Here is a 144179-nt window from a genome sequence, read left to right on the forward strand (position 1 = left end):
TACATAATGTATTAATATTTCTCCCAAATGTTTCTGAAATATTGTATTATTATTTAAGTCTAATACTCCAGAGATGCAACATTACTCTATAAACATATAAATATAGCTGCATAAAACACCCCGAGCACTGACCTTCCAAACTTTCTATTTCTATAGCGAAAAAATCATGAACTGAAAATGTGCCAGTTTGGGCTACAAGTGAAAATTATTTTCATTGTGGATTTTTCTGCTGATTATTTTCTTGATTAATTGATATATCGCTTGGTCTGTAAAATTTGTGTCAGTCTGTATTCACTTTAATATGATATAAATCAGAGAAAAGCTGAAAATCTCCCTATTTGAGGGCCTAACATAATTCTATGCCATTTTTCATTAAAATTACTTTAATGGTCAATCGATTGTCAAAATAGTTGGTCATTATTTTTCTGTTGATAGACTTATTGATTAGTCGACTTATCCTGTGACAAGTCCAGAATATCAGCAAATGGTATATCAGTATAATAGCTGAGTTGGTATTTGTATCATATTTTCTGGCTGTGTCAGGCTTTTTTCCCCAAAATTATTTTATAAGTTGTTCTGCTTGGTTTTATGTTGACATTTTACTAGTCTAGTATGGGTTTGCTACACTGCAAAAAAGCCAACTTGTATATTTTTTGCCTAAAACAGTGATTTAAGTTGGTAAAACTTATTAATAAATTATTGACATTTAGGGCAATAATGTAAGTTAGCACAACATAGGAAGCCAGTTGTCTGCTCAAAAACAAGTTTGTGAGTTGTTGTTACTTATATCTTTAAGTTGGGGTTCACAACAAGGGACAATAGTTCTGCTGACTCTTATTTCTTTGTTGTGAAATTCGGTCATTTGCAAAAGCTAGCAGCTAACTGACGCTAGCGGCTAACTTACTTGATTCCTATGGTCTATGTCTAGTACCATCAGGTTGAATGCACTTATTGTAAGTCGCTTTGGACAAAAGCGTCTGCTAAATGACATGTAATGTAATGTAATGTAACGTAATGTAATGTATGTAGCGTCTAACTGATGCTAGCGGCGCTGCTTGTTACAGCTACAAGAGTAGCCATTAGCATATCAATGCTAACTCAAAATTGTGGTCACAACATTAGCTGACATTTCATAGCAGCTTTAGAATTGCGCCAGAGAAATTCAGAGTTGAGCAAACTCAAAAACAAAACTTAAAATATTTAGTTTAATTGTCCAACTTAAAATTTTCTCGAAGTTTGTTGCCTTGAAATTTTGAGTTCACCCAACTTTTCTTTTTTTGCAGTGTATGAGGTTACGCTCTGTGTAGCAACTCTGATCTTGAATGTCATTTGTTGTCTCTTCTGCCAAGGCCTTTGGTTCGTTACTTATTTGTCTTTGTCTGAAAAATTATTTGATATGCTTCTTAGGGAAGTTTCTGGGCACTGTAGGCCTTGAGCTGTCAAATTGATTGAGTGATCAGACTTTGGTGGTGTGAACATAACGGAGATATCAACATAACAGAGTTAGAATGATTGTAGTGTGGCTGCAGAATCACAAGTCAGTATACCTTAATATTTGATATAGTGATATAAATGATGGATTATGGTGTACCAGCAAGTTGGAGAAGTGTGAAGTTTTGCACTGTGCCACGCAATAATCTTTACCTTAACTGTAGCTACTGTACAGACTGATCTTTTTTCCCACCTGATATAAAATATATAACATGCTTAATATTTTATGGATCCCATTCCTTGAACATATAACTGTAGAAACAGCAGTCACACGGAGAGACTAAATGGCAACAAAAGTTGAAAGATTTCCCTTTAACACTTGTGCAGTCCTATTGTCATAACCTCACATCTAAGAAGCACAAAACCAGCACGTTTGACATTTTTGCTTGAAAAATTACTCAAGTGATTTAAATCTCATCTCAAAACCTTTTTATTCGTAAAGGCATTTGATTGATGCATCTTTGTGCTGATGTTTTTCAAATTTGTTGAACAATTCTTGCTTGTGTTTCTTGTATTTGTTTATTCAAATGCTTTTATCGTGTTTTTGTAGCTGTGAAGCACTTTGCAACACTGGTTTTTAAAAAACACTACAGAAATGACATTTTCCATACATATTTAATCCATTTTTTAAAATCAATTGCTGGCAATTAATTTCCTGTCAATCATGTAGTATGTTAAGTATAGTAAGTAGAGTTAGGTATCACTGGCATATCATTTTTAAATTGCAGTATATGAACATACATGTGTGTTGCTGTTTTTACCACTTGTGCAAAAGTGCCGTAGTAACATGGTTCATATAAAATGTCATAAATGAATTTCTTATAGTAAATACTGTATCTTGTATTAAATTATGTATATTGGAAGGACAAGGTGTAGTAGTATGTGGTACTTTAATTGGCAAAATAGCTTAAACATCCAGCATAATGTCTGATATTGTATGAAAATAGTCATAATCATGTAAGACAAAAAGCATATTTAATGTCAACGCATCCCTGGCCACATTACTGTAGTAGACACCCAAAGTTTCTTGAAATTAGGCAGGAGATTATGCTAAAACAGGACAGTATGGGGATGTTAAAATAATATTTCATAATTAATTATGCCAATATTAAAACAGTGTGGTGCTTCGAAGGCACAACAACTGCATTGCCAATTAATTTGAGGTTAGAATAGAATACAACTTTCGCCCAGTTTATAATGACTTCTGGTATAAAACTTGCCCACTTCAGGTCTTCTAACCACAAAAATTACAAAATTTACTTAAGAGCTCAAGAAAAGTTATCCAGTCATATCCATTGTTTACTTGCACATTTTGTATATAAAAATGTCACCAACATTTTAGCCAACATTATGCCGTAAAAACAGCAGACTGTTCCTTACCATCATGAGACTTTGGCGCAGCCGAATGAACAAAAAAACTATGCTAATCCACATTTTGCTGTCATTTTTGGTCCAGCTTTTGTCCTGGCCTCCTGCTGTCTGTTTGAGTTTCACCATGGGTCAGGCTCAAGCAGCTCCTCCCAATACACACATAATTAAAGATGCGTTGCTCTTTGAAAGGTGTTTTTATGTCATTGTATAAGTGCGATTAAATGGTCAGTAATATTGTTTATTCACAAGTATTTGTTGTCCAACTTTACAGTGACAGGCCCACAGATATAGATGCAGATAATGATATTTCTGCATACCATTACAGTATTGTAATGTTTTTGACATTGACACTGCCAGAGAGGTGTTACAACTAATATATTTACTATATGTTTATTATTGAGGTTCTAGTTAGTGGTTGTGACAGTACTAAAGCCGGCTTTTTTTTTTTTCATTTACAGACCTCTTTGTTTAATCAAAAGACAGATCTCCTTAATTTAAAGTAATCAGATCAATATTTGGCGCTATACAAGTAATCAAGCTCCATCCCACAGAAAAATAACAGGAGCTTTTTATAATGGCTAGCTTCTTTTTTTTTTTCAACCCATTACAAACACCTTTGGATATGACTGTAAACCTCAAAAATAAACATGTAGTTAAATTAACACCTCTCTGACAGTGTCAGTTACAACTGAACATTGGACTGCATGATATTTGATTGATGACAATAATATTGCATGTTTCTTTAAGTCAACTTCGATCGTTGTATTGTGTTAGCAGATAATGATTAGTAGTAGGCTAGTATTTACTTGTAGAAAGCGTTTCGGGACAGAAAAATTTCCTGGTTCCACTGGGGCTCGAACCCAGGACCTTCTGCGTGTAAAGCAGACGTGATAACCGCTACACTATGGAACCAGCTGAGTGCGAAGGAAAGCAGAACTGTTTTTATTGTAAATGCCAACACCGACAGTCTGCTGACATTTACTTCTTATGACGTGAAGCTTTAGCTGTCCGCTGCGCCGCGGAACGAAATATCGGTCAGCTTCAGTCTGCCCAGAAACGTCACGTCGTTGGTATCCTGTCCTTGCGTTAGCTGCTGGTGTTTCGGTTTTGTTGCGAGTGGAGCCCTCTTGGGACGTTTTGCTTTTATGGCCGATCCCACGGCACGGTTGCTAACATTCAGCTATGAGGTCGCCCACATTTGTCCGTGTCTCCAGCCTGCGCCCTGCATGGACTGGAGCTGACACATTGAGCCGTGAGAATATGCGTTTGTATATCGTCACACTGTTAAAATAATCCTAAATCAGTTTTTTTTGCCTAAATCATCTCCACAAACCTATGGTAAAATCGCCTACATCCTCAGTTGATCAGATTATGTGATTTTACCCCTTTAAGATCATCACTTCTTTGACAATTTGCCACATTCATAGGCATCAGATAAGAACCCAGCAAAGAAGAGCTAGAGGGAGATTGTTTAGTTATCAGTTTAGTTTATCAGTGTTTTATTGTCGACACTAATATTGGTAACACTTTATTTTGAAGGTGTCTACATAAGAGTGACATGAGCATGTCATAAACATGACATGGGATGTGTCATGAACATTAATGACACTTTGAACTAACATTAATGCTCATGATACTTGTCATGTCATGTTTATGACAGGCTTGTGTGACTCTTATGTAGACACCTTCAAAATAAAGTGTTACCATATCTTGCTTAAGTCACAAAGGCATGTTCAAAAAATTGCCTAAGTCATTTATTTCTCTTTAGTTACATAATTTACACACAGTGTTATTACTATGCCAACAGCCATCCTTTGTTTTTGTGTTTCCTTCAAAACTTGAAAAAATGAGTCAGACGATTATTTTAACAGGGTGACGATATAAAAAAGTGGACTTGGTTTATCAAGGGACCCAGTGTGTTAATTTTCAAACTCAGAGGTAACATGTCGTTTCCCATTAAGCAGGACACTCTTACTGCATATGCAGTATGTTTGATTTGATTAGCATGAATTATATACAATTGTACATGAGAAGCGTTTCACTTTGATATATTACAAAATAAGAATAAAGATGGAGATTTAAGAGAAGATAAAATCATACAACACAAATCACATTATATTCTCACTCTTTTATTCTATCAAGTCAGCCAAAGTTAGACCTTACAGGTGTATTGTTTTTAATCCATGTGATCCAAATCAGATTGGAATGAATTTATCTATATATTATTTCTGTCTTTTTTTCAATAGTTGATGGTTCTGATTTTAGCTACTTTTTTGTTACAGCCTTTCTGCTCAAAGTAGTACCAGTTTCTTATCACTGATATTCCACCCTTCATTGTTTGACTAGGGAAGTCAACTCCAAATATATATTTGATAATGATATGATTATGATATGTGTATGTTTATTTCCTACCAATAAGGCATTATAGGTGGCAATTCCATTCAATACAGAGGTGATTGGCATTCTTAACCCCACAAACTTCTCACATGTTTTATAAAATAAATAACACAAGACTAAACCATTTTTGCAAGCTCCTGCTATCGGCCAGTTCAAATTGTTTTCTGACCTATATTTAGTGCACCAGCCAATTTTTTTAAACTTTTACCTTGAGCAAGGTCATTAGTCGAGCTCAAAATAAAAGCTGTAACCTAGATCAATTTGTTCAATATTAAAGATCTGCATCATCTCCTAATACAGATACAGTTTTCAAACTATAAAATGAAACAGAGTTGACTTTTTTTAGAGTGCTCCTGCACTGTGTCATTTTAATAGCCATATCTGCAAGTGTTTCTGCTGTGGTCTCTAATGGATCTGTTAAGAGTTCAAAACTGAATTTCTGAGCCACAATTCTGCTACTAACTCCTGCTCTGGTGTTCAGGCTGTGTGTCAGAGTCTCCTTAAATGCCCATCGCTCCTAAGTTTACTGGTGTGGGGTTTGAAATCAGCAGTGGTGGTTCTACTCAGGGGCCTCCAGGGGCCACTGCCCCCGTGAAGAAGCCCTTGGCCCCTGCTGTGGCCCCTGTGTCAAATTAATAATAAAATTATCAATTTATAACAATGAACAATGGAACAATTCTAACCTTTTTTTTTGTTCAAACAATATCTCATTGTACACAAAAGAAACCCAGAATGTTACATTGTATAATAGTTTAACTCTATGGAGTCTTATAGGGCTATTTTGTCCATTTTTGAATCCTTTTCATGTCTTTACATGTCTTTGTAAGTCATTTTGTGTCTTTTTTGGTCATTTGTGTCTTTTTGTGTCTTTTTTGGTCATTTTGTGTCAGTTGTTGTGTCTTTTTTGGTTATTTTGTATCTTTTTTTTGTCATTTTGTGTCTTTTTTGTCATTGGTGTCTGTTGTTGTGTCGTTTTCATTTATTTTGTGTCTTTTTTTGGTCATTGTGCGTCTTTTTTTTAGTCATTTTGTGTCTTTTTGTTTCCTTTTTTGTTCTGCTTTGTTTTTACTGCACTTTCAAAATAAAAAAGTGATTGTGCACAAAAATGAGAAATGTCATTGTCATACAAAAAACCCAACTGTTATTGTTGGTGAGTCTCATTATTTAAATCAATGTATTTGTATCTTCCGAATATACTTAAATGAGATGTTTAAATAAGCTAAAATCAAGATTTTAAATACTTAAACATCATCTTTGCCACTTTTTAATGTGCTAATGTGCCCCTCTGATTAAACACTGGCCCCTCCTTGGCCCCCACAGTAAAACTGGTCTAGAACCGCCACTGGAAATCAGTGATGACCTTTGTCCTACCGCAAGTAGGAGTTTGTCCTTGCTCTCTTAAAATTGTCTTCCTTCAGCATCGTCCTTCCATTTTTAGCCACTCCAGCTTCCTTATAGGTGCCAGTGAAGGAAGGGCAGTCAGACTGTGTGGGTAAAATGTGGGGATGACAGCTGCATCTGTTTATCATGTGGGGCACAATAGCACACCTTGAGAGGCAGCCAGTGCTTGTATTCTCACTGATCCTGGCTCCAACACAGCAGGCAAGAATTAATAGACAAGGCAGATTCATATGTGGGCAGGATCAAAATTCAATGACGTGCTAGATCTATTCCACAAGCTCTGATTTTTTGACTGACGTGCAATATCTGCATGTGGTATCAGAGAGCAATAATGATTATTTACTGGTGTCCAATATCATATTTGGAATTCGAAGGAGACATTTCAAACTAAGAATTAATATTTAGGAATCTTTCATGAGTGATTAATCTGACGAGTTTCCTCACTTGATCAAGTAATCATCTGATGTATGAATGTCAGAAAATAGTGAAATATGTCCATCACAACTTCCGAGAGCCCATTGTGACATTTTCAAATATCTGAAATGTAAAGATATTTTATTTACAAGAATATAAACATAGTAATTAGTTCAAATACTCAAAGTAATTAGTTCAAATACTCAAATTTGAGCTGCAACCAGAGAATGTTGCTTGATAAATGACTCAGAGGATTATAAAAACTGTTGCTGTCAAATTTGCTGTCAATTCTCCAAATTCATGAATTAACTAATTGTTTAATGTTCATCATCTTACAAACAAAATGTAGGTTTGTTTCCCGAAACAACAACCTTTAGTCGAAGAAGTTTGTAAGTAGTTCTTCGTGGTTTTATTTTGGGTGTTTGAAGGAAATCAGAGTCACTTTGTATTGCATATTTGCCTGCAAATCTGTTGCCTGCAAATCTGTTGCTAAGTTTCAGTTATTTCTTACAATTTTGCTATTAAACTGAGTATAAAATATGTTCTTTTGAATCTCAATAGATGCTGGATTTGCCCTTCATCAGACCTCAATTGAATGGCCTTGAATGTGCCCTGTGGCATTTCCTTGTAAAATAAGTCAGTGATTCTCAACAAAAATACATTGTGTGAATCTTTGAGGTCTGACAAACACGTTGAATATATTTCGTTCCTCATAGAGCATTTGTAACACAGATTTTTAAAATGTTTTAAATTGTGCACTATTTGTATCCATATTTCACTTTTTTTCTTGTTGGCTTTTTTACGGCTCATTTCTAAATTTTTTGGTGCATTACCTTTTATAGCTGTCAATCAGTGGAAACAAACGAGAATGTTAAAGGTTTGATTTCTAGTTGCCCCATGGAAATGTTTTAAATATGAGTGTGTTTTTATGTTGTCTATTCCACATGCAAGAAGACGTGCATCTTCATGCAGGTGTGTGCGGTTGACACAATCCACATCAATGCTAATAGTTTCATAATACTCCACTGATCTTCAGGTGGCATTAGAAAAAAGCAGCAATGCACCAGGAAAGACACAGAAAAAGAAGACTGACAACTTGTTAGCATAAACAAAGCTGAATTTTATAGATAGATAGTTAGATAGATAGATAGATAGATAGATAGATAGATAGATAGATAGATAGATAGATGGATAGATGGATAGATAGATAGATAGATAGATAGATAGATAGATAGATAGATAGATAGATAGATAGATAGACTTTATTTATCCCAAGATGGGAAATTACAGTGTAGCAGCAGCATTACACACATAGACAATGACAATTAAATAAAATAATTAAATAAAACAATATATATAATTATAATATAATGCTTTGCAAATTATGTATGAGAAAGGAAATGCCTACAACATGTTTGTAAGGCCTCAAGAATTCACACGTGTGTTGGAGAGTATAAATCCAGGTTGAAATCTGCCCAGCTTTGGAGAATTGGAGATCATTTTATACCAAGAACAGAAATGACTTACATTAAACCAACATTTAAAGATCCTAAAAAATAAAAAAAAGCGAGAAACGAATAGAAAGCAAGTATGGACAGATAAGTTTCATTCATTCATTCATTCATTATCCTTAACCGCTTATCCTACACTGTAAAAAAAAGATAAACAATAGCTACTCAATAAAATTAAGGCAACAGATTGCATGCAATTGTATTAATTGAATCTGACTACGTTACAAGTTGAGTTAATAACAACTTAACAGGAAGTGATAAGTGTCAATTAAAAACCGACGAATTCTATTGTGTTGGATTCATTCAAAATTCTCTTGATTTAGAATTACATACACATAAAGATTATATTTAATGTGATCAAAATAAGTAGATTATATCTCAAACATTTTTATATTAAAGTTACTTAAACAACGGTGTACACCCTGGACAGGTCTCCAGACTATCATAGGGCAGACACTCGGGCTCTCATCCACTCCTACGGGCAATTTATAGTCACCAATCATACCTAAGTGCATGTTTTAGGACTGTGGGAGGAAACCAGAGAACCCAGAACCCACGCTGACATGGGGAGAACATGCAAAAGAGACAGAACAGGGGCAGGTGGGAGTCGAACCGGCGACCCTCTAGAGTGCTAACCACTACGCCACCGTGCAGCACCCACAGATAACTTTTATCTGGTAATTATTTGATGTAATTCAGTTGTATTTTCCATCAAATTAAACTTATTTCAGGCAAAAGCGGCTAGAAGCCAGAGCTGCTAAAAGAGGTAGAAGAGGAGAAGAGGGGTAGTTGGGTATTAGGGGTGGGCGATATGGCCCTAAAAGAATATCACGATATTTCAGGCTATTTTTGCGATAACGATATTCTTGACGATATTACAAAATACTTAAAAAGATATAGAAAATATGATTTTTTTTTGTCTGTATAAATAAATTAAAATCTAACATGTAGTGTGAAGTGCAAATCTCAACAGTTGCAAAATCCCAAAAAAATACTTGAGTATGAGCAAATAATAAAAATAACCATTTAGGGGTTTCGGGGGCATATTTTAATGACATTTTCTATAGGAGAATAAATATGTTTTATTTAAGGCATCTTATTTTGACAGTATTCTTGTAAGTTCTGCGGTGGATTCTGTTAACACACTGTGCTCTTATTTTGAAAGCTGCATGTGTTTAGCGACAGAGAGTAAGTAGCTTTTTGTGATTAAAACAACTTTAATTGTTAGCTAATGTTAGCTCGTGGCTAACAAACAGCATAATGCAGCAGTGTGTTTGGAGGGCAGCTCGGTGTATTCAGTTGTGTAAGTGTCAACCTTATGCCACCACATCAAGAAGAAGGAATGTTGCCAATATCATGATATGCATTTTTTTTAACCAAAAAAAAAATATACCGATATTATCGTGAACGATACGATATGGCACACCCCTATTGGGTATACAGTACAGGCCAAAAGTTTGGACACACCTTCTCATTCAATGTGTTTCCTTTATTTTCATGACTATTGACATTGTAAATTCATGTGGAATTATGTACTTAACAAAAAAGTGTGAAATAACTGAAAACATGTCTTATATTCTAGTAAGCAAAGGGTGGCTACTTTGAGGAATCTAAAATACAAGACATGTTTTCAGTTATTTCACACTTTTTTTGTTAAGTACATAATTCCATATGTGTTTATTCATAGTTTTGATGCCTTCAGTGAGAATCTACAATGTAAATAGTCATGAAAATAAAGAAAAACGCATTGAATGAGATGGATGTGTCCAAACTTTTGGCCTGTACTGTATGTTTCTTTGTATGTTAAATGACTGTACAAGTTTAGCAACTCTGATGGTGTCTGGAAATGACCAGTTTTGTACAGGTCAACCTGCAGAATCGAGCGTTGCGTGCTCCTCAGTGAGTGATGGCCTCAGCACCACTTCAGTGAACACTGGGTCAAGGAGGGGCTGAGAGAATCAATGCTCTGCATGCAGCTTTAGTGAAATAATGTTTTATCCATTTGAAATTGTAATGGAAAATCAATTTGTGGTGTTCAATGTGTATATTTAGGGGGGGACAAATAAATCTGATGAATTCCTTTATTCAAATGGAGGATTTTGCTTGAGGATTTTTGCTTTCTTGTTTTTTAAGATGATGACGCCATAAATTATAGTAATACTTCAGTAGAAGCTTCAATTGTTAAAAATGTCTCAAAGACAGTTGATACTGCGCTTGTGAATTCAGATTTATGTGGTAAACCACCTGAAATGGATCATATTCAGATCCGCCAATTTCCAGTCATAAAAGTCTAATGTGTGTGAATTAATCATAACTGCTCGTAGTAATCTGAATTTCAAGGTGAAAGATTTTCACTCCTAATCTCCTACACACTACATGATAAGGTGTGCCCACTGTGAGTGGCAGCCTGCATTGTTTGTTACAGACTATCTTCTTAAAAATCTGTCATTGGGACTAAATTAGTGTTATAGTGGGACTCTCGATGGTGCAGTGCATTCCCAGTTTATCAGGGTACACCATTGGCAGTGACACGCCTGTGACCATGATGGCCTTCTTCTAGCATACACTTGTGATTAACGCTGTAACCCCTGGGTAGAGGCTGGCCTGCAGAAAAACACAGTCGACGCAGACAGCACATGCCATCTCTATCAGCGGCATGTCAAGCATCCACCTCCTGGGTGTCTACTGGTCCTGTCTATTTCTTTTTCCTAAGAGACAACTTAAAAAACATCTCTTGCCTTTTGTTTCATAAAGAGTCAGTTCACTAGAATTAGACCACAATAACATTTCATCAGTCAGTCTAAGTCAGGGGTGTCAAACTCAAATACACAATGGGCCAAAATTTAAAACTTGAATAAAATCGCGGGCCAAAATGAACAAATAAACCTTTTAATATCTACCAAACATGTTTTGCTTTAACATTAAATATGGAACCAGCAATGCTTATAAACATACAATATATAACTAAATAGAGCAAAATCAAATTTCAAATAAAAAACACATCAATGTCATTAATGTATTAAATAAAAATTAAATAAAAATCGTATACCTCTTTTCTATTTGTATCCTTCTGATTTGAATATCAAAATAAAGTTTTTCAACAGGTTAATACATTTAAAAATAAAATAACAATAATAAATCTAGTATTAGCGGTAAATGCGCCTTATAATACCGGCGGGTCAGCTTTTATAGTACAATAATAAAATAATTTGGTATTGCCTCACGGGCAAAATAAAATTACACTGCGGGCCAAATTTGGCCCGCGGGCCAGAGTTTGACAATCCTGGTCTAAGTGATGCAAGTGGCCATGCAAGTAATTTCAATTTTATGTGGCAGTGTTTTCAAATACCTACTTTTAAAACATCTGAACCCATCCCCTATAGCAGTAGTTCTTAACCTTTTTGAGTCGCGACCCCCAATTTAACATGCATGCTGTCCACGACCCCCGCTCACTGAACAGAATCTCACGCGCACAGTTCAGATCATACAAACAAAATTTTGGACAAATAATGAAGCAGACAACAACTAAAACATCTCTCTGTCTGTGCATTTATATATATTTTTTTATATTTTATTGTTACTTTTAATATAAGTCCTTTGCTATAAGTTTAAAGGTCCATTCTGACCTCCTGAGTGTGTAACAGTCAGCTTCAAGCCAGAGACTCCTTGGAAAGTAACAACTTGATACTTTGGGATTTGTCAGAAAAGACACATTACCCCCCCAAAAAATCAAATTGACCACAAAACGACACAAAATGACCAAGAAATTACATAAAATTAAGCAAAAAAGGACTCAAAATGACCACAAAATGACAAAAAATGACCACAAAAAGACACAAAATGACCATAAAAGACACAAAATGACCAAAAAAAAGACACAAGATGACCAAAAAAAGACATTAAACGACCAAAAAGACGAAAACACTTTAACACAGTGGAGACAGAGCTGACTTCCAAAATTATTTGGTGACCCCCAGAAATCACCCCAAGGTTGAGAATAGCTGCCCTATAGAATAAGGGTGATTACAGTTTTATTTGGGCTGATAAAAAGTTTGAAAATTACGTTTTTCAAACTTCATACTGAGCTCCGGTGTCCCAGTTAATCAGGATAATCAACGGACCTCACTGTCAACAGTTTACAATGGGCCTGTTTCTTCAATATCCAATGAAACTTGCTCATGGTGAGGCCTGTAGGTGATCCAGACTAACTGTGGTATTGTTTCTGGAATGATGTGTTGCTTTAGAGTTTTTCTTGATACCTTTTCCCATTTGCCCTCCTCAGGGGAGCTTCAAACTGTTTCAAGCGGGGCTCAGTTAATGGAAGTTCTAAAAAAAACCTTAACGTATGGTTTAATTAATGAGGAAGTTCAGACATACACTAGGTTTGGGGAATTTTACCTTACTTTCCCAGAGCAGGAAACTAAAAAAAAAGCCCTTTTTTATGATGTATTATGTATTTGGTATATATATATCATTGCGTATCTATAGGATCAAATATTGTAATCATGATCTTATCAAACATATTGTGAGGGGAAGCCCAAAGTCAGACTTTGAAAACCACTGCCATAGATGACATGCGTCAAATTGTTTTATATATCACTAGGGCTAAATGTAAAAGTCTTTTTATATTCAGGGTTAAAAGGCCATACAAGTTTAGCAATTGTGGGTGTCTGGAAAATTTGTACAGTTTGTACAGGTCAACCTGCAAAAGCAAGCCTTGCACTCTCCTCACTGAGTGACGGCTTCAACCCCACTTCAATGAAAACAATGTCCATTTATGGCAGAGGAAACTAAATAATTAACTGCTTCTGTTCCCGTTGTCTGCAGATTCCTTTAGTTTGCTGTGGTGCCTCTGATAGTGTTGCTTTGTTCCCTTTAGGGAACATCTCAGCTACTTCTCCAGTGTTGAGGCACAGGGAGCATGACTCAACCTTAACAGGGCAGATCAGCCTCAAAAGGGTAGTGAGGCACTGTATCACAAACTTGTTGCACCACTTGTTCCCTCTCTGTGTTTCCTCACATCCCACAGGTTACGTCCTGGCACTTTAACTGGGCCTTTAACTCACTAACAGTAGCCCTGTCCTGGACTTAAGCCACTTTTACAAGTCTCTAATAAGTTGCCAGGATGTCCTGGCCACAAGTGGTGTCTCTGCAAGAGTCTATCTAATTACGGCAAAATAATTAAACAAAGAAAATATGACAATACTTGATTCTGTCAGCTTTGTGTGCCTCTGTATCACTGATGATTATTAGACTTGTTTGTGCTTCAATGTGTTGCCCAACTTCTAAATTTGCAGCATCAAGATTGTCTTGTTTAGTTTGTCTGTCATGTTGCTAAGACAACAAGGACTAGCTGTTTCTATCCGTTGTTTACCAAACATAAGCTCCTGAAACACCATTACAATGTAAGAGCGACTAATAAAACAGAAATAGACTGATAATGAGACAATTGTCTCCAGCAACATTTTGCAGGTCAACCCTCAAGTGCTGCTGATAGTAAACTGCACCTGAACCTTTAGGACTTTATTCACACATGAAAGAAGAGATCTAACACCTGTCCAGCCGTCTGCCACAGGAAATCCAGACTGACAGCCCTCTCAGAAAATATTATACAAAATAAAACACTATAGAAGAATTTTTGAGGCAGATACTAAAATTGATATTTAAAGTGGAAAAAAGTCATCATGATTTATCAGCCAACGCATAGCATAAATAATAATTTCCAATTCCTTTTTAAAAAGGTTTGTGGCAGCAGTTCAAAAATAAACTAGTCAATCCTCTCTGATGGATAAACTACAGAAAAGTGACCATGCTTAAAACATATATCACTTGCATTTCTGCACTTCAATTTATCAGCTGATATAAACACATATATTGATGTCCCATCTGTAAACTGCTTGACCATGTCTACTGTCACTTATGTCTCACAGTATGGATAGAAACTCACTTCTGAAAGCCATTTGCTGTTTGACGTTCCATAAATAAATATTGGTCAAGTCACTTCAAATACATGCAAATATTTAATGATAACCCTTTTTAAATAACAAATATGGCACCATCTGAAAATAAATCAGAGTCAGTGTGCCATGATGAACTGTACAGGAAGTCTAAATGGCAGAAGAAGTGATATAATTTTCAGTGTGACAGCACACCATCAATACATTATTAAAGTAATGTGTAGTCGGTGTAATTGGACTCAAAGACATGAATTATTTTTGTTAAGCATAATATGGAAATCTTTGTTGAAACTTTGGGGACATAGAATCTGCCCTAGAAGGACCAGACTGTTTATCTGACTCGAGCGAAGTCCCCTGCAATTAAAGATTGAAACCCACCGAGCACCAGTCTGTTTGTTATTCACCTGTAGGGCTTTACCCGGCGCTAGGACCCAGGGTGCGCGATTTTCATCTCCAGCTGCTGCAGACCGAAAACTGGCAATAAGGGAAGATCGCGAGGACAAGCCAAAATTGCATACTGTATTTATTCTACTTCAAAATCACATCCCTAGCCCCACACAGAAGCCTCTGTGTAGACAACAATAGCTTGTTGCGCTGTGTGCAGGCTTTGTGGCTGTAGACAGCTCGGAGCGCAAGGTAAGACGGTGCAATACCATGCGATTACTAATAACAAAGGCGTTACGGGCGAGCAGGGGGCATTAAAGGGGGCATTGCACAACGCTATTGAGGGCGAGTAAAACTCTGCCAAACTTTGACCTGGATATGTGTATTTTATGTTGGTGTCTTGCAGGAGCCACAGTAGTTGCGGTGATGTCTCGCTGTTATCCCACGGCATTATGTAGGATCGTGTCACATGTAGCCTATGGACAGCCAAGTTGTGTATCGAGATGACATACTTGAGTCTGCTGTCCATGCGTATCGGCTGTGGATGCAGTCGGCGTTTGCACAGTAACTATATGTGAAGTGGTGCATTTGAATTTCAAACAGATATTTAACATCATCTGGACGGCGCATCGGGCCATCCATTAACCTGGCAAACAAGAACATCACCCTTCACTGTTTCTGTGAACGGCTACCATCCTCCCCTCGCTTATTGTAGAATAATTCATTACTTCTACCAAGATGGAAGAATAATACGCTTGATTTTTACTCAGCGTTCACCCCCCGCCGCCTTCCCCAGCCTCGACATTCAATATTGACCAGGTGAACCACGAACTTAGACGGGACATCCTCGTCGCTGTAAACCATGGCGGCCTAAATAGGGTCGATAATCTCCAATATGACTCACAGATAGATGACCATGTATGCCCACTTTGAAGACGACATTCTTCAGAAACCAGGCCTTCGAAATAAACAACGTGCCTTCATCTGTGCTATCGCAGTTGTCATAGTGCATGTGCGGAATACCACATCCCTGCTCGAGAGATTTATAATTGCATGCATAACAAGTTTTTTTTTAACCCCACAGCTTCATACATCCGATGTGGAGCCTGTGAACCAAACTCGTCTATAATTGGTGAAGCCCCGAGCAGCCGGTCACTACCGGGATAGCTCCTGCGCGGTCGTTGAGGTCTCCGGGTTACCCCGGCTCAGACACAATGCGATGTGTCAGCTGCCGACTTTGTGATACTCCTGCTTCATGCCGACTCGGTTCTCTACGGCGTCCCCCTTTTAAACCGATCGGCGTTTTTTGGTTTCCCAATTTCACATTTGGCCATCTGTCAACGATTTGTCTGCCTGCACGCAGCCATTACTGAGCGAATGGCGAAGGGCACGTTAGAAGCTCTCACACACCGATCCACTCCGCGATAGGAAAGCAGCGAAATAGTTTCAGCTCGTTCTGCTCTCGGCGGATGGACAGGATCGTTGTCCTGCACCGCCTTCGTGGTCAGAAACGACACAGATCGTGCATGGTAGTAAACAAACTCTTTTGAGTCCGCCTCGATGTGTGTGTGCACGGTTATTTCCTCACCACCACCACAAGTGTTGAGAAAAGTAGGAAATTTGTTGGCCTAAAGGAGTAGATTCCCTTGTAAACACAGGCCCACACTGCTTTCAGGATTCAGGTAAGACAAGTGGCCTAATTACAGCAGAGTAACCTGTACTGCTTAACTACAGAGCCAAAATGTGATTATGGCATAGGAGTGCTAAATATCCAGTGGTTGTTTATCTTTGAGGGCGAATCAGAGCAGACTGAAGTGCAAATCCTCAGCAGACTGATTTGATACTTTAAACTTGTGCCTGTTCGCCCGTGTGAGACCTGGAAGTTGCAGATGTGTTGTCATTCACCTCATTGCTTCTTTGGTCCTTATAGATTCTTCTCAGCTCCTTTTGTGTTTGTTTTCCAGCACTAAAATAATAATAATCAGACTTCAATTTAAGAAAAAGCTCACCTCATGCTTCACTGTGTGCTTGTTCATGATGAAAATATAGAACATTTTGTAAGAAAAAGTAGGCCTAGATTTTATTCAGTTACAAGTGATGTAATGATGTAAATATATTAACTCCAGTAGAGGTTCCTTTGTACGTCATCAGCATCAAGCTACATCACCATTAAAGCAGTTTCATCTTTCTGTCTTCTGCTGTGTTAAACTCAGTTGACGTGTGAATGTTTGTATTATTTCAGAATAGGTTAAAGGCTATATTGTCTTTATGAACTGGCACGGCTTGTCTTGATTTTGTGTTTTTTTTCTGTGTACAGCCTTAAAATGTAAGCCTTATCCAAATTGTAGTTTTGCTTATTACTGAGCTGAAGCACATTTCTCTGTAGAAAAACGGTGTATGTGAATTCAGTTAAAACCTGACCTGGTGAGAACAGGAAATGTGATTTTGACACACTGCAATGCAAGATGTGAATGGCAGTGAAGTGGCGATGCGCCACAGAGTGAGAGTAACTCTTTTTGTCCATATTCATAATCAGTAATTAGCAGTGGTCTTTGCGACAAAATGGAAAAAAAAACCCTCTATGGTTTAGCACAGGAATGTAGTCAGCCCACATTGTTGTCAATCATAATGAATGAGGGAAAAATATTCAAAATTTTTAAAAAGTGAAGTTTTCAAGTCATTGCACAAGTTGTTTTTGTCGGTATATTCAAACAATTGTGTTTTTGTTTTGTTTTTGTAGTGTTTTAAGCGAAGGACAGTAAGGATTTGAAGGCAGATGAGAATCTTATATTGGCTCTACAGGTTTCTAATATACATTTTGGTTTGCAAAGAAATGTGGAAATGCTCACAGAGCTCTCATCATATAGGCTAAGCCAGTCTTAGTGAAGGGATGACTACAGTTACATTTTTACCAAACAGCTTGCTGTCACCTTATGAGCAAATATTTGTGTTTTCAGGGCCTTTTATACTGGACCATGCAGCTCCACATATACTGGGTTTAGTAAGTCATCCCTCTCCAATCTGCAGCCAGGCTCCTGACAGGTACCTGAAAGAGGGACAATTTTACCCTTCTCCTGGCTCTCTTCACTGGCTGCCAGCACACTTCAGAATTGATTTTAAGGTTCTCCTGTTTATCTATGAAGCCCTAAATTGGCTGCCCCCCTCTCTTACTCCTTATATTACCTCCAGATCCCCCAGGTCGGCTGACTTTGGGCTCCTGGCTGCCCCGCGATCTAAATCTAACCTCAGGCTTGACTGCACCTTTGCTGTTGTGCCCCCCAGACTGTGGACCAGCATACCCCTCCCTGTTTGATCTGCCACCTCCACTGACTCTTTTAAGATGAGCTGCAAAACTCTCCAGCATTCAGTCCTCCGGTTGTGGCTGAGTTTTGACTCGTGCCTATGATTTGTTTATTTGTGAGCTGTATTTATGTTATACCGGTGTTTCTTTTTGTAATTTTAGCTACCTGCTCTGGTCTGCACAACACTTTGGTGTGCTTCAGGATGTGCTTCATAAATAAATTTGACTTGACTAGAGCTGCAGCTAAACCTCATCAGGTGTTAGTTAAGTCAGATCCGTGGCATCAAAACAAATGACCAAAACTTATTGAAATGTAAAAGTCTCGCATAGTTATGGCTTTTTAAATGAGAAACCAGTAACAGAGGTTGTTTCCCCCGTCTTCCCCAGGCTGCATCAGTCTGCAGCTTACAGCATGCAACTGGAGAGCCTCCAGCACCCAGAGTCTTGCTTCCTCGTGTTAATTCCCCTGCAACAGACCCAAACCTCTCCCACTCTTTTTTTGTGTGTATTTTGGCAATTCCGTTTTAGCAACCATCACCCGCTGCTGTGACTCTGTTAATTGACCTGACTGCCACTGAAACGCAAACCCCCGCTCAGTAATACTCAGAGCCTCCTTTTGGTTCCAAGAAATACAGTTTATTACTTCGTTACCCCGATAAGCCTCTTCAGTTTAGCGCACCGTTACACTCTTTGGTCGCGATCCCCCATTCCCCTTGAGCGGCAGAAACTCGCGTTGCATGCCGGTACCTGCAGTCCTTACCCCTCCCAGCCTCTCCAGCGTCTAATCCTGGGCGTGGATAGCCTCGCACTACATCTCCCATGCTGTCACCGAGCACCCTCCTGCCCCTCTCTCTCTCCTCTCTCTCTCCCACCAGACTGGAGATACGGAACGGACTGTCTTGACGACCCCCCCTACCCTCCCCTCCTCCTCTCTCCCTCTCTCCCTCCCGCCCCCCCGGACTTTTAGAGCCGAAAACCGTCGAGATTAGTGAGCAGCCACGGACGGCAGAGGCGAAAGGCTGGACACGGCCGTATCCGAGTCGTGCCTGTGCGTCGTTCACATGCCATCTGGACGAGCGGGTTCGTAACTGTTTGTGTCATTAGACATCTTTAATCTCGCCTACTGATTAGCTCGGGAATTATTCAATATTTCGGCAGAGAGAGAGAGTCTCAAAAGGGGGCAGGAGAGGAGAGGAGAGGCTCGGTGGGTCGGGGGCTCAGCGAAAGCCTTTCAACGCCGAAGTGGTTCAGTCTGTCCACCAAAGGGCCGATATGAGAGACTAGCTGGAGCACTTCACGTTAGGTCGGCCGGGGATAAATAACAGCAGCTTGCCTCAACATGTAAACCACCGGGAGTAGTGCGAGGCTACGCGGAGACTCCGCTGCGCAGAGCTGGGCACATAGCCGCTGTAGTGGTGGTCAGTGGAGTTAAATATATTGTTTGCCCTTTTTGGTGGCCACTCCAGCACCACGATTCTTTGTAACAAGTTGTGTCACCCTCCCTTCTGTTAGTTTCCCTACTGGCTACATTGTTTCTGCCTATGTGTGAGTAGTTGAGTGGAGGCAGTTTCTGTGTTATCAGCGCGTGAAATTGATCATTTGTTTGTAAAAACCGTCCAGTGGCAGACAGTGTTACTCTGAGCTGATGAACCGAGCTGATGACTGTCAGGAGTTTTGTTTGTTTGTTTGTCTCTGCCTTGTGTTTTCTGTGTGGCTTTGCATTGATGTTGACTTACCTTATCAGGCGGAGATGTGACACATTACCACATTGTGTCCCTCCGACGCAGCCACTCGATGTGTAATCTCTCCTGTCACTTGCTATAATATGCTCCAACATCCGTCCTTCATCTCGAAACATTTCAATCTACGCTGGGTCCGTTATGTATGCAGTTTTGAAAGAGGAAGACAGTTTGTGGTGGTGTTTGTGTCTGTGGATGAGCCGATCACCTGAGAGCCGGTTGCCATTCTCTCATTATGGTAACTGCACGCCATCTCCAGCGACAGAGAGCGACCCGGAGCTCTCCAGAGTTTTTCCGTGCTGATATGCACAACAGAGGGAAGCAAATTGTTTTCAGGGTGCCCCCCAATGCCAAAACATGCATTGTGCACTTTTTCCACATATGACATTGGGACGTGTGTCTTTTGTGCCGTGGGGCTGGACAGTGAACTGGCCGGGGCTGAAGTGGGCTACAACAGAATAATTTGGTTTCGTCGAGGCTGTTTTTCTCAGAGGTAATGTCAGGCTTGACTTTGTTTTGTCTGCGCGGTGTTGTAGCCCACGGCGTGTGTGTGTACCGGACTACATACATTTAGTGGCCTACATCAGAGCTGATGAATGCAAATGTTGTGCCGCGTATGATCGCAGCACAAAGACAAACTAGCTGTAAGCAACTGTTGTACGGTAATGAATGCAGACCCTCCTTGCACTGAGCGGTATCTGCATCGCTGGATCCCTTTCAGTCCGTGTTTGCAGATTCCAGCAAAGATTGGTGTGTCAGTCATTATGTGCATCATATTCGTTATGTTTCAGTGACTCCAGGGTGAAACATTTTCCATTCCCCCAAAGCTTTGACATAGATTTCTCTTTTTTTGCCTCGTCCCTTTTTGTAGTCGTCTCATTTACTTGCAGATGCGCTCGCCTGCGCTCACCTCTACCAACATACCAGGGGCTGTTCTGGCGTGTGTCGCCGGTGTATGTGGGATTATCTCAACAGGATAGTTGAAATGTTTTCTCCTTGTTATTATTATTTACATTTGGTTGCATGCTTAGTATTGTTTCGTGAAGAAAGGTATTCATTGCTGTTGTGAAAATGTCCAGTGTGAGTTTTCAACACAGAACTAATGGGTTGAATATCATGTCTAATTTTAGATTTACACTGCATGACCCCCACAATAAATATGCAATCAACTGAGGTGAGCTGCTTTATTGTAATCATAAATAATTGACTGTCCATTGATTGATAAGAAACAAACTTTTACTCACTTCCAGTCATCCACTTTTCTCTAGTGTGTATGGCTTGGTCAGCACAAGTTTGAGGCTGCTTCTCACTAATAAAAGATAATTTTGGCAGTCACAGCTGATTGCCTCATTGATGGATTACTGAATGGGGCTACCAAGGAGCTGAGGGGTCATAGGGCATACGCGAGACAGTAAACTGGGATTGTGCACGTTTTTTCTATCCTGATTTTCTAATATTGAGTGTCTGCTGATATTGAGCCACATCTTATATATTTTTTTAACCTAAAACAGCTGTGCAGTGCACACTTGCACACGCTACATTAATCCCCATTAAAAAATGTTTGAAATCTACACATTTGACAGCAGAATACACCTGATGGAGAAAGACGACCTGCATCACAGAGTTCCTATAATAGCTTGTGTCATATAGGTTTAGTATTTACTGTGACGTGTGAAGAGTGAGTGTGGATCTGTCGTGGCAGGAAGGTTTGAGGTGAATTCAGATGGCCTGTCTTCTCCATTGTGAATTAAATAGGTTAAACCAACAACAAAACTTTAGTGTTAAAGTTAACTTGCAAAATACTACAAAAACCAATGCAGATTGGTTGTGAACAACATGAAAGGGTCAGTGTGGTATTTGGGAGTGATGGCCTTTCTGTGTCTCTGCCGGGGGCCTGTTGGCTCATAATCTGTCCATGTTGCATCTGATGCATTAGGCCACATTTCACTCACTGAATTTCCTATTTTAAATAAAGATAATTAATTCTCCAAATCGATCAACTATGACAAATTGTTAGTATTCCTTGTGTGCAAACAAATAAAACCGAAGGGAACAGCATAACAAGCACTTCTACAGTTTACTACACTTCCCTCTGCTACCCTGAATTGTCTTCCTCCTCAGAGGAAATTGTAACATATCTGGCCTCCAAGCCTGTTTTAAAGAAAGGAACTTTTTAATTGCCTAATGTTGGTTACTCTGAATCATTTACTGTTGCATATTGGGGCTTATTCTTTCATGAATGATTGAATCAAACTCTTTCTGTGATTGAAACAAGAGTAGCACCAACAGTGATCACACTAAGTGTTATTTCTGTCTATTCTGCAGCATATCACTGTATTTCAAGAAAAACTCTCACCTGACTGACTCAGCTACCCCTGAGGCATGTTGTGTTAAAGAAACACCTATGCAGGTAATTGTTTTTTGTTTTTTGTTAGATTACTAGATTAGAGCAGCAAATTCTCTCTTATCTAACTAACACTGGCCTCATGATCTTCTCTTATTACTCAGGTGGATCCTACACTAATGAATGTAGGGGATGGAGGCACGGTGAGCAGAGAGATCAGTGCTCCAAATAAAGCGTCTGCTAGTATGGTGGGAAATCCCCCCCAGACGCTCCCCCCTGAGTTTAGAGGAGATGTTACCCTCAGTCAGCAAAACAAGACCCCCCCAACAACAGACTGTAAGACAGCAAAAGCCTGCCTGGACACTAGCAATTACAACCACAGCCCTGAGCTTTCTCCACCTCAGCAGCCCAACAATGCACCAACGTCTGGCTCAGCCCTCAGCGGCTCAGAGAAGAGGGCAGACAAAAGGGCAGAGGCCCCTAAACTCAAGGCTGATGGTGCCGGGGTCTTCCCCACTCCTCAGTGGTCAAGTGGCATAAAAGTCGGCTGTGAGGACTCACTCAACCCCTGTCACAGCAATGTGGCATCCAGTAAGAAATCACTACCGCAAACACAATCTGTGCAAAGTGTTCCGCCTGGATTTCAGTGCTCCACCATGTTTAAACCAGTCCAGCCTGTTGCCTTCCTTCCCTCCACTAATTTTCCCTCTCCACTTTGTAAAATTACTCTTCCACCAGCATTGGGTCAGATTGCAGCATTGCGAGAAGCCACAGCCAGCCAGTTTCAGAAAGAAATTCAGCCTCAAAGCTCAGGTGTCGGTGGGACACCTCTCATGCGGACCTATCCCTATCCGTTCTCGGTGGGCCGGACTCCAGCTGCAGAGAAAAAAGTCGGCACATCATCGTCAAAGCTCAAATCTAATCATTCATCTAATAAGAATGCCAAATCTGTGGGAGAGCATAAATCTTTAGCCTCAGTGGTAGCCTCACCAGCTATTGCCCTACCGTTGCAGCACCCGTCATTAACTCCTGCAGCACCCACCCGCTACACGCTGTCTCCCACTGCTGCCATTTGCTGTGGCTCTGCACTTGCCAGCATCACCTCTCAGAGCAGACTGCTGAACCATGTGGAGAAAACCAACAGCATAGACAAGACAACCATGGGTTCTCTTAAAACGACACCTCCCTCTGCTTCAGAGGATCACACAGCTTGTTCTGTTGAACCGAGAGATGTTCCTCTTGATTTGTCTGCTAAATCAAAACGTCCTAAATGCATAAACGACACTCCAGTTACGATGATGGAGCCTCATAATAATGAGTCAAATCCGAGAGATTTTCTGAACTCAAAGAGGGCTCATTCTACAACTTTCAGCTCAGCTGTGCAATACCCTATCTTACCCAACACCCACAGAAATGGGTCCCATCAAAAGCAAATAAACAGGCCTCAGAATCACCAGGTCCCAGAGCCCAAACCAACCTGGGGCAAGGGATCTTCCCAAGACTCCATAAAAAACATCCCCGGAACTTATGTAGGCGTGGCTAGCCCCATACTGGCTTCTACTCTACGAGGAAAAGATGGAAAAGGAACTTTTGCAGATGAATTTCAGAGTTTTGCAAAGCAGGAGTTTATATCTATAATTGACCAAGGAGAACATCTTGCCTCAGGAGGAAAGAAGCTCTCCTGTCTGACGAAGGGCAACCAACATACTCACAACGTCAAGCATGTTAAAAACACCAGCACAGCCATAACTAAGAACTGTCCCTCTAAAGGAGCGCTAACCACGGCCCTTTCTAGCTCTGCCAATGCTCAGACTCATCAGAAACTTGGAACTGGCAAAACAGCGGTGTCATACTCGACCACTGTTGTCAATCCAGCTTGGCCGCAGCAATCTCATCTTCCGCATCAAGCCTTGTCTGTTCAGAGAAAGATCACACAAGGATCTCCAAAGACCAAGGGCACCACCGCTACTGAAGGATGTAAGTTTCAGAGTGCCCATCACAGCCCGTCCAAACCTGAGGAAGATAAGTGGGAGAGGATGAAGTCTCCGCTGTCTAACCTTGCGTCCATCGTGAAGCAGCAAGCTCTTGAAGCAACATCACTGACATGCGAGGGCAATAGTCAAGCCTCACCTGTTGCATCAAGAAAAGCTGATGTTCTGAATCCGCTCACTGGGAGCCAAGACACCCAGTCCAAAACTACATCTGCTTTTGAATACCCAACATACTGGTCTGGTCACCAGAAATGGGCTGGTGTGCCTTCTCAAGGGGATTCAACTCAAGCTTTGAAGAGGCACGAAAAGGGGAATGCCACTGAGCCTTTGGAGAATAATACTGAATTAAACACCAGCCAGGGAGAACACATGGGAGTACAAGCAAAGCAAGGCTTCTCAAAGCCTGCTGGCCAGTCTCCTCTCTTTGGGAGCAATGCATCAACAAATGGGAACAGGATGGAGAGCAAACTAGCCCAGGTGTTGGAGGGGGAGACACTGAAGAAAGAAAGTGGGCCGTCAGACGGGGCTCCCAGTGAAAAATTGGAAGGCATTGTTGCGTCTATTCTTACGGGCCAGTGTGCAGCGGGAGGCGACAAGTTTGAGAAGAAAACAAACGGAACCAAAGAGGAGTCGCCAACCAAAGCTAAAGCTGCTCCCGTCAAACAAAAGAAAACCAGTCCTAAGAAGCCAGCGAAGGAGAAGTTACCACCGGACTTGTCAAAGAAGTCTGCAGGGAAGAAAAAGCAAGACACAGAAAAAACAACAAAAGTGTCTTGTCAAAAGAAGGTAAATTATCTGTGTCCTTTCTAATGTCTAACATATCTCCTTAATGTCTATCTTATATCTTCTTATTATCTCCCTTTTGGTTGAATTTTAGGGAAATATTTTAGGTAGATATCACCTCAATCTCATCAAGATTTTAACAGCTGAATTGATGATACAGAGTTCCGTTTCATAATATGAATCTATGACTGATGATTTAACTTCCAAGGGCTTATTGTGAGTCTGTTACACGCTCGCCGTCACCATGAAAGCTTTGTGATCAATAGCATCCAATACAGTGCGCTCACTCCGTCCCCTGTGTATTTCAGCAGAAGAAACAATCTGCACCTGTGCTGGAGCAGAGTCTATCAGCGGGGAAACTTTCTCCAGCAAGTAAAGAGACGACTCCGAGGGACAAGAACAGTCCCAACAAGGTTGAGCAACCAACCCGCAACAAATCAGGTATTTCTTTGTTTCTTGTAATCCTTTGACATTTACAGCACTGAAATGTCTCACAGCATGGACACATTTCTGATATCTATCACAAATTTAATGATGCTTTCAGTTCTATCAGACATGTAGACTTTTATTGAGCTCACTCTCTCATAACTTAACTTATGGATATAAATAGCCTGCAGGCAGCCTCGGAAGTATGGTAGTTTGTGTATGAAGTAGACAAAAAATGTCACACATGTGGAAGGTGTTTTTTGATGTCTCAGGCCCCGTTCACATGATGACGGTCTGAACAGAAGACGCAAAAGTGGCGTCGCGTCTTCACTTTTTATTCCACGTTTAGACGAGCGTTTTCAGGAGGAAATCTGCTGCATATGGTGACGCTAAAGTGTGTGGAATTGGATTGTATGCAGCCAGGCGGCATCACTTAAAGCGATAAGAGCATCTTTGGGCATGTGGAAGTTTTCACACCACGTATTTTCATCAGCTACTCCTTCCACAAAGTTCTCCACCATCACTAGATCTCCCAGGTCTCGTTCACAGCCGTCTGGCTCGCCTCAGACCAATCGGTGCATCCAAAATGTGATGGAGGTAATTCCAGATCCTTCTCTGTTCACTAAAACTATCTGTACATATCCTGTACATTTGGTGGAAAGACTCCTGTAAGTTTATTAGAGCTGCCAGAGCAGCTTGAAGGTCCGACGCATGGAAATAATCCCACATGTTTTGTTTATTTCCCTGTACTGGGGCATGTATGTGACGTAAACACATACGTGACGTGAGCAGATCAGATCAGAGTTTTGCGTCTTGTCAGTGTAGACGACACGCTACGGCGGAGCGGATTCAACTTTTCCACTCTGGAGGGTGGTTTCAGATTTTTGCGTTTTTAAGCCCCAAAAACGCCGTCACCGTCTAAACGAAAGGCACTTCCGATAAAACATTTTGTCGTTTTAACCCGCAAGCGTCCTGGTGTAAACGGGGCCTCAGTCATACTTCTGTGCGTAGAAGCTTGTGTGAGTATAACAATCAAATGTGATTTAATCAGTTACAGATAGCAGCAGTCCTCCGAGTGAAGCGACTCCAGAGTCTCTCAATCACTCCGCTGTATCCAGTAAGGAGACCGACACTACAGGGAGCTCCTTCCCGAGACTGAGGAGAGGACGCCGGCGAGCCGATGAGGCTCGACTTGACCTGTGGGGCTTTGCAACGCCCTCCCCTCCACCCCCACAAATGCCTCCTCCCCCAGTTTCCCCTTCACCCCCCGTGATGCCCACCCAACCCGCCCGCCGTCCAAGAGGGAGGCCTCGCTCCAACCCCCTGCCGGAGCGTGTGGTTCAGGGTAAGGGCAAGACGGCCGGCGCAGACGGTGACACGCCTGCTTCTAAGAAACGCCGGCGGTGTCGTAGCAAAAAGTACCAGACCGGGGAATACATCACAGAAAAAGACAAGCTGGAAGACGGAGAGCGCACCGAAGAACCTGACTCCCAGAGACAGGACAGCGGAGTCCCAGCAGGTACGCCGTTTCTCTCCAGAGATGAATTAAGTTTTCAATTAACTGTTTCCAAGTGTTTCCTCAAGTTTTAATCAAAACTGCAGCAGTTAGTCACAGATTTAATAAAAACAATTTATATTTATTTATAGCTTCTTAGTGTTTTGAAACGCAGTGTTGATTGAATAGCTGACTGACGGGAAATTTTGACTAGAGCTGCAGTGGTTAAAGTGATTAAGTAACTATTTTGATAACGGATAAATCAGTTCGTACTTTAATTACCCAAGTAATTTGTTAAGAAAACATTTAATCCCAGCTTCTCCAATGCTGCTTCTGCTTTTCTCTGTTTTATATTATTTAAACACTGAAGACCTTTTAGGTTTTTCACTGTTGTTCAGACAAATGTGGACCCTCAGAAATGATAATGGACTTGGATTTTTAAACAGTTTTCTGACATTTTATAGACCAAACCACTAATCACTTTATTGTGAAAATAATTGGCAGATTGAATGATAATAATATTCTTAGTTAGTTTTAATAATCAAATAATAATTTCTTTAGTTCTTTCACCACACTGAACATTAGTTGGTTAAGCCTGAATCCTTTTGTTTTAATGTCATTATACAAGTTATACAAGACTCCTTTTGTTGGCTGCTGACCAGAATAACTGACCAACATTTGTCATTATTTCTGACATTTCATAGACAAAGTGATTATTTATTCTTAAAAAAATAACAACAACAAAGAAATCTGATTAATGAATTTGTACTGAAAGTAGTTGTGGCCCTGTTCTAGTCTTTAACAGTTTTTGTCAACGGTTTCTCTTTAGAAATGTTCATCTAGAACAGCAGCAGCATCATACCATGATTTCACAATTTAGTCCACATGATATCTGACTTCATTGTGTTTAAACAAAATTAAAATAACTAAATGACCAATTTTAGTGTTTTTTGGAGGTTGTTTTTTTAAGCATTGTTACTCTTATGACGCATAACAAATATATAGATAACATTTTGGCGATTCTTTTTTTATGCATGTAACTTTTAGGAATGGACAAATAAGGCTGGGTATCTTTGGGAAATGTATGACTAATACTATTTTTTTTTTTAAATTGGATGAATCAAACAGGGAAACTTCATGGCATGTGATCTGGTTGTTGCTGAGGACCTGTTGAGTTTCTTCCCTGTTGTTTCTGTCTTGGTTGTAGCTCTGTCTTTTCTGACTTTCAACTTAAAACTATCGAATGTGTAATTACTAGAGATTGTGTCCATTTAAACAAATGGTATCAAAAAATATATCTGTGAGCCTTAAGTGTGGACATAAGAAAATATCTGTGAAGGAGTTAAACATAAATGATTCATTGACGATTAAAAAGCTTCGCTGCGAGCGTCTATAGTTAAAACCTATGAAGCATGGCCAAATTAATTTTATGAGGATGAACATTGTTGTAAAAGATACATAGGAAAAGTGTTAACAGAACATTATGAGATAAGCAGTTTATACAGAATATAATAATTGACAAATACAAAATATTAAGATTAATTTAACATCTGATAAAAATACAGAAAATTCTGAAGACGGCCTATATACGTAGTTTACAGTTTATATTCTTGCAGTGCAAACTCTGTGTCCTCTCCACATCAGGCTGTTAATGTGGCTAAGACTCGCATCATAAGGTGTATATGTGGAGAATTTAGAGAAATTTGGCAAATCTCAGCACAAGATTGCAAAAAGCAGAGCAGAGTAGCTCTACACAGCAGTTACCCTGTTTCAGCAGATAAGATGGCTAAGCCAAGGGCCATTGGTTCAGGAAGTACCATGCTGTCTGATGTCGGCACAAAACAGCACCTAAAATATTCCATGCTCCGTGTTCGACTTGGCAGACGAGCAAGAGCATGAAGCCGCTCCATAACAGCATCGGTACATCAAAGATAAGATGGGTGATGCTGAAATATTAAGATTGTTTGTAGATTTTTATTTCACTGTGTAAATCTGTTTGGTAGCCTCTGCATAACCTCACATCCACTTTATCATTACAGATCCACAGGTGGATCAGTGTCCGAGTCCTGCTGCCTGCAGTCCAGAGACCCCTCCACGGAGACCCTCCTTCACTCGCTCCGGGACAGTCCGCTACCAGGAGAGCAAGGTCTCTCCAGAGTGCAACGACAAGCCTTCAGGGAAGAGGAAGTTCAAAAGCAAACACCTCAGTGACAATGATGAGCTGAAGGTAAGGCTGCTTGTTGGATTGCAGTACATTTCAAACCGCACAGGGCTGATAGGAATAAACTACAATGTGCCATGAATATATTAGCTTACAGTGCCCCCCTGTGGCTAGATAAATGCTATGTTTGTCACATTTATGACATTTATACAGGTCCTTGAAGAGAAGAACCCATTGCCTACACTTGGCGATGCATTACAAGAGATTCCATTTCACACACTGCTCTAATCAATAAATCTGTGTTTTAGATCAAGACCAAACGCGGCAACTTGGGCAAGCGTGCTGCTTCGCTCGCTCTGGATGGCGACCACGCTGATGTTAAAAGAACAGAAAGCCCCCCACCCACTCCCAAAAGTTTGCCCTCATCTCCATCCAATAAGAAAGGCCCATCAGGGAGAAGCAGCGGCTCAGAATCTCCACCCAAGAGGCCCGTTCCTCCGGAGGTCCGTCGGCTGATTGTCAATAAAAATGCCGGAGAGACTTTGCTGCAGCGTGCTGCACGCTTGGGCTATCAGGTAAAATTAGTTTTGTTTCTAACATGAATTGAAACAAAATTAAAAAATTGTACCTCTTTGAAACAATGATGTCACAGCGTCTGTCTGGTCTTCCTCTGCCCTGCAGGATGTAGTTCAGTACTGTCTTGAAAAGGACATCAGGGAGGTCAACCGGCGTGATAATGCCGGCTACACAGCCCTCCACGAGGCGTCCTCTCGAGGCTGGACCCAGATTGTCCAGATGCTGCTGAAACACGGCGCTGATGTCAACTGTAGCGCCCAGGACGGCACACGGTGAGTCTCCATTGTGCATGATTTGCTGTCAGGGTTAATTATTTATATGGTAGTATTGGTATGTATTAGTTGTGGAATACGATACAAAAGTCCTGGTTTGGTTCGTACCCTTGTTAACCCTTTATCAGGCAAAGAACTATATTTGGTAACTTCAGGTAATATTTCAAGAAAGAAGTAGCAAATTTACTAGATTAAAGTGGCAAATCTACAAGAAAAAAGTCGCAGATTTACGAGAAAAAAGTGTGAAAAAGGCAACTTTTTTCTCCCAGATTCACCACTTTTACCCTTAATAGGGCACTCATTGAAATACTTGCAAATTCCAAATTTCAACCATTTCTACCAGATTAAAGTGGCAAATCTACGAGAAAAAAAGTGCAGATTTATGAGATTTAAAGTGGTGAATCTGGGAGAAAAAAAGTTGCTTTTTTTCCCACTTTTTTCTCGTAAATCTGCGATTTTCTGAGCACAGATTTGCCACTTTAAATCACTTAAATCTGCAACTTTTTTCTCGAAATATTACCTGAAGTTATAAAATATAGTTCTTTGCCTGATAAAGGGTTAAGGAGTCATGCTACAGTTCAAGTTTGACCAGCAGAATAAAACCACTAATGCATAAGGATAGGGTTTCTTTTTAGTTCTTTTGAACAGACGGTAGTGAACGTCTCAAAGGCAGATAAAATCCTCTTACTGGGGACTGAGGGAGCATTTTGCTCAAGGGCAACTTTGGTGAACTGATTTAATTTTAAAAATAAAGAACATTCGAAACACAGACACAGATGGGCCTTTCAGCGCCGATGTTTAATTTGCACTCGTGTCTGACATCGATCCACTTGTGCTAACCTCAGCATATGTTGGCTAAAACTTTATAGGGGACTCTCTTTGTCCACATTATGTACCTCGATTAAACACTGTTAATTTAGTACATTTGACACATCTCCATATACAAGATGTTAGCAAGCAGATTGATGTGTGATCTAAAGTTCAGTGGTGGTTCTAGACCAGTTTTACTGTCGGGGGCCAAGCAGGGGCCAGTGTTTAATCAGAGGGGCACATTGAAAATCGTCAAAAATTATATTTAAGCATTCAAAAACTTTATTTTAGAGTTAGATAGATAAAAGTCTCATATTTGGAAGAACTACATTGATTGAAGCAATGAGACTTACCAACATTAACAGTTATTTTTGTATGACAATGGCATTTTTCATTTTTGTGCACAATTACTTTTTTTTTAATTTTGAAAGTGCAGTACAGTGAGAATGATCTTTATATTTAGCTTTTATTGCACAATTAAACTATTATACAATGTACACATTCTGGGTTCCTTTTGTGTACAATGAGATATTGTTTGAAGAAAAAATAGGTCAGAATTGTTCCGTTGTTCATCGTTATACAGTACAGGCCAAAAGTTTGGACACACCTTCTCATTTAATGCGTTTTTCTTTATTTTCATGACTATTTACATTGTAGATTCTCACTGAAGGCATCAAAACTATGAATGAACACATATGGAATTATGTACTTAACAAAAAAAGTGTGAAATAACTGAAAACATGTCTTGTGTTTTAGATTCCTCAAAGTAGCCACCCTTTGCTTACTAGAATATAAGACATGTTTTCAGTTATTTCACACTTTTTTGTTAATTTCATAATTCCACATGTGTTCATTAATAGTTTTGATGAATCTACAATGTAAATAGTCATGAAAATAAAGGAAACGCATTGAATGAGAAGGTGTCTCCAAACTTTTGGCCTGTACTGTAAATTGATAATTTTATTATTAATTTGACACAGGGGCCACAGCAGGGGCCAAGGGCTTCTTCCCAGGGGCAGTGGCCCCTGGAGGCCCCTGTGTAGAACCGCCACTGATAAAGTTATACAATGAATTTCTTTCCTTAGGCCGCTCCATGACGCAGTAGCGAGTGACAACCTCCCAATCGTCTGGCTGCTCCTGAACCACGGAGCAGACCCGACTCTGGCCACCTACTCGGGACACACACCGGTCAAACTGGCTCACAGCCCGAGCATGAAGACCTTCCTCACAGGTACTTCAGCCTTTTCATTGGCATCCTTTTTCCAGCAGTAGAACTAGATTTGGATACAATCAAGATTTTAAAAAAGTTGTGATGTAGTCTGAAACGCAAATAAAACAGATTACCTTTCAAATGAAGCCTCCTACATGCATTTTGGCTTTACAGTCAATCTATTAGATGATTTGGCTCAAGACTTTTTTGGTCTAATCCTCTAAACCTACCCGGGCAGGTGAATTTTAAGGGGTTGATGTTTACATTTACATTTAGTCATTTAGCAGACGCTTTTATCCAAAGCGACTTACACGAAGAATAAAAACAATCAATCAAGGTATAGTGCAATAAGAGCTATTAGTGCATCAATAAGTGCTCGTGACAATTCTTTGAGGAGTAGAATTATAGTGTGATGTTCAAACTGATAAACTTTTGTTTTATAACTATAAACACTGAATTCTGAATTTGACACATTTTGTTTTTATTTACGTTTTATGCCGTGTCCCAACTTCTTTCCAAATTGTTTTTCCAAGTTCAGTGCTGTTTCACCTCGGGCTAAAGTAATTTTTCACATCATCAACAAACACTTCAGACACAACAAACAACATGGCACAAAAGCTATAATAAAGCTAATAGAAATGAGACATGAAAATAAATAATAAAACTTGTATTTGCCAACTTTACAGTCACCCATCAAGCAATGTGTCAACACATTAATAAGATCCGTGCCCACTCCCACTACATCACATTTGGCACAGTGAGCAATAAACAGCTTGCATGCAGCGAACACGAGAAATACAAAATGTTATATCAACACACGGCTTGGCATTAAACTGTTTTTAGCTACTTGCTTTCAGATGCATGACTCTTTTATTTTGTCCTCTCAAAGCTAAATTTAGAAATCCAAAACCCAGTAAAAAATAAAACTTTTGGAACATCTGTATTAATGCATTTGGGAGTTTTTAGCTACTGGATTAGATTTAAATTCCCATAAAGTTGAGACGCCTTTAAGTGGTTTTATATATGACAAGAGTAACTCGGCAAAATGTGGAGCTGACCATGTTTGGAGGTTTAAGTTCACACAAACTGATGCTTTAAGTATTTGTCACCTGCAGCTCTTCATCAGACCGCTACACTGTGATTTCTAATTTTACTGTTTGTCTCCTGCAGTGTTATCCCTTTTTAAAAATGATCTGCTGACTTTTTATCAGTAAAAGATTACAGTAAACAGAGCTGATTACCTTCTCCTCCCTTTCGACCACAGGGAACAGGCTCCAAATTAAGTTCCAGGGACATTATTTTACACTCCAAAGGGTCCCTGATTGGGAGGACTTAGTTTCTGAGTATAGGAACTTTGGGGGTGGGGCTTGCAGCTCTAAACATTTAGGATTGGTTGAGTACTTGAAACAAAGGACAGCCCTGATTCCCATTTTTTTAAAATCAGCAGATGCAAAGTAGGATTTGTTTGTATCATTGATAGTGATGTTCGATACCACCAATTTCCTTTCTGATTCAATACTGAGTAAAATTCAGGCTGGTATCGGCGATATTGATCCGATACCGATACTTTGTGCAAATACACCTAATGTGCCTGGTAAATCTAAAAAAGGAGTGTATTTCAAATGGGTTAAGAATACAAGATATCAGAGTCACTTTAGCTATTTATTTTAAACTCAGAAGTATACTGAGGTAGTGGCCTCACTCACAATACAGCTTCTTTTCCGCTCCGCCACTGAGTTACACACACACTGATAGAGAGACGAGTGAGCAGCAGCGTGCCACTGCGCTTCCGTATTAGGCTCTTACCCAGGCGGAAGAAAAAGTAGTTCCTACCAGCAGCGTGTCATTTAGACAAGATCTGAATAGTTTAGTTACTTTCCACCGTTTTCCTGTTAATGATATACATTACCACAAATGACTGAAGTATCAACAGTATCGATATTTTTGTTAGAGAATCGATTTTAGAGCATACAGGTCTGGTATCGGAAGTATCTATCTATATATTTCAGTATCGATCTGCACATCACTAGTCATTGAGTCTCAATGGATCAGCCTACAGAGGGGTTCTTGATAAGGTTTAAACTTGACGAAGCATTTAAACTGAGGACCAACACCAGCCAGAACTGTTGCAGTGTTGTATAGTCAGCTGTATAGTTGTCTGCAAAAATGATGTGTGAAATACCCGTTGCTGTTTCATACATCAGCTGACTTATTTAGCTGATCTACACAAGTCTTTAGACCCAGTTGAAATGCAGACATTAATAGACTGAAGGAAACGTTTTGGTTCCTTAAAAAGTATTTCCTGGGATTTAAAGTTCTGGGCCACACTGCCAACTTCTACCTGTGAGTGCTGACTACCTTACTGAGTTGCTGTGTATGGATATATTGATTCAAATATTCAATATCGTTGATTCAAAGTGAAAATATCAATACACATCTTCATCATCATCATCATTCTTTTTTTTCCCAAAATAATTTTGTTTTACATTTAAATGTCTGAAAGAGCTCAGTGATTAAATTGTCAAATCACATTTAAGATGACAAAACTTTAACTTATCAAAAATATAAAACATTGCACTGTTTTTGTTTTATTCCCCAGAATATTTCACAGACCTGGAAGGCCGCAAAGAAGTAGATTCCAGTTTACCCTGGGACTTCTACAGCAGCTCCCTGTTCGGTAAGTCTGTCGTTCTGTCTGCCATTTGATCAGCAACACATCACACTGATCAATCAAATATCCTTAATCCTCCGCTGGCTGTGAGGAAGGTTAAACCTTTATCAGGCAAAGAACTATATTTGGTAACTTCAGGTAATATTTCGAGAAAAAAGTTGCAAATTTACTAGATTAAAGTGGCAAATCTACAAGAAAAAAGTTGCAGATTTAAGAGATTTAAAATGACAAATCTATGCGAAAAAAGTCGCAGATTAACAATAAAAAAGTGGGAAAAGCAACTTTTTTGATTCACCAGATTCACCACTTTAAATCTCATAAATCTGCGCATTTTTTTCTCGTAGCCACTTTAATCTCGTAAACTTTTTTCTCAAAATATTATTTTCGTATGTTTTTTTTTACACATTCTGGCTGTATGTAATATCCTCCAATATTCCCTAGGGTTGAAATTCGGAATTTGCAAGTATTTCAATGAGTGTCCTATTAAGGGTTAAGGTGGTGAATCTGGGAGAAAAAAGTTGCTTTTTTCCCACTTTTTTCTCGTAAATCTGCAACTTTTTTCGCACAGATTTGCCACTTTAAATCTCTTAAATCTGCGATTTTTTTTCTCGTAGATTTGCCACTTTAATCTAGTAAATTTGCAACTTTTTTCTCAAAATATTACCTGAAGTTACCAAACATAGTTCTTTGCCTGATAAAGGGTTAAGTCTTGTAGCAGCGATGACCAGCTTGCTGCAGGGAAATGATTGTAGTTTGTAGGCAGAGCTCAGGCTTGGCCACTGTGGCATGGAGGGTGTTAGTCTTGTGTACCAGCATCAGAGTTGTGCTGTAAACAGCCACAGGGAGCCAGTTACCCAGTGGAGGATGAACAGGATTAGAGTTGCATGGAAGAACTGAGGAAGAACAGAGGGACTGAAGAGAAAGTGGACTGCAACTTTCTGGATAAACTGTAGAGACAAATGTTGAAATGTTGGTAAAGTGTAACTATAAAAACTTTTAATATCTTTTATTGTTTCGTATTATTACTGTTTTAAAAATGTTCTGCTCCTCCTTTAACCCTTAATAGAACACTCATTGAAATACTTGCAAATTCCAAATTTCAACCCTAGAGAATATTGGAGGATATTACATACTGCCAGAATGTGTAAAAAAAACAAAACATACAGACCCGGGGGAGGGGGGTAATATTTTGAGAACAAAGTTTATAAGATTAAAGTGGCAAATCTACGAGAAAAAAATGTGCAGATTTATGAAATTTAAAGTGGTGAAACTGCAAGAAAAAACATTGCTTTTTTCCCCACTTTTTTCTCGTAAATCTGCTACTTTTTCGCGCAGATTTGCCTCTTTAAATCTCTTAAATCTGCGTAGATTTGCCACTTTAATCTAGTAAATTTGCAACGTTTTTCTCAAAATATTAACCCCACAAGTCATTGAAGAATAACTCTGTTTGTACGACTGTTTCTTGCAGATTTCAATAAGTTAATATTATATTATTATCATACTGATTGGTCAGATGTCATGGTGCCTGATCTTTGCTGATTATCTGGAAGAAATCCATGTGGTTCTACGACCAAACAGAGAGACACGGGGACCATTTAGATATCCACTGAAGTAACCAAATATAGTTCTTCACCCGATAAAGGGTTAACAACTATAAAGCTAAACCTAAATAATTAAAATGATCAAAAGGCAATGCTTTAATAATACTAATTAATGAAGACCCAAGTTTACACCAAAGTTAATTGTGTCTAATGTTTAATTTCCCTCCTGTTAACAGTTAATTTACCCATGTGGAACATACAGTTACAAATATGACACTATTTAGAGATGCACAATATAAACAGTCTAAGCAAATACACACGTCACATTAAAATCTCTGGATTCAGATCTCAGCAGCACGCTGGTGTTGGTTGAACAGGATGGACTCGTATATAAAATTTCTTCAGCCTGTTGCATTTAAATAGCGGGACTGTAAATCACTTGTTGGCAGGCAGAAGTTGTTTTTTCTGTTTAAAACCTGCAGAGAATTAGAAGAGATATGGTTAGCAAGTCTGAGCAGGCTCATGTTGTGAGTTGCATGAAAGGAGTGTGCCACAGATTGGCTAATAATCTTTGTACAAAGTTGGATTTAATTAAGTTTCACACATAGGCTGCTGAGCCGTTCTGCAGTACAGCATGACACACTGAATCACTGATTTAAATATATATATATATATATGTAAAAAAAAAAATAAAAGATCTAAGTCTATGAAGAAAGTAAATTGCGATGCTGCCAGAGTTCACGTGTGTTCTGGAAAACCTGATAATTTAAAGACTAGTTTTCCAGTCATGGAAACACCTGGAAATGAATTAAAATATCCAGATATCCTCATAATAATCTATGGAAAGGCGGATAGGACTTGCAGTGATATTTTTGGCGTAAGTCTATTGTTTCTGGAGGTAATATTTCGAGAAAAAAAGTTGCAAATTTACTAGATTAAAGTGGCAAATCTACAAGAAAAAAAGTCGCAGATCTAAGAGATTTAAAGCAGCAAATCTGCTCGAAAAAAGTCGCAGATTTACGAGAAAAAAGTGGGGAAAAAAGCAACTTTTGTCTCCCAGATTCACCATTTAATAGGGCACTCATTGAAATACTTGCAAATTCCAAATTTCAACCCTAGAGAATATTGGAGGATATTACATACAGCCAAAATGTGTAAAAAAAAACATCAGAAAATAATATTTTGAGAAAAAAGTTTACGAGATTAAAGTGGCAAATCTACGAGAAAAAAATTCGCAGATTTATGAGATTTAAAGTGGTGAATCTGGGGGGAAAAACGCTGCTTTTTTTCCCCATTTTCTTTTTTCGCGCAGATTTGCCACTTTAAATCTCTTAAATCTGCAACTTTTTTTCTTGTAGATTTGCCACTTTAATCTAGTAAATTTGCAACTTTTTTCTCAAAATATTACCTGAAGTTACCAAATATAGTTCTTTGCCTGATAAAGGGTTAAAAAGGAGCTCACTGGTCTGGGCATTTATGTTTTCACTGTATAATGATGTTCGGCAGGTTCAGATCATTTTACTTGTAAATTATTGTAATTTTTGTGTTGAAACTTTCCATTTTTACCTGGATAATGATCGTGCTTACCACAACCACATTTTCACATTTTGAAACACCCATTTCATCTCCTGCATGCCTAATTCTCCTCCCTGTTGCCACTCTGTATTTTGTGTGGTAATGTTGCATACATTTCTGTAAAGTATGTGTAATTTAATAATAATTTAACCTCTCCCCTTCGTGATAATGCATCACCAGAAAACAACTCAGTGATGGGAGATATGGAGGATAATGTTTCAGGCTTTAACTGCCATTATTTTGAGTAAAAGCCTTGCAGACTTGTAGAAAGATAATCCCATCGCAGAAAACATCAAGCTTTAATTGTCAAACTATCTCTTTGGGCTGGGCGATGAATGGATTTTTATTTTCAATTATGATTTTAACTTCCAATGATAATGAAAAACAAGTTAATCAAGATAAAATGATTATTGTGCCACACTCTGTTTCACAATAATGCTCTTATTTTGTCTTGTTTTAAAGTAGAGTTACTGACTGGAATATGTTGAGTACAGTTCACAAAAATGATGCATATATGTTTTCAGGAGGCATTTGATTTAATTTATTTATTATTATAATTATATGTTAAGAGATTTTCAGGTTGTGGAAGTCCAGTAATGTTAAACATAGTCAATCTTATTTATTTTGATCTAAGTTATTTTTGAAATTTATTTAATTTTCACATATTTGTATTTGTTGATATATTATATATTATCTATTTAACTTATCAAATTTTTACATGTACTTTACAAATGATTCAACTGATAAAAACAAAATAATAGAGTTCCAATGTTAATAGGACACATTTCTTAAAGCTCTTTAAATGCACAATGTTTCCAAAGTCAGTGAGTAATTCTGTTAAATAATAGTTGTTACAGTATTTACCAAAATAATCATGATTACATTACATTACATTACATTACATGGCATTTAGCAGACGCTTTTGTCCAAAGCGACTTACAATAAGTGCATTCAACCTGATGGTACTAGACTTAGACCACAGGAATCAAGTAAGTACAGAACTTTAACCCTTTATCAGGCAAAGAACTATATTTGGTAACTTCAGGTAATATTTCGAGAAAAAAGTCGCAGATTTACGAGAAAAAATTGGGGGAAAAGGCAACTTTTTTCCCACTTTTTTCTTGTAAATCCACGTCTTTTTTCGAGCAGATTTGCCACTTTAAATCTCTTAAATCTGCAACTTTTTTTCTTCTAGATTTGCCACTTTAAATCTCTTAAATCTGCAACTTTTTTTCTTGTAGATTTGCCACTTTAATCTAGTAAATTTGCAACGTTTTTCTCGAAATATTACCTGAAGTTACCAAATATAGTTCTTTACCTGATAAAGGGTTAAGAGCCAACCGTAATCACTACAGGAGTGTTATATGTTAAAAAAGAAAAGAAGAGAAGAAGAGGAAAGAAGAAGAGCATTTTTTTAATTAAAAAAAAAATAATATATATATATATATATGTTAGGTGACCATGACTTAACCGAGGTATTGTTGGAAGGTCTTCAGCCTGCGGCGGAAGATGTAAGATTATGTTTTTTGCCATAATTAAGCTGGTTTCATTTACATAAACTACGCTAACAGTCCACCAGTGAATATTCCTAATGTCTCTTTGTAGGCTTCATAAAGTTTGTGTTCTTTTAACTGACCACAGCGTCATTGACAGTCAGTCAGAGCTGTAGATTAGCAGCAGTCTATGTTTCTGCCTGAAACACACTGAGAGACAGAGAGTGACACACAGCTGTTGTTTGTTTTGTTTTTATTTTTTATTTTCAATTTTTCTTCTTCTTTGCTGGGACGGTTAGATTGAATGAATGATAGATTGATTGTAATTCAATGATTGTAAATATTGCTTTCTTTTATTGTTATTAGCTTTTCTTCTCTTTTAAAATGAATGATAGAATTATAATAATTTATTGTAAATATTGCTTTCCTTACTGTTATCTTTATTTTCTTTTTCTGACGCTTGCTTTGGTAATATGTACAGTGTTACGTCATGCCAAGAAAGCCAATTGAATTGGGCAGTCCTAGAGGTTAGGAATCGGGCTTGTAACTGGAGAGTCGCCGGTTCGAATCCCGGTACTGACAGGACTGGGACTGAAGGACTGAAGTGCCCTTGAGCAAGGCACCTAACCCCCCTGCACAGCTCCCCGGGCGCAGTAATGTGCTGCCCACTGCTCCTTGCATGGTGTGTTCACTTGTGTGTGTAAAAAAGGATAAAGGGTTAAATGCAGAGGTTGAATTTCCCCATTGTGGGATTAATAAAGTAATAAAGTAATCTTCAATTGAATTGAAAATTGAGTATTCTGGTTGTTGTGAACAGATTGTCCACTAGAGGGCGTCCAAACCTCGTTTATTTCGAAGCAGCTCAGCTTCAGCGCAGAAACATTCAGCGTCTGCTCTTTTTCTTCTAACCTGAGTGAACTTTGTCTTCACAGAGACCGACCAGGAGCCGTGCTGGGACTTCCTGCTGTCTGAGCAAAATCAGGAGCTGGAGGACGACACAACAGGGAAAACTGAGCCAGACTCAGACAAAGACTGCCTTCTGTTTGAGTTCTCCTCTGAGCCGCTCTTACCCTGCTATCATGTTCAGGTGTCATTAACCCAGGGGTGAGTTACTGATAAGTTATTTTTAGTTCGTTCATTGATTTTGCACAGCCATCCATCAACAAAACTCTGCTGAGTTTAACATGTGTCATCTCAGTTTGAATGCAGTTTCACTCTGCTCCCAATTATGATGGGAGTTAACCCATAAGAACCAATGGTGACACCCGTGTAACAAACACTTTGAATATTTCAGAATCTCCCATATTCAGAACAGAAATGTGAAAAAGTAGCTAATTTCAAAAAGCTTATTTTTGTGACTTAACCATATTTCCTGAACAAATTAAAGTCACAATTTATATATATATATGTTATGGAGGTGCAAACAAAAAGGAAATAGTTGTTTGTTTTTATTTATTATTGATTTGTTCTTATTTTATGACTTAAAAACAAATCTGACAACACTTATTTATTGTTAAACAGCACTATTAATGTCACAATTTTGATAAAGGCAAATTTGTGTTTCTGTAAGCAGAAAATGTGTCTAGTTTTTGTATTTGAAAATAAGAAATATCATAAACATAAATACCATAAACACCCAATGTATCACATCACAGATCTTTGACATTTAGGGGTAGTATTTTTTATTTTTTTTTAAACATCATTATGTGTTCTATGTGTCCACTTGTCTGTGATATATCCCCCATAATTTTCCTTTAAGGATAACTGGGTCTGGGTTCTTATGGGTTAATGTTATGATGATAGTGGGTAGTGATAGTGATGCAATAGTTTCAGCTTTATAGCGTGTTTTTTCTGCCCCCAGTATTTCACAGAAATACACGCATTGGAATTATATTGTCCACTTCACTATCACAGTTTTTTTTAGCACACATGCAGTTGTGTAGATTGTGACACATTTAAGTCAATGAACATTAGGTAAATATTGATTATAGTCTGTTAAGCTCTGTTACAAACACAAAAGTAATTCAAGGAATAGTGCTGCTTTTTTAAGTGGGGTTGTATGAGGTACCTTTCCAAATATTTTGAATATTTTCACCACTTCACCTTGCTGTCAGACAGCCCTTTTTTTACGAGCAGCTAAACCTGTCACCTGTGCTCTCCGTAAATCCCAAAAGACTCTTTTGACAAAAACAGTAATTTTACCTGGCAGAACACTGAAGTTGCTGATTTACTGCTGCTTGTAGCAGTTTGTTCAGTTCTGTTAGTGTGTGACTTTAACCCTTTATCAGGCAAAGAACTATATTTGGTAACTTTAGGTAATATTTCGAGAAAAAAGTTGCAAATTTACTAGATTAAACTGGCAAATCTACAAGAAAAATGTTGCGGATTTAAGAGATTTAAAGTGGCAAATCTGTGCGAAAAAAGTCGCAGATTTAAGAGAAAAAAATTGTGGGAAAAAGCAACTTTTTTTCTCCCAGATTCACCACTTTAAATCTCATAAATCTGCACATTTTTTTTCTCGTAGATTTGCCACTTTAACCTGGTAAACTTTTTTCTCAAAATATTATTTTTGTATGTTTTTTTACACATTCTGGCAGTATGTAGTATCCTCCAATATTCTCTAGGGTTGAAATTTGGAATTTGCAAGTATTTCAATGAGTGTTCTATTAAGGGTTAAAGTGGTGAATCTGGGAGAAAAAAAATTTGCTTTTTTCTCGTAAAACTTTTTTCACGCAGATTTGCCACTTTAAATCTCTTAAATCTGCGACTTTTTTTTCTTGTAGATTTGCCACTTTAATCTAGTAAATTTGCAACTTTTTTCTCTAAATATTACCTGAAGTTACCAAATATAGTTCTTTGCCTGATAAAGGGTTAAATCCCCAGACTCCTTTGACAAAAACAGTAATTTTACCTGGCAGACCACTGAAGTTGCTGATTTACTGCTGCTTCAAGCAGTTTGTTCAGTTCTGTTAGTGTGTGACTTTAAAGGATCAGTTTGGATTAACTAAATATAGCCAACAATGTCCAAACACAGAAAAATCAGTAATTTTATTCAAGATAATGAAGTGTTTCATTTGGTCGCCTCTTAATGGCATCGTATCCCTTTTACCTCCTCTGTTTTCTCTAACGATCCTGAACACACAGGAAACACCAGATGATACATCATAGAGTACTTGTAAATCATTCATTCAGAGGTCGTATTAGACTTGTGCGTCATACTGTTGTCCGTTATCGTGACAGAGAATTCCAAGATATAACTAAGAGAGAGATATTTAATTGCATTTTCATTATTTAAATAATTAATACAAAAATCAATCTTATAGGCCCAGATGATGCGGTTTGAGGTCATGGAGGCAAATGACGAATACACTGCAAAAAAGCCAACTTGTATTTTTTTGGCCTAAAACAGTGATTTAAGTTGGTAAAACTTGGAAATATAAATGATTGACATTTAGGGCAATAATGTAAAAAAAACAAGTTGGTGAGTTGTTACTTATATCTTTAAGTTGGGGTTCACAACAAGGGACAATAGTTCTGCTAACTCTTATTTCTTTGTTGTGAAATTCGGTCATTAGTGAAAGCTAGCGGCTAACTGATGCTAGCGGCTAACTGATGCTAGCGGCGCTGCTTGTTACAGCTACAAGAGTAGCCATTAGCGTATCAATGCTAACTCAAAATTGTGGTCGCAACATTAGCTGACATTTCATAGCGGCTTTACAATCGTTACAATTCAGCACATTGCAGAAGTTAGCAGAAGTAAGGATTAAAAGTTATTACAATGTAAAATTATTAGTTAGTACAATTTACAGTTGAGTTGACAAAAAACTGAATTCAGAGTTGAGCAAACTCAAAAACTAAACTTAAAATATTTAGTTTAATTGTCCAACTTAAAATTTTATCGAAGTTTGTTGCCTTGAAATTTTGAGTTCACCCAACTTTTCTCTTTTTGCAGTGTAGAGGCACTGACTGACCGATCACTTTTTTGTTTTATGTCATCAACACAACGCTTTTAACAAGTTAAGAGAAAAGAGGTGGTGGAAGATAATGTGCAACCTTGTCCTGAAGTCAAATCTTCAGTTTTATGTTTATTCCTTTACTTAACTCTAACTGTTGGCTAATATCAGATATATTTCGGTCTTGTAGCTTTTGCAACTGGTTCCTCCTGACGGACGTCCTGAAGCGCCTGAAGATGTCTGCGCGGATCTTCCGGGCGCGTTACCCTCACCTGGAGGTGGTGAGTCTGTCCCGCTCGGAGCTCTGCAAGCAGGTATCGATCAGCCAGGTGAGCTCCGCTCTGGTTTCACCTTACAAAGGCAAAAACAAGGAGGAGGAGAAGGAGGAGGAAGAAGAGGGACTTGTGGATCTGGTGCGATGTGTACCAGAGCTCCAGAGACTACTGGGCTCCTCCATTCACATCCTGCAGGAGGACGAGGAGGACGAGGAGGAGGAAGACACACTGACAAACACAGGGAAGCCTCGCAGCCGATAGCCTCTCTTTCACCGTGCAAAACCTGAGTCCTTCCCTGCAAGCAGCAGCTGAAAGGAAACCTCTCCGTCCGACGTAACGAGGGTCTTAGCGACAGTAATGACACTCCACCGATAACCTTTGACCTCACACAGAAGGTGATTAAGTGATCACAAGGACCTGCACGCGGGAGTGGTCGGTGCTGGAAAGCAGCTTTCAGGTTCCTCTCTATAGGTATATTTGAATACATGAGAACTATTGAGCAAACCTTTTGTATTGATTATGTATGTACATGGTAGTGTATATGTATATCTTGCCATCAGGGTTTAAACATTTGGTTATATAAATGTATTCTTGTGGCAAAGGATGATACTGTTTAGGACTTTTTGTTTTATTCTGGAGGGAAAGTGATATTTTTTTTTTCGACAGGAGATAATCCAAGACTTTTATCTTGGTGAACTCTTAAGTCAGGGAGGCCAGTGGCCCAGACGGTTCCTCTGTCAACCTTGGAGACCCGGAGACCTGCAGAGAAAAAGAGCAGCGGCACATAATTTTCACACATAATCACTTCCTCGTCTCTCCTCTGTTTCATTTTTCACTTCATCATCCTCGATAGATCATTACTGGACGGACCTAGTAGCCTACCATGTTTATTTGTCCTCACAGCGCAGAGGTGGCGTCCCTGCTTGCAGTATGAAATAATGTCTTTTTGGACCTTGAGATTGAGAGTTTGTTTACAGAAGTGGACAGATAGTAGAGTTCTCCGCTCCCTGGGTTGCACTCCTCCTCCTGAACTGATACAGAATCCTGTGGATCTCTCTCAGAGGAAAGGTCGAACCATCTGTGGAGTCCCGGGGCGGCTCCTGGGTCGCCCTCTTAACTGCAGCCACGTCCCCATAAGGTGTTCCCAGATCCCAGAGTGCTTTGTGTTGCAGTGTTTTCTTTACACTGTTTGTTGTGCTTAATTTAATAGTCATTAATATATTTGACCTCTTGTGTATCTGACAAGCCTATCTATGAGAAAAAATTGCTTTGTATGGTTGGTGCTTCATTTTGAAATGTACTTATTAGGAACCCTTTATTCCGAGATTTCCTCCCTCATTCAAGAACAGTATTTCAAAAAAAAAAAAAAAAAAAAAAGCTAAAGTACAGTTTTATTGTACTGGTGCTAAGACAGATTTTGTGTTGACAATCAATGATGTTTTGGTTTGAAGTCACAAACTAATAAAAGATATTTAAGATGAAGAGACTAAAGGTGTAAAGAAAAGTATAGTTTGGTTAAAGAAAACGGGAAACGGCAGGGCTGAAAGACTGAGCAGTGTGTGAAGAGCCTTTTATTTGATTCTTTTATAAGAAATCAACAAGAATAAAGCATGATTGTGAATCATAGTTATTATCTCTTTGTTTTGTCAATTGGATTATTATAATGAGAGCAGAATTGAATATACAGGGCAGAGCTGTCCCTCAGGGGTATTTCAAATTATCCATTCTGCCTCAGATATTTTACTTAATAAATGTTTTTCTTCTTAAATCACAGAAAATGTCCCTGTAGCTGGGGGAAAAAAAGTTTTAATATTCAAAAACAAAGCAGCTTTGTTCTTGCTGGGTACCACATGACTAAATCTGAATGACAGTGACCCCACATTTGCGCATCGGAGAAGAAATATATAAAGAAAGTAATACAATAAAATAATATGTTGTGGGGAACAAGAATAAATAAATACAATACAAAATATATAATACAATACAAATATTGTATATATTATATATATATATATATATATGTATATATATATGTATGTATGTATATATATATGTATATGTATGTATGTATATATATATATGTATGTATATATATGTATATATATATGTATGTATGTATGTATATATGTATGTATATATGTATGTATGTATATATATATGTATGTATGTATATATATGTATAAGTATGTATATATATATGTATGTGTATATATATGTGTGTGTGTGTGTATATATATATGTATATATGTGTATATATATATATATATACATATGTATATATGTGTGTATACATATAGACATGTATATATATGTGTGTGTGTATATATGTGTGTGTATATATATACATATGTATATATATATATATATATATATAATAGCCTTGGGGCAAAAAGAAAAACAAGCAAACGTATCTGCTCCCACAATACTTTTTCTTTTTTGCTGTCAGCTTTTGATCAGTCAGATCTTCTCCGAGCACAACAAGAACAAACATTTACGTTCCAATCATATTGAGGCCTTCAGTGTTTTCTAAACATGTGAAACAGAGAATGATTCTTCAGTTATGTCCCCTGTTGTAGATTGACATGCTTTATTTATATTAAAAAAGTGATAATTAGTTAGTTCTGTTTGCGTCTGAAAAAGATCTGATTGTTTGAAACATCCACTGACACTGAGGTGCAGATTCTACTTCTTATCATGATATCTTGTGTTTTGTCCACCAGTGTTTTTCATTTGTTTGCTGCTTGTGCGTACTTTCCTCCTATAATAATCAGCGTTCCCACAGATAGAAAGCAGGACAGGAACCATGACTCAACAAATCTCATTTTAAGATTGTTCTGGAGTTCTTGACCATCTCACACTGTCTTTTTCATCAGCAAATTACCTTTTTAAGATTGTTCTACAGTCTAAAGTTGGGATATGTAACATTTGAAATGAGAAACAACACAATCTTCCTCTCATAACTGAAAAGTAGAATTATAAACTTCAGGAGATTCAGTGGAAATCTACAGTACAAGCAAGAACAGTTTGTGGGCATTTTAGTTTAGATTGTTTTGTCCAAGGTCAATAATAAACTATCTCAGGACTAGAAATGTTAATTCCTCTCTGATAACTGATTTTATATTATCCACTAAAGTAAACCAATGACAGAGACTTAGTTCATATTAAAACTTAAAGGAGCAATCTGCTGCTAAAATGTACTTTTTAAAAACCATCATTAATGAATGATAAATTGACACTTAACTTTAGTTAATAGTTATTTTACTGTTAAATGAAATAATGAATAACCTTTAATAATTATTAGTTAAGCTATGATAGAAACACTTTGTGAATAGTTAACAAATGTTCTATAAACCTCCTATAAACATTATTTGGACGGCTATTTAAAAGCTGCAATAAATCTGTGCAACTGTTAACTTCATAAGTTCATTATAACATAATATAACATAATATAATTGGTCAACATTATCATTATTTGTTAACAGTAAAATAGCTATTGACTAAAGTTTACTTCACTATCCATTTACCAATTATTAAATACCAAACCAGACTCAGAGATGTTCGGGATTATCTGGGATGTTGATTGTTTTTCGCTATTTTTCCCCACTTTAAATTAAACCAGAGTAGGTTAAGTTGCTGTACAGCATGGGTCTCAAACTCACGGCCCGCGGGCCGATTGCGGCCCTCGTGACAATATTTTGTGGCCCCCACCTTGATATGAAAGTTTAATGTGAGTTTTATATGAATGGCACTTTACCATGTTGTGTGTGTGGAAGGTCCCTTTAATCACTTTTTTTTGGTGGTAATTTTGTGTCTTTTTTTCAATAATTTTGTGTCTTTTTTTGTAGTTTTGTGCCTTTTTTGATAATTTTGTTTCTTTTTGGGTAATTCTGTGTCCTTTTTTTTGGTCATTTTGTGTCTTGTTTTAGTAATTTTGTGTCTTTTTTTGGTAATTCTGTGTCTTTTTTGGGTCATTTTCTTTCTTTTTTTGTCATTTTGTGTCTTTGTGGTCATTTTTTATGTCATTTTTTGTTATTTTTTGTCTTTTTTTGTCATTTTGTGTCTTTTTGGTCATGTTGTGTCTTTTTTTGGTCATTTTGATACTGCCTCCAGCGGCCCCCAGGTAATTTGAGTTTGAGACCCCTGCTGTACAGCATATTCAGTTGCATATTCACGCCAAGGCGTCAGCTAATGGGGATCCATTCAATAAACATAATAAACGGTCCTGGCAGCAGAGCTAATGGTCGCTAACATTACCGTTAGCAGCAGTTAGCTTTACTTTAGCAACAAGTAAGCTTTCTGTACACCAGGAAACTCCTTAATGTTACTTCAAAGTGTCATTAATGTTCATGACACACAAAGGCATGTTCAAAAAATTGCCTAAGTCACATTTTATTTTGACTTAGGCATAATAAATCCACTTAAGTCACACACTTACATAGGCCATTATCTTAAAGGGGTAAAATCACATGATCTGATCAACTGAGGATGTAGGTGATTTTACCATAGGTGGCTATGAGGAGATGATTTAGGCAAAAAAACCCAACAATTTTGACAAAAAATGATTGAGGCGAATATTAATGTTGTGTGAAATGCCTGTTGTCCAATCAAATTACTTTCACTGAACTAACTTGTATAATGATGGTTATTGTTAAGCGTCACCTTGATGATAAATCTCAAATAATACATTAATAATACATTAGAGCCACAAAAAAAGGCAAGGGATATGTTAGAAGCTGTTGTCACAAAGACAGCTTAGTTTATTTTCTAGAGTATTTTAACTGCAGCTTGTAAGTGTTTCTGTTGGAGACACGATGGAGCCTCATGCAGTGAAGTAATAGAGCCAAATACCAGGAGGTGGCATCATGTGAGGCATGTTATGACTTCTTTTGAGCCCTAAGGGCAGCTGTTCATGTTGAGTAAGATTTGCCCTCAGTGACTTTAGACAAAAAGAAATCTCAGACTTCAACATTAGAATAAAAGAGCATAATCTATTAACTAGAATGGCACAAAAAAAGCAGCATTAATGCTGCTTTAAATGCTGATTTAATTACACTTGATCAGTTTGGCCTGTATTCAATTTAAGAGCTGGAAAAAAACCATTACTGATAAAAGTTACATTCATAATTTTCCATCTTAAAACCAGGATATGATTAGGTAATCAAAACTACGCTGAGCAATAACAAGCATATTTCTCCTAATGGTGCCACTAATAACTGAGACACTATATTAAGGAGTGATTCAACATTTGCTCTGCAGCATATGGACCTCTGTTTGATGTCTCAGTGTGAATGTGAAGCACAGAGATGTTTTATTGTACTCGGCTGTGACATACCAGTCGTATCCCCTCGCAGGGCCCCTTGGTACAGATGGTCCTGCCCACAGTGGAACCTGTGCCGTCCCCATGAGGTTACTAGAGTTCAGTCCCCACTATGTCCGGGCTTTATCTCCCAGCAGAGATACCATGTGGTGGAGACGGATTCAAGTATTCTCATAACCTACTTATAACTACATTTGAAGAATGGATTCTTAAATACATTAAAAGTGCTTTGGAGTTTGGTGCTTTTAAAGGTTTTGGTAACGCTTTATATTAAGGTCCTTGTAATAACCATTAATTAACAAGTAATAAGGCCCTTATAAGTCCTTACAAGATGCTTATTAACATTACTGTGTGTTTATAAGCTTATATAAGTGTTAATGATGACATTATAATACAGCTAATAGCAGGCTATAAGAGATTTATAATAAGAACATTAATAAAAGCCTCATGAGTATCTTATAATTCTTCATAATAGCATTACAAACACCCATGACCCACCCATTATGTCTTTGCCATGCCCTTTATTAATCTTTTGTTTGCTTATTGATATTAAAATATACTTTATTGCTCATCTAGTATAAGTTAACTATAAGTTAACTATGCTTTTTGCAGCTAAAGGGATCTAAAGCGAGAACAATGCCTTATTACTTGTTAATGGTTATTACAAGGACCTTAATATAAAGCGTTACCAAGTTTTTTTTTGTCCTAAAGTTTATCCAGACAGTTCAAGTTGTTCCAAGTCAAGAGATCATGTTTCAGGGAGTTCCAGGAGTACTGGGAAGTCTTGAGTCCCTTGTAAATGAAGCCTCATTACATCATACATGGAGCTGAGCTCTCGGGCGACGCCCCCTTCCACCAAGCCCCTGACATACCTCTCCTCTCATTGGCTACCTGTGGTGGGGCAGTCGCGTCTGATTGGATGAAAACGAGGGCAAGTCTGCACAAGACCTACTGACAGACTGACACGGAAAGAGGAAGGGAGGCCAGCCTTACATGGTGACTCAGAGGGATTAGGAGGGACAGAACCGCTTTGCACAACAGCACATTATACATTTACATACCAGTGTGTGTGAGTGAGAGGGGTTGCAAATGTTTGTACATTTTATTTATGCAAAGTTTTGGCGCCTATATATACAGACACATACAGTACAAGAAACATAGAAAAAACCCAACAGAGAAAAAAATGTAACCCTAACCCATAAAACAAAACAGAAGCAACAGACAGCCAGCCACCACTTAATCATTAACGTAAAAAGAAAACGTGCACAAAAAAAAATCGGTCCAATAAAACGCCCCCGATTGTCCGCTCATATGAAAATGGCCAGAGATTGAGTCCAGGAGGCCCGAGCCAGAGGGGAACAGCAAAGTCTCATAACCTGGATACATATCAAGAAAAAATATATAATATATATAACATATATTTATATACAATATAATATAATAAAAAATAAAAAAATTACATAATACAATGAAAATAAGAAAGCATTGCGTTCAGGTCTTTTCTAATGTATTCAATAAAAGGGCCCCAGATCTTTTTAAACCTATCATGAGAATTAGACATAGAAAATCAGACCTCCTCGAGGTATAAACAGAAAACCATATCATTCAGCCACCTTTTGAAGCGGCCTTTATATTTAACCTAAACATAGAATATTTATATTTCTGTAGATAGGTATGAAGGAGGTTTTTTTTTTTTTTACCAGGAGCTGCAATTATCTCCAGAGGTCTCGTATAAAAAACAAATGGACTGAATTAATAAAACAAGTAAAAACACAGAATAAAGCAGTTTTACCCTTAGAAATATTATTTTTCTCCTACACTGCTGCAGGTCAACAGAGCGGCTGCCAACGTTTGCTCAGCTTGTTTTCCCCGTAACTTAAGATCCAGACGTTCAGCCAACAGACATGAAGCATGTACTTGATTCAAATTACAGATTTTGCAAGGTTTAAAAAAACTGTTGGCAAATCCATTCCAATATCTTAAAAAACAAACCATAATTTGTTGTGTGATTTACCAAATCTTTAAATAAAACTAAACTAAATCCAAGCAACACATGAAAATATTTTCAGGTTCTTAATAATTATTCAGTGCCAGTCTGTAGATTATTTGTTGTAAAAAATGAGTTCCTCTTTCTGCTCTGGGTTCACAGAGGACATCTGTTGTCTCTTTAACAGAGCTTGGGCTGGGTTATGCAACAGGCCTCTTTGAAAAAAAACAAAAAAACACAGACAGAAGGGGGAAGTCCTGCTCACTTAGCTTGCATCTAAAGCTCAGCCTAGATACTTCCCTTTTCTCTCAGTTTCCATTAGAAACGGCTCACTGACCAGAATCTCAAACATAGTAGAATAAACACTGTAGTCTGTCTCAACTGTCCTTTGCACATTTGAGAAATGTTTTAGTGGCTGAGACAGATCAAACTAAGCTTTCATCCCATGAGACTACACAGAGCTCTTTTGTTATGTTCAGCAGATAAATGTGTTCTCTACAGCCACAAGTCTGTTGAATGTCATTTAAAATATATTGATAAATCATATCAGGTAATGTGCTTCTTTGAGTTAACCCTTTATCAGGCAAAGAACTATATTTGGTAACTTCAGGTAATATTTCGAGAAAAAAGTTGCAAATTTACTAGATTAAAGTGGCAAATCTACAAGAAAAAAAGTTGCAGATTTAAGAGATTTAAAGTGGCAAATCTGCGCGAAAAAAGTTGCAGATTTATGAGAAAAAAGTGTGATAGTGAAGTGGACAATATAATTCAGTGTTTTCACCCAAATCTGCGACTTTTTTCGAGCAGATTCACCACTTTAAATCTCATAAATCTACGCTTTTTTTTCTCGTAGATTTGCCACTTTAATCTCGTAAACTTTTTTCTCAAAATATTATTTTCATATGGTTTTTTTTTTTACACATTCTGGCTGTATGTAATATTGTCCAATATTCTCTAGGGTTGAAATTTGGAATTTGCAAGTATTTCAATGAGTGCCATGTTAAGGGTTAACACTCTAAATAGGACATTAAATAAAGAGATTTATGGCATTCAAGCTGTTGCTATCTCCAGCTTGATGGTTTCACCACCTCAGCTCTAAATATAACCCAGGCAGGAGAATAACACTGTCATGCATTGGCCTTCCCTTGGATGCAAAGGTTGACCTCGTCCAGAAGCCAACCCTTCAGACAGTAATGAAATCTGATAAGAGTTATTGGTAACGCTTTATAATAAGGTCCTTAATAACCATTAATTAACAAGTAATAAGGCATTGTTCTCGCTTTAGATCCGGTAGTTGCAAAAAGCATAGCTAACTTATAGTTAACTTATAATAGATGAGCAATAAAGTATATTTTAATATCAATAAGCAAACAAAATAAGATTAATAAAGGCATGGCAAAGACATAATGGGTGGGTCATGGGTGTTTGTAATGCCATTATTAACACTTATATAAGCTTATAAACACACAATAATGTTAATAAGCATCTTGTAAGGACTTACAAGGGCCTTATTACTTGTTAATTAATGGTTATTACAAGGACCTTAATATAAAGCGTTACCAAACTTTTTGCACTTTGTAGTTACAGAGGCAAAGGAGGCCAATGCTGCACAATGCAGGTGAAAATACTGTAAAAATGCTTAATGTTTTTGTTTTATAACTTACTCCACTTCAGCCCCAATATCGGCAAATCATCCTTTTCATCTATCTATTTGGGTCAACCTAACTATTAAATAATTTAAAGACCTATATATTGACAACACCTTAGTTATCTAGAAAAGTTGCCCAAACAACACTTCTTCAGTTTTGTAAGTAATAGATTTCCTGGGTTTCCTAATCTACCTATTGAGTTGGTGGTGCCGGTATGCAGTCAACAATACAACCAGCCTGTTCTTGTTTTTAAAAACTCGCCCTGACATGAAAACATTGAGAAAACTCTCCTTCACTTTGTTCTTCTTTCTCCATGAATTGAAACAACACAACAACCAAACGAGGTCACTTCTGTGTCGCTTGTCTCACATTGTGTTTGACGTCATGTTGATTGCTTCCCAGGAAAAACAAATAAACAAAAGTACTCAATATCCACAAATCCCTTTCTCATTAAATAAAAAGCTTAAGCTGCTATCAAACACTCTGATGTTAGAAATGTGATCACTGTGTTTTCTGTGGATTGTCGAGGTTTCCAATGGCTCCACTGACAACAGAGGGCTTTATTGTGAGTGAACACACACACACAGACCCGCCATTGACTTCCCTCTTGTCTTGCAGATTAGATTAAATGCTGCCAGAGATGAACACAAGCACTGAACTGTAGAGACCTCCCGTCTTTATCTGTCTCACTGTGTCACTGAGGTTATCACGTACCTACCTGATAATTATAGTGGGCTGAGGAGCTGTCGCTGTGAAGCCATAGTGGGGGAAAGTAGTGTTTACTTTTCGTTCTTCTTTATTTTAGGGCTAAATGTATTTAATTTTGTATTCCACTACATTCATCTGACAGCTATGGTTATTTGGGTAACACTTTCTATGAAGACTACATCTATAGTGCATTATGAGCGCATTCATAGTGAATTATAATGCTCATTATAATCAATCATAATGCATTATGACTGCACTCATAAACACATATAATGCTTCATGATGCACTATATCAACAGTTATAAATATAGCTTATAATGACTTATAAATCCAAGTGTCTTATGAGTGCTCTTGACTGGTTATAAACTACAGGCTGACTGATGAGGCTTATAATACATTACAACTACTCATACCCCTCTATACACACACCTCAACAATCAATTGTTATAAGGACTCATAGGATGCCATAAGTATAAATAAATGATCAATGTATGCTTTAAGTAAAGTGAGGTTCATATAGACACATCTATAATGCAGTATAGCTAATCATGATGTTTCATTGTTGGCGTTAAGTAAAGTGTGACACATTTTCATGCATTTAAAAGAAGCTATGCTGCATCATAAGTCATTTCGTCAGATACCAAATATAGAGAATTACACTAAGATCTCTAAGATTTTATAGAATAAAAACATGATGCATAATTAATAATAGAAGGCAAGCTAAGCTTTCTTTCAAATAGGAATAAAACAAGCTTGGGGTCAGTTTTGATCCCCAAAACCAAAAGAGTATCCCTCCATAAATTAAACACCCTGCTGATGTTGACCCTAGTTTCACCTGATGTTGGTCACAATCAATATTTGTCCTGCTGGACTTCACTCGATAAAACCTTATTTGTGTGTGCTTACATAGACTTTGTGTTGGACTCCACTGTGTTGTTGTGGATCCTGGTCGTTTGTTGACATTAGCAGACGTTGTTTCTAAGCTAACATTAGCTTGTTGCACACTGTTGGTGCTGCAGGGGAGCTGAAGAATGGCATGACACTTGAGACCATGCATAAATCCATAAATACATCCTTTTTCTCAGCAAAACTGTCCAGAGTCTGTCACCCTTTGGCAAAACAAAGCAATTAGAATAGAATAGAATAGAATAGAATAGAATAGAATAGAATAGAATAGAACTTTATTGTCATTGTACAAGACAAACAAAATTTTGTTTGGAGCAGTCCTCCTCCAGTTGCACAGTTCAAAATATTGATATTTATATGAATATGAGAAACATATTTAAAACAAAACACAACATTATCAACGGTATCAGCAATATATGTATAAATAAAATATATATCTAAGTAAAATGTTTTAAAAAGTCCAAGTCCTTAAGTGCAATAGTGCAATCATGTGTGTATGAATTAATGAATGAATACATCAAAAATGTTACACATATTACCATAAGGTACATTTTGCTGATCAGAATCATAAACAGTTTTATTGCCAAGGTTTGCACACACAAGGAATTTGTCTTGGTGTGCAAATCTACTTGGCAATAAAACTCATGAATCTTTTACCTAGTATAATTTTGCATGCAGTATTTTTAAGGAATCTTTTAAAGAGGCTTTACAATGGGGTTTTTTACAAATAAAAACTAGTGCTTCTATCACTACTGCAGATGGCTCATAGAGATAATCTTTGCAAAAAAAAAAAAGTACACACAAAGAAAAATAATATGCATGCAAAGCATCATAAACCCCTTCCTGACCATATGCGTGTGTACATTGTGTGCATGACAGAAGGGCGTATCGACCTATATTATCAACACATAAAGTGTGTGTGAAGCAGACGAGGCAGGGCTGAGGGACGGTTTGCGCTCAGAGACACTCTGTGTCAGGCTGTAAACGGCTCCAGCTGGACTCCACACCCACTCAGACTTACATAACCTCATACGTCCCTCCCCTATATGTTCTGCACAGAGCCTGCACATACTGATCATGGTATAGTGTTGTGATTTCCAAGGTTTGCGAGTGCAATGCTGTGGGTAGAAGGGTTTTCTTCTGTGGAAAAAAAACTAAATAGGCCTTATTGTGCTCTGAGTGAATTCAGTATTTTCTCCTCCCATCATGTCAGAGGAGTAACTTTCTCCAGCAAGGATGCCCTCTGTGACCCAAACGACCCACACAGTAATTATTTTCCTGAAACGACGGAACAGCGAGCTATCGCTTCAGCTTAGGTCTTATCATAAAGTGGAGGAATAGGCAGGAAAGGGGGTGGTGCCTCTGTGTTGTGGGGGTTCATTGGGAAATCCTCCGCCTAAAAGAGAACATGGTGTTCCCGACTTCACATCTGCCTCTCCATGCTGAAAGACAAAAGAGCTGAGCCTGAAAGACCTGAAAGGCAGGCCAGATCATTAATACATAGGATTTAAAGTAAAAATCTTAATCTTAAATTTAATGCAGAGGCTTTGCTCATATGTCAAAATAATAATATAGGAATTGTAACAGAAAATATTTATGCTGCAGAGAATGTTGGTCTGCAGTTCAAGTGATAGAGTGATTGTTTAGATTTAAAAGTTTGAATATCAGTGAAATAATTCTGCAATAAAAAAAGCTCAGCATTCAAAGTTAAGTATTATATGCAACATGCAGAGATGTGGACTCAAGTTACACAACTTGGAGTCACAAATTTGACGACTTTACTTGATGACTCAACTTGAGAAAATATAAAAAAAACACAACTTAACGCTACTTTGACTTAAACAGCAATGACACGTGACATTACTGGGACTTGATCTTTATGATTTTAATATTTTCCTCCCCTAAGCTAAAAGGTTGTTAATTAAAAAGCATGCCACAAATGAATTCATTTTCTTTTATTTCCTGAATTAACTAGCAAGTTGCAGGAAAGAACTAACGCTGCAATGTATTATCATTAAACATGAGTCTTAAGTAGAGCCCTACAGATATTATTGACTGTTATCGGTGTATATGCAGACAAAATAGTATTTTTCATTATATAACACCATGCATAGCTGCAGGAGAAACTCATGCAATCCTCTAAGAAATTACTTCATGAAGAAGTCTGTTTTCTCACGCATGTTTTCTGCTCTTGTGCCGTTTGTGAGACGTTGAGTACAGAAATGTTAATGACATCAGTGAGCATGCTGGGTCTCATTACTTCTGCAGCGCAACAAGGCAGCATATTGTAAGTCTTGCCGTGCACAATGTTGTGGGCTTCAACGTCTTTCACATGAGACAATTTTGCACCATGGCAACGCCTAGCAACGCTGGCTCCACTGCCGTGGGCAGCAGACATCACATTACATAACAACAAACCTGTTTTAATCTCCAGCAACAGTTATCCTGAAGCCAAGTTAAACACTGAATGGAGAGACGCTCCAAGTTTACTTGGTTGAATGTAATTAGATACATTTACTCAAGTATTGTAGACAGAGCAATTCTGAGGTATTTGTACTTTGCTCTTGTGCCACTTCTTATCTCTTAGAAGAAAATATTGTTATATGATGGAAATTAAATCAAACCTTTTTCTTGAGAGTAAATGTGTGATAAAATATGATCAAGGCCTCAAGGTCTCACAGGGTGCTTTCACAACCAAAATCCTTTTGGTTCGTCTGAATCAGAGTGAAATTGGTACTTTTGGTTTGTTTTGTATTTAGTCTGGTTTGCTGTCACAGTGCATAAATGTAAGTGGACCCAAAAAAAAAGTGGAGGGTTGTGTACAAAAAGGCAGAGAGCACAGATATCCTTTCTCCTCCAGTGTCAAGCCAACAGGTCCAAGTCAGTCCTCTCCCAGTCATGTTGCACCTGTCGCTCTGTGAACATCTCACAAAATGCCCACGCAGGTAGCCCACAATCCACTGCGTTTTAATTCATTTCCTGCAATTGGGTCGGATTAACACTGCAAAAAAAGAAAAGTTGGGTGAACTCAAAATTTCAAGGCAAGAAACTTAGATAAAATTTTAAGTTGGACAATTAAACTAAATATTTTAAGTTTTGTTTTTGAGTTTGCTCAACTCTGAATTCAGATTTATGTCTACTAACTTATAATTTGACATTGTAATAACTTTTAATCCTTACTTCTGCAATGTGCTGAACAGGCACGATTGTAACGCCGTTATGAAATGTTAGCTAATGTTGTGACCACAATTTTGAGTTAGCATTGATACGCTAATGGCTACTCTTGTAGCTGTAACAAGCAGCGCCGCTAGCATCAGTTAGCCGCTAGCATCAGTTAGCCGCTAGCTTTCGCTAATGACCGAATTTCACAACAAAGAAATAAGAGTTATCAGAACTATTGTCCCTTGTTTTGAACCCCAACTTAAAGATATAAGTAACAACAACTCACCAACTTGTTTTTGAGCAGACAACTGGCTTCCTTTGTTGTGCTAACTTACATTATTTCCCTAAATGTCTATAATTTATATTTCATAGTTTTACCAACTTAAATCACTGTTTTAGGCCAAAAAAGTACAAGTTGGCTTTTTTGCAGTGAAGTTCACAGTAAAAAGAAACACACTAGGGTTGTTTGGAAAAGACCCCCTCTCACAAGTGTACGACGAAGCTTTCACAAGTGACCAAACGAACCGTAACAAGGATTCAACCGCACCAGAGTGAGACTGAAATGGACTTAACTTAGGTTTGTGAAAGCACCCACACAGCAGCTTTTTCTGTAGCTCTCAACCGTATCTAATGGCCAGACCAAAGCAAGTTCCATTAAATCAAAGATTAGGTCAAAACCTGGAAAAAAGCTTGTGAGTGAAAACTGAATTTACATGATTTTTTTTAGGTTGTTAGGTGCTGTTGTACTGAACTGCATCTTATTAAGTAATGTTTCTAATATTGTATTAGATTATATGAACCGTACAGTTATACCTTATAAAGTGGCCCCTTCAGTGTTTAATTGCCTGATTAATTATGTCTTAAACTATGAAATTAGCATGAAAAGTAGTTAAAATGAGCTCCACTGCAACTGACTAAAATTATGAAATAGTGCTTACATGTTAATGCACAAGTAATATTGATAAATTTATCTAATAGAAAACTAAATCTGTTTCCTAAAGGGTGTTCAGACCAAGTCCCAACTCATCCAGACTTAAGTCATGGTTGTACTATAAAGAGCACAAAGCTCTGCTCAGGGTGGGAGCTTACACTTTGTAAGCAGGTAAATGTTAAAGTGGTAAGCCAAACCCTGTTCTTTGACCTTAACCTTAGTCATGTGGTTTTTTCCCTGTTTTCCCTGTACACGTAGGTTTATTTTGAAAAGCCACTATGACTAGCGGAAACAGACACTGTCCTTGAAACGCTCAAAACCGACACAAAAGGGTGCAGAGTTTCTGTTACTGTGTGACACAGTACCCCACAATCACATAACCCAAACTATCCCTTTAACAGCATTTTGCAGCTAATATCTTTGTACTATTGCAGTTAAATGTTGAATGCAGGACTACTGCTTGTAATGGAGTTTTGGTGTCTTGTCATGTTTCTTAATACTTCTTCCACACTGCAAAAAAAGAAAAGTTGGCTGAACTCAAAATTTAAAGGCAACAAACTTCGATACAATTTTAAGTTGGACAACTAAACTAAATATTTTAAGTATTGTTTTTGAGTTTGCTCAACTCTGAATTCTGATTTTTGTCAACTCAACTGTAAGTTGTACTAACTTATAATTTTACATTGTAATAACTTTTAATCCTTACTTCTGCTAACTTCTGTAATGTGCTGAATTGGCACGATTGTAACGCTGCTATGAAATGTCAGCTAATGTTGCGACCAAAATTTTGAGTTAGCATTGATACGCTAATGGCTACTCTTGTAGCTGTAACGAGCAGTGCCGCTAGCGTCAGTTAGCCGCTAGCATCAGTTAGTCGCTAGCATCACTTAGCCGCTAGCATCAGTTAGCCGCTAGCATCAGTTAGACGCTAGCTTTCGCTAATGAATTTCACCGCTTTCCCGCATTTCACAACAAAGAAATAAGAGTTAGCAGAACTATTGTCCCTTGTTGTGAACCACAACTTAAAGATATAAGTAACAACAACTCACAAACTTGTTTTTGAGCAGACAACTGGCTTCCTTTGTTGTGCTAACTTACATTATTGCCCTAAATGTTAGTAATTTATATTTCCAAGTTTTACCAACTTAAATCACTGTTTTAGGCCAAAAAATACAAGTCGGTTTTTTTGCAGTGCATCACTGCCAGGCTTTTATTCAAAAAGCCTGCCGGAGGCCTCAAGGCCTCTTTAAATTAACCAAATTTGTATACAGTTTCAAGCTCAAAGTCACATATTTGTCTCTTTTGTTTGGTTCCAAAGTTAACTTAAAGGTTTACAGAAACGTGACTGGATATTAAAGCAAACAACACAGTGAAAGCAGTGAGATATTTACTCAGGGAGCAGTGCTGTTACCATAGAAAAGTGCAGAATAAGCCCGATAAGAGCGAGCATGGCTTACAGTAGGTGTGGCTGCCAGGTGTATATTGGTGCTGTACGTGCACTGCTGAAAAGATATAAACCTTTATTTAGAACTGACCCTTAACCATCACCTGTATCGGGTTGACTTGACCTAAAGTGTTCTGTCTGGTTGTCTGGTGCTTTATTCCCGTCAGGTGGGACTTTACAGCTGTTGAGTAACAGTCAGTTCTGCTGAGGTGAAGTTTATCAGCGCCAGAGAAAGGACAGCAGTTGCTGCCATTGTCTGCCAAGTCTGATCACGCAGCTTCCCGCTGGCAGGCGAGGCCGGGCAAAGACCTGCCAACCCCAAAGAGTTTCAAGACGCCTTTCAACACCAAATGTCTCCCATGTCCCAAGGTCTGTCTGTCACATTGAACCCAGAAGCACTTGTGACACGCAGCACTGATAAAAATATCAGACAGCGACGTTTAAATTAGGGTTCTGATTTGGAGGCCATAAAGCATAAGATACAAATAAAACATTTTTGGAATATGGACTTTGAAACAGCTTTCTACTCAGCACGTCCTTCTCTCAACTCTGGAGCGGTTTCAAACCGGCAAAGTTCTGAGTGGTTGCAACGATTTGCTCTCAGGTTTCTCAAGACTTTAACGTGACTTGGCAGACTCGTACGTGTCCACAGTCAGAGCCGTGTTACAGAATATCAATGTCATGGTTCAAGACCTTTGAGATTTGCTTGGCTGGAGTGGAGAGTGCAGTAGAAAAAATAACCTTAAAAAGATATTAGATAAAGGATCACTTATTTACTGCAAATAATTCACTGCAACCTGAGTGATCGGGGAGCGTGTGCAGGCAACAAAACTACTTGGTTATATTTAGAAAAAGATTGTGGTTTTTGTGGATTGTGGTTTTCAATTAACTATGTTTGTAACGTAACTTATGTTAAGTGTATAAGTTACACAGGACTGAACCTGGACTTCTTAGTTGATCTACGCAATTTTACGGACTAATCGGTTAGTTGATTTAATTGACAGATCTGTGAAAAATGAGTCATGCAAAAGCATCACTTTAAATCTTGTGTTTACTGGAGTTTTGAAAGTGTTTAAAGCAGCGATCATCACAGGCAATTTTTGGTTTTCTAAATGGAACATTGATCATATAACTCAGCTATTCTCAACCTTGGGGTCGGGACCCCAATTGGGGTCGCGAGATGATTTCTGGGGGTCGCCAAATCATTTTGGAAGGCAGCTCTGTCTCCACTGTGATAAAGTGTTCATGTGTTAATGTGTTTTAGTCTTTTTGGTAATTTTGTGTCTATTTTTGGTAATTTTGTGTCTTTTTTTTGGTTGTTTTGTGTCTTTTTTGTCATTTTGTTTCTTTTTTGGGCCATTTTGTGTCTTTTTGATAATAATGTGTCGTTTTTGTCATGAAGTATAATGATTACTTACTGTTAATCATTATACTTAGTATAATGTATAATAGTAGTAATGTATAATAGTATAATGATTACTTACTGTTAATCATTATACTTCATGATAAAATGTAGTGCTAGAGAGTGGGGACTGGATCAGTTATTCAGTTAAGGTAGTTTTTACTAACGTGTTACACCGTATATATCTATATTTCAGTCAAAGTGCAGGACTCTTTGCTTAATAATAAAATGTATTATACAAATTATTTTCATGTATTTTTGTATAATGTACTGGGAGCATAAAGGGCACTGATTTAGTGGGATGACCTTGATGTATATTTGATTTTTGTATTTTACATTTTTCAGTTCACTCAGTTTAAACCAGTGGCGGTTCTACACAGGGGCCTCCAGGGGCCACTGCCCCTGGAGGCCCCTGCTGTGGCCCCTGTGTCCAATTAATAATAAAATGATCAATTTATAACGATGAACAACGGAACAATTCTTACCTATTTTCTGTTTACACAATATCTCATTGTGCACGAAATGAACCCAGAATGTGTACATTGTATAATAGTTTATTGTGCAATAAAAGCTTTCAAAATAAAACAAAGTTATTGTGCACAAAAATAAGAAATGTCAGTCGTACAAAAATAATTGTTCTTGTTGCTAAGTCTCATTGTTTCAATCAATGTATTTGTATCTTTTCAAATATATCTAAATGAGATTTTTAAATAAGCTCAAATAAAGGTTTTGAATGCTTAAATATGATATTTGCCATTTTTTAATGTGCCCCTCTGATTAAACACTGGCCCCTCCTTGGCCCCCACAGTGAAACTGGTTTAGAACCGCCACTGGTTTAAAACATTGTAAGAATAGAAACCCGTTTCCATTCACTTCCACTGTCTGGCCAGCTGTCACCAGTTCAGTTGACCCAGTTTATCTAAGTGGGCTGAGGCACACTGACCAGCACAGCCATTTTGATTTGCAGCCATTTGTAAGGCCCATTGTAAGTGGAAAAAAAGAGGAGGGCTGAAGCCTCACACCACAGGGCTCATGCAGCACTTTTTATGCAAACTCTGAAAACCCTGGCGCTCTCGCTGCTGCCGCCGCTGGTCCGAGGAGCTCCAGTTTGTTGACCATGTCTGCCCTCCGCTTGCTTCCTGGATGCCCTTCATCACACCACAATCTCCTAATCACCGCTGTGCCTTTGAGATGAAGGGGGAAAAAAAACCTTTGCGACCGGATTGGCTGCTCTTGGTGGAGCTGTTGCTAAGGGGAGGGTTTCACTTAGTGATGGATAGATGTGGCAGCCGGTGGGGGCAACCAGTTTGAGCAACATATATATCAATTTAATGATTCATTTATACTCCACTGCCATCATGTTACATGTGACAAAGCTGCAGACGCATGTGATAGATATCCTCTAAATCTAAAAACTCCTGCAGAGGTTTTAGAGATTAAGTTCTCTGTGCCACCAGAGTGCCATTTATAATTTTTTTCCAACCAAGTTGTTTGTCTCACCCACATAAAATCTTATCACTTGTGATGGGTCGATGCACTTTACAGCTTTTATAACCCGCTCTCAGCTGTTGTTCCTACTGTTTCATATGATAAGGGGACTGTAAATATCAAATTAGGTAATGGAAAATATTTACTGAGGATACTACCTGACATTTTGTAGTATGAGACAATATAAAGCACATTTGTATTTTTTTTTTCTTAAAATGAAGCGATTATGTAAGGAAGTGTTCAAAGTCCACTGTTAGCTAAATTGGTTTTAGGAAATATGTTCAAATTTTTTTAAGAAAAAAGATTAATTGGAAACAATGTTTTGGTATGAGACCTTCAATTTTCTTTTTTTTTTTTTTTTTAAATTTACCCCATGAAAGTCAAATATCCTTTGTTGCAAGTGTAACAGACAATGTGCAGGAGTTCTTTGTCCTGTAGCCTGTCTACAGTCTTATCTATATGCACCTGTTGACCCACAAGTGTGCAAAGTTTTACTTTCCTAAAATTATGAAAAACTTTTTGAATCAGCAGCATTTGTTAATAATGAAAAGGTTATTGGTGCTTAATTGCATTTAGATTGTAGGTAAAACCACACAAATTTGCTTTACTGATCTCTGGAGGGCAAAAAAGCTGCAGGATGTTCCTGCTAAAGACTTGCCTTTCAGCAAAACTACCTATTTGCATAAAACAGCAATGATGTGGAATTTGTTCAAGTTAACAAACAGGGCTCAGGAGCCTTGATCTCTTTAGCAGCACCTATTTCTCCTTCAGGTAAATCCTTAGCAAAGTACTTTTAAAACCTTGGCCAGCATTATTACATAAAGCGGCTAAACTTGCCCTACATAAAAGGAACTGAGAGTCAAGTTGTGGTGCTCTTCATGTTACAACATGTCAACATGCATCATAACACATTCCTGTGCAACCCGAGAGAAAACAAATGTTTGTTTTCTAACTGAGCTATGAAGAGAAAAGAAAAAAAAAAAAGGCGGCAACACCTCCAACATCCTTCCTGTCAGCAGAGGCAAACAAAAGCAAGCCAACGTCAAGTTTCCAATTATTTATTTCAGTTTTACTGCTTTAATATAAAATGTTTGAAATATCCAAGGACAAACAATTTAAATCATGAACACCTTTTTGAGCAATTTAAGCAGTCAGACAATGGGGAGTAACTGAACAGGGCATGAGTATACAAAAAGTCAAGGCACGCCATGTTACAGTAAGTGGAAAGATTTAAAACTTAAGAGCCCTTTCAGCTCAGCGCTAAAATTATTATCATCTTTTTTTAAAAAGGAGGGACAGAATAACCAGCATTCAATTTCTCCTACGCTCAGAAACCTTTTATTCACAATCTGGTGACACTTGAAATGAAAAGACAAATGGGGAAAAGAAAAAAATAAACAAAATAAAAAGGGGAAGGGGAAGTTTCTGCATAAACCAGAGCTGCGCTTCATCTGGACTTTAGGAACAGACTCAGTAAACCTCCACCACACACACTGTCACACCTCTGCACTGAGACAGGCAGGGGACACATGCCGGCGTCACTGGTTTCAGGTATGTTTTGGTACGGGGAAGTTGGAGTGTCGCTACTCAGGAGTGAGAGAAGTTACCAAGTGGTCGCCCTGGTCAGTTCACTGTCCATTGAGATCTATTAGGAAGAGATGGGCTCCCTTCTCAACACATCCCATTGTGCAAGTCAAGCAGTCCGGGGAGGGAAAAGGAAAGAAAAACGTAGTGACTTTTATCTCATGAAGTTTCCACCTCCGATTTCTCTCTTGTACCTGTTGGTGAGGTGGTCGGCTTGCAACGTGAGCTTGGACAGAACTCCAAACAGTCCTCTGAGGTGATAGTGAAACTGGTTCTCCAGGTCCGAGTTCTCGTCTGGCAGCAGGTCCCCGGTGAGCGGCTTCTGCTCCTCCTGCTTCACGGCCATCTCCAGGAAGCTGGCGCCGCTGCTCATCTCCTTCTTCAGCAGGCCCCACTCCATGTCGTTCTTTATGGACTTGAGGAGCAGGTAGTGCTCGTACATGTCCCGCTGCTTGTTGGGACACTGGGGTTCGTGATTGTTGTTGTTGGGCTCCATCTCCTTGGCCGCCTGCTCCTCCAGCGGCAGGTCTCGCAGCAGGCTGGGCACCATGATGGTCTCGTCCATGTTGTTGGCAGCTGCTATGAAGCGGTGCATGACGTTGATGAGGGAGTGCTTGTTGCTGGCGGAGTCGCTGATGTGCATCATTTTGAAGGCTTTAGGTTGGCTTGGTTACAGTTTAGATCTGGCAGGTGGTGGTATTAAGGCAGAGCTGCGTGGTGTTTTTTTTTTTTTAAGGAGGTGGCTGATCTGCAAGAAGAAGAAGAAGAAGAAACATGAGGATGCAGAAGAAGAAAAAACCGGTGCAGAGATTGAGCAGATGCAGCAAAAACAAAACCAAATGCAGGCCTGATGCACTTTGAAACACCGGTTTGCACATTCAGCATGGATACAAAGGCAGCCAATTCATATCATGATGCGCACACACACACCACACACACACACACACGGAGAGCAGCGAGGCAGGAAATATGACGAAACAGAGGCAGCTTGTTTCTCATCTCATCCGCACAGCACAACCTGCACTAAAGTAACAAAAACACAATACATTCCGACTAATACACGAATAATCACCTTCCTTTTGTCGCATTATAACACCGACACACATCAATATGACCTTGACTTCCTGATTTAAATCAGATTTTTTCGCTTCAGAAACCTTAAAGAAATTAAAGCATACGGACTGACCTGGACCACGAGGTAATCTGAGAAAGTCTTTGTTGATGTGCTGGTTTGATTAATCAAGTCTTCTCAGGCTCTGCACACCACCCACCGGGAAGGAAAGTAAAAATTTCCCCAACAGACACAGCTGAAGTCCGGGTTTTATAGCAGACAAGCCGGGTTGGGGTGGAAGACCAGTATTAACTCCGCCCTCTTTGTGTTTGTCTAGCGAGCTGATTGGCCAGCATGGAGGATGTAGGCGGACCTTGATAGCATCTGATCCAAAACTGACCAATCAGAGGTCAGTTTACAACTGCCACTCAAATCTATTTGTTCAGGTTTGTCTGCAATTATCTGCACCCTATTTACTTCTCATCCTCTGCAGGCCGTTTATAGCCTGAAGGAAACTGATGCAAGTTCGCACAGGGATGCAAATCAGGTGCGTCATTTACTAGCTGCGTTTGGTCTTTGTGTTCATAAATTTAACGAGCTTCCAGTGTAAATCAATTTATTATTTTTCCGCTTTTTCCTCATGTCTCTATAGCTGTGTGTGTTTATTATGTAAGAGAACACCGCCACCTGCTGGTCGGCCCCTGATCACCACCCCAATGACTGATCAGGAAGAAATGCAACAACATTTTGATTGATAGTGTCGCACGGCAGCATGTAATTATTAAACTAGTAGCAACTACATTTTTGCAGTGGCATGCAGATAGTTTAATTGCATCTATATAACTGCATTTTTATTTGCAGTTATATAGATTTCACCATCCCAATGACTGATCAGGAAGAAATGCAACAACATTTTGATTGATAGTGTCGCACGGCATGTAATTATTAAACTAGAGCAACTAAATTTTTGCAGTAGCATGCAGATAGTTTAATTGCATCTATATAACTGCATTTTTATTTGCTGCATGGCTCAACAAGTCTGCACTTGCATAAACTCAAAAGTGAACAGTTGTTGTTGGTATGCAATGTTTTTTGTATCATTTTAATTCCACATGCATATTGAAAATTGATACTTTTTTCCATTAGCTTTAGTTGCCCAAACTAGATTTATCCCCAACATAGTTAATTTGTAGTTCTTCCATCCATTCATTCTCCTTAACCGCTTATCCGCACTTGAATCTAACAACTTGGAAATAAAACTCACATTTTTGTAAATAGTCAAAGTTTTATGTTTATAATTTATAAAATCTAAATTATTTTTACATTGCAGGTGTGTGTATCTTTTATATTTAACTTATGACTTAATAGAAACCAAATACTTTGATCCATATAGTTTGAGATAGAGCCATTTTTATCCAGTCTTTGGGCACATGGACTGTTTTTTTGCAAAATATAAACAAATAAAACTCACTTTTCAAACTGGTTGAACCAGTTTCGAATGATTTCACAGGCAAAACCGCACGTCCAAAGAAAGTCTGAACAGAAACTGACCAACCTTCATGGTTTTAAAATGTTAACCTGACAGTCCCAGCACATATATAATGCTAACCCACAGCACAATGTTGAATTATTCTAAAGGAAGATGTTGGTCTTACCTAATAGTTTGAAAACGCTGCACAGCCAACCGTCAACATAAACCAGACACTTGACCTTAACACTGAGGTGTCAGCCCGTTGGGTTTATCTGACAGCAGTAGCAAACATTTGACATGCAGGAGCAGCACAGGTGTATTTAATGAAGCTAATTGGCAGTGTCACAGCATCATTAAGCCTTTTTCACTCCACCTGTGACTTTCCTGCTGAGAGACAGGACAGTCGGGAGGAAAATGAACATTTCATAGGCTGCAAATGCTGCAGTTGTGAGCAGTCAGGCAAATATATATATTTATATGTAAGTGCAAAGTTTAGAAGGAGATATGTTGAGAGCAGAAATATGTTCATCATCTGGCAACCCTTGACTTTCTTTTGTGACCCTTGCTCGGTGTGGACAAGTTAATTTAGCCTTGACTGTACTGCTGTGGCAGAGCTTGTAGTCCCCAAAAAATGTTCTCGAGAGCCCTGAGTCTTTTAGCTTTTCTTTAAATAAACTTAGTTTTGTGTCATTTCCCTTCAGTCTTTCTTACTGAACCAGCAAAACCAGAGGGGCATAAGTTAAACTAGAAAATTTCCTCTGGGGAAATTCTGAAAGGGCCACGGGGGCTACTGCCGGTGTGTGAACACTATGATGAGATTCTTCAGAGATTTATAACAATTAATACTAGTAATGTTATACTATATAATATACAAGGAGCACACCTACAACAAGCATTCCTTTTCAAGTATTTTTTCATACAGCAACCTATGCCCTTTAACCTCAAAATGTGTGTGTGTGTGTGTGTGTGTGTGAAGCATGTGTATCTGGAGGAGTGTGCGTGCGCGCGTGTGTAACTGTGATCACATATAGTTACCTGTGTGTGTGTGTGTGTCTGGGTCTCTCTTTCTGTGAGAGATACATCAAAGGATGATAGGCTTTGGGGTCGACCAATCAACGGAATAAACTGTCGCTGTAGAATGTTCCGGCACCGTGACAGCAGCCAGAGGTGGACAGACTGTAATTTCTGGCCTCCAAAAAAAAGCATTTTTGGCAAAACCATAATACCTATCATTGATCCGACTTCACTTTGAGCGTCCTGAGTTCTTCCTGAACAGCCACATGTTTTTTGTGAAGAAAAATTAAGAAAAGGCTTTGTAAGAGCGATCTCATAAACTGTTAAATATGCTTTTCTACAGAAATCTTCCTGCGTTTTTAATATGGGAGCCAATGAGGCTGTTGGTGCGTGTTGGTGGCTCATCTGTGCGTCCTACGCCCAAACTATAACTCTGACAGCTTTACCAGAGGATTGTGAGTGAGAAGACCACTACTAGTAGTACACTATTCCCTAAAGAAATAATATAATTTAATAGATGTTTTTCTGTTATCCTTATATTGAATTCAGAGTATTGAAGACACATTTATTTGGCATTGCTGGGGATTCTTAATTAGTGAAGCCCAGATTATTATGAGATTAAAAAGTAGCAGATTTGTCAGCTAAACATTAATTATATGAACTCTTCTCCAGCATAATACAGCAAAACTGATCATAATGAAAAGAGAATTAATTTAAGAAACCACCAACACACTGTACTAAGGCATCTGCACTATCTACTGTTATATCCCAAAATATAATGCTGGTGTAATATAAAAACAGCCCTGCATATTAAGAAACTAAATGCCTTTCACATTATATATTGTGTGGTTCCCCCACAAGGCCCCAAACAACTGAATCCCATTTGTCTCCATTTGCCAGAATATTTTTTGCATCGTCTCAGATGAGTGTTAAAACAAACAGCTGTGGGCAGACACAATGTGAGCCGCATGCAGATCCTCCAGCCTGTTAAAGATACTAAATACATCTTTATTTTTTTTCTTCAAGTATTTCACATGCATCCACAAAAGAATAACAATTTAACACTGAACACTGTGATATAAACTTTGCTGGGCAATTGTTAATTAGTTTTCTACAATACTGGCCTACATAACCAGTAAGGCTCATTTTAAAGTCCTTACTGTGAATCACACACTGGATTTCAGGGTGGCAACCTCTTCATCCGTCCCTCAGGCTTATGTTGGTTTCACACACACACACACACAGAAATTCACTTAGTGTTGTAGAGAAATTGAACATTTATCAGCTTACTGTCTAGATCTGCTCAGCTACAGACTATTTGTATGGCAAAATTACAAAATAAGGCAGCTGTTTTTATACAAATACACATGAAATGGAAATGATGATAATTGGTCGAGTTAATTAACTCAAATGAAAAGTACCATCTACACTAAATATAAATCCCTAATTAAATCTCAGGAGTAACAAATGGTCTCCGAAGGTCCCTTTGAATTTTGGTCAAACAACACTGCAGATAAAGTCCCTTTCTTTTTGGATTTCTTTTAACATTATTTCCCTTCTGGTCTTTTTTTTTTCATTGGTGAACAATAAGAAGAAGAAGCAGTGAGTGTTTTTCCCTCTCTAAAATAATATCAACTAATACACACGCACAATATTAAAAATCACAGGAGATTCTTTCAACTCAGTCTGCATGAAGTGCTGCCCATCAGAGACCTGCAGAGACGGAAACATGTCAGACAGGTTGTTAGACAGCAGAATAAAGCAGTTAATTTGTATTTGCATTAGAACATTGGATCATTAAAATCACTGCGGCAGCTTGTCGGGCGGTGGAGTTCACACTTCGTGCTTTGTTAAAACTGGACGTGATTTTGTCTCCAAACAAGGAACAGCAGTTCAGAACAGTTCCCTTTTATTCCAATATTTAATAACTACAGCAAGATAACAAGTCTCACCTGTGGGAGGTCTCCGTTAGACCATTTCATACTGGTTGTTGGTTATGTATCGAGACAAGCAGCAGGACAGGAATATCCCAATGAGCTGAGAGGAAACACAATTAACAAAATATAGTTGATCAAAACAGACACAATTCCAAACATAACAAACTAATCTTAAACAGTTTACTGAATGACTTTTATGCAGAGACCTGCTGATTCTAGTTTGGTCTCCCTGCAAGTGTGGATTTTAATCAATGTCACAAAATCAGCAAAAGAAAACTCTGAGAATCTACTGCACCTACTGGTACCTTGTTTGCTATGTAGCAATAAAAAATATACTAAAAACCTGGATTCATCTGGTTAGTCACATTGGACTGTTATTATATTGAACACTACTGTATAAGCTTTTCTTCCCCTCGATACATCAGGAGTTTTTTTCTAATTTTTAACATTACCACACGGTTTTTTTATGTGCAAATTAAAAAAATGCGCATAGAAAATGGAGGTTCAAAAAGCTGTCTCTTTGTCAGCCAACATAAGCGCTCAGACAGGCTGTAAATAACCATACACAGAAAATATATTACTGCCTGTATACGGTTTAACCTTGACCTGCTGTTAGTTTTACAATGTGATAGTCACTGACAATCAACATGTTAGTGTAGACAAGTTTTTACTGCCATACCTACACTGTGAAAATCTCACTCACTTCTCCCTCTATAGCAGACAATTTATTCAACAGTGAGCAGTAAAATGAAATTTTAAATAAAGTAGACGCAGTACACAAGTTCAGTTTTCTCACTCTCTATCAGCATATTTTAAAAAATGCAACAGAGCAGAAAGGGAGCAGCAACTGTAGGAGGTGGTGTTTTTGTGCGTCTGTTTCATGCTTTTTTAATTAGTATGCCTTATAGAACTGACAGGAAATGAGGGGAGCCAGAGACCTGGGAGATGGCATGCAACAAAGATCCCCTGCTAGACTAGAACTAGGCCACCAGAAAACCCCTAAAACTGGGATAGAATCAAATTATATTATACTGCTCGCGCTCTTTTATTTACTTAATGGTTAATTTAATAGGTACAGTGCACATTAAAGTGGCAATAGACACGTTTTTTAAGTAAATGTTGATTGCACATTGTAATAGCTGTGGAATAATGACACCATCTGCCTTTGGATTGGTTCCCTATAAGCCTCACTTTCACTTTGTAATTGTGTCTGCCACCAGGTCCTTGAGCTGAACCGATACTGCGCTTATGAAGGAAATGAAATAATAACACAAAGACTGTTGAGTTAGCCTAGAGAGCAAGATCTTGATTGCCTCCCACGATGTCAGATGCAGTGATTTATACAGCTTCATCCCTTCCTTTCTTACCTTTCAAAATAAAAGCCCCACACTACATAAACATACACTGCACCCCACGTTACCAGAGAGTATTTCTCTAAGAGGCACCCCAACAAAATTTTTCCAAACCGAAAAAAAATGGCTTTAAGTAGCTATCCCCATGTTGTGGAAATGGCAAATGGTGTCAGTTTCCACTTTAATTAATGTTTAAAGTTTAAATGCAGAAAAGGTTCATTTTCATCCATTGCCACCAGTAGATCATCAGCCCAGATTCTGCTCTTCTAGACCCTTCTGCTCCCTGTCACAGCAGCCCCAGATCTCAGCCACAAAACTTGGAAATAATGTGCAGCATGGTTACATTTGTTCTGAGGTGATGTAGCAGAAAGAAGAATGCTCTTGTTTTTAGTGTTTTATGGTTTGCTTTTATTAATTGTTTTTTAAATTGTCTTTTAAAAAGCAATGAATCTATTTATTTTAGTGTTTATTTCCTGTTTTATTTATTTTATTGTCTCTTGTTCTGTTTGTTTATGTACAGCACTTTGTTGCGGCTGTTGTTGTTTTAAAGTGCTTTACAAATAATGTTGAGTTGAGTTGAGTTGAGTTGAGTGATGTACCTGGAAGAACGCAATCCCAAAAGAGATCCCTGCGATGATTCCCAGGTTGGACTCCATGGTGTGGGTCACCTGTGTGAAGCAGCCCTACAGCAGAAAAACACATTTACAGAAAACCTTTAAAACGTTCTTCAAACAGTGGACAGCTTTTATTAGCAAAGTTATTACCAAAAAACAAACTCCAGGTGGGTGATATAGCCAACATCTTCTTTCCCGATTTGTACATTCCATATCTCAATAAAGATATATATCATGATATAGCATGTTTTCAGGTAATTTAATTAGTAAACAGTCTGTGTGAAATACCCACATGTTAAAGCCCATTTTTTCTTTTATTCTCCTGTGTGAATTAAATACTCCACAAATGTTTTCCCATAAGCAGACTTCTTGGGTGTAAGCGCGCCGGAGTTGAGTAATAGAATAGAAAAAAAAGAACAAATAAAATGAATAAAATCCTGCACACTATTGTTGGAAAACACAATTAAGTGGACCTTTACACATTATTATCAACTATTATTATTTGAGTCAGTATGTGCTGTGTTATCCATTTATACGACATTATCTCAGTATATGATTTCATCACGATACCATTCTATTGAAAGACGATCACATTGAATAATCCCCCAGCACTAATTGAAACTACACACATATATAGTGGCAGATAAAGGCAGTGAACTCACCGTATTGTACACCTCTTTGGCAGCCTTGTCGAGGTCTTTCAGGGTCTCTGGTGTGCAGTTGGTGTTGTCTTTACAGCAGCTAACAGGGATGCCGTTGGTTTTAAAGTACTCCGTCTCACGCCAGTCAGTGTAATTATTCACTCCGCAGCAATGCAACTGTGCGGGGATAAACAGCAACAAAAGTATTACAAAAATCCACAATTTCTTAATGCAACAGAAAAGTGGATCAGAAACTGGTAATGAAAACAAAAAACAGCCGGATATTGATTGTCTGGTCATACAATGAATGATGAATGATGTCACTGTGGATATTACTTATTGGGGAAACACCTGCAGTGACACAAGCAACAAGCCACCATTGTGTTTCCCTTTACAATAGTTGCTTTGATGTCCTTACAAGTTTAATATTAATTTCTAGTCAGATATAATCTTAGATTTTAACCAACATCAGTTCTGATCACAACCAAATGTGCAATTATTTTCAGATGTTTAACACTTAAAATACTAGTTTGTTTACATAATGCCACTTGTGTTTTTAATAGAGAAAAAATAAATAAAAATGTAAATGTTTTTGGTATAATAAATGCTATGGTGATTTTTTTTTCACAGAGTCTGGGATTGTCGATGATAAGCAGCAACAATGATTTAGATTTATTTTATTAAACTGCAGTGCTCCTTAACACAGCAGCAATACCTCAAGTGGAAACCAATACTGTGTATTTGCCCCATAGGGCAAACATGAGAATATACTACAATCTGGTGAAAAATAGTAAAAAACTAAAACTTTTAAGCCAGGGCTCTTGATTGAAAACCTGATATTAAAAAAGCACTATTTTGTGCTGTAATGTTAAATCAAAAATAGTGGTTTTAATGTATTTCTATGGGGTATTTTTGTCCTTAAGCATCTGAGTGTCTAGATTTTGGCACCATGTTTATTATAGACCTTATAGTGACTGAGGTTGAACTTCCAAAATTCAAAAGAAAAACCCCAAATACAAACCCACCCTTGCCAAACATGTATGCATTAACTTATTCAAAATGATCGTCAAATTACAAATGAAATAGGCAGAAATGCACATAGGTTAAACCTACAGAGAGCACGTCTCTGCCCTCTGCGTGTCTGGTTGCCCCTTTTGAAAATGTTCTTACATAATCACAACTTCCTTGGTTTGTACAGTGAGACACAACCAAAGTCAGATAAGACCAACACCATCAGTGTAATGGAAAACTTCCCACTTACAGTCCTCTGGATGGCGTCAACTGCAGCGCTGCTGCTGTCTGTGCTATTGTACGACTTGACAGCGTTTCTATAGGCAACGCCCAGCTTGGCCTTGATCTGGTGAATTCAAAGCAAAGATTATATTATTTCAGGGAGCTGATGTGTGATGCGTTTAAAAACAGATATTTGAATGTTCTGGAGGGGTGACTGACCTCATGTCTGAAGATGAAGCCTGAGACACCGGCCACAAGCTCTGCCAGGAACACCAGGGTCAGAAACATGGCATACTGACGGAAACAATAAAAAGAAAACAGTTAAACAAGGTCACATCTGATGGGAACATGTCAGGAAACTTTACTGCGCCTTCACTGACCAGTTTGAGCATCCATGGGCTGCCGCGGCATGTCGCAAAGCAACCGAACAGGCCGAAAATAACGATGATGGCTCCTGTCCCGATGAGAACATATGGTGCATTGGTGCTCTCCTCAGAGGACAGAGAGAAATAGGCCTCCAGGCTCACCTTCCCCCACACGCCCACAGCCAGCAGGATCACGCCTGTGAACTGAAGATGACAGGAGGGCAAGTCAGCACTGGCTTCAAAGAGCCAAAGAAGAAACAACCAGGTTTTTAGGGCCAAAACAGGAGACCTTAGGCTTAAAACCACACTGGTACAGTTAGCAGCATTTTATCAAATCACATGCACTAGATTTGATTCAACTCATTTTCATTTTGGCCGGCTGTTGATGCCGAACGCGATATATGCACATATGTTTTACCCCCTAATGGCAGAGAACACAGGTCTCTCCCACAGTGGATTTATAGTATTATACCTATTTTTATTGTGACAGCCTACTGGCACAAGCAGACATAAAATACAAGGCTTTTCAAAATGTACACATCAACCAGTAAAGACAAAAAAAGTACTTTAACTTTAAATGTTTCTAACTGATGCCTTTGGCTCTGGAGTGGTCAAAGTTAGATTTTACTGTGATCGTGAATACTCGGATAGAACTGTGATCCCCATCAGGGATATTTTTAATCAAGAACCATGTTGGGCTAAATCCAGGAAAAACACAATCTCCCCCATTGATTTCCTTTACTAAAGCTGTTCTCAGTGGAGGAAATGCAGATGAAGAGCAGCAGATGAGTTAGAAGGGGATGCTGGAGCTGTTACACATCATGTGTATCGACTAAAAACATATTACCTCTAAATTTGTTTCCAATCACCATATATTTTCATAAGAAACATAATGGAGATGCTGCAGATTATGCATTTACCTGTCAGCGTTTTAGTAAAAACCTCAGGCTGGTAACCCACCACCCTGAGCCTGCAGTTTATTCATCTCAGCATCTTTTTCGTTTACGACGGCCCACACAAGTCATTAGCCTGCGGGGAGCCATCAGCTCAACCAGCCAAGAGCAATAAATTGCCAGATAAAAGCACTGACCTGAACTTTGTGTTAGCCTGAGATGGCTGTTTGCTCAGTACAAAGATTAACGGGCGAGCAATGATAGCTGCTCATTTTATTCTCAAGACAAGCTTTATTTAGACCTTATATGAGGTCTTATATTTAGTTCCTTATATGCAATTACAGCTGCAAAAAGCATATATTTTCATTATCAATTATTCTGGTGATTATTATGTTCTGCAATCATTTTGTTATATGGTGTCACAATTTTGATTCTACATTGAAAACCAATTGGAATTAGTTTTAAATGGCCATTCTCCCAGGAGTTATATTCTCTACTTATTCATAATAAAATATACATCACCTACTTTGTAAAGACCGACATTAGCGTGTCAACGTGTGTAGTGGCACATTACAAATCATTCAACGTTTTGAATTGAATTAAATGTATATAAATTGTCGTTATAGTCATCTGACAGAGATTATAAAACGCAGCGATAGGCTATAACCAAACAATGGGCAGATGATGCAGCTGTGTGCCACATCAGATTTAATTGAAGTGGCTTTTAAATTTACGGCTCAGAGGGAACAATGTCTCATTTTGTTAACTGCCTGTTGCCTCCAGTCCTCCCAAGGAGAGAAATCAGGGATGTACAAAGTGGTACTGGTCAATTCTTTGTCTTTTTAAAATAAATGTGTGTCTTTTTTTGGTAATTCTGAGTCCTTTTTGGTTATTTTGTGTCTTTTTTTGGTGATGATTTCAAAGTTCTGGAAAAGTCCCATGTTGGATTGCGACACTCCCACATGTATTCTGATGCATTTCATTGGCCAAGAGACTGAAAATAGGTGGGAAAAAACTACAAATACTACAAAACGACGCATCCACTTTCCCAGCTTTAATGGGTTAAGACAAAGACTGGGCTGGGATTTTAATGCATCTGGAGGCTCTTTGCAGGTGAGGAAACTCAAGCTGCTGTTGTAAAGTAAAGTGCCTCTTCTTTTTGTTTCTGTGTTAAAACATAGAAATAAGTTCTTGTTATTTCATTTTAAATAAATTTGACCGTATGGCTTGGCCTGTCACAATAACATCTTTTTTAGGACGATATATTTTCCCAGAAACTATCACGATAAACGAAAGTATTTTTGTATCGATGTTGTTTTAGTTTTATAACGAAATTAGAGCATAATAAGTATATCCTTTCCCACAGCAATGAATTTTTAAATTTCAAGAATATTAAACATTGGAATTGAAATGTGGAAAAGAAATAATAAAATATCCTAGATAAATAAACTACAACCAAAACAAATAAAATAGACTTTCAGGCTCTGTTTACAAACCATTGCAATGACATTATCATTATGTATTATATTATTTTATAATAGCATATAAACAGATGGAATGGCTGCTTGAGAAATTTTTTTTTTTTCCGGCAATTCATACTGCCTGTCAAAGATTTGCAGCATTACTTTGAAGATAACACAAAAAACACGAACAACACGCATAGAAAAAATCGCGTCCATTTTTATATATCGAACGATAAGTTGATATATCAATTATGATCATAATTGTGGTACATTGACAGGGGCATAAAATGATGTGTTGATCTTTACAAATCAAGATTTAATAGCCAAACAATGCGTGGCTGTCAAATCAAATCAAACAAACCATTAGTCATTAACTAACAAGTCACTACATTAATCAGCAACTATTGTGATACGCGATTAATCTGAAAGTCATCTTACATGTTAAAAAAAAACCCCAAACATTCTCTTGTCTTTGCTTGAATAATTTGCATTTTTTCTTTGTTTTATGTGACAAAGAATCTGAATATCTTTGGACTGTTGGTCAGACAAAACAACACATTTGAGGATGTGGCCTGAGGCTAAAGGAAATGGGAAAGGCTGCTGGAAGGATTTATGCAAATGAGGTCTAATTTAAAGGAAATTCATTTTTTCCCTGATATCGGAACCAAAATACAGTCAGTTAAATCAGCTGCAACTAGTAGTAGAATAACTGTAAGTAAGTAAGAAAGTGGGACAAAAGAAAATTTAAAAAACTAATTTTGATAGTTGACTTCATTTTTTTCATAAAAAACAAAACAAAGCAACAGTTTCTCATTCCAGCTTCTCAGATGTTTTTAAAAAAAAATTATTTTACAGTTACCATTGTCTTTTATGGCAAAAAATTGTATCTTTTGGGTTTGAATGGTTTCTGACATGTTATAGACACATTATAAAACACATTAAATAGTGTCTTTATTGTTAGCTGCAGCCCTAACATTAGCACTTAATAGAAAATGATGTAACTATCTGAAACAGTGTTATTGCAATTTAACTTGATTAAAAATCAGTGCTAAACGTCATAAAAAGAGGTGTGATTTCTGTCAAACGATTAATCGACAAATCGTTACACATATACTAGTTGGTGGAGAACAACTAGAGCAAAGGTCTCAAACTTGATATGAAAGTTTAATGTGAGTTTTATATGAATGGCACTTTACCGTGTTGTGTGTGGAAGGTCCCTTTAATTACTTTTTGGGTAATTTTGTGTGTTGTTTTTTTTAAATTTTGTGTGTTTTTTTGTAATTTTGTCTTTTTTTTAAATAAGTTTGTGTCTTTTTTAAATAAGTTTGTGTCTTTATAATAGTATTGTGTCTTTTTTTTTAAATAATTTTGTGTCTTTTTTAATAAGTGTGTGTCTTTTTTAAAAATAAATTTGTGTCTTGTTGGTATTTATGTGTCTTTTTGGTAATTTTGTGTCTTTTTTTAGTAATTTTGTGTCTTCTTTTGTAATTTTGTCTTTTTAAAAAATAATTGTGTCTTTTTTAAATAAGTTTGTGTCTTTATAATAGTATTGTGTCTTTTTTTTAAATAATTTTGTGTCTTTTTTAATAAGTGCGTGTCTTTTTTAAAAATAAATTTGTGTCTTGTTGGTATTTATGTGTCTTTTTGGTAATTTTGTGTCTTTTTTTAGTAATTTTGTGTCTTTTCTTTTAGTAATTTTGTGTCTTTTTTTGTCATTTTATGTCTTTTTTTTTTTTTTTTTTTTAATTTTGTGTCTTTTTTTGGTCATTTTGATACTGCCTCCAGCGGCCCCTAGGTAATTTGAGTGTGAGACCTCTGAACTAGAGTGTTAAACCTAACATTGAATGGATAACATATCAAGTATAGTAATTTAGTTACGCTGTAGTAAACAAACGCTAAGTTAAAGGTAAAATATTTTTCACTTCACTTTTTATCAATGACCAAAAATGTCTAACGGTTGAGCCGTTGATAAATCAGAACACTAACGGCTCCAACGGCTCCAACGGTCGGCACGTTCTCAACAAGTGGCTCTTTATGTTAACATTAAAGAACTCCATTTTAACTTGAGGACGTTTTGTTACATATTTAACTCGGTGTGTTGGCGTCCCTGTCGGGATGTGAGGAACTGATGTTGGCCCTGTTGGCAGCTCCGCCGCCGCTTTCAGCCCATTGTTGTCCCCCATTACATGACATGTAGCTCACCCAGAATATGAGGCTGTAGGAGATGAGGAAAGTCTTCAGGCAGGTAATCACGGGCTTCGTCTGAAGCCGTCGAGACGGCGGCGACATGTTGCTGTTTTTCTTTTACTTTCAAACTAGTAAAAGAAAAAAAAGAGAGAGAGAGAAAAGTTGAGTTCACAGCGCCCTGGAGGGGAGAGGGGGAGAAAAAACAACTTCAGGGATCAATCCGAGGAGAGGGGGAAGTGTCGTCACTGACCCAGATTCACTTTCCTGAAGGGAAAAAAAAACATCTTTAAAGAATCCAGAGTCAAGTTAGCGGTGACGTTTATCAACACGATCCTCATAGGGATTTCAAAATAAAACCAATTTACAGCTTTCAAAACAAAACAACTGAAAGCACTGCTAATTCCAGTGCCAAACTCCTCAGTTGATCAGATTATGTCAGGGGTGTCAAACTCAAATACATAATGGGCCAAAATTTAAAACTTGAATAAAATCGCGGGCCAACATTGAACAAATAAACCTTTTAATATATACCAAACATGTTTTGCTTTAACATTAAATATGGAACCAGCAACGCTTATAAACATACAATATATAACTAAATAGTGCAGACATGCAAAATCAAATTTCAAATAAAAAAACACATCAATGTCATTAATTTATAAAATAAAAATTAAATGAAAATCGTATGCCTCTTTTCTATTTGCATCCTTCTGGTTTAAATATCAAAATAAAGTTTTTCAACAGGTAAATCCATTTAAAAATAAAACAACAATAATAAATCTAGTATTAGCGGTAAATACGCCGTATAATGCCGGCGGGTCAGCTTTTATAGTACAATAATAATATAATAATTTGGTATTGTTAATGACACTTGAAGTAACATTAATGCTCATGATACTTGTCATGTCATGTTTCTGACAGGCTTGTGTGACTCTTATGTAGACACCTTCAAAATAAAGTGTTACCATATCTTGCTTAAGTCACAAAGGCATCTTTTAAAAAAATCATTTATTTCTCTTAAGTTACAGAATTTACACACATTGTTATTACTATGCCAATAGCCATTCTTTTTTTACTTCCTTTTTGAGTGAAATGATCAATAAATGTCATATGTTACACTTTTGGTGAAGTTTTTTTTGTTTCCTGCAAAACTTTATTATTTTAACAGGGTGACGGTATACAGGTGCATCTCAATAAATTAGAATATCATAGAAAATGTCTGTAATTCAATTCAAACAGTGGTAATAACACATTATTTAGATCCATTACACACAGAATGAACCATTTCATGTCTTTATTAATATAATTTCTTCTAATTATAATCATTATGGCTTACATTTAATGAAGACCTAAAATTCAGTCTCTCAAAAAAATTTAATATTACAAAAAAACAATTTTAAGCATTCAATACTTGGTTGGGGCTATTTGACTTGAACTCCTGGAGATGGACATTTCCGTGATATTCTAATTTATTGAGATTCACGTGTACTGATAATTACAGTGAAGTACTCATTGGGATTGAAAATCTTTGCTGTCAGGCTCCTCCGACTATGCCCATTTAAATGTGTAGCCTTTGGGAAAAAAACATGCAAGTAAAAAAAAAGGGTAATGTAAGACATAAAATAGTGCAGATGTTTTTTTTGTTTTGTTTTTTTAAATAGAAAGATACAATGTAACAAATATAAAATAAAAAATAGCATTAAAGAAAATTTGAATGTAAACTGCAATGACATTTTTAGTTCTCTGGCTCCATCCAAAAGTGTTCATTTAAACTTAAACTTTTAGCCTATCAAAAGAAAAACATGCAAGTAATGACATACCTTATCAAAATTACAATATATAGGCTTTACCATCTCCTGAATTATAATCAAGAGGTAGGAAAAAAATGTGACTTCACATATAATTTTGTCTCAGTATTCCATGAATTTGTCCTAATAAATCTAATCAAATTGAAAAGGGAAATTATGATATCTGTAGTAAATTAAAAACTTGCCTAAGGCCATGGTCAAATAATAAAATAGTTGACTTTATTGAAAACGCTCTCTTCCTTTCAATTCTGACTCAGTAATGCTTGGCTTAAGTGGGCTTCATTTTTTTTGCCCACCAATTTGGAAAAAATTCCGTTCAATACAGACACAGTATTTATTATATGTTTCAGAGTCACAATTATAACCAAGTTGGGTTTTTTTTTAACTCAACATGTGTGCTTTTATTTTGAAGGCAGCAGCGTTATTTCCTGGCTCATGCTGTCTGACTAAAATGAATTATTCCTCTGATGACGTGACACGTTTTGACCATAGCTTTTCACTAACTTATCAGCTGGGTAAATAAAAATATCATAACATGGCGCTCATAAGATAAACCTGGAGATTTATTTTATTTTATTACAGCATTTCATTTATTAGGCTGTTATTTAACACTAGATAATTTTTTCTGTCATTACACATTGTATTTCTGTATTTGAAGCACTTCATATTAAGCATACTTGTTTATGAAAAACAAAAACAAACTAGTTACACTATTAGTAATATAATGATGAATATTAGATGATTAAAGAAGAACACATTAAAATTGTACACGACACATAGCCTATCCATCAAATCTGTATTTATCCCAATATTATTTTCTCAATAATGAAAACAAAATCTGTAAGGCTAATGTTTTACCAATGTATACATCAAGTTACTTTTTAGATTTGAATAAAATATGTTGTATAAAACTAATCAAAATATCAAAACTATATAATATAAGTATGAAAATGTCATTAATGGCAACATTTCGAAACATGAGAAATACACCGAGTTTATTGTAAACTTGAAAATGTACAGAAACTGAAACTGTAGAGTGAACTCTTTAAAGAAAAATAATGTATGTTTTTTTCTTATATTATTGTTCTTAATCCCTACTTATTCAAAATATTTTATTTCTCTGTGTCAAGCTGTTGTGTAGGTTACATGTTTGCAATCTTTGTATAGGCTTTTTGAATGTTTTTTAAATACAGATTCACTTTCTGTCGGAGGGGCGCGGTTTATAAAATGCCTCAATCATCATGTTTAATGTAGCTGTGGGAGGAAACACAGCGCCGCCATGTGGTGTTTAACTTTGATGATGAACTAGAAAAAATCCTTTTTCAAAAACTGCGAAGACTTCTGGTGTGACGGGAGCACTTGTTGTCCTCAGCGTTTTTAAAGAGCCGTTTCTCATACGGATCGGAAACTTATTCTGGAATTTAACTTTGTGCTTTTTCTGTCGGACTCTGGGATCTGAACCACTCTGCGTTTAAAAACTTTTTTTTTTCCAGGAGTGTCATATTGATTCTAACATGGTCCTCAGCCGCTTTGTTGTTGTGTTCATTTTATACTTCACAGGTGAGTCAAAACCATTGAGTTAACATCATTTTCTTTAGTTGTGCTGCTTTTCTTTAGTTGTGAATTCTTAATATCGATTTGAATATTATATTTCAGTCAGACAAAGGGCATCAAACTTTTATTTAACTCTTTGTCATGATTGCTAGCTCATATCATTCAAAAATCCAAACCCCCTCCCCTGCAGAAGGGAAATGCTTTCATCGCAGCAAGTAATAACAACTGTATTAGATGCAGATGTGCTGGATTTTTGAGGCGACTGTATGAATGCAGATGGAGCCTCCCTTTAGGAGTGAAGAGCTGAGAGGATGCAGCTTCTCTCAACAGAATCCACTCAAAATGAAGGTAAATGAGGCTCGTAGCTGAGCTGCATTCCTCTCCAGGAGCCCCTCTGCTTTGCTGACCAGGCAGTTTAATTACAGCTCGGCTCCAATCACTGCCAGTTAATTACTGAGGAGTCCCCCTCTGGGCCAAGAGTGCTAAAGCCTTCATTTAATCCTGCAGAGATAACAGCCTGACCTGAGATCCACCCGGCAGCTCAGATACTAATGCAGAGTGATTGAAAGGATGCTGGTCACCTTTGTCATTAGAGACAAATGAAGCCTTTTGTCAAACTGCACACCTTCAGACTGTGGTGTGACTCATCCCTGCTGCTGCATGTCTCTGTGGTAAAGGCAACGCTGTGTGTGATGCACCGTGTGTGTCAGTGTCTTGGTATTCTGCTCTCATAGTAGAAGCATTCAGATCAGTTGAGTGAAAGTACCAGTGTGGAAACAACAGCAGCACAAGTAAAAGTTCTGCAAAATCCTGGAGGAGGAGGAGGAGGAGGACGAGGAGGAGGGAGACTTTGCTTGATGAAGAAAAGTGTATTTGTGCTACACTAAGTTCAGGAGGTCAAGTAGACCAGCTGTTCTCAACCTTGGGGTCGGGACCCCAATTGGGGTCGCGAGATGATTTCTGGGGGTCGCAAATCATTTTGAACACAACATTTTGGTCATTTTGTGTTTTTTTTAGTAATTTTGTGTCTTGTTTTTGTCATTTTGTGTCTTTTTTTGTCATTTTGTGTCTTTTTTAAGTCATTTTGTGTCTTTTTTTTTGTCATTTTGTGTCTTTTTTTGGTCATTTTGTTTCCTTTTTTTAGTCATTTTGTGTCTTGTTTTTGTCATTTTGTGTCTTTTTTTGGTCATTTTGCATCTTTCTTTTTTGGTCATTTTGTGTCTTTTTTTGGTCATTTTGCATCTTTCTTTTTTGGTCATTTTGTGTCTTTTGTTTAGTCATTTTGTGTCTTTTTTTGGTCATTTTGTTTCCTTTTTTTGGGTGATCTGAACTGTGCGCGTGAGATTTTGTTCAGTGAGCGGGGGTCGCGGACAACATGCATGTTAAATTGGGGGTCACGACTCAAAAAGGTTGAGAACTACTGAAGTAGACGATATGAGTGATAAAATAAAAGTGATCGTCAGCATAGAAAGAAGTGTTTATGCTTAAGGGTTTTGTGATTGACAAGTTGCTAATTACACATTTGGGGCCCATTTGGGTGAAATTTGTCCTTTTCAGTGTGTTTTCAGTTCACAAAAGTTTATTGTGACATTTTGGTCACTTAAAAAATACCTCGTCAGCATTCTGTTGTAATTAAATATACTCTAAACCAGGGGTCTCAAACTCAAATTAAAAAAAAGAAACAAAATGACAGAAAAAAACTAAATTACTTTAAAAAAAGACACATAATGATCAAAAAAAGACACAAAATTATTTTTTAAAAAGAACTTCATGACAGAAAAAACTAAATTACTTAAAAAAAGACAAAATGACCCAAAAAATACACAAAATTACCGCAACAAAAAAGTCACAAAATTATTAGAAAAAGACACAAAATTACCAAAAAAGTGTCTTTTTTCCAGTAATTTTGTGTATTTTTGGGTCATTTTGATACTGCCTCCAGCTGCCCCCAGGTAATTTGAGTTTGAGACCCCTGATCTAAATACTTCTCCCACCAGCAGATGTTTAAGGGAAAAAAAGTATTATTAGTGTCATGGAAAAGTTCTTGTTCTGACTGATGTAATATTGAATATCAGACATTAGATTGTTAATACTGATGCAGAAGCATTGTTGTCACTGTTCGAGGTGGAGCTTGTTTTTAATACTTTATATCAGAGGTGAAACCAAGTCATTATTTTTATTATTATTATTAAGTTAGTTTCAGCTCTTTGCACTCAAGTTCCATGTCCTAAACTTTGAGTTTCAAATCCTAAACAAGTCATAATGCACTTTTCACCAAATGAGTACTAATATATTACATTTATAAAAATCATGAATGCTTTTTTAAAATTTGTATTTATTTGTTAAAACCATAACAAGTGCAACTGTACTTTATCATGAAAAAAAGTATTGCTGACACTGCACTTTTGTGGTTTGGCTTGCAGGAAGTTAAGTCAAGTATTTTCAGCTCAAGTGAAGTCACGAGTGATTTACGTTAATAGGCCTGTCATGATAACCACATTTTGTTCAACGATATATTGTCCCTGAAATAACTGCAATAAACAATATTTTAATTTGAAGACAAAAATGTTCATAAGTGTTGATTGATACGTTCTGTAAATCTCTAGTGTCCTCATTAAAAATGTTTTTCGCAATATTTATAGATCCACATATAATGCAAAATAAAGTAATTTAATATGTCAGATAACCCTGGTCACTGATGTGAAAGAGATATTACACTGTAAACAATTGTCTTGTGAATTAACAGTAGAATGCTGGCAGCAGGGTTGCCAGCATTCTACTGTTACTTTTACAGTTTACAGTTTATTTACTTTACAGTATGTTACTGTGATAAAACCACATACTGAATTACAGTAAAATCCTGCATTAAAATGATTTTTACAGTAGACTAAAACACAGCATAGTGTTGAAGCTAGTTACAATATTGTTGCAGTATACAATGCAGTCATTTTTTGTAAATAGAGCATATTACTGTCTGAAAGCGATTTAACTATGAATTAAGCACTGTCTTCACCATATACTAAATGAGTTAGTTAAGTAAAATACAGCCATTAAAAATGTGGACAAGAAAAGACTTAGAAAATATCATATATATATATATATATATTTATAGTAGCTACCTACAAATATTGCCCAGAATGCATTGTTTTCTACAGGATAATACCTTTTTAATGGAAAGCAGTATGTTACTGTCACAATTTGGCTGTTTTCTTACAGCAATTTGTTACAGTGTAGTTTTGTCGCAACCCTGCTTTTGTGTAATGGGTCATATGCTAAATCTGCAGTGAACCACTGGTTAAATCTTTCACAATGAACTGGAGTGTGAGTTAAATGAAGTGAAACATAATGGAGTAGAAGTATAAAGTACCTTAAGCATACAGTTTGAGTTAATGTGCTTAGTTACTTTCCCCCCCTGAGGTAGTTTTACCTGCATATAATTAAAATCACAGATTTTTTAATTGCCATACCTTTGCATGACGGTGCATGTCACCTGAATAATGTCTGTCTGTACTTGAGCCCTGCGGTGCAGACCATCAGACTGATGAGCTTGTTTATTTCCTCTGTGACTAATTCTCTGTGAGGGGGACTTGGGAAATATTAGTCTGGGGAAGTGTTACTGACTGGAACATTGCGCTCATTATGAGAAAAAGTGCTGATGATAGATTTAATCCACACAGCTGAAGCAGCTTCAGGAGAAGGGGAAGCCTAATGTGATTACATGTGATTATTATTAGAAACTGTGTTAAAGTGAACTCTGTTTGGTTGAGGGCCAGAAAACAAAAAACATGAGCTGAAGAAAAGGGAGCCGTATAGGAACTGCCTTGAGATGGGGGTGGAGGAGGACGGACTGGAAAGTTTGGCACTCGGCTCTAAACATGGAGTCATTTTCGGGATTTCAAAAAGGGAGACCATGCCTGAACCACAACTAAATGATAAACTATTCATGTATTTGTTTATTTAATCTAGTTTTTTTGTAAATATGTATTATTTAAATATGCATGTTTAGGAAAAAAAAAATTGTTAATTGAGTAGTGGAGAAGGGGTTTAGGTTTAAATAAGCATATGCTTCATCCTACTCCTTTTCGGACATGTTGCGTTCACATTATAGCTTTTGTTTTGACTGTTGCTATTTTTTTTGTTTTGATTATTCTCATTGGATTTATTTGTTTTTGAGTTTACTTTGTTGTGTTACTCGCACATGTTCGAAATAAAAGCTGAACTGAACTGCTGAGAGAGGAGGATAACAGTGAAAATAATTTATTGTGCAAATTCAGAGACATAATTCAGGATGAAGGTCATAGTACAGTACACACGGCCCTCTGCTCATTACATGAAAAAAAGATGAGTAAGAGGGAAACTCTCCAAAGGACTAATGGAAACATGCTGTTGGTCCTAATTTGTGGTGAAAGTTATAGTAGTTTTAAAAGCCCAGAAAATATTTCCATGTTTTCCGACCCTGCTCTCAGCCTTAAAACTAGTTTCTTTTAGCACCACTGATTGAAAACCCAGGTGTCTGTGACAGGAATGTTAGTGAGCTTGTGTTAAAGGACACCTGAAAGGAAGTTATGGAAAAGACATTGTGTGGAGAGAATCATGGCCACAATAGAAAAGTAAAGTTATTTTTGTTGTTTCCTCATGTCTGATGTTGATTTTTTCAGCTGGCTCTGCAACCACAGTAGATGACGGCTACAATGACTTTGTAGAAGAAGACCACACTCCGCAACTGGACTACAAACGTATGTATGGTAAAAAATACACACTCACACTCACTAGTCGGTAGGTGATATGACAAAATATACACCACCAGACAGAATACAGTACTGCTGTCTACTATCTATTTAAAGGGATAGTTAGAAGCTTTTGAAGTGGGGTTGTATGTATACTTATCCATAGTCAGTGTATTATCTGCAGCTATATTTAGAATATTTTCATCTTGCCATCAGACAGCCCTTTCTGACAGGAAAACATGCTCTGAAAACTGTTATGTTCATCTATGTTCTAGTCAAAGCCACCAGACTTCTTTGACAAAAACAGTAATTTTATCATGCAGAACAATGGAGTTGCTGGTCTACCACTAACATGATCTGGTATTGTGTGACTCTGATGTTCAGTTAGTGGTTCTCAACTAGGGGTTCTTGAGGGAATACCAGTGGGTCCAAAGAAAAATAGGGAATTGTTTATTTTCACTATTTAATTCCCTATAGAAGTGAAGTTCAGTAGAGTGAAGTTTAGATGGAGGTCCCTGAACAAGATGGAAAAAATCTCATCAAATGGAAGTCAGTGAGTATCAATTTAGGGCCCCCGAGAAAAAGGTTGAGAACCACTGACACAATCGCATTAACCAACTAAATTATGGAGGCACACTGCAAAAAAAGAAAAGTTGGGTGAACTCAAAATTTCAAGGCAACAAACTTTGTTAAAAATTTAAGTTGGACAATTAAACTGAATATTTTAAGTTTTGTTTTTGTCAACTGTAAGTTGTACTAACTTATAATTTTACATTGTAATAACTTTTAATCCTTACTTCTGCTAACTTCTGCAATGTGCTGAAGTGGCACGATTGTATCGCCGCTATGAAATGTCAGCTAATGTTGCGACCACAATTTTGAGTTAGCATTGATACGCTAATGGCTACTCTTGTAGCTGTAACAAGCAGCGCTGCTAGCATCAGTTAGCCACTAGCATCAGTTAGTCGCTAGCATCAGTTAGCCGCTAGCATCAGTTAGCCGCTAGCATCAGTTAGCCACTAGCTTTCGCTAATGACCGAATTTCGCCGCTTTCCTGCATTTCACAACAAAGAAATAAGAGTTAGCAGAACTATTGTCCCTTGTTGTGAACCCCAACTTAAAGATATAAGTAACAACAACTCACCAACATGTTTTTGAGCAGACAACTGGCTTCCTTTATTGTGCTAACTTACATTATTGCCCTAAATGTCAATAATTTATATTTCCAAGTTAAACCAACTTAAGTCACTGTTTTAGGCCAAAAAATACAAGTTGGCTTTTTTGCAGTGCAGCAGTAGACCAGCTTCACTGTGTTCTATGAAGTAAAATTACTGTTTTTGTCAAGGGAGTCTGGTTGCTTTGAAGAGAGCATAAATAACGGATTCAGTTTCCAGTCGGAGGGAGCAGTCTGACAGCATGGTACAGCAGTGAAAATATTCTAAATATAGCATACACTTACACATACTGTAGGTAATAAACCACACTTTGAAAAATCTGAACTATCACTTTAACACCTCTGGTATGTAAGTTAAAGACCCTACCACTAGTGCTTCACACAGATTTGTTTTTTTTTTCTACACACAGACCCACACTGGTGTCATTCCCCGGGTCTGACCAATGGCGAGGTGACCTGCCTCTCTCCTCGAGGTAAGGCCTACAAGAGCACGCTGGGCACCCGCTGCACCATGAGCTGTGATCCAGGATACCGACTGCTGGGGAGGAGATCAATCCAGTGCCTCGCCAACCGGCGCTGGTCTGGGACTGCTTACTGCCGCAGTGAGTGGAAGCTGAGACTTTATATTCACATATGAAAATTAATCTGGTGATATTCTACTTTATCATCACTGTATAACTTTCCAGCAGTTCAAAGTATTGTTCCCTTTATATCACTACAAGTGATGTATGTAATAATGTTAAGAGGTTTGTTTAATCGGAGTTCCCTAATCTTGTGACTCTATGCGTGAAGTGGGCGATTAAGCCTTTGATGTTATTCCACTTTGTTTAACAGATTGTCAGGACTGGCACACCTTACATACTTACCATGAACATGAGTCAATACCAAAGAATGTATAAATGGCCACTACCACAGATGCTGTAAAGTATGATGGCTATAGCAAAAGACCAAACTTTTAGCAACATTTCCCTTCCGTCTCTGAAACAGTTGGACACGTTATTAGGGCCACGGGGCAATTGCACCGAGCACTGGTCCCTACAGCTATTGCTACAGCTATTTGTGCATAATTTCACCTAGAGACTCCATTTAAACTTTAAACAGTAGACACAAGTCTTGTGTATCGGTGTATTAATCCACGTTTCGATAGGTCATATCGTTTTTTATCAATCCCTGTTCAATGACCAAGATCATTTTTGGAGAAATTCTGAGATTATAATGGGTGTGTATTGCACGGAATGTTCGTGTCACAGTGTGTGACATCATCGCCAGAGTGTAGAGGGAGAGAAAAAATTGTCAAAACTTTGTCAAATTGTCAAAAAAAAAAATTCCACTCTACAGAAATAATTTATACATAGAAACGTAGGAAAATTAGTCTTCTCACTCACAATAAAGTCACAGTAAAGCTGTCAGAGTTATAGTTTTGGCGTAGGACGCACAGATGATCCACCAACACGCACCAACAGCCTCATTAGCTCCCATATTAAAAACGCAGGAGGATTTCAGAAAAAGGGAGATGTAACAGTTTTTTTAGATCGCTCTAACAAAGCTATTTTTTCATTTTTCTTAAAAAAAAAACAACATATGGAGACGTTCAGGAAGAACTCAGGACGCTCAAAGTGAAGTCGGATCAATGATCGGTATTATGGTTTTGCCAAAAATGCTTTCTGTTCGAGGCCAGAAACTTTCTAGTGTTGTGATTATTGTCTATTGACTCTCTTTTAGATTCTTTCCAAGTTAATCTTCCCTTTCTTGCAGTGTAGGTAGTTGTTGCCAAGGCTGGAATAGTAACTTTTCTACAGGATTTCCTGCTATTAAGACATTCACCATCTGAAGGACCGTGCATGCATATCTGCACTTGTGATTGGCCAAATTTTCCTGCCTTGGGCGAGACCACTTGAATTACAATATGCTGAGGGATTTCTGCCCAGTGTTGGAAAGGATGTCGGAAATTATTATAAGATAGACTAACAGTTGTTGGTTTTGGCCTTTCACAGGATTTGTTGACAATAGCAAAAATAAAGAATATCACCGTCCTTAAAGATATATTTTTTTAATTTTTTCATTGTTCACACCCAACTTTTTGTCCATTGTGTGCTGCTGTTCCTTCAGAAATGCGTTGTCAGGTGCTGCCCCTCATTCCATACGGCAGATACACCTGCACTCACGGCTACATGGTCGACTCCAGGTGTCAGTTCACCTGTGACTCCGGCTATCGAATCGAAGGCGAACACTCACGCACCTGTCAGCGCGGGGCGACGTGGAGCGGAGCACAGCCAGTTTGTGAAGGTACATATGAAGCTCTTGTTTTTGTAGATCCATGTAAAGCTAACCAGCTGTTTGAACTAAAAAGTCTTTGTTGAAGTGTCAACTAGATGTTTAATTTACTGCCATAACATGAACCTAAATTCAGACCATCTGTGTTTCTGTCCAGTTTTTCATTATTCTTTCACAATCCAGCATGTGTGCAGTCTCAGTCTCATAACAACAAGCATATTTCCTGTTCCTCTGTTCACTGGACTGAATCCAGATCTGTAGTCTGCTGTCTTTCAGTCTTCACATTCTGCTCTATACAAGCAGTTAGTTAGTTACCGATTTTTCTTCCTGTGTTGTAATTTTATCTGTTTGTTTCAGATACTGATCCTCCAAAGATCAAGTGTCCTCCATCTAGACTCAAGGTCGCTGAGCCCGGAAAACTCACTGCTGCGGTGACCTGGGACCCCCCCAAGGCTACAGATACTACTCTGAAATCACTTGAGTAAGATGCTGCTCTCCTTCACTCCCCTTTCCTGTTCACTTTAAAATGGAATTAAACACTCACTGTGCTTCTCTGTCTCTGTCTCTGTCTCTGTCTCTATCTCTGTCTCTGTCTCTGCAGTGTGATATTAGTCGGCCCGGAGCCAGGCACCGACTTTAAAGAGGGATTAAGCATCATCCGATACAAAGTGTATGATCAAGCCAGAAACAGAGCAGCCTGCAAATTTATCATACGTGTTGAGGGTAGGTTGACTTTAGCAAGTACAAGAAACTTTGGTAACGCTTTATATTAAGGTCCTTGTAATAACCATTAATCAACAAGTAATAAGGCCCTTGTAAGTCCTTACAAGATGCTTATTAACATTATTGTGTGTTTATAAGCTTATATAAGTGTTAATAATGGCATTACAAACACCCATGACCCACCCATTATGTCTTTGCCATGCCTTTATTAATCTTATTTTGTTTGCTTATTGATATTAAAATATACTTTATTGCTCATCTATTATAAGTTAACTATAAGTTAACTATGCTTTTTGCAACTACCGGATCTAAAGCGAGAACAATGCCTTATTACTTGTTAATTAATGGTTATTAAGGACCTTATTATAAAGCGTTACCGAAACTTTTATTTTGAGTTGATTTTGGCGGCTCCTGTGGACAAGATCAACCATTAGCACCATTAGCACCATTAGCACCACCACCTCTTCTAATAAAGCTCTTGATCTGGCTAGAAAGTGCATTTGATTTGGAAGTGAGTGCAAGAAAGAGGCAACTTACAGGTTTTTTCCACAGTGTTCTAACTCATCAGACACTAAGTACTTTACACATCCATGTACTGGTAAAAAATACACCATAAATGCCTTCATAAACTGCACCAGCACACATGTTCTCCACCTTTTTGAAATGTCCCTGTGGTCTGTTTCTGCTTGAGAAATTAAGAGACCTTTAAAGATTTGTGTATCTGAACACAACACTGCAGTATGCACACAAAACTTTTTCTCAGCTCCATGCACAGGCGAAAAACAGCTCTGCAGTGTTGATAAATTTCTTGGGAATCGAGAAAACCCCCCACACACTCTTCGAGGTGGGGACATGACTAAGTTGTTGCTCCACTGAGAGACATATTAGATTCATACTCTTCACACAGTTCAGCCCTTTGGCTGAAAATGAAGAACTAAAAATGTCCTGTTTTCTTTTATCTGTAACATGTTATGGATGTAGTACTGGTACTTTTTAGAGTTTGTACCTTTTATATTTGTAATTTTTGGAGATATCTGTGTTCCTCTGTCCTTAATATGATTGTGATGCATGGCAATAACAATATTTGTTTTTGTAGGTCATATAAAGGCATCAGTATTAAACTGAAACTGTTTCATAACCAGTTAAAACTTCTTGTAGTTGCTTAACCCTTTATCAGGCAAAGAACTATATTTGGTAACTTCAGGTAATATTTCGAGAAAAACGTTGCATATTTACTAGATTAAAGTGGCAAATCTACAAGAAAAAAAGTCGCAGATTTAAAAGATTTAAAGTGGCAAATCTGTGCGAAAAAAGTCCCAGATTACGAGAAAAAAGTGGAAAAAAGCAAATTTTTTCTCCCCGATTCACCACTTTAACCCTTAATAGGGCGCTCATTGAAATACTTGCAAATTCCAAATTTCAATCCTAGAGAATATTGGAGGATATTACATACAGCCAGAATGTGTAAAAAAAAACAACATATGACAATAATATTTTGAGAAAAAAGTTTACGAGATTAAAGTGGCAAATCTACGAGAAAAAAAATGCGCAGATTTATGAGATTTAAAGTGGTGAATCTGGGGGAAAAAAGCTACTTTTTTCTCGGAAATCTGTGACTTTTTTCTTTTCGATTTGCCACTTTAAATCTCTTAAATCTGCAACTTTTTTTTTTGTAGATTTGCCACTTTATTTTAGTAAATTTGCAACTTTTTTCTCAAAATATTACATGACTCTAACTACCAAATATAGTTCTTTGCCTGATAAAGGGTTAAAAAGATCAGATTTATTACTCTCTTTGCAGTGAGAAGATGTCCAACACTTCATGCCCCTATGCACGGCTACCTCACCTGCTCCTCTGATGGGAATAACTATGGTGCCACATGTGAATACCACTGTGACGGAGGATACGAACGGAGGGGCGTATCGAGTCGAGTCTGCCTGTTCAGCCGCAGCTGGGGAGGAGACCCCGCCGAGTGTGTTCGTGAGTCTGCATGCAAGTTTGCCATATGAACATATATACATACTGTAGGTGAGAAGGTTTAAATGCAGGATGCAACTTTTGTGTTTGCAGCAATGGAGATTAAATCTGATGTGAAGTCAGTATCCGCTCTCCTGGATCAGTTTTATGAAAAGAGGAGGCTGCTGATCATGTCTGCACCCAACATATCTGACCCGGACTACCAGCTGCAGAACATTATGACACAGGTGAGGAAATGGTTTTGTAGCTGGTGACCTTACATGAATCTCCCACCAAAAATATTATATCGGTCGTGCTCTAATGAAGATTTAATGCTAAATGCACGTGGTCGTAGTGAGTATACTGTAAACTGATGTTTTGATAAAGTTTTGTTGTTGTTGTTGCAGCCCCCGTTTACTCCAATTTATCGAGGAATTGCTCAGTTTTATTTTGAAGGAATGTTTCTTTTTTTTCATTTCTGTGAGAGCCAAAAACATGCATTAATTCATATTATATCTTCTATCACAGATCTAATTTAACTGGCACTCAGACCTGATGGCAAATTTCTTGTATGTCCGGTGATCATGACAATTATATTTTATTTATAAAGTCCAATATCACAAGGACAAGTTTGCCTCACAGTGCTTTACAAAATAAACAGCATCTGACACGACTTTGGATGAGGAATAAGTTGTATGAAATCAGTTTATCCATCCGTTTTTAAATCTAAAGTCATCTTATTCTCTGGTAATTTTGGACAACTAATTCATCAAGTTAATGATTCTGTATTTGTACATTATTGCTTATTAATGTCACAAGTGTTTTCCCTTTGGGTTTCTCCTAAACTCTTTAGTATACATTTCATGTCCTGCTCTACTTATAAATCAAACATAAAATTAAAACACAAAGTGACAGGTAGTTTTAGCTCCAAATTCAAAGAAATGCTGTTTCTTTGCTAGCTAGCAAGGAAATGTCATCTTCGGCTTGGCTAATGCGTGCCTCGGCCGCTGTAAGCCTCTCGGAGAAAACGCTAATTGCTTCTTTTAATTTCTTTGTTAGATGAGACAACTTCACCTAGTTGAGTAGAGAAGTCTGTCCTCAATGACTGTATGGCAGCTAAAATGTCTGCACCAACAGCTTGGCCGCTAGCAGCTGCTTCCTCTACCTCTATTCTGCCATCAAGTGTTGGTTGCAACATGATCTCACAGAAATCCGTGAAATAGCCACGGATTTCGCTTAACTCAAAATCTGTGGAATAGCCACGGAATCGCTCAAATTTCCGTGAAACTGACACGGATTTCGCTACAATGCAAGTTAATGACAGTCATATCCCGTGGCTATTCCAACATACAAAGTGATTATGTACATTCACTGAGGGAATATTTAGAAAATAAAACATATATTTCTCGCTAGAAATGTGATCAAAATCAATTTTTATGCAGAAACAAAGTCAAAATATAAATTTTTTCACTAAAAATGAGAGAACTGTCCGCCATGTTTTTTGTTCTGACCGCCAGGACATTGAAAGTCACGTGGCTTGGAACAAAACAAAAGGAACAAATATCCCTGGAATAGCCACGGGATATGACTGTCATTAACTTGCATTGTAGCGAAATCCGTGTCAGTTTCACGGAAATTTGAGTGATTCCGTGGCTATTCCACGGATTTTGAGTTAAGCGAAATCCATGGCTATTTCACAGATTTCTGTGAGACCAGGTTGGTTGGTTGATATCCTCGGTTTGTTTCTAGTTTTGTTTGGCATTTTTGAATCACGAACAGGTTAAGCATATAATTAGACCAGGATGGTTTAGTTGAGTGATAATTTGGAGAAGTGGAAGTGCAAAACATGAACCAGCGGGTCGGAGCTAAAATTCCTGCGACCGCTCAGGTAGACGCCATAACCGGAAGCCGGAATTGCTCAGTTTTAATACGTTTTCTTGAAGATTTCAATGCAACATAAAGTGACTAATTGATGTACAAATGATCATTTTAAGGGTGAAGTGTACCTTTAAATAAACAAACAATCTGTTCCTTGTTTTCCTCGTTCCAACCAGAAAGCAGACTGTGGATTAGACCTGCGTCATGTAACAGTCATTGAGCTCCTGGGCTCCCCGCCTCGTGAGACAGGCCGCATCAAAGAAAGTCTGCTCAGCTCTGAAGTCATCGAGGGTTTGAGGTAACACTGACATACTTCATCACTTAGTTATTCAGCAGTTTTATGGTCCATGCAAACATTTATTTGAAAAATTCCATCCTGAAATGTCTTTATGTAACTCCCATTCTACAACAGCCAGGACTTGTTCCTCGTCGCTCTATTAAATGTCAGGAGTCTCCTAATAAAAAGGTCCTCTGTGGAAAAAAATCCACTTGAAGGATTAACACTGTTTAAAACAGTAACATAATAACTCCAGGTAACATCGACAGAACATCAGTAGTGAGCCTGCTGCTTCTGTTATCGTGAGCATCAAAGAGTAAAAGATTCTTTCCAAAGAGAAAAAGATTCTTTCCAAAATTTTTTACTCGACACAAACATGTAGGGACACATTTATCTTAGAAGACGCAAAGATATAGATTTTTCCGCCGACTGTGTAATCTGAGTGAGGGGCACTGCTCACTTTTTCCAGACTGGAAAATCTCTTCAGTCTCTCCACTGACACACAAAATCCACAGCCCAGTGAGGAAAGTATACCGAGGCACATTCTCTAAGTGTGGTGAAAAGCAGTCTGGGAAATATAGTCATTAGACATAACTAAGGTAGAATTACTGGAAGGAAGTGTGTCTGAACAGTGACGTTCTTTATGGCTTATTGTGAAATAATTATCACCATAAATGTATGCAAAAAAACAATGCAAAGTTAAGATTTGATCTTGTTTCCAGATGCAGCAGGAAGCTCTGATTAACCCACTGACAAAGTTAGCACCTGGCTAGCGGAGCACTTAGAAGTTAAATTTGTCAGGTGGCCAAATACACGACTCCAGTTGATTATTGTTTGATGGTAGGATGATAGCGGTCATTTTAACTCAAACCACAATCCGTATAACCCTAACCAAGTGATTTTTGTGCCTAAAAATAGTTAATGCGCTAAACAGGAGATGGAAATGTTTTTCCCTAATAAGTTCTGACGCAGCGAACATTTAACTCACATGACTGATCAACTGTTTCTGCTCCGCCGGTTAAGACGAGTTGACATGAAAGAACAATTACAAGTTGCCCAACTGAATCCAAATTCTGAATACTTCTCTTAACCCTTTAAGAAGAACTATATTTGGTAACTTCAGTGGATATCTAAATGGGGTCCCCATATCTCTCTGTTTGGTCGAAGAACCACATGGATTTCTTTCAGCTAATCAGCAAAGATCAGGCTACAATACTAGAGTAAAGTGGCAAATTTACAAGAAAAAAGTTGTAGATTTAAGAGATTTAAAGTGGCAAATATGCGCGAAAGAAGTCGCAGATTTACGAGAAAAAAACCCAACTTTTTTCTTGCAGATTCACCACTTTAAATCTCATAAATCTGCACATTTTTTCCTCGTAGATTTGCCACGTTTTTCCTCAAAATATGACCCTCCTCCCGTATGTTTTTTTTTACACATTCTGGCAGTATGTAATATCCTCCAATATTCTCTAGGGTTGAAATTTGGAATTTGCAAGTATTTCAATGAGTGCCATATTAAGGGTTAATTTTTTCTTGTGGGTGTTCAAAGGTGTCTGATTAGCAACCTCTTTTTTTGTTGTTGCAATCTCTTCTTCTTCTACTGTTACTGTCAGATCAGCCTACAGCAAAACATTACACTGCCATCTTATGACACAAGTTTGTTTATGCAGCTTTGTTTATCGCTCTAAACCAGTTGATGGAAACTTCCCTAATTTGCATTTTCTTTAATGGCCCATTTTTACAATGTTGCTTCAAAATTCACTTTGACTTTAATGGAAACATGGCTAGTGAGTCGCATATTAAATCTCTGTGGATTCATCATTATAAGCATCCCCCTAATCTTTTGTTATTAAAATAATGATTTAAGCAGCTTTTGTTACATCAAAGTAAAAATATGGTTGATTGTTCCTTTAATAATCTGTTTTGTGTCTCTGTAGACAAGTGTTCAGAATCTCCAGGTTCTACTTCAGCATGTTGCTGCTGGACAAGCTGGGAATGGACCGAGAGCGCTTCATCACCCCGATGGCGTCAGAGGAGCTGTTCTCCTACATCGACAGCTTCCTGCTGGACGAAGAGGAGCGAGAGCGGCTGGAGCTCCACAGGGACTTCTGTGACTAATTTAATCAACCTCTCTGGTTGCCACGGCGATAAGCTCATCAGTATTACAAAACACAAGATGAGAAAAGGACAGACAACAAGAAACCAGGTCCTCAGGGACATCAGGAGGGGAAAAAAGAGGAGAAGAAGGCAGTTCCTCATTTTCAAATGTGATCACTAAACAACACTGAAGTGTTATCACTGTTTTCTCTCTCAATCATCACCTGAACGGCACAGAAGCCAGAAAATTAAAATCACAGCTTCACAAAAGCTTGAATAAAACACATTAGTAAAAAAGAAATACTTTTTGAACCATATATACTTAACCCTTTGATGCACATCATGGGTCTGAAGTGACCCGACAGCTTTTATGTTCTGTATCTTTGCAATAATTCATCATTCAGTATTCCAGGTTTTCCTCAATTAGTTTGTTTTTGATCATCATACATCCTAATTTTTATGTTTTCCTTTATTAATTTTTGAATAAAATCCCTTTTTCTGTCACTACTCTTCTACTACACAACATGGGTGAAAAATGAGCCATATCCATTTTTTAGCTCAGTAGCTTGTTAAGCTAACTTCTTGGCTAAGTATTTAGCTAACTATGTTTTGTTATCTTTTTATTATCATTATTTTATTTTCTCCTTTCTTTTTTACGCTTTGTGTTGCATCTCGCTTGTATGAAAAGTGCTATACAAATAAAGTCTGATTGATTGATTGATAAGTAGCTTGCTAAGCTAACTACTTAGCTAACTTCTTGGCTAAGTAGTTAGCTTAGCAAGCTACTTAGCCAAGTAGTTAGCTGTTATAATACAAAAACTTTTTTTCTTCATAAATTATGAGAAGCAAAATGAAAATAATGATCTGTTGTTATCAAAAACAAGATATGTAATTTTTTTTTTACAATATTCAATTATAAAATAAGTTGATATCAAAAGATAGAGCACAGAAACACACACCATCAATAAATAACATGGGAAATGAATGCAGGTCATTTTTGATCCATGTTGTGCATCAAAGGGTTAAACTTATATTGGCTGCATGATGTGGATTAGTGTTTTTGTCATGGAGCTCCTGTTGTGATATATTTTATTTAACTAAAACAACTGCTTCTACAAAAGACTGCTGAGGAACACTTGAGTGGACTTAATATTTTTAAAATCCAGCTGGTATGGACGATTAAGCAAGTCTTTGGGTTTAGTAAAATCTTTATTGGGTGAACAGAATATTCATGGCAACCTTGAGGTTGATCCGGCTGATCACACACAGTTAAAATGTTAAAAATCTACATTTTATATATGCAAATGGACAAAATTTATAATTTCGAATAGAACTTTTTTATGCAACTTATATAAATATAGTTTTTACATGATAAGATTTGTATGATGCAACACCAGAACTTATTGTGTAATACCACTTTATAATGACTTGTTTTCCCACACATCGGTGTAATTCTGTACACAATTATAAAGAAATAAGTGACTCTTTGTATGCTAAGTGCTGTGCATGCATTTGAATTGCAATAATATATACAAGCCTGAATTTTAAAAACATAAAAATGACTGTGTCAAGGCTCTTAAAATAAAGTTTAGTGTTGTGATGTTTTGGCACATTTTCAACAATTAAACCAGTCGGTTTAAACAAGGTGTAGCTCATACAGGGAGGCAGGTGTTCAGCAGGCCAATGAACTGTGTGTCTGCTTAAATCTGCTGTTGATGGCTCGTTTTAATACACAGTAAGATAATAAGATTGCAAGATATGATAATCCAGAACCTCATATTTGTCTCAGAACTTGCAGCCTCTCCCCTGTTTCAGCCTCTGGATTCTTTTCGAGGGTCCGGGCCGTCTGTGTGGCGTCCTCATTTGCCCTTCCCCATCGTGGCGCGCAGTGGAAGACTGCCCTCTGCCCACGAGTCTGGGTACTGCATCATCTTCATCCACAGGCTGACTTCCTCTCCAAGTGAGTCCATTTCCACTTCCCCTTTTCCAATTTTCACAGAGCCTGCAGGAGGGAATGTAGAACCTGACAATGTAATAAATTCCCGATAATGTAATAACCCTGATAATGTAATAAAAATCTTTATTGTCAAAGCGTAATTGCTTTTGTGAGTAAAAACGCTTCATTTTAGATTACTGTTGTAGCACCTGCGTAGCTTCCAAGTGTTTTCCCGGTGTGTGAAAATTCAGCGAGTAAAAGGAATTAGATGTCATTAATAATACAAAAAAATTACTTTTCATTCATGTAATCTGTAGAACCTGATAATGTAATAACTTCCCGATAATGTAATAAAGTGCATTTCCCAATAATGTAATACACTTTTTTTACCAATAATGTAATAAAGTATAACACCAAGCACCTTTAGATTAATAATAATCGGTAATAACTTCCCGATAATGTAATAAAAATCTGCACTTGAGTCCATTGAAAATGTAATAAAACCTGATAATGTAATAACTTCCTGGTAATGTAATAAAGTGCATTTCCCAATAATGTAATACACTTTTTTTTAATTTTACCAACATTAATGGGAAGTTATTACATTATCAGATTAGCCTTCATTTCCCAAGTCCTGATAATGTAATAATTCCCCAATATTGTAATAATTTAACAGCAGACCACCCATTACTTGGGTTCAAGTGGTGATACTGTGTATCAACTCTAGCTCAAGAGCTCTAGCGCCACCAACAGGTCAAAGTTGAATGTTTATTAAGTTTTGACCCGTTCATCCGTTTTTCACAAACGAGGTATCCATTACACACGAATGCATTCAACAGCTTTTGAAATCTAAAGGTGCTTGGTGTTATACTTTATTACATTATTGGTAAAAAAAGTGTATTACATTATTGGGAAATGCACTTTATTACATTATCGGGAAGTTATTACATTATCAGGTTCTACAGATTACATGAATGCAAAGTAATTTTTTTGTATTATTAATGACATCAAATTCCTTTTACTCACTGAATTTTCACACACCGGGAAGGTGTAGCTTACAAACACTTGGAAGCTACGCAGGTGCTACAACAGTAATCTAAAATTAAGCGTTTTTACTCACAAAAGCAATTACGCTTTGACAATAAAACTAGAAAATAGAGGATATGGTATTACTTTCTCTTTTTTACAAGATTAATTGAATTCTCCTTCAGTTTAGTGTTGCACCCACATCTACAGGGGGTACAAGTGCAATAAAAGTGCTTGGAACTTGGTGCCAGGAGAGAGTCACCTGTCATAATAGTAAATCTTAGTAAACTGGATTGATATTGAAATATCACATCAATAAATTGTGTCTTTGATTAGAATTACAGATTTCTCTGGGTTTAAATTTGTTGGAAACATTAAAAATAATGTGACTACTTTACTAAAGGAAATATATATCAGTTAATTTGTTTTCAGACATTTCAAAGTGGAAATGTTACATGTCATACCTTTGAATCAGACTAAAGTAAAGCAAAAACAAAAACAATAGAAAACAGTCTAAAAGAAAATAACAGCTCACCCCTCCAATTGTGTTATAATTTACAAAAAGGTGTATTAATCTGTTCACGATTGTCACAGTTACACAACTGAGGCAATACGTTTAACCAGAGCTCACAGAATAACTACACACAGGAGAAATATCTGACTCATTCTCACATGTGAACTCCAGCCAGGTGAAACAAAAAACAACAATGTGACTTATTGATTTTTACCTTCTCCGGAGCTGAGACGGACTCCTCCCAGGAACTCGTTGCTGGACATGGCCTCTCGGTCCCACACAGTCAGCTCCAGACACATCTCCTGCAGCTGCTCCAGAGCCAGATCCTTGTACACAAACGTGTGGTCGTAGTGAGGGTTCAGGTTCTTCTTCACCACTGGAGTCTTCCTCTTTGTGGTCTTTGCCTTTGTTGGGAACAAGTACCTGCAGAACCACAAACAGTTAACAGAGTTAAGTCTTGAAAAGACGTATCTACGCTGATCAAAGCCTTGTTAACAGCACTGAGGGGGGTGCAGCAGCAAAAAAGTGTGTTTCAGAATCACAATCTTCACTCTGAAAGGCCAAAGTTTGAACAAACTCTGCTTCATTTTATGTGCGAAGCTTCAAATTACCTTGTAAACCCATTTCTGCCAATGTGATGAAAGAAAATAAGTTATCAGAAATAATGAGTTAGTATATTTTGAGAAAGTTTGTCATTATTTTACAATGCTTAGTTCTTATTTAACCCTTTATCAGGCAAAGTACTATATTTGGTGACTTCAGGTAATATTTCGGGAAAAAAGTTGCAAATTTACTAGATTAAAGTGGCAAATCTACAAGAAAAAAAGTTGCAGATTTAAGAGATTTAAAGTGGCAAATCTGTGCGAAAAAAGTCAGATTTTAACCCTTAATAGGACACTCATTGAAATACTTGCAAATTCCAATTCAACCCTAGAGAATATTGGAGGATAATACATACAGCCAGAATGTGTAAAAAAAACATACGAAAATAATATTTTGAGAAAAAAGTTTACAAGATTAAAGTGGCAAATCTACAAGAAAAAAATGCACAGATTTATGAGATTTAAAGTGGTGAATCTGGGAGAAAAAAGTTGCTTTTTTCCCCACTTTTTTCTTGTAAATCTGCAACTTTTTTTGTACAGATTTGCCACTTTAAATCTCTTAAATCTGCAACTTTTTTTCTCGTAGATTTGCCACTTTAATCTAGTAAACTTGCTACTTTTTTCTCGAAATATTACCTGGAGTTACCAAATATAGTTCTTTGCCTGATAAAGGGTTAAAGAAAAGTTATTACTTTGAGAAAGCTTCTCATTACCTTGAGATACTAGAGCCCTGTTCACACTGGAGTAGTATTACCAGGGAAACTGGCTTTGTTAGCAGCACAGCAGTCTTGGGGGCCGCAAGTAGACAATAAAATAATATTTTTAGGTTGCTAAAATGTACCTGAATTCATAAATATGCAGAATATAACGACTAACATTCCGGTAAGCTTGCAGTGTCGTCCAGCACTAGTTTACAGGGAAACCAGATGATGCTTGTTTGGGAACGCTATATGTAATTTTAAGAGAGTTTATCACTAACCCTTTTACAAAGCTGTCCGATGTGCCTCCTGGTTTCATTGCAATCAGATTCTTTGCCTCTTTAATGAGGACGTGCAGTTCTCCCCCTCCGTCAGTCGTTGCTTTTTTGCCTGAAGAAAAGAAGACAGACCCTCCTTTTACTTTTATTTTTTATTCAGGCACGTTTCAAACACATTCAGAGCTTGTTATCAAAGTCTTACCTTTGGTTTTCTCAGTTGCTGGCTTTGTAGGTGAGACATACTTCAAGCAGATCACCAACTCTCCTTTGTACTGAGAAAAAGCTGAAGCTGGCACAGCACAGACTGACTGTTAAAGAAAAGAGCAATATAGTGTCATATAGTTATATTTATCACACACAAGAAACCCAAAAAACACTACAGCACACTACCAACATGCACTAAAACTTCACTTAAATACTACATAATTAAAGCTGAGACAGATATTTGAACCTAAAAAAAAATCACAATAATATACCATCTAACAAACACAGACAACAACAGACAAGCGTTTTAGGTCACAAGAGTTTTCAGCAAACAGGAACTTTGCTTTTAAGAAAACTTTACAGAGCACCTTTAAGTCCTCTTCCTTGAGGTGTTATTATTAAGGATTATTTTGTCTACACTGTGTTACACACTTAATGGATCAACAATTAAAAAAATAAAACATCCTATTCAACGGGTATGCTGTGGAGTTTTTAATCCTTTTAGACTGCTTATTAGGTACATCCATGTTTATCGAGTAGTCTAAAGGCAAAAATGTTTCAAACTTGTAATATATTCATCACGTTTGCTAGACCTCAGGGATGTACGGATTTAAGAAAACTCCACAGGATACCTTTATAGATAGATAAGATAGATAAGATAGATAGATTACTTTATTCATCCCCGAAGGGAAATCCGTTTGTCACAGCAGTCCGGTATTCAAGTACGATAAAATACAATAAAATACAATATAATAAAATACTGAGGTAGCATAAATAAAAACAACAATAGAAAAAAACACAGAATAGAAAAAGGACACTTAAGAAGTTAAAAAAAGCAGATCAGTTGGCAAGATGATGATAATTATAATTCTACTGATGATATGATGGCAACAATGCTATAGTGACTAGACAGTATATAATTGTAATAATAGTACAGTTTATAATATATAATATAATAATAAATAGTAACAATATAAAATAAAATAATTATAAATAAAATAATATGATATATAATATATAAATATATAATAATAGTAATAGTAATAATAATAATAATAATAAATAAGGCCGGTATAATAATAATAATAATAGTAGTATATTACAGTATATAGTAATAATAATAACAACAGTAATGTCAGCAACAGTATATATAATAATAATAATAATAATAATAATAATAATAATAATAATAATATTAATAACATAGCATTACATTATCAAAGTCTGCTTATGAAAACTTCATGCAGTTTCTCTGGTTTACCTTCGCCATGAGAGCCACGCGGTCCACGTACGAGGAGTCGAGGTCTCGGGTGTCCAGAGGGATCTCCACCTCTCCGAGGAAGGCGTTCCGGCTGAAGCGACCATGATGCCACACTGATATCAACAACGAGCGGGTGAACAGCTGCGAACGGCTGATGGAGTACTGGAAGTTGGAGATGAAGAGAATCAAAGGCCTGTCTCAATACTGAAACTTTATATCATTTCAATGCTCTGGAGCTGAGGGACATTTAAATAAATCATGGTAACTAAATATCACAGAGGTGAAACGAGTAAACAAAACCATGTGACTATTAACAAATAAATGATAAGATTACATCAGTTTAATGCAAATAAAAGTAATTTGTCATTCGCATAAAATAATAATGCTTAGCCATTGGTCCAATTCGTTTCCTTGGCTTGAAAAACATAATAAACCACCAAAAAAATGGAAAGATTGGTTTTGGGGTTCTTCTACTCCAACCTTTCCAAAAATATATATAGTTTATGAACTCCTTAAGGACTTTGAAGAAAGGTTGCCAATTTTTTTATTATTCTCTTTGCTGATCCCACCTTCACATCAGCCATAACCACAAAATAGAAGATCAAATATAGAATTCTCTAAAGAAAAATCTTATCCTGCTTCTTTTTTTACTGGCTACTGCCAAACTGTGCCTGTGAAAATATAAATATAGCCTCTTCTGGTCTGTGTGCCTTAAATAATTGTGTGGAGAAATGGACTTGGTGATGGGCATTCAGAATAACTGCATAGAAATAGCCCATGTTCTCGCTGATGTTGTAATTTGTTTATGTAGGTAATTTAGAGCAGTGATTCCCAACAGGGGGGCCCGACCCCCCCAGGGGGGCGCCAAAGATCCACGGGGGGTTGCAAAGCCCTCTTGATTTTAAGGGATGTAATAAATCTAATGTGTTAAATATAGATGAGTCAGCATTTAATTCATTAGTGGGACAAAAACAACTAAATAAGGGCTACATTAAACATTTTTTCATTTATTTAAATAGAAAAATCACTACAGAAAAGTTTAAAAATAAAGGCTATATCGCGAGAATAAGGACGTGTAACATCCCTCCTGCAGTATACACAGGTAACCTCACCTAGCGGTAACTTCAACTAGCGGTAACCTCACCTAGCGGTAACCTCACCTAGCGGTAACCTCACCTAGAGGTAACCTCACCTAGCGGTAACCTCACCTAGAGGTAACCTCACCTAGCGGTAACCTCACCTAGCGGTAACCTCACCTAGAGGTAACCTCACCTAGAGGTAACCTCACCTAGAAGTAACCTCACCTAGCGGTAACCTCACCTAGAAGTAACCTCACCTAGAGGTAACCTCACCTAGAGGTAACCTCACCTAGAAGTAACCTCACCTAGAGGTAACCTCACCTAGCGGTAACCTCACCTAGAGGTAACCTCACCTAGCGTTAAACTCACCTAGCGGTAACCTCCCCTAGCTGTAACCTCCCCTAGCGGTAACCTCACCTAGCGGTAACCTCACCTAGCGGTAACCTCACCTAGCGTTAACCTCACCTAGCGGTAACCTCACCTAGCGGTAATCTCACCTAGAGGTAACCTCACCTAGCGGTAACCTCACTTAGCGGTAACCTCACCTAGAGGTAACCTCACCTAGCGGTAACCTCACCTAGCGGTAACCTTACCTAGCGGTAACCTCACCTAGCGGTAACCTCACCTAGTGGTAACCTTACCTAGCGGTAACCTCACCTAGCGGCAACCTCAGCTAGCGGTAACCTCACCTAGTAGTAACCTCACATAGCGGTAACCTCACCTAGAGGTAACCTCACCTAGCGGTAACCTTACCTAGCGGTAACCTCACCTAGCGGTAACCTCACCTAGTGGCAACCTCAGCTAGCGGTAACCTCACCTAGTAGTAACCTCACCTAGTGGTAACCTCACCTAGTGGCAACCTCAGCTAGCGGTAACTTCACCTAGCGGTAACCTCACCTAGAGGTAACCTCACCTAGCTGTAACCTCACCTAGAGGTAACCTCACCTAGCAGTAACCTCACTTAGCAGTAACCTCACTTAGCAGTAACCTCGCCTAGTGGTAACCTCGCCTAGCGGTAACCTCACCTAATGGTAACCTCGCCTAGCGGTAACCTCACCTAATGGTAACCTCACCTAGCGGTAACCTCACCTAATGGTAACCTCGCCTAGCGGTAACCTCACCTAGCAGTAACCTCACTTAGCAGTAACCTCACTTAGCAGTAACCTCGCCTAGTGGTAACCTCGCCTAGCGGTAACCTAACCTAGAAGTAACCTCGCCTAGAGGTAACCTCACCTAATGGTAACCTCACCTAGCAGTAACCTCACCTAATGGTAACCTCGCCTAGCGGTAACCTCACCTAGCAGTAACCTCACTTAGCAGTAACCTCACTTAGCGGTAACCTCGCCTAGTGGTAACCTCGCCTAGCGGTAACCTCACCTAATGGTAACCTCGCCTAGCGGTAACCTCACCTAGCGGTAACCTCACTTAGCAGTAACCTCACCTAGTGGTAACCTCGCCTAGCGGTAACCTCACCTAGCGGTAACCTCACTTAGCGGTAACCTTACCTAGTGGTAACCTCACCTAGTGGTAACCTCACCTATTGGTAACCTCACCTATTGGTAACCTCACCTATTGGTAACCTCACCTAGCGGTAACCTCACCTGGTGGTAACCTCACCTAGCGGTAACCTCACCTAGCGGTAACCTCACCTAGCGGTAACCTCACTTAGCAGTAACCTCACCTAATGGTAACCTCACCTGGTGGTAACCTCACCTGGCGGTAACCTCACTAAGCGGTAACCTCACCTAACAACAGAAACACAGAGCTAATGGAAAAATGGCAACGCGTCAGGGAGACGAAAATGCTGAACATCTCAAAAAGAAAAAGAGAGGGTACCATGAAAGTCACATTGAGTTCGGCTTCATAGAAGCAATGGACAATGGGGGGGGTTGCCAAAGTTTACAATGGTAAAAATGTGGGTCCCTCAAGAAAAAGGTTGGGAACCACTGGTTTAGAGGCATCAGTATTAAACTGAGACCCTTTCAAAAATGGTTAAACATTCCTTGTAGGTGCTTTAATGCTCTTAAGAGAAAATAAATTTTGCATCTCAAATTTCAATAATCACCTTCCTCTTTAAAGAGCAAATTCAAAATGACAGTCATAATGTTGTACAAATTGATTCATCCGGCTGCTGCAGTAACTTTGTTTGTCACTGTATTTAAGCTGACTCCACATTGGACCAAAAATCAATATTTGACAGCAGCCATTCTTATCTGCAATGTCAACATGAATCTTAAGGTCTCTGTAGGTGTGGTCATTATTTGCAGCAGGCAAGGCGCAAGGTCACTAATCAGGGTGCGACATTAAGTCAACAGGATAAGGTCAACAGTTGGCGTAGAGTGAGAGAGATGCCAGATATAAACCGTCACCTTCAGTGTTTCACTGTAGACGGGGTTGACGGTGTTCCTCTTGATGCTGGTCTTTCTTTTGCTCTGGCGAGATTTGTCCGGGAGCAGATAACATTTAACATAACTGAAACACAAACACAGAAAGAATATGTCAAACTCGGTTTCTCCCCAGCGTTGCTGCTGGTTCTTTTGCTGCATTTCCTGACTGAAAATCTGTTTACATTCAATTTCCTGTGAAGCTGGTGTAATCACCTCTGGGACGTGATTATCAAGACTCGTGTAAACACAGCAACTTCTTATCTACACCGATCAAAGCCTTGTTAACATCACTGAGGGGGTGTGCAGCAGCAAAAAAGTGTTTCAGAATCACAATCTTCAGTCTGAAAGGCCAAAGTTTGAACAAACTCTGCTTCATTTTATGTGTGAAGCTTCAAATTACCCTGTGAACCCATTAATGCCAATGTGATGAAAGAAAATAAGTCATGAGAAATTTTCTTGAAATAGTGACTAATGAGTTAGTATATTTTGAGAAGGTTTGTCATTATTTTACAATGCTTAGTTCTTATTTAACCCTTTACCAGGCAAAGAACTATATTTGGTAACTTCAGGTAATATTTCGAGAAAAAAGTAGCAAATTTACAAGATTTAAGTGTCATATCTACAAGAAAAAAAGTCGCAGATTTAACAGAGTTAAAGTGGCAAATCTGTGCGAAAAAAGTTGCAGATTTACGATAAAAAAGTGGGAAAAAAGCAACTTTTTTCTCCCAGATTCACCACTTTAACCCTTAATAGGGCACTCATTGAAATACTTGCAAATTCCAAATTTCAACCCTAGAGAATATTGGAGGATATTACATACTGCTAGAATGTTTTAAAAAAAAACATACGAAATAATATTTTGAGAAAAAAGTTTACGAGATTAAAGTGGCAAATCTACGAGAAAAAAATGTGCAGATTTATGAGATTTAAAGTGGTGAATCTGGGAGAAAAAAGTTGTTTTTTTCCCACTTTTTTCTCGTAAATCTGCAACTTTTTTCGTGCAGATTTGCCACTTTAAATCTCTTAAATCTGCAACTTTTTTTCTTGTAGATTTGCCACTTTAATCTAGTAAATTTGCAACTTTTTTCTCGAAATATTACCTGAAGTTACCAAATATAGTTCTTCGCCTGATAAAGGGTTAAAGAAACGTTATTACTTTGAGAAAGCTTCTCATTACCTTGAGATACTAGAGCCCTGTTCACACTAGAGTAGTATTACCAGGGGACCTCATGTAACTTAGAAACACCCACCCACCTGCGCTCATCCCTGAAACTGGCTTTGTTAGAAGCACAGCAGTCTTGGGGGCCGCAAGTAGACAATAAAATAATATTTTTAGGTTGGTAAAATGTACCTGAATTCATAAATATGCAGAATATAACTACTAACATTCCGGTAAGCTTGCAGTGTCGTCCAGCACTAGTTTACAGGGAAACCAGATGACTTTCACCACAGAAATGCCTACAATAGTCAATGTATCTTATAATTTAATAAGGCCATGTGGGATGGAAATGTGTGTAAAGTGTAATAAATCATTGTGAGAGCAGCCAGAAGCCAGAGGCTGACACGTTTCTTTTGGTTAACCAGCCTGGACAGCTCACCTTCCAGCTGCTGCAGAGCTGCAAAAAGTAGTTTAGCCAGAAAAGAATTAGAATATTGATAAAATAAGAAAAATGTCAACAGACAAACCAACATGCCATTAATATACAAGCCAAATTTTTGTCAACCCTGACCTCCCAAGTTAATGCAGACTAATATCGCATGATAATTTTGGCAGAACTTGGAAGGTAATTTACTTGACAAATACAGACATGTGTTTTTAAGTCATTATTTCAAGAAAGTTCCTAATTTTAATCATTTTTAGGTTGTTTTTTTGTCATCAAAGTCATCATCTTAATCTTTTCTTTGGTATCCTTTCTTCTGGTAGAAATGTGCTTCCAAAATTTACAGCTATGATAAGAAAAAGTGCATCTAATACGATGCCTGGCATTTCAGTTGCTGGTATTAGAAATGTAAAAGCTTTTCATTTAACATTATATATAACAGATTTACGAGAAAACAGTATATAATGCCTCTGTCACACATAGTTCCAGGTAAATTACTGGCATAACTATTCAGGCACCACTAGGGATTTTTTCCTCGAATGCAAACTATTCAATTTGCCCAAAAATAGCTTGGTGAGATTAAGATCAAAGACGAATGTAATTATTACAAATTACTAGAGATCCCCAGGTAACACTAGTCCCGTGTGAATAGGGCTTAAATTCTTATTTTGAGAAATCTTCTAATTTTTTAAGTGATTATTTCAAGAAAGTTCCTAATTTTAATGATTTTTAGGTTGTTTTTTGTCATCATCTTAATCTTTTCTTTGGTATCCTTTCTTCTGGTAGAAATGTGCTTCCAAAATGTACAGCTTTTATGCTTGGAAAAAGTGAACATATTTAATAATTACGGGTTTGAAAGCTGTCGAGAGGCGTCCCCGTAGGCTAGCCCGTGGCACTCCTTGATGAAGACGTGGAGGCTCTGGGTGTGTTCGTCATAGCTCAGAGAGAAGACGACGTCTCCGCTAACATCCACGCTGTCAAAGTCTCCCGCCTCACTGTAAATACTCATCAGGCTTCCCAGTGTGCTCTGGAGAAACAAACACATCATCCTAATTATCCACAGTCCCTGTGTTTGTTCCAAGTTACTTTAACCCACTGAAGCCTGGAAAGCGGATACGTCGTTTTGTAGTATTTGTATAAGCTCTCAAATACTTTTAGAATTTCATTTCTATCTGCTACAGAGGCTGAAAAATCTATTATTTAGTACAACCTTTTTGAGTCGCGACCCCCAATTTAACATGCATGATGTCCGCGACCCCCGCTCACTGAACAGAATCTCACATGCACAGCTCGGATCACCCAAAAAAGAAATAAGATGACCAAAAAAGTAAACAAAATGACCAGAAAAGACAGAAAATTACCAAAAAAGACACAAATTGACCACAAAATGATAAAAAAAAGACACAAAATGGCCTAAAAAGACACAAAATGGCCTAAAAAGAAACAAAATGACCAAAAAAGACACAAAATTACCAGAAAAGAGAGAAAATGACCAAAAAAGGAAACAAAATGACCAAAAAAGACACAAATTGACCACAAAATGATAAAAAAAAGACACAAAATGGCCTAAAAAGACACAAAATGACAAAAAAACAAACACAAAATGGCCTAAAAAGACACAAAATGACAAAAAAAGAAACACAAAATGACAAAAAAAAGACATTAAATGACCAAAAACAAATTAACACATGAACACTTTAACACAGTGGAGACAGAGCTGACTTCCAAAATGATTTGACGACCCCCAGAAATCATCTCGCGACCTCAATTGGGGTCCCGACCCCAAGGTTGAGAATAGCTGATTTAGTAGAAGCGTTGACACTTCTGTTGAATTTCCAGAAAAACTTCAGGTTTTCGGGGCTTATTTTAAAATTGCCCAGAGGTTTTATAGGCGTTTTAGGCCTCAATGGGTTAATACCAAATATTGACGTTTGGCTGTGCTGCAGATCACACTTAAAAAAAACACAGAAATAAGAAATAACATGTGAAAAAGAAACCTTAATGCTGGAGGGTTAACAGAGGGTGCCAAACAAATTAGCAAACACCAGGATGTGTCTGTCAATATTTAAATCCAGAGTGACGTTGTGAAGTTATGGTGGCCTCAGCTTTGTTTCCCCCCAAGGCTTTGGTAACTATAGAAACATTTTGGTAGACTTTACACATCACTTTCACACTTCCTAAGTAGCTAGAGGATATCCTGAGGTTAAAGCTGCTCGGTCACATTATCTAACATCAGCTCTGTTCTGAAAGACATAATGAGTAGCTCCTCACAGAGCCTAATGCGAGCTCGGAGAAATGTCAATACTTTACCTTTGAGTTTGCGCTACGCAGGCTGTAGGAGCTGGAAGCTATTGTCCTTTTATGAAAGCTAACCAGACTGTCAATATCTTCCTCCTCCTCTCCGTCTTCCTGTGGGACACATAATAAACATTTAAAGACTCATCTTAGACACACAGAAGGATTTTTTTTTGCCCTCATTAGTTTTTTTGTTGACAGAAAGAATAAGGCTTGTATCGTTGAAAAAATAAATTTAATTTAATTTATTTTATTTGATACAGGGCATGCATCTGATGTGCTGCATATAGAGATATAGCTTCAGCTCATTTTCAACTCCTGTCCCTAGTTGGGCCTTTACAACTACATACAAAATCACAGTACTATAAAAATCCAATATACAATTACTCCATCTACAAAATAGAATAAAATTACAAACAATTACAATATACATTTACCCTTAGAAAAAATAAATAAAAAATAAACCCTGTATAAATATAGCTTAGAGTTTAAAATCATCATAAATCTATACAACAATAAGGAGAAAAGAAAGAAAAAGGAAGAAAAAAAAATATAATCAATATAAATATTAGAAAATGTTAAACTATCTGAAATATTAACTGTAAAAACAAGGCTCTGGTGTGAGCTGTTACAGTCACAGCGTGGGCTCCGTTTGGCAGTGACACTTCATAATAAACAACCACAGAAGAGGCAAAAAATAGCCTGAAAATGACCTCAATAGAGGAGAATTAAATGTAGCCGTTAAATATGTTTCATTTTAAGTAAGAGAGCTTGGAGACCTTGTTGTTGTTACTATCATGAGAGCTTGGTAGCTACAATAGGACTTTAAAAAAATAAGGCAGCTACATTTGTTAAATATTACCATCTACCTTTCCTCATTTTTGTTGCTCTCAAAATGAAAAACACAAAAGTACAATGTTTTACTAATACGATGCCTGGCATTTCAGTTGATGGTATTAGAAATGTAAAAGCTTTTGGTAACGCTTTATATTAAGGTCCTTGTAATAACCATTAATTAACAAGTAATAAGGCCCTTGTAAGTCCTTACAAGATGCTTATTAACATTACTGTGTGTTTATAAGCTTATATAAGTGTTAATAATGGCATTACAAATACCCATGACCCACCCATTATGTCTTTGCCATGCCTTTGGACTAAAACCAAAATACTCCTAAACGGGCAGAGGCATTTTACTTTGTTAGACCTGTATTATAATCTCCACAAATTGCAGTCTGCATCTTTCTTAGTTTAGCTGCTTGTTACAGCACTACAATACATCTGATATTGAATACATGTGTGCGTAATATTCCTACCTGTATGTCTAGGCCTGGTACAGATCGGCTCCTTTTGCCCATGGAGGCCTGGGATTTGTCAGGTCCATCACGCAGGTCCAGTGTCGATACAAACTCTGTTAAACACACAGAAACCAGCAATTAAGCTGCAATATGCATCATGTATTTTATTCCAGAATGAGAACAACTGACTGTTCATTTTAATGTCAGATGCTAACCAGGAGGGTTTTGGGATTTCTTGATGCTCTTCTTGAAGATTCGATCAACATCCATCTCCGGACTCGGACTCACTTGTTCTGCTTCCGGAGCCTGTAGTGACAGAAACATCAAGTCTCAGTCACGGAGAAGAAGATACGATGAAACATGAAAGAAACACGACCAAGGCTACGTCCAGACAGCAGGGCTTAATGCTCAATTCAAAATTTTGTGGAATCCGATTTTTTTGCAAGATCGTTCACATTTCCAATTAAATGCAACTTGTATGTGATCTCCAGTGTGAACTTTAAACGTACCAAAAGTTTCCCGCATGCGCATTGGAGGACACGACGACGTCACACGCAGCGAGCGTGCTCAGTGTTAACGGAAGCAGCGGAAAACAACATGGCCGCCAGCAGGAAGCCTATGTACAGTACAGGCCAAAAGTTTGGACACACCTTCTCATTCAATGCGTTTCCTTTATTTTCATGACTATTGACATTATAAATTCATCAAAACTATTAATGAACACATGTGGAATTATGTACTTCACAAAAAAGTGTGAAATAACTGAAAACATGTCTTATATTCTAGTAAGCAAAGGGTGGCTACTTTGAGGAATCTAAAATACAAGACATGTTTTCAGTTATTTCACACTTTTTTGTGAAGTACATAATTCCACATGTGTTCATTCATAGTTTTGATGCCTTCAGTGAGAATCTACAATGTAAATAGTCATGAAAATAAAGAAAAACACATTGAATGAGAAGGTGTGTGTCTTAACTTTTGGCCTGTACTGTATGATGAATGCGACCTGGCCGTTCAGACTGGAGTCGCATGTCAAAAGATCAGATATGTATCGGTTTTAGGACCACATATCCAAGTGGCCTGGATCGCATTTGAAAAAATCGGATCTGTGTCGTTCAGACTGTCATTAAAAGATCAGATGAAGGTCGCATAGGGGCGAAAAAATTGGATTTGGGTCACTTCAGGCTGCAGTCTGACCGTAGCACAAGTCACTTCAATGAATCGTACGTTGTTTGCTTCTGAGATGGCGGAGTCAATGCTAGTGATGTCATCTTTGACCAGAGCGGTCAGACTGGAAACGGTGGATCCTGCTGGGCTGGAATGAACGGATCGGTTCTCCTTCCTGCAAGATGACACAAATATTATATATTATTATATTATAAAATCATGCATGAGACCTAGTGTCTACATTTCAACACTCTCAACCCCATTGGCCTGGGAACTGGGACAGCATGTTTTGTAGGCCACCTGTGGGTTTTTACTTTCACACCAAATAAAGAATAATAGGTCATTATTTTTACAACAGCCTCTGACATGAAGTCCGTACTGAGAACACTGAACTAGGTTCCTCTCATAGCTAGCGGAGGGTGTGTATGACATGGTGTCATTAATCTTTAGAACTTTTCCTGGAAGACCAAACCTGCAAGTTACACAGTAAAAAAATGTGTTCTCTCCATCAAAAGTCAATGCAGAATCAAAATGACATTAAGGCTGTTTTTATTTTTATGTCTCCACTATAACAGTCAAACTTAATATGCAGGCCATCTAATCCCAATGTAATATAAAAGAAGCATTGTGTTACTCTGCTCTGCTTACTTACTCTCTCTTTTTTGGTCATTTTCTTTCCTTTTTTTTGTCATTTAATGTCTTTTTTTTGTCATTTTGTATCTTTTTTGTGTGACTTTGTGTTTTTTGGTCATTTTGTATCTTTTTTGGTCAATTTGTAGTCATTTTTTGTCATTTTGTGGTCAATTAGTCCTTTTTTGCTTAATTTTATGTCATTTTTTGGTAATTTTGTGTCTTCTTTTGATATTTATTGTCATTTTGTGGTCAATATGAGTCCTTTTTTGCTTGATTTTATCGAATTTTTTGGTAATTTTGTGTCTTCTTTTGGTCATTTTGTGTCATTTTGTGATCAATTTGATTTTTTTTTGGGTCATTTTGTGTCTGATAAATCCCAAAGTATCAAGTTATTACTTTCCAAGGAGTCTCTGGCTTGAAGCTGACTGTTACACACTCAGGAGGTCAGAATGGACCTTTAAACTTATAGCAAAGCACTTGGATTAAAAGTAACAATAAAATATAAAAATATATATCAATTTAGTTGTTGGCTGCTTCATTATTTGTCCAAAATTCGTCATATAAACTGAGTTTGTATGATCTGAACTGTGAGATTGTGTTCAGTGAGACAACATGCATGTTAAATTGGGGGTCTCGACTCAAAAAGGTTGCGAACTCCTGCTCTAGAGTCTAGACCACTGACCGGCTGTAGGGGGGAGGAGGCATAAACACTAACATTGCTGCCTAAAGTGCTGCCTTGAAGCTAGCGTGCTGTGTTTGTGCCTTTTAGAGTCACTAGAGGTGAGTTTACCTTGGCTGCTCAGGGGTCACATGGCCTGACTCAGTGTCTGTTTTGTTGCTACTTATACTGTTGACTTCTGCAGACTCTGTGTCGCTGCGCGTTGGCTTTGACCACACCTCCTCCTCCTCCTTAGATTCAAACGATTGTTTTGACGCAATCGATCCTGATTTCTCTTTTGAATAACTGAAATACAACAAAAAAGTTGGAGATGTTTAAATGTGAGTCTGAGAATCCACTAACATTGAACTAAAACTGACACGAGAAATGAATACGCACCCTTTGTTATCTGTGATCGGATTTTTCTGCCTGGCCCGTGGCACAGGAGCAGGAGCAGGAGCAGGAGCAGGAGCAGGAGGAGCGGGAGGATCTGGGTTTATCTCTGTGCTTTTTAACAGCACTTCTCCTGTTGTCTCACGTTTGTTTGCTATAAAAGAGAACAATGTTAAAATCACACTTCCACACCAAGTTAAACAAAATGATATCATGGTACAGCAGCTTTTAAGGTAACGCTTTATATTAAGGTCCTTGTAATAACCATTAATTAACAAGTAATAAGGCCCTTGTAAGTCCTTACAAGATGCTTATTAACATTATTGTGTGTTTATAAGCTTATATAAGTGTTAATAATGGCATTATAATACAGCTAATAGCAGGCTATAAGAGATGTATAATAAGAACATTAATAAAAACATCATCAGTATCTTATAATTCTTCATAATAGCATTACAAACACCCATAACCCACCCATTATGTCTTTGCCATGCCTTTATTAATCTTTTGTTTGCTTATTGATATTAAAATATACTTTATTGCTCATCTATTATAAGTTAACTATAAGTTAACTATGCTTTTTGCAACTACCGGATCTAAAGCGAGAACAATGCCTTATTACTTGTTATTTTATGGTTATTAAGGACCTTATTATAAAGCGTTACCGTTTTTAAATTTTCTCTACTTCTGTTGAACTGAGACTACATTCCAGTGATTGCTGGCTGATCTGGCTGAGAGCTGTTGACATTCCTAGCTGAGCAGTCGATACCCACTTCCTCTTCCTGTACTCACTCTGAGGTCTCTTTTTCAGGGAGACTCTCACGAGGTCGTGTCCAGGCGTCGATGAGAAACGGTTGATCCTTTGATCGTAAAACCAGTCACCGGTCATTTTCTTCAGATCCCTAGAATCCAACATGAATACTTTCTTAAAGTTTTAAATTCAAAAGAAGTTAACACATATTCATCAGTTACAGGGTGTGAAAAGGTTAATAGTTAGCAGTGGTGGACTCAAACTGTTTGAAGGACAGGGGCGAAAAAATAAGAAAAGAAGGCACATTCTGCACAACATGGGGCTCCACCAGCACGCAAAAAGCTACGATGCATCATGTATGATGAAATATTAGCATTAAGTTAAAAGGAGATCCAGATCAAAGTAATTAATGATATGGTACTGACAATTAAAAGTATCGAACCAAACCATGTAGGGGGGTCCGGGGGCATGCCGCCCGGGAGAAAATTTGTAAATTTTTCAGTAAAATGCATCTATTTTGTGCACTTTGAGAGCTAAATGAGAGCAAACATCTCACATAACATTATTCACAGTTGGGTGATACCGTATTATAGAATCTCTAGAGGGCACATCATCATCATTTATTGTATGAAGGGGAACCCTAGAGGGCAATCAGTAAGTTTTTTCATGTGTAAAGGGCAGCCAATAAGGCACTTTCTCTCATTTTCACCACTCTAGAGGGCACTTTTGCACGCTTTTTCAACCATGGAGGCACCAAACAGGAAAAAGGCCACTAGAAGGGCTCTCATTAAGGTGCGTTATTGAATTTTCTTGCTCTAGAGGGCACATCATCATAATTTATTGTATGAAGGGGCACCCTAGAGGGCACCAAATCATTTTTTGCACGTGTAAAGGGCAGCCAATAAGGCACTTCCTCTTGTTTTCACCACTCTAGAGGCACTTTAGCGCGCTTTTTCAACCATGGAGGCATGATCTTTAAAAACTGTAAATATTCACTAAACAAGCTTAATTTGGCAGTGTTTTATTTGGACCTATTGTCTCCTAAGTCCGCCACTGATAGTTGGCTTGTTAACAAAAGCTATGACTAAATGTGGTCTTTTTTCTTCACCCTGACTAAGACGAAACGGCACTGATACCATTCAACTGTGACTATATTATCATGTAAGATTGTTGAAGAAAAAGATTAGATTAAAATGGTGCTAAAAAAACCCCACCAAACTCATCCAAAACTTTTTATTTTTGAAGAAGAAATATTTTAGACTGGTTGTTTTTTCCAATGCAGCTGTTCCATTTCCTGTGCTGCGTGCATCTTATCAGGACTGAACCAGCAGCACACAATGAGCACAGTCAGGAAGAGTTGGATGAACTTCATGCATTTCTGAAATTGATGCCATCAGACCAATAGAGCAGACACTTCCTGCAAAGCTGCATTCTTAATCATTCGACTGGTGTTTTTCATCAGATAAGATAACATGTTTTGTGCACTTAGTTTGACCACAAAAACAAAATTACTGGTTTTCGCGAGACTTGACAAAAATGTTAATGTAAAAATAGAATTTAATGACTAAAAAAAGACTAAAATGCTGGTGCCTAAAATATTCTTTCACCAAATGTGCACTAATCTGCCACTGAACAGCGCTCAACAAATGCACGACTCCTGTTTAACCCTTTATCAGGCAAAGAACTATATTTGGTAACTTCAGGTAATATTTCGAGAAAAAAGTTGCAAATTTACTAGATTAAAGTGGCAAATCTACAAGAAAAAAAGTCGCATTTTTAGGAGACGAAAGTGGGAAAAAGCTACTTTTTTCTCCCAGATTCACCACTTTAACCCTTAATAGGGCACTCATTGAAATACTTGCAAATTCCAAATTTCAACCCTAGAGAATATTGGAGGATATTACATACAGCCAGAATGTGTAAAAAAAACAAAAACACACGAAAATAATATTTTGAGAAAAAAGTTTACGAGATTAAAGTCTACGAGAAAAAAAGTCGCAGATTTAAGAGATTTAAAGTGGTGAATCTGGGAGAAAAAAAGTTGGGTTTTTTTCACTTTTTTCTCATAAATCTGCAACTTTTTTCACGCAGATTTTCCACTTTAAATCTCTTAAATCTGCGACTTTTTTTCTTGTAGGTTTGCCACTTTAATCTAGTAAATTTGCAACTTTTTTCTCGAAATATTACCTGAAGTTACCAAATATAGTTCTTTGTCTGATAAAGGGTTAATTTCCTAAAACTACAGCGCCCACATGTTTTCGGTCCATTCGTTAGCTTTTCTTTTTTTGGTACGTATTTGTGACTTTTCCATCTTCACAAGACCTTTTTTGGATTTGTTGACAATCTGAACAATCTAAAATCCTGAAGACAAACTGTTCTGATCCAAACTCTCTGACTATTCTGTCAAGTTAAAGGAGGCTATAAACAAAACTAGCTCTTACGTCTCTTTGGCACAAACGCTGCATAGCCAGGATCCCTGGGTGAGGACTGTTCGGCAGTTGTTGCACACATGGTGGTTGCAGACTTTACACTGGCTGCTGGAGAAAACAGTCAGTCGGCTCAGAGGCTCCTGACATCGGCCACAGGTACGCTGGCTGTATTTTCCACTGCCACGTTTGGCCCCTTTCCTCTTTATGTCCAGCAACTCTGTTTTCAAACTCCTGAGAAACAACAGAGAAAATTAAAGAAGACAACAATTACATGAATCAGTGATTCCCAACCAGGGGGTCGCAAAGACCTCTTGATTTTAAGGGGTGTAATAAATCTAATGGGTTAAACCACGTAGAGTGTTGATTTTATGTTGATTTTATGTTTTTTTGTTTATTGTATTCATGCATATTTTATTTTGTGCGGGCAGTACATTTTACATTTTATTTTATTTATTTTTATCCCATTTTTAATTTATTTTATCTTATTGCATCTTACTGTTCTATCTCTTTGTATTGTGTTATGTATTTATTGTTTGTGCAGCACTTTGGAAACCTTGTGTTTGCTAAAATTGTGCTATATAAATAAAGGGGATTGGATTGGATTAAATATATACATCTATACCTATAAATTTGAAAAAAAAGCTATATACATAAAAAAGCAATATACAAACTCACAACACATGGCAAGGCTTCATTCAAGTTTGAATATCTGCGTTTTTCAAAAGTAAGTAATTTAGCATAGTCAGGGATGGGCAACTTAAATGCTGCAGGGGGCCACAATTTTTCATGGACACTACCAAAGGGCCACATATAGGACCGTGCAACCAGATATGATGAAACTGCAATTTTAAATATGTTTACAGTGCAGTAACTTAACATATTTCATGCTCAAATGCATGTATGACAGTATAAATAGGAATACAAAAGGTTTGAAGCAAATAAAAAATAACCACTTACTGTGATTTCTTTTTTTTTTCAGTGCAAGAACAGCAGACCAACATTAATTGGTAAAATAAAAGTAATTTTGTGCATTTTTACACTGCACTTTTAAGATTTCATGCTCAAATGCATGTAGTTGTACTGAGGGCCACTTCAAGTGAGGGTGCGGGCCGTATGTGGCCCCCGGGCCTCCAATTGCCCATCCCTGATATAAGTGTAAATTTAACCTCTGAAAACCGAAAGTTCACACAAACTTGGTGTCCCGTGAAAGCAGAAACTACGCAGATTACGAAGATACGAGTTAAGATACGAGTTTACAATGTGGATCCCTCAAGAAAAAGGTTGGGAACAAATGGCATGAATGACATAAACCTCATTCATTTCTGGATTTTAAATATACAGAAAATTACACTTTTTTTTTTAAAGATGATTCTTGTAAAATGAAAACAAAATATGATCATATCATCCCCATACAATTCTATCAATAAATGATAATATTGGATTAGTTCCCGGCCCTGAGTCAACATAAACATCTGCATATTAAGATAAGATACGAGATATTCTGTATCTTTGTACTCCACTGCTTGGCCTCTAGTGTAAATTTGTCTTTGGCATCAACAATCAGGGCTGGGTAATGTTTTTTTTATATTGTTGCCAATAGCATACCTGTGTAACCGTACTGATATCAAAATTAGACTTTTTACTATGTTGGTTTGAGGAATAGAAATATATTTTCTACTTTTTCTCAGAGCTGAACATCCCATTGCCTAATAAACAATAGAAAGATGTAAATAATCATTTAGATATACAACAACATCAACAATAAATAAGTTAACAAGACGAAAATCTTACCAAGTTTATGATGCTATCTTTTAAAACTTGCCTTTTTGTTTTTACTTGATTCTATGGACACATTTTTAATGATATTCAAACAATACTGAAGTTTAATAAGCAGCTCTAGCAACAACAAGACATACTGCAATAGATATGAAATACTAACATGAACTCATAATATTAAAAATATAATATTTTATTACATTGTATCATAAATAATTTTAAAAAGTAACATGTTAAATATCTATGAAGTTAAATTAGAATATACTTAAGATGAATAAATAGGTTGCAATTCAGTGGATTAGTGATAGGTTACATATCTGGGTACCATTACTAATGATAACTTGGGGAAAAAATAAATTAAATAATTTAACCATTTCCTAATATTAACCCTTTATCAGGCAAAGAACTATATTTGGTAACCTCAGGTAATATTTCGAGAAAAAAGTTGCAAATTTGCTAGATTAAAGTGGCAAATCTACAAGAAAAAAAGTCGCAGATTCAAGAGATTTAACGTGGCAAATCGGCGCGAAAAAAGTCGCAGATTTACGTGAAAAAAGCAACTTTTTTCTCCCAGATTCACCATTTTAAATCTCATAAATCTGCACATTTTTTTTCTCGTAGATTTGCCACTTTAATCTCATAAACTTTTATCTCAAAATATTATTTTCGTATGTTTTTTTTTTCACACATTCTGGCTGTATGTAATATCCTCCAATATTCTCTAGGGTTGAAATTTGCAAGTATTTCAATGAGTGCCCTATTAAGGGTTAAAGTGGTGAATCTGGGAGAAAAATGTTGCTTTTTTTTCGTAAATCTGCGACCTTTTTCCCACAGATTTGCCACTTTAAATCTCTTAAATCTGCGACTTTTTTTCTTGTAGATTTGCCACTTTAATCCAGTAAATTTGCAACTTTTTTCTCGAAATATTACCTGAAGTTACCAAATATAGTTCTTTGCCCGATAAAGGGTTAAAGCTGGAGTATGCTTCTTTTATTTGCATTATTAGGCAAATGCTCCAGAGTAAACTTTCACTATATTTTAAATCAAAGTGTTCTGGGAGAAAACTAGTCTTCTGCTTGGCGCTGAGACTTTGGCTAATCATTTCGAAAAAACTTTTAGAAAACTGCCTAGTAACCCAGCTTTAACAAGAAGTGGTCTCTCCTCACCGCACACGCTGCTCCTCAGCCGTTCTCAGCTCCTCGTCCCGCTGCAGCACCTCCAGGATCAGCTCCCGCTCAGAGTCAGACAGGAAGCCCAGGTTGATCATGTCGGCAGCCTGGGGCATCGCGGCGTTTACCACGAACCTTCAGCAACGGTCAGGGCAACAGGCTCAGCTCAGTTGCTGTTGCATCGAGAAAATCTCCTGAAGAAGAAGAAAAACAAAACTTAAATTCCCTGCAAAAAAGTTTGATGAAATACAGACAAAACCTGTATTTTTTTTCTTTAAAAACTGACAGATTTAAAGGCAAAAAAGCCTCGAGGGGAGAGCAGCTCTCTTGACTTTACAACAGCAGAGCCAGTTTTCTACAGCTTCAGCAGAGCTCTGCAGCAAAAAGAAGTGACGAAGATACAGACAGACAGAAACTGCTGTGTGATCCTAATCAAATGACTAATAAGAGTCTGAGTGACATTTCTCTCTTCCTGTTGGCTTCTACCCAAGACTGCAACTTTGCGGTCATAGTTTTTTAAGTACAAGAGTTATAGCCTTCTTCTTTTAAAAATCTTTATGTCCATCAATTAAAGAGGACTGCCCAGATAAACCACAAAACCAACAGAGACTGACCCTTAGGCATGTTTTCCTTATCATGAGATAAATTAGTCTGAAAGTTGGAGCAAACTATTGGCCACCAAACTATGAAGCGTTCCAAGAATGACTAAAAGGAACCAGGATACTGGAGGATTTAAAAAAATACCACAGAAAGCCTCTGCCCGGGTGAAAGGTTGTTTTTAGTGGGACAGGCAAAAACAACATGGACTTGGCTACTATGGAGGGTTCCCACCCTCTAAGGATACAGAGAACCGGGTGGAGTTCAGCAGCTCAGCCATTAATCCCAACATCAAGCTTGTCATCTGTCATGTTCCCATCTGAAACTGTACGCTCCACTTGAACTGCATCAAAGGGAATTAAAGTAAGGAGGGAAATGGACTAACTAATAAGTGGAAAAGCTGCAATTTAAAACTCCATTTGACACCCCCACTCCTCGTTGTTTGAATGCTTTGGGCCAAATATCTCTTGCAGAATTTCAATACTACAGGGCAACTTAACCTTCAAGGAAATGGCGCATGCGTCTGAACCAGATGACAGACAGATAGTTCACTTACTTGAATAATCCTGTACAAACACCTCAGGATTAGTACAGAAGGAATTCATTTAAGACTACATAAAGACGTAAACGTGCAATATACGTTTGCATGTTTTGTTAACTATAAAGAGCATTAACAGAATACATTTAACAAACAATGAAACACAACAGCGAATCTTGTTTTTGTAGATGAAATGATGATAAAATGTATCTTACTTATATCCGACTTGCAAAGGCTGAACATTAAGGAAACGTGTCGATCGATTTACTACGTTGGTACGTGTGAAATCGGCTGACAAATAATGAAAAAATAGTGCAAAGTTAATTTAATAAAACGACACACCTGTTGTTTAAAGTCGACTCCACCACCACTCCACGGGCTGGCGTCACTACGAGCGACAGCGAGATATTCCTGACAGAAAACACAACAAAATCGGTTAAAAGCAGCACACAAGCCAACAGCATTTAAATGTCTGTGTCTAGAAACCGGTGCACCCACTTTCTTTGTCGGCTATAATCATAATATCTCCTCCGTCTTCCCCACTTCTTCTTCTTCTTGCCTCCCCTCTCCAAACACTGTCGCCTCTTTGCGCTGGAGGAGTCCCGACTACCGGAAGATAAGGAAAGTTTGCTGCAGACAGCCAGGAGCGCCTCTCCACATTTTCCATGACAGGTGCATTTCCTTTAGCTCTATTTACCACAGGAGGGCTGGATGTGGAAAATTTGACCCACTGAAACAGTCCATTAATTCGCTCAGCTCCCATTACCTTCCCAAACAGTTTCGACAAGTGCAAAGCTTTTACTTTGGAAGGAAAAAGTTGACAGTCAGACAATAAACGCCAAAAGTGCAATATATAAACACAGAGTGAGCCATTTATTACGGAAGCCCTGAACCGCAAGTGAAGACATTTTTTTTTAGATGTTATCTTGTTATTTCGAGATCATATCTTGTTATTTCAAGATAATATCTCATTATTTCGAGATAATACACATATGTAAAAAAAAAAAAAAGAATTAAAAGAAAAAAAAATCTTCCAAAATTTTTTTTTCCTTCAGATATTATCTCATTATTTCGAGATAATATCTCTATTTTCTATATCTATTTTTACATAGGTGTGTTATCTCGAAATAACGAGATATTATCTCGAAATAATGAGATAATATCTGAAGAAAAAAAAAATTTGGAAGATTTTTTTTTTTTATTCTTATTTTTTTTTTTTACATATGTGTATTATCTCGAAATAATGAGATATTATCTTGAAATAACGAGATATGATCTCGAAATAACAAGATAACATCTCAAAAAAAATGTCTTCACTTGCGGTTCAGGGCTTCCGTAATTTATTGCTGCTGAGGGGAAAAAAAACATTATATTTGTCCAGTTCCATATTACACACTACGCCATTATTTGCTGGCAAGGCATATCGTCACACTGTTAAAATAATCAAAAAGTCATTTTTTTGTCAATATTGTTTTTGAATGCCTAAATCATCTCCTCATTGCCACCTATGGTAAAATCACCTACATCCTCAGTTGATCAGATCATGTGATTTTACCTCTTCAAGATAATGGCCTATGTCAAGTGTGTGACTTAAGAGGATTTATTATACCTAAGTCAAAATAAAATGTGACTTAGGCAATTTTTTGAACATGCCTTTGTGACTTAAGCAAGATATGGTAACACTTTATTTTGAAGGTGTCTAAATAAGAGTGACATGAGCGTGTCATAAACATGACATAGGATTTGTCATGAACATTAATGACACTTTGAAGTAACATTAATGCTCATGATACTTGTCATGTTTCTGACAGGCTTGTGTGACACCTTCAAAATAAAGTGTTACCATATCTTGCTTAAGTCACAAAGACATGTTCAAAAAATTGCACAAGTCATTTATTTCTCTTAAGTTACATAATTTACACACAGTGTTATTACTATGCCAATAGCCATCCTTTGTTACATCCTATTTAAGTGAAAGTATCAATAAATGTCATATGTTACACTTTTGGTAAAGTTTTTTTGTGTTTCCTGCAAAACTTGAAAAAATGAGTTAGGCGATTATTTTAACAGGGTAACGATATACAAACACACAGTGAGCCATTTTATGCTGCTGGGGGGAATAAAACATTACATTTGTCCAGTTCCTTATCACACACTACGCCATTATTTGCTGGCAAGGCATATGCAAAGTGATGGTAGCTCATATTGTTAAACAAATGAATAGTCTGGTGTTATAAACTGCCTCAACAGTTTTAAAGTCCCTCTCAGACTTACTGATACTTAACATCGATATTATATATACTCTGGTATCGATAATATTCGATAGAAATTTTATCTAGTAACTTAAAATAGAAACTAGTAACAGAAAAACAAAGTTGACAAAAAATGACCAAACAAAAAAAAGACTTTATGCAAATCAGTATAACTCAGTCTAAATAATGAGTGTTACAAAATAATGAGAAAGTAGGTCATTGTTTTGAGATATTATGTCATCATTTTGAAAAAGTTTTCCATAATGTTGCGTTGCTAAGTCACTATTTTGAAAAAGTTTCTCATTATTTTAGATACTAAATCATTATTTTGAGATGCTAAGTCATTATTTTTAGATACCAAGTCTTTATTTTTAGATACCAAGTCTTTATTTTGAGATGTCAAGTCATTATTTTTAGATACCAAGTCTTTATTTGAGATGCCAAGGCATTATTTTTAGATACCAAGTCATTATTTGAGATGCCAAGTCTTTATTTTTTAGATACAAAGTCTTTATTTTGAGATGCCAAGTCTTTATTTTTAGATACAAAGTCATTATTCATTATTTTGAAAACATTCCTCATAATTTTGCAGTTCTATGTCATGATTTTTGAGAAAATGTGTCATTATTTTGTGATACAAAGTCATTTTTTTGAGAAATTATTATGAGATTTCTCCCTCCCCAAAAGGATAAATGAAACCCCACTAACCATGAAGCCATTATATTGAGATATTAAATCATTATTATTTTTGATAAAGTTTCTCATTATCATGACCTACAGGATCTTTTTTTTCTTTTTTATCACATTGGAAAAAAGGGCCTTCCATTAGATATCTAACAGGTCATTATGAGGTACTTTATCTCCTAAAAAATGATTAATTTATAACTTTTTTCACATTGTCTCTTGTCCCTAATGTAAATATCTAAGGAGGATTGTCTGTGTTGATTTAAATAGCCTAGTATGTTGTTATTTGTGGCAAAAACACCTAATTTGCTGGTGATTATAATCAGGTTAATTATAGATAATGGCTCTGCTGCTTTTAGTCCTCACTAATTAAATGTGCACCACCTGCCTGCATGTATTTATAGACGGAGGAGTGAAGCGTGACTGAGAAGGTACAGAGGTGACCCTGGATATTTCTGCTGACTTTGTTTATCTATATTAATACTACACTGCAAAAAAAGAAAAGTTGGGTGAACTCAAAATTTCAAGGCAACAAACTTAGATAAAATTTTAAGTTGGACAATTAAACTAATCTGTTTGTGGTTTTCATGGACAGGATCTCAAGGCGCAGCCAGGGGGAGGAAGGGATTCGGTTTGGTGACCTAAGAATTGCATCTCTGCTTTTTGCAGATGATGTGGTTCTTTTGGCTTCATCAAGCCGGGACCTCCAGCACTCGTTGGGGCGTTTTGCAGCCGAGTGCGAAGCGGTTGGGATGAGAGTTAGCACCTCAAAGTCTGAGGCCATGGTTCTCTGCCGGAAAACGGTGGACTGCCCCCTCTGGGTGGGGAGAGAGGTACTGCCTCAAGTGAAGGAGTTCAAGTATCTCGGGGTCTTGTTCACGAGTGAGGGTAGAACGGAGCGTGAGATGGACAGGCGGTTTGGTGCAGCGTCAGCAGTGATGCGGGCGTTGTACCGGACCGTCGTGGTGAAGAAGGCCTCGGCCCCGGATAAGCGGAAGAAAATGGATGGATGGACGGATGGACAATTAAACTAAATATTTTAAGTTTTGTTTTTGAGTTTGCTCAACTCTGAATTCAGATTTTTGTCAACTCAACTGTAAGTTGTACTAACTTATAATTTTACATTGTAATAACTTTTAATCCTTACTTCTGCTAACTTCTGCAATGAATTGGCACGATTGTAACAGCGCTATGAAATGTCAGCTAATGTTGCGACCACAATTTTGAGTTAGCATTGATACGCTAATGGCTACTCTTGTAGCTGTAACAAGCAGTGCCGCTAGCGTCAGTTAGCCGCTAGCATCAGTTAGCCGCTAGCTTTCGTTAATGAATTCCACCACTTTCCTGCATTTCACAACAAAGAAATAAGAGTTATCAGAACTATTGTCCCTTGTTTTGAACCCCAACTTAAAGATATAAGTAACAACAACTCACAAATTTGTTTTTGAGCAGACAACTGGCTTCCTTTGTTGTGCTAACTTACATTATTACCCTAAATGTCAATAATTTATATTTCCAAGTTTTACCAACTTAAATCACTGTTTTAGGCCAAAAAATACAAGTTGGCTTTTTTGCAGTGTACACTTAAGGCTAAACTCATATGGCCCATCACTCATGAAGAAAATTCAGTATGGCTCTTTTGGGAAGTGGTGGAAAGACATATTTTGTGTTTTCACTACCTGACACCTCCAGATACAGATGGCCGTGTGAGAGAGTAAGTAAGCAAAACGTGAAAAACAGCAACATTAAGGTGTTGGTCCACCAATAGTCACTGGAGCAGTGTCAGTGCTTTCTACTGGAAGATTGAACACCATTCATCCAGAAGATATTCCCTTATTTGGATCCAGAATCTCTCAGAGCTGTTCGATTGGGGTCAAACCTGCTGACTGTGAAGGCCACATCATGTGATTCACATCATTTCCATGCTAATGAAACCATTCAGTGCCCCTCCATGTAGGGAAGCATCTGCATTCTGGTTCTCCTTTAATGTCCATCGCTTCGACTGAATCTGTCACGTTGTCCTGACTTAATTAATTAGAACTGATTAAATTGGCTTCTACCGCCTGTAGTTCTAAAAATATACTGACAAGAGTTGTACTGTTTGTTTATTAGGGATGGGAATGGCCACATTTCATTAATATCACGTTACTTAAATCATGATGAGATAAACATTTTGCTGAATTGCAATATATTAAGATTCATAACCGTTTTTCCAGCAGTTTCAATGTTTTTAAATATCACCACAATGACTAATTGTTTTTTCAGAGAACTGATCCGGGTGGAATAGCCTCTAATGGAGCGTTTTACTTTACTTCTTTTTTTCTTCTTGGAAAACCCAACACTCTGTGTCCACTTTTATTTTGACAAGGACATTTTCCCCTGGCATCACATGCAGTTACCTATAATTGACAGTGCTGTGTCACGATAGCATCTTCAACTGCTACTATTTGTAGGACAGCATAAACCACCCATGGACAAAGAGTAGGAATACATTTTGATGAAAAATGAAGAAAAAAAAGACTTTTTTTTGCAGTCATCCAGTGGGCTTTTGCCAGGCCAGTTGTGCCGTATTTTTGAGACCCCTCATCTATCAACCTGCCAACATGCATGCAAATCAATCTCATTATGCAACCAGAAAATGGAACAATGGTACATTGCACTGTTCTCTTCTTTTAAAGTCTTTGCACTCTTGTCTTGGTGTGAGCTACATAGTCACCTGAAACTAGATTACCATGCCAGAATATTAAAACAGGATTAAGAAGAAGAAGATTAAATTCAACCTCTGCATTTAACCCATCCTTTTTTTACACACAAGTGAACACACCATGCAAGGAGCAGTGGGCAGCACATTACTGCGCCCGGGGAGCTGTGGATGGGGGTTAGGTGCCTTGCTCAAGGGCACTTCAGTCCTAGACCTGTCAGTACCGGGATTTGAACCGGCGACTCTCCAGTTACAAGCCCGATTCCTAACCTCTTTTAAGTCTGTTGCTTGCTGATGTAAAAGTTTTTATGCTGCTATCTTAGCCAGAACTCTCTTGAAAACAAGATTTCTGATTTCTCAATGTGATTTATTCCAGGTAAAGTAAAGGTGAAATAATATAAAACAGATAAGGCTGTGGTACAGTTTGGCAGCTTTCACGTGGGATTTATTTGCATGAGTGTGAGACAGGGCGGCATCAGTGAACCAGCCCTGGATAAATAAAGGTTTCTAGAAACACTGCAGCTTGTTATGTTACCAGTCAGGTAATGAAATCAGCTGCTGTAGTATTTGTTTACACAGGAAACTTCACAGCTGCCCATTTCTTCTTTAGACTGCAGCACAATAAAAAAAGTTCAATGCTACAGTGTGTGCACTCTGTCTCTGTGTTCGTCTCCTCACATCAGGACGGTCTGCACTCCAGGTCCAGCACCACATGGTGAACATGAGGAGCGTACGACTTCACGTGTTCTATGTGCTGGATGTTTGTCCTCCACTGTGAACCAGTGACGTCCTTTAAAAGAGAGATGATTCTGTTTGCTGCGTCATCAGCCCAGACCTGCCACGCCTCTCTGTCAGCTCTCTTCCCAGAAGCCCTCGGGGTGGCATCATCGATCTCTGGAACAGTTGCCGTGTTCGGTAACGGTGAGGTAACGTTTTGGTGAATGTGCAAAATACCACCAGTTGTTGTCTTCAGCAGGCGACATGCCACGGGCCAGCCGTCCTCAGAGCTCGGGATGAGACCCAGGTTCACTCTGTCAGCTACATCACGTAGCTGGAGCTAAAAAAAAACAAATAAAAACCTTTTTAATACCCTTAACTAAGTGATTGCCCCCAGAATGTCAGTCATTATTTGTTACATATTATAAAAAATAAATTACTAGAGATATACAATATGACAACAGCGATTGACCATTTATTCCCAAGAAATGACCTAAATTCTAAAAATATTTTATTTAATTATTGTGGCGGTTACTACTTATATTTTAGTAAACCTTTATTGGTTTAGTTTTGTGCAGCTACAGACAGAAATTATCCTATTTCCAGTGGCTGCTGGTATGATTTTCAGTAGAGATGTGACCCAATTAAACCACTAGAGGGCAGAATCAGCACTTCATGCCTGCAGCGCAGTATTCAATCAATAAGGAATCAGCAGGATGGGAATCATATGAAAACACTTCACTTGTTGGTTGTCTCCTCGGTGAATCGTGCATCGGTCAGACACTCCGTTAGCCACCAGGTTTTTCTGTAAAGCTTCGACTGCAGCAGGGTTCCACTCACAGGCGTGAACATAACCAGCGCCAGCGTGGACCAGATATGGAAGAGTGAAGTATCCAATACCTGACACAAGATACAGCTGTGATAGTTAATACAAGAGAAAACCACTTATATTGATTATGGTTTTAGTGACACAATGCTTATATGGATCCAAAGCTTGGACAGAAACATTTCCTACACAAATGCTGTTTAAAATACACTTTCAAATGGAAATTGAGATTTTTGAAAACATTTTTTTTTTTTTTAACAACTCTTCACTTCTTTCCAGTTGTGTATTTGCTACATCACTGTAAATCGTAATGGGATAGAGCATTTTCATTGTATTGTAATTGGATATTTGTTTTCTGTGGCCACAGTGTGTTGTTTGTTGTTTTTGTCTATGTTGGAAAATGCAATAAAAAATATTTCAAAAAACAAACAAAAAAACCCCAAACACTTTCAGTAATCAAGTATTCAATAATGTGTTAATTGTGTGTCTTTTCATACATGACAACCAAAAAGTTAATTCTATTTTACTTCCATGATACTTGGATGCCTCCTGCTACGAGTTCATGTTGATAGTGTATAGTTTATTTTTTAGGTCTGTTAGAAATGAAGAAATGACCTGAAGACACTAAGCTGTGTCTCAGTAGCCACATTTCCACTACTGACTTTACTGCATTTGTAACCCGCACAATATTGTTCTAGGTTATGGCCTGGTAATAATATATATTCTTCATCCATATAAAACACACATTGGCAGTTATCCTACCTGCATACAAATCCACCACAGTCTCCCCTCTGCAGTCAAATCCAGCCACTCTGAGCTTCTCTGTTATGTTTCCAGCTGAGAACATGCATTTGGTTACATCAAACTCATACCTGAAAGGTGAAGACATGAAAAACTCAGACATATCTTAGCCATTGTGACCTTTTCAGTTAACAAAATCAACAGCAAATACATGACTTTGATTGATTAGGACGGACATTTACCTAATCCTATTGTCCACATGTTCGACCCAGCTGTGCTCTCCCAACAGCATCGTCACTACAGGAGACCTGAAGCCATCCCTGGATATTCGACTCATCTTTGCCAGCCGCTTCGCCCCCAGTCCTTCAGCCACAGCACGCCATAGCTGTTGATCTAAAAAAAAAAAAGGTCAATCAATGTCCTTGTGAATTATTTGGTAGATAAATAATACTACACACTCTACTAAAAAGGGTGTGGGTAAATTAAGGCACTGTACCCATTTTCTTCCACAGTGGCAGAGAGAAACAGTTGTCTCCCAGCAGGATGAGGTCTCCATGCCTCTGGAAGCTGCTCGGGAGGTCCCCCTTCAGCTCCTCTGTCCATCTTTCACCACGAGACTCCAACAGCTCCTGCAACATTTCCTCCACTTTATTACCACTTGTTCTCCTTGTCTTCTTCTTCAACTGCAGAGGAGACTGTGATAAAAGCAGGACAAAAAGGTACATAAAAACACTTTAAAGCTGCTGCTAGTTGTATTTAAGTGAAACTAAGCTTTAATTACCTGACTCCAAACTATTTCACAAGTACCGTCCGAAGCCACCATGGCTCTCAGAGACTGCAGATCCAGCTGTGGCAGACAGGACTGTAGAAGGGGCAGCAGGACTGTCCCATCTGAGTGTTTCAGGACGCACAAACTTGCATCCAAAGCTTCTGTGGACTGCAGACACCTCCTATAAATAAGACAGCGTTTAAAAGTTACATGCAAGGTGTCTAAAATACCATTCAAATTAGCATCACGTGTTACTGTTAATATTGTAACAATATTTCTATCGAGCTGCACTAGGTTCCCATTTGTGTATTTGGTTCCCATGCTAACTGCTAGCTCAGTTAGCTTCAGCAGCTATTTTCAATCACTAACATGGCGAATTACCTGAACTGTTGCACGTGACACTGCGAAACACGAAGACAAGGGACGCTGTCCATTTACGAACAATCCAAAAAATACACTGTTCTTATATTTGACGGTTCAAACGTGCTAATTGAGCCTCCAACGAAAATTACAGCTAACCGGAAGCTTGTTGAACAATAACACACAGCGTTGTTTCTGGTCGGACCGTTGTTCAGGACGGACGTGTCATAACACTAGCATTAGCTTTTAAACTGCCATTGTTTTAATATTTTCTGGCACCGAAGAGGGAAATTTTCTTATTAAAAATGATGAAAACTTCTTTATTTATATTATAGTTTTGTTCGACAGTCCTTTTAAGTTAATCCTTTGATGCACAACATGGGTCTAAAGCAGGGGTCTCAAACTCAAATTACAGTATCAAAATGACCAAAAAAAGACACAAAATGACACAAAAGACACAAAATTACAAAAAAAGACACAAAATTATTACAAAAAGACACAAAATTACCAAAAAAAAGATACAAAATTACTTAAAAAAAAAAAAGACACATAATTACAAAAAAAAGACACAAAGTTATTTAAAAAAGACACAAAATTATTACAAAAAGACACAAAATTACCAAAAAAAAAGATACAAAATTACTAAAAAAAAAATTATTTTAAAAGAGACACAAAATTACCCAAAAAAGTAATTAAAGGGACCTTCCACACACACACACACACCTTCAACATTGTAAAGTGCCATTCATATAAAACTCACATTAAACTTTCATATCAAGGTGGGGGCCACAAAATATTGTCCCATGATTTAAAGTGACCCGACTAAGTTTTTATGTTCTATATCTTTGCAATGAATTCATTTCATCATTCAGTCTTTCAGGTTTCCCTCAAGTAACTTGTTTTTGATAATCATACATTCTAATTTTTTGTTTTAATTTCTTACTTTTTGAATAAAACCCCTTGTTTTTAATCACTACGCTTCTAATGCACAAGGTCATTTTTGACCCATGTTGTGCATTAGAAGGTGTTTATATGTTGTCACCAATTTAAAACCTGACAAAGATGACACAATATTAACTATCCTATTTTGTTAAATTTGTGTTTTTCCAATGGAAATTATTATTTGGTGGCTCTAATAAGTCTCAAATGTTAAAATATGTGATTTTCCAATGTTATCTGATGGTTCTTTTAAAGTTAAAAAGAAAAAGTTAAACCTTAAAAAGTTACACATATACTCAAATTGTTAATTTAGTGTATCAATTTTTGTATCACTAAGCTTCTAATGCACAAGCTCATTTTTGACCCATGTGTGTAAACTTGATGTAAGAATACAAAAAATATTTTCCTTCATAAAGTATGAAAGGAAAAATGAATATAATGATCTGTTGTAATTTTTGACCATTAGAAGGTGTTTATATGTTGTGCATCAAAGGGTTAATAAAAATAAATAAATCAGGAGCAGTTTGGACAAGTTGCTCCTCAATGTCGATAGATGGAGACAAACGGTTCAAAACACAAGAAGGTGAAGTGAGTTAATTTATGCAAAACATGTCTGTTAAAATAAATTAAATTAATGTCAAAGTTCAGTATAAACATTTAATAAAGTACTGTTGTACATAAATTCTATGTATTAACCAACGTTACTCATTCTTTGCTTGAGTATTTCTATTTACTGCTACCTACATTATACTAATAAGTACTAGTTACTTTATTTTTCCACCACTGGTCATGTTTAAAACGATTTAAAACAACAACAATAACAACAAAAACATTTTGAATTTGTGTTTAATAGGGAAAAATAACCTATAGAGGCACAGCAGAGAAATACATTTATCTCATGAGGATAAAGCTTTATCTACTATTTTGTTTATATATTTTAGGATTTGTTACAAATGTATCAGAACTGTTTGTCCCATATCCCTATTCTTTTCTATTTTCTGTGCCAGACTTCCACATTGGTTGGACTTCAGAGGGACTGAAAAAACAATATTCAAAATTGACGCAACAGATGCCGAAATACACTGCTTTTTGGTCCAAAAATAAGAGATGAAGAGCTAAGATTCTTACACTTTTTTTAGTGAGATTTATTGAGATTTCAAGCCGTATTTGACATTTTTGGTGTTATTTTTATATTGATAGTTGTTTTGTTGACATGTTTTCTGTGATACAGGATGTATTTTAAAATGTTTTTAAAAGTTGCCTCAGCATTTCCTGTTGATCATCTTCTTAGAATCCATTAATTATTGATATATTGACTTTTGACTTTCACTATTGCCCTTTGAGTGGATGTGTAAGAGTTGTATTGTAGTCATGGTAGTGATATATTCAACCATTTTTGGGGAGTTAATGTTATCTGTACTTTTATTGATATGTTATATTGATTGGTATTTTTTTTAATTTTTTTAATTTTTTTTTTTTTTATTGTTGTTTGCACTTAAAGAACATACAATCATAAAGAAAGAACAGTACAAGAAACAGTTAAAGAAAATGCAGGAAAGATCAAAAAGCCCAAAGGGCTTATACGCGACCCTCCCTCTTAAACCTATAAATAACTATACTTTACTTAAATGACATAGCTAGATGAAAATAAAAAAATACAAACAAAATATAAACAAAAACAAATAATACAACAACAATTTTATATCAGCAGTCTTGTGCTGCAGCTGTTAAACAACAATTCCCCCCAGGATAAACACAGTTATATCTTATCTACTGCTCATTACATCAATCGAACTATATTTAAGTTTTCTGCTTGCAGTAACATCAAACTACCTCCTCCTCTCTGATCTCATATTATGTAATGAAAAGTGGCACTAGATTTGAAATTCTGACTTTTAGTTGCCTGCAGTCCTGATGACTACATTTGAGTTGACATCCTGGTCAAAGGAACATCTGACAGGTCATGTTTTAATAATTTCCTCCTCTGCAGGCTGCAGTAGATATAAAACAGCAGGGATCTGACTGATGGAGACATGGAGGCTTTTCCTCCTCTGGTCCATCACTTCAGGCAGAGACGGCTCAAGGCATTAGCGAACTAAGCGACTGCTTAGGGCCTCGTGGCCTCTAGGGGGCCCCCAAGAGCAATTACCAATAATAATACCAATAATATATTTTTATTTTTTATTTTTTGCATGTATGAGTAATGATTTCTGTATGATCAAAGATAGAGTGCTGCTGCTGATGTGGTGCATATATATATATATATATATATATATATGTGTGTGTGTGTATATATATATGTATATATACATATATATCTACATATATACATGCACACACACACACACACACACACACACACACATATATATATCTATATATATATATATACACACACACACACGTGTATATATATATATATATATATACAGTACAGGCCAAAAGTTTGGACACACCTTCTCATTCAATGCGTTTTTCTTTATTTTCATGCCTATTTACATTGTAGATTCTCACTGAAGGCATCAAAACTATGAATGAACACATATGGAATTATGTACTTAACAAAAAAGTGTGAAATAACTGAACATGTTTTCAGTTATTTCACACTTTTTTGTTAAGTACATAATTCCACATGTGTTCATTAATAGTTTTGATGAATTTACAATGTCAGTAGTCATGAAAATAAAGGAAACGCATTGAATGAGAAGGTGTGTCCAAACTTTTGGCCTGTACTGTATATATATATACACATGTACACACACACACACACACACGTGTATATATATATATATATATATATATATATATATATATACCCCAGGTCGCTCTTGTAGTTGAATGTGCTACATTTTGAGATTAAAAACCATATTTTGTATTATTATTGCATTGGTATTATTTAGGTTATTAACTTGTTTTTAACAATCAATATTATTGGCAGAAATCGAGGGCCCGAAATCTAATTCTGCTTAGGGCCCCATGGAGGCTTGGGCCGGCTCTGACTTCAGGCCTGAGAGTGAAAGATGCTTGTTTCTCTCTCCAGATGGTTTCAGGTCCAGCTCTCTCCCTGTGTGCTTGGTAAAGTGCCGTCGTCTGGCCTCAGTGTAGCAACAAGGAGGCTTTAATAGCTGTATGACTGAGCTGAGCCAATATTGAACCATCATATTAATATCGCTTTTTATGTCTTTACCCAGAGTGACTCAGCAGGGGCTATTATAAAGCTTGTATAGTCAGTGTCAAAATCGTTATTATTATTAACCCTTTATCGGGCGAAGAACTATATTTGGTAACTTCAGTGGATATCCAAAATGGGGTGTAATATTTCGAGAAAAAAAGTTGCAAATTTACTAGATTAAAGTGGCAAATCTACAAGAAAAATAGTTGCAGATTTAAGACATTTAAAGTGGCAAATCTGCAAGAAAAAAGTTGCAGATTTTCAAGGAAAAAGTGGAGGGAAAAGCAACTTTTTTCTCACAGATTCACCACTTTAAATCTCAGAAATCTGCACATTTTTTCTCATAGATTTGTCACTTTAACCTCGTTAACTTTTCAAAAACTCAAAATATTACCCCCCTCCCTCGGGTCCGTATGTTTTTTTTTTAAACATTCTAGCAGTATGTAATATCCTCCAATATTCTCTAACAATATATATGAATCACAAGCTGAAGACAGCAATAATTGGTGGGTGGGAATCATTTAATGAATATTTTTCATATAAATTGTGCCATAAATACACACCAAACATTATTATTGGTGAACATTCAATATGATTAGCAATATTATTTAAAACAGATCCAGTAAATACTTTTTTAGGGGGAAATAATCAAAGGTTTTTCTGGGAGAAGCAAAATGCACCCATATATATATATATATATATATATATATATACACACACACACACTATATTTCAGTATTGCGGGTACATTTGAAGTTAAGACAAAATTTTTTTTTTTCTCTCCATAAAACCTTTTTAATTCCCATAGTGAATAGTTTAATGTAACACTTCCAGCATTTGCCAAGCTTAAACATGTAAGATTTAAAATATTGAATCTGCAAATCATCGTAGTAACAGTAAAATCAGTCAACTTATGGTAAATATTTATAGTACTCAGATGTGATACATTTTAAAACCATGTCTTTCCTAAGAGAACTTTTGTCTTTACATCTACTAATTCAACTTTAAATTTTATCAAACAATGTTTTGAATAAACAAAATGTCAATTGGATGCTGTGGGTATGAAGAAATTCTGTAAACCTTTTTTTTTTGCAGTTGGATTTTTAGTAACAAATTATCATAATCATAATCATAAATACTTTATTGATCCCTGAGGGGAAATTACTCTTGTTAAAGTTGCTGCTGTATAAGAAATAGGAATGTTTAAAAAAGTGTGCTATATTTATAAACAAAAACAATAATATGAAATACAAAGCCTTAAGTAAATAGAGATGTATACAAATAGAAATACATTTGAAGAAATAGATCGAATTTTCCTCTCATAAAGCTGTATCAACCTTGTATAAATAGCTTGATAAACCATAAATATACTCTGAATGACATTGAAAAAGGGAGCATGTTGTGTCCATAGTGTTTTCTAGTGGGAAGTGATTAAGTGTGAGGACCTCTGCAGTGTTTACCTCTGCTCTCTGGAGCCTCCATGGAGCAACACTTGAGGGATTAATGCATCTGGTGTCTATTACCAATTATCTTCATGAATACATCCCTTCACACTCTCCTCCCTGGGGTGATCCTCCGGGCGAGCAAATCAGCATATTAATGTGATCCAAAACAGGACCTTCATCTGCGTCCTTTGTTCCTTTTTGTTTTACCTGTCCTGCCCCTTTAAGATTAGACATTTCAATCTAGGCGTGTTTCCTGCTGCCATTGACTAAAACCGAGAGCTGGCATCCTGCGGGAAAAAAAGCATCAAGCAGCGTTTGCGTCCATACAGGCGGTTATTCCTGACTTCGGAAGGATTTTTAAAAATTAATATTGTTTTATACATGAAGGCAGAGTGAGCGTGTCCGGCTGCGGGGTCACAATATGAACGCCTGCACGATCATTTATGATTTATCGAGATGATATGAATGTCAATCGGTCAAGGTCCGCGCGCCCAATGCAACAGCCACGGGTGGATTCTCAAACCTCTGGTGGGAAACATCTGCCGCAAGCATTTGGATGAATTTCTAATGTGTATTTTTTATATTTAATATCATACTGCTGGGAGGATTGTCGGTTTTTTAGGAGCAGCGTGGGAGCCTCACTGTGGGAATGACATGCTGCAGTAAAGACGGGAAACTGTAAATAATAATGGATTAGAAAACAATGATAATGTGACTGCGACCCTTTGGAAGAAAATGCTTTACAGTCCTCGCCCTGTGCAGAAATCTTTAACGCTACAGAGTAAGTGTGTTGTTGTTGTTTTTTTTCACTGTGTCCGATTGATTGAACAGTATTTGTGAGAGCCATCAGCTCATTGTCTGACTCGTTTCTCAGTATAACAGCTGACATAAACCCGGAGAAAGACTGAGAGAGGAGAGCTGCAGAGAGGACACCATGTCGGCGGTGATGATCACACGAAAGGTGCGAAAATGGGAGAAGCTCCCGGGAAAAAACACTTTCTGCTGCGACGGACGGGTGATGATGGCCCGGCAGAAGGGGGTCTTCTACCTGACCCTGTTCCTCATCGTCGGGACCTGCTCCCTCTTCTTCGCTTTCGAGTAAGTCATTTCCTGCCTCTGGCGATGGATTACACTGGAAATAATTGTCTTGTAAATTAACAGTAAAATCCTGGCAGCAGGGTTGCCAGTATTCTACTGTTAATTTTAAAGTTCCTCTACTGTTATTTACTTTACACTATGTTACTGAGGTAAAACCACATACTGAATTACAGTAAAATCCTGCATTTCATTGATTTTTACAGTAGACTTAAACACAGAATAGTGTTGAAGCTAGTTGTAGAAAATCTTTAAAGAATTTTAAAGGATTTTAAAGGATTTACACTACAAAGCTAGTTGCAATATTGTTGCAGTATACAATGCAGTCATTTTTTGTAAATAGAGCATATTACTGTCTGAAAGCCAATTACTATGTGCTGCCTTCACTGTAACCTCAGTAATTTGAATATACTATACTGAATGAGTTAGTTAAATAAAATACAGCCATTAAAAAATGTGGACAAGAAGAGACTTAGAAAATATCATATATATATATGTGTGTAAAAAAAAAAAAAAAAAAAAAAAAAATATATATATATATATATATATATGTATCGTGTAAAAAAAATAAAATAAATATATATATTATATTTTATGGGAAACGGCAAGCTAGCTACAAATATTGCCCAGAATGCATTGTTTTCTACAGTATATTACAATTTTAATGAAAAACAGTATGTTACTGTCACAATAATCTGTTAAAATGTATGATTTGCTCGAGAAAGTGCTCATAAGTCACTTTAATTGTCTAAACTCCCAATTTTTCTGTAGTAGCTGTCAGTATGATCCTGAGACTAACCTTATCAGACTTTAGAGCTGCAACAACCAGTCGATTAATCGATTAATTGATTAATTAGCAGGGAAGCAATTCAGATAATCATTAAGAATTTCAGTTTTTGAGAAAGAATTTCAAATATCTAATTTCCTACTTTTACATTTTTAAAAAATATTTTCTAGTTTACTTTGTTCCTCTATGATCGTAAACCAAATGAGGTTGTTACAATACCAGAAGTTTAAACTTTAATACAATGCTAGTATAAGAAATTGATACTCCAGACCATTTAGATACCATGACAAAAAGTTAAAACGTCCTTTAAAAAAAAAAAAAAAAAAAATCAACAACCTCCACACATCGGTACACAGTTGATTTTCTTCCCCATTTGTGTTGAAAATCTGATTGTAGATCAGCTTAGGTACATTCGACACCATCGAATGTGAAATATTGATACTTCTGCATTGATACTTTCTGATATTTCTGCAGCGAAATCATGTTTTCATTACACGATTATCATGCCTAAAACGATTCATGATAACACCAGTAAGCAATATCTTTTGAAACATTTTTTGAAAACTATCAGTCAAATTGATCTTTCACCTTATTTATTGTGTGTTTTATTACTTTTTTGGCCAATGACATACAACTTCTGACGTAGGGAGGTGGAGAGAGTCTCCATAGTAACCATAACTGTACAAAAGCGTACACCAAATTATAATTTACACTAAATTATTAAACATGATATAAGTATTACATTTTTTAAATATCACGGTTATTGGCAATACCAGTATATACGACACCAGACCACACAAGACCAAACTATTTATCGTTTAGTAAAGGAAATATAGATTATATATATTGATCCATCTGGCAATCATGGTCTCCATTCATCGACTACGTGAAAAGTTATAAAGATAACAAGATTACAGTTTCCCAGAACACAAGGTGCAGCATTGCAGTTCCTTGTTTTATCCAAATATCTTCAGGTAATTATAATATAAGACAAGCAAAAATGGTAAAGTCCTCCCATTTGATGAGCTTGAGCCAGCAAATATTTGTTATTTTTGCGAGAAAAATGACTGAAATTATGAATGTGTTACCTCAATAGTTGGTTATAGTTTCAGATTTAGTCTCTCGTCAACCACTTCTGTCATGTGTCTATATATATGAATACTTTATTTTTGGATAGGGACAGTACACATTAATGAACATCGATAGACATCTTTGTAAATATGCCGGATTATAGCAAGGCTGCTAGTTTGCATCCGTAGTCCCTAAAAAAATTAAAAATAAATACAAATATAAAAGACAGCAAGTACATAGGTAAGATACAAATAGAGGAGACAACACACACACACACACACACACACACACAACACATACAGACCCAGACAGGATATAACTATGCAATAAAAAGTAATGTTCAAGTCCAGATAGTGGTCACACTTTTGATATGATTTGAGCCATTGCTTCAGATTTCCTTTAAAAGAAGACAAAGTAGTTTTTAAATGAGTACTGGTCATTTGTAGGCTTTTAAACTGTACTTAAAGCTAAGGTGTTTCCTTGTGCAGTCTCACTGTAAACTGATCTGCAGCTTGCTACAAGGCCCTTCATTTGTAACAAGCAAGAATCTGTTTTGATAATCTCCCAGACACACTGTGGCTCCATGGTGCTCAGAAACAGAGACAAGGTTTATGATTGACCACATACTGAGGCGTTAAATATTTAATAGGTGTCCAGCTCCTCCTCTGGTTTAAGAAAGGAAAGCTGCCTCCTTTTTTTTTTTTTTGGTTGTCTCAGCAGTTTTGTCTCAAACCACTACTCGCCCAAACCCAGTGGACTCATTAGCGATGCAAACACCGGGCTCGAAAGCAGCACATGAACCGAAATTGTGTCAGCTGAGGCTGCATGGATTGTTTTTAAGATGAAGAACATGATGATTGTAAATCAGTGCTGCTGCTCATTCAGATTGCATGTATCATCAGCCTTTGTGTACCACTTGTTTCCTGTTTCTTCTGCCCTTTCTCGCCAGTTTTTAACTGAAAAAACAGGCACGATGATTTAGCACAAAATGCTTCTCTGTAACACAGTAACCTCTCTTGACTGTGGGCGTGTATGCAGCTACCAGGACAAATGGATTTGGAGCATAGCAGAGGAGAGAAGTAGCTGCTCTCACATAGTGCCAGGCCCTTCCCGTCTCTGTCTGCTCTGCACTTTAATGGCCTCCTGCTTTCCCTTTGAGTCCGGACAGAAGGAGCTGTTGCCCGGCTCGGAGCAAAAAGAGAGAGAGATGATACTTCTCACGCCGAACATCCAGAGCCCAGAGGAGGCATTGCGGTGACTAATGGCTGGAGGGTTGTTAGCATGCTACGTTCATATTACAGTTGAGCGTAATTATCTCTCATGGGGGGATGGATATTAACACGGAGATCAGGCTCAGACAGCATGGGGGTAATTTTCCAACTCGCCATTACGCGGCATGTTGATATGTATCTGATTTAAACCTCTGACAGAGTAATAGCCTTCTGCAAGAACACTGAGGTTTAATGCATTATCAAACTACCCATTTGCAGCTACATTTAAGAGAAGCATTAACACGATAACTCCAGTCTTTCTTTTAGAGTAAATTATCCCCAGCTGGTATTAGGACTGCAATCTGCTGATTATTTTCACATTTAATAGATTTCTTTCTATACATGTGTGAGAGGGGACATATACAAATTACTTGTTTAGTTAAAGCAGTTTGAAGTCTAGATGAAATGAAAAATGCCCATTTCATATTTTTATATCACATCCCTGTTAATACTTTGCACCTATTTAACCCTTTATCAGGCGAAGAACTATATTTGGTAACTTCAGTGGATATCAAAATGGGGTCGAGAAAAAAGTTGCAAATTTACTAGATTAAAGTGGCAAATCTACAAGAAAAAAAGTTGCAGATTTATGAGATTTAAAGTGGCAAATTTGTGCGAAAAAAGTCGCAGATTTTTGAGATTTAAAGTGGTGAATCTGCGAGAAAAAAGTTGCTTTTTTCCCCACTTCTTTCTCGCAAATCTGTGACTTTTTTCCACGCAGATTTGCCACTTTAATCTAGTAAATTTGCAACTTTTTTCTCGAGATATTTTTATTTTGGATATCCGCTGAAGTTACCAAATATGGTTCTTCGCCTGATAATGGGTTAACAATATAAGGACCAAAATATTAGAAAAACTATATTTTTTAAGTTTTTTTTTTGTAAAGATCCCATCATACTTTCTTCAGTAAAAAGAATCCCAGACTTTGGTCCTCTGCCTGTGAAAATCTATGCAAACGTTTTATTGAACAAATGTCAACAAACTGTCGCAAATTTGCATCGCTGCAGCTAACAATAGTTTTGATGCAAAATATTTACAGGCAGATATTTTGCATTATTCTGTCAGTGGCTGGCCACGCTCCCAGTGTGCTAAGGCCTTACAACCCAAAATTCAGTTTAATATGATATATGAAAAAGAGAAGCCACAAATCCTCAGAGAGAGAGAAGCACTAAATGTTTGGCCTTTTGAGAAATATCTCCTAGTGCCACAATGAGGTCAAAATTGTTGGGGTGCACTACTTTGGTTTATGGCTAAATCACTGTAAACCTAATGACACTCTAATCAGCCTCAGCTGAAAATGTTAGCAAGCTGTACACTGCAAAAAAAGAAAAGTTGGATGAACTCAAAATTTCAAGGCAACAAACTTCAATAAAAATTTAAGTTGGACAATTAAACTAAATATTTTAAGTTTTGTTTTTGAGTTTGCTCAACTCTGAATTCTGATATTTGAAATGTCAGCTAATGTTGCGACCACAATTTTGAGTTAGCGTTGATACGCTAATGGCTACTCTTGTAGCTGTAACAAGCAGTGCCGCTAGCATCAGTTAGCCGCTAGCATCAGTTAGCCGCTAGCTTTCGCTAATGCCAGAATTTCACCGCTTTCCTGCATTTCACAACAAAGAAATAAGAGTTAGCAGAACTATTGTCCCTTGTTGTGAACTCCAACTTAAAGATATAAGTAACAACAACTCACAAACTTGTTTTTGAGCAGACAACTGGCTTCCTTTGTTGTGCTAACTTACATTATTGCCCTAAATGTCAATAATTTGTATTTCCAAGTTTTACCAACTTAAATCACTGTTTTAGGCAAAAAATACAAGTTGGCTTTTTTTGCAGTGTAGACTCTTGATAACAAGACTAGTCTTGTTTGGTTGTTTTGTCAGTGAACAAGAGTGGATTGTCATGAGTGAAACAGTTATCAAAAAAGTAACTAATAGGTATATCGACTAATAACACCTCCAGCTAATTTGATTTATTATATTGTCTCTTTTCCAAAACACCATAGTGGCCATAATTTACTAAAAAATCAATTTGTAAAAGGCTTAGCACTAAACACAGAGTATGCACTGCATCATTGTAATCTAATTTTGAGAAGCAAAGCTTTTTGTGTTGGTTATATTCTGGTGCATGTTGCTGCAGTTCATCATGCTCTTGTCATATACTCTGCCTTTGAGGCCTATTTTCCTTGTTTTGGAGGATTCGTTCCTTGTTTGCCGGCTCTTGGTTGAGCTGTGAGCTGCACCGGGGCATTGACAGGAGAACAGAGAGGGCAGTGTCCCGGCGTGGGCTGGCTCACATCCAGCACCGGCCGTGCAGACATCTCACTTTTATCACCAGCCATCGGCACCCCGTGCAGGGAGACCTCTCTGTGCTTTAATTTGTGCTAAATTGCGGAAACGAGCAGGCGAATACACAAATGGAAAGGCCCATTAGGAAGAACTAAACAAATTATTCAGTGAAGAGGTGGGCCCGGCCTGTTTTTCCCCTTTACAGGCAGAATCAGGAACCTCACCCTGTTGGTTTCCTGCCCATTAAAATCAATTTTTAAATGGGATTTTACACATTTATATCCTACCTATGCTGTGTAAAATGCTTTAAAAACATAAAAATATCCACAAAAGGCTTCCTCACAGTTGGATACTCACTAGTTTCCATCATTATGTTTGTGTAAATGTGTACGTGGTGTGCGTGCATGCATATGTGCATGTGGATTGCTACCTATGGAGCTTGGATGAAGGAACAAGAAACTGGAACACAAGGACAGTGTGTCATCTGTCTGTCCACCGCAGGACGCTGAGCTACAAAGCCAGAGAAGCATATGTGCATGTAATGAGACTGATCCTTTCTCTTCGTCTGTGTGTTTGTATCTTTACACACACACTGCGTTCAGTGTGTCCGGCTGACCAACTGTCCTCTTGTCAGCTTCACAAAATGTAAAGACGTTTTGAGGAGAAGTGCCGAGCGAGCGAACACCGTCAGAGGAGATCTGGTAACCGACCTCTGAGCCTCCCTCAGCATCTAACCCCACCCTGTCTCCCTGTTAGCCAATCAAAAAGCGTCTCCCTGCTCTTGCTAAACGAGCGATAACATGATTTATGCCCTATTCAGAGTAGATGCACCATTTACAGTAACACTGATCTACAGGCTTTGTTCTCTGGAAGGAGCAGAGGGCTGATTTTCCACATCCTGTGCCATACAGGGAGGCATACTTTATAGCTTTACTCACTCTGTCTTCATATATTTGACTTTAGA

At 37.5% G+C, this 144179-nt stretch overlaps 7 protein-coding genes and 1 non-coding gene across 12 annotated transcripts in view; 3 read left to right on the top strand and 5 right to left on the bottom strand.

The window, feature by feature from the left end:
• Positions 1-3701: 3701 nt before the first annotated feature.
• trnav-uac (transfer RNA valine (anticodon UAC)) lies at positions 3702-3774 on the bottom strand. Its single transcript has one exon. It is a non-coding gene; the product is annotated as a tRNA-Val (tRNA).
• Positions 3775-15019: 11245 nt separating this feature from the next.
• Positions 15020-45391, top strand: bcorl1 (BCL6 corepressor-like 1). Of its 4 annotated transcripts, none has more exons than XM_059346643.1 (12): positions 15020-15178; positions 22292-22376; positions 22475-25087; positions 25393-25525; positions 26562-27029; positions 29045-29232; positions 29475-29741; positions 29848-30014; positions 31910-32055; positions 34634-34711; positions 40247-40418; positions 43458-45390. In XM_059346643.1, exons 2-12 carry the CDS (start codon positions 22371-22373, stop codon positions 43801-43803), a joined length of 4584 nt encoding a protein of 1527 aa, XP_059202626.1. In that variant the 5' UTR covers positions 15020-15178; positions 22292-22370; the 3' UTR covers positions 43804-45390. The 4 variants fall into 4 exon arrangements, with proteins under 4 accessions (XP_059202626.1, XP_059202628.1, XP_059202627.1 ...); XM_059346645.1 differs by having other exon boundaries at positions 25396-25525; XM_059346644.1 differs by lacking the exon at positions 15020-15178 and adding an exon at positions 16104-16608.
• An 18187-nt stretch (positions 45392-63578) lies between these two features.
• Positions 63579-64862, bottom strand: mid1ip1l (MID1 interacting protein 1, like). Its single transcript, XM_059346837.1, has one exon. The coding sequence runs from the start codon at positions 64764-64766 to the stop codon at positions 64275-64277; it is 492 nt and encodes a 163-aa protein (XP_059202820.1). The 5' UTR covers positions 64767-64862; the 3' UTR covers positions 63579-64274.
• Positions 64863-68643: 3781 nt separating this feature from the next.
• On the bottom strand, positions 68644-78567 carry tspan7 (tetraspanin 7). The gene is made up of 8 exons (XM_059346734.1): positions 78357-78567; positions 73814-74002; positions 73653-73727; positions 73462-73557; positions 72222-72377; positions 71545-71628; positions 69609-69693; positions 68644-69369 (listed from the first exon to the last, which is right to left on the bottom strand). Exons 1-7 carry the CDS (start codon positions 78441-78443, stop codon positions 69625-69627), a joined length of 756 nt encoding a protein of 251 aa, XP_059202717.1. The 5' UTR covers positions 78444-78567; the 3' UTR covers positions 68644-69369; positions 69609-69624.
• A 2886-nt stretch (positions 78568-81453) lies between these two features.
• Positions 81454-96885, top strand: srpx2 (sushi-repeat containing protein X-linked 2). Its single transcript, XM_059346818.1, has 10 exons — positions 81454-81709; positions 86362-86439; positions 88015-88206; positions 89714-89890; positions 90236-90359; positions 90480-90601; positions 92403-92582; positions 92673-92806; positions 94613-94734; positions 96651-96885. The coding sequence occupies exons 1-10, from the start codon at positions 81664-81666 to the stop codon at positions 96829-96831; spliced, it is 1356 nt and encodes a 451-aa protein (XP_059202801.1). The 5' UTR covers positions 81454-81663; the 3' UTR covers positions 96832-96885.
• Positions 96886-98000: 1115 nt separating this feature from the next.
• Positions 98001-121091, bottom strand: sytl4 (synaptotagmin-like 4). Its single transcript, XM_059346819.1, has 16 exons — positions 120960-121091; positions 118030-118248; positions 115630-115739; positions 114844-114991; positions 114577-114750; positions 113214-113328; positions 112202-112292; positions 112005-112099; positions 110707-110805; positions 109245-109423; positions 106778-106880; positions 103330-103491; positions 102067-102172; positions 101868-101976; positions 100501-100709; positions 98001-98812 (listed from the first exon to the last, which is right to left on the bottom strand). Exons 1-16 carry the CDS (start codon positions 121076-121078, stop codon positions 98670-98672), a joined length of 2181 nt encoding a protein of 726 aa, XP_059202802.1. The 5' UTR covers positions 121079-121091; the 3' UTR covers positions 98001-98669.
• A 6754-nt stretch (positions 121092-127845) lies between these two features.
• Positions 127846-131382, bottom strand: trmt12 (tRNA methyltransferase 12 homolog). Of its 2 annotated transcripts, none has more exons than XM_059346497.1 (7): positions 131169-131382; positions 130800-130968; positions 130515-130647; positions 130261-130411; positions 130040-130149; positions 129194-129351; positions 127846-128791 (listed from the first exon to the last, which is right to left on the bottom strand). In XM_059346497.1, exons 1-7 carry the CDS (start codon positions 131219-131221, stop codon positions 128414-128416), a joined length of 1152 nt encoding a protein of 383 aa, XP_059202480.1. In that variant the 5' UTR covers positions 131222-131382; the 3' UTR covers positions 127846-128413. The 2 variants fall into 2 exon arrangements, with proteins under 2 accessions (XP_059202480.1, XP_059202479.1); XM_059346496.1 differs by having other exon boundaries at positions 127847-128791; positions 130515-130713; positions 131169-131381.
• Positions 131383-136992: 5610 nt separating this feature from the next.
• Positions 136993-144179, top strand: part of zdhhc9 (zinc finger DHHC-type palmitoyltransferase 9) — a 37891-nt gene continuing 30704 nt past the window's right edge. The window contains exons 1-2 of the mRNA XM_059345930.1: positions 136993-137484; positions 137578-137801. Of these exons, the coding sequence (XP_059201913.1) occupies positions 137638-137801 (164 nt within the window). The 5' untranslated portion in view covers positions 136993-137484; positions 137578-137637. The remainder of the gene's footprint in view (positions 137485-137577; positions 137802-144179) is intronic.

Source organism: Centropristis striata, chromosome 12, assembly GCF_030273125.1.
Source record: "Centropristis striata isolate RG_2023a ecotype Rhode Island chromosome 12, C.striata_1.0, whole genome shotgun sequence".
NCBI lineage: Eukaryota > Metazoa > Chordata > Actinopteri > Perciformes > Serranidae > Centropristis > Centropristis striata.

Coding starts and splice junctions, on each gene's coding strand:
- bcorl1 (XM_059346643.1), top strand. Junction 25,526..26,561: donor ACCAACCCGCAACAAATCAG/GTATTTCTTTGT, acceptor TGATTTAATCAG/TTACAGATAGCAGCAGTCCT. Junction 30,015..31,909: donor AGCGCCCAGGACGGCACACG/GTGAGTCTCCAT, acceptor TTCTTTCCTTAG/GCCGCTCCATGACGCAGTAG.
- mid1ip1l (XM_059346837.1), bottom strand. CDS start 64,766: ATGATGCACATCAGCGACTCCGCCAGCAACAAGCACTCCCTCATCAAC.
- tspan7 (XM_059346734.1), bottom strand. CDS start 78,443: ATGTCGCCGCCGTCTCGACGGCTTCAGACGAAGCCCGTGATTACCTGC. Junction 74,003..78,356: donor CCTACAGCCTCATATTCTGG/GTGAGCTACATG, acceptor TGTCATCTTCAG/TTCACAGGCGTGATCCTGCT. Junction 73,558..73,652: donor GCTTCATCTTCAGACATGAG/GTCAGTCACCCC, acceptor TGAATTCACCAG/ATCAAGGCCAAGCTGGGCGT.
- srpx2 (XM_059346818.1), top strand. CDS start 81,664: ATGGTCCTCAGCCGCTTTGTTGTTGTGTTCATTTTATACTTCACAG. Junction 90,360..90,479: donor ACTACTCTGAAATCACTTGA/GTAAGATGCTGC, acceptor CTGTCTCTGCAG/TGTGATATTAGTCGGCCCGG. Junction 92,583..92,672: donor AGACCCCGCCGAGTGTGTTC/GTGAGTCTGCAT, acceptor TTGTGTTTGCAG/CAATGGAGATTAAATCTGAT.
- sytl4 (XM_059346819.1), bottom strand. CDS start 121,078: ATGCCCCAGGCTGCCGACATGATCAACCTGGGCTTCCTGTCTGACTCT. Junction 106,881..109,244: donor TCTCGACAGCTTTCAAACCC/GTAATTATTAAA, acceptor TTTGTGTTTCAG/TTATGTTAAATGTTATCTGC. Junction 103,492..106,777: donor TCTACAGTGAAACACTGAAG/GTGACGGTTTAT, acceptor TCCAACTTCCAG/TACTCCATCAGCCGTTCGCA.
- trmt12 (XM_059346496.1), bottom strand. CDS start 131,221: ATGGACAGCGTCCCTTGTCTTCGTGTTTCGCAGTGTCACGTGCAACAG. Junction 130,714..130,799: donor GTGAAATAGTTTGGAGTCAG/GTAATTAAAGCT, acceptor CTTTTATCACAG/TCTCCTCTGCAGTTGAAGAA. Junction 130,150..130,260: donor CATGTGGACAATAGGATTAG/GTAAATGTCCGT, acceptor TTCACCTTTCAG/GTATGAGTTTGATGTAACCA.